The sequence below is a fragment of the Moschus berezovskii genome, chromosome 2, assembly GCF_049115385.1.
Source record: "Moschus berezovskii isolate FMDL1 chromosome 2, NW_MosBer_1.0, whole genome shotgun sequence".
NCBI lineage: Eukaryota > Metazoa > Chordata > Mammalia > Artiodactyla > Moschidae > Moschus > Moschus berezovskii.
This window is the reverse complement of record NC_142461.1, coordinates 99531965-99655516: the sequence shown is the minus strand read 5'-3', so window position 1 is coordinate 99655516 and position 123552 is coordinate 99531965. Positions and strand designations below refer to the sequence as shown.

General features: G+C 38.7%; 1 protein-coding gene, 1 long non-coding RNA gene and 1 pseudogene across 2 annotated transcripts; 2 read left to right on the top strand and 1 right to left on the bottom strand.

Moving 5' to 3' along the window:
• Nucleotides 1-2494: 2494 nt before the first annotated feature.
• On the top strand, nucleotides 2495-40047 carry LOC148778573 (uncharacterized). The gene is made up of 4 exons (XR_016038828.1): nucleotides 2495-2566; nucleotides 3527-3573; nucleotides 4054-4154; nucleotides 39097-40047. It is a non-coding gene; the product is annotated as an uncharacterized LOC148778573 (long non-coding RNA).
• A 19096-nt stretch (nucleotides 40048-59143) lies between these two features.
• On the top strand, nucleotides 59144-90769 carry CYTIP (cytohesin 1 interacting protein). The gene is made up of 8 exons (XM_055397824.2): nucleotides 59144-59391; nucleotides 67170-67219; nucleotides 67452-67506; nucleotides 71621-71723; nucleotides 71937-72030; nucleotides 74776-74845; nucleotides 84393-84459; nucleotides 87078-90769. Exons 1-8 carry the CDS (start codon nucleotides 59215-59217, stop codon nucleotides 87536-87538), a joined length of 1077 nt encoding a protein of 358 aa, XP_055253799.1. The 5' UTR covers nucleotides 59144-59214; the 3' UTR covers nucleotides 87539-90769.
• A 17774-nt stretch (nucleotides 90770-108543) lies between these two features.
• LOC129538759 (U2 spliceosomal RNA) lies at nucleotides 108544-108716 on the bottom strand (annotated as a pseudogene).
• Nucleotides 108717-123552: the final 14836 nt, after the last annotated feature.

Here is a 123552-nt window from a genome sequence, read left to right as displayed (position 1 = left end):
TGAATTCCTGAAGTTTATTTGCACAAAACTAGAAAACAGATCATCAATATTTCAAATCCAGAGAATGAAAAGAAAGGATATCCTGTAAATAATTTTTATAAGAACCCCTAGAGACAAAACAGCTTGTTTACTAAGCAGTATTTATCAACTGACTGTCACTATGTTCTTTCTGTACAACCTATAAGAATATCTATTTTTCTCACTTTCATAAAGAGAAAAATGGCAAAAGTGAATCTGAAGGATAATTTTTGACAGCAATATATCCTCCCTTTTCTTCTTTCCTCTTTTTTTCTGGGCCCATCCTATCCCTCAATTCTCTTCTCCAGTTTCATTTGAAACCAGAAATAAATAGCTTCAGCTAGTATTGTTACTGCTTCAATGGTTAGCTTTCTCGTCCTCTGTAGCAATTCTATAAGCATACCATTTTCTTTTCAGTGTAATTATTATAATTGGAATAGAATATGGTCTTGGCTCATTTAAAGGGTAAAAAGCTGAATGGCAATGATGTTGATATTATTGTAGTAGCTTTCTAATAAAATATAGTGTATTTTTGACAATAATTTATTTAGCTTATATTATTCTCTTTATTAGCAGCTCTGCATAATAAAGGGTTTTTAGACTTCCCATTTGTGCTTTCACCTGCAGAGTAAACCCATGTTTAATTCATCACCTTGTCAGCTTCAGGAAGTATTATATTGATGTTTTGTAGGAAATTCAGCTTCAACAAAGTTGTAGTACTCGTTATTGAACATACAAAGGGATCTCTCTATTTGGAAGTTTGCAAGCTTTAGTTACATACTTATATAAATAAATACGTAACAAGCTCATGGTGTGAAAATTGGGGAAGAAGTAACTAGAAGTATCCGATCTTAAAAAATGAACAGTTTTCCAGGTGGGCAGAGTTCATTATGCATGTATTGGATGTACTGGAGGGAGTGGGGAGCAGTCTTCAAGGCAGTGTTCCAGGTAAGTATGATATAGTGAAAATTATGAATGTCTTTGCTGCAGTGAGAATAATAGGGAGATAAGCCTGGGGCTGGACTAGTAGTTTGGGGCCCAGAGCAGAGGCTACTTAGTTAATAAGATAAGGAGTTTGAATTTGATGGGGTGTGTGTATTAAATAATACACTTGGTAACAGATCAATATTATTTCTCTGTTACATTCTTTTAAAAAATATTTATTCATCTGTTTGTTTGCGCTGGGTGTTAGTTGTGGCTTGCGGACTCAGTTGCAACAAGTAAACACTTAGTTGTGGCATGTGGGATCTAGTTCCCTAACCAGAGGTTGAACCTGGGTCCCTGGCACTGGCAGTGTAGAGTCTTAGCTACTGAACCACCAGGGAAGTCCATCCTCTGTTGTATTCTGTTTAGTCAGAGAAGTGTTTATGAGGGAGGGAAGCTGAGTTTTAAGTGGTATTATAATTCCCTCTGACTTTCAACATATGTGTAAGTTGCTGAATAAGGACTGCAATGGTCTCTAAGTTTCATCCAAACTGGGTTAGAGACTTCCTGAACAGACTAGAATTGTTTTCTTGCATTTTAAAAACACAACAGCTTAAATCCTTTGTGATTCATCAGAAAGTCACACATTTTTAAAAAATAGCCTCTTTGGTCCAGTTAGTCATAGATAACCGTATAACTTAAAATATCTAGTCTGCTGTCTAAGGAGAAATACTTAGAAATGGCAAAAGTCACTTTCTATATCTGACCTGCTGTTTTGTCACATAAAACAAAAAAGAGGTCAGAAAAAGACCCATGGATAAAGCCTCTCCACTTCACCAAACACGCCTGCTCATCTGATTAATCATTTTTTAAAGTCAAATTACTTATATAAACTGCTTGGAATAATATTACTAATCTTAACTCTTTTTGTCTGCCTACAGTAATTCCATAAACATTGCTAGAGACAGAACTACTCACAATAAAGCTTTGTTTATGACTACTTAAAATAAGCAGTTTGAGTTGATACTCCCCAACTCTGATAACTGTAATGAGATTTACAGGTAATCTTTCTTTTGTGTGTTTCCTTAGCACTTAGCACATTATAGGCATTCTGAAGGATGGAGCACATCCCATTAAACAATTTGGGCAAAAATAAAGTGTAAATAAGTGTAATGAAAAGTGTAGCTAGGTGCTTTGTACCCTGACTGGGCAAACAGAGGCCGGGGACTAGCATAAGAGCCTGGAGGAGCACAGATCTTGGCCGTCTTGCTTGTTTCTGCACCTTCAGTGCCTCACACATAGTAGGTATTCAGTAAATATCTGAGGTCTAGTGAAACAATGAATGGACTCCCTTTCCTCATGACTTTGCTTGTGGTGGTTACTTTAAGGGCATAATAGTTTAATAATTTCTGCATGACTACTTGGGCTGCTGAGTTAATGTTTGCAAAGCTCTTTGAACTTCTTGGGAAAAAGAATGGTGTTTTTTTTGGCACCCTTTCAGGTTTGCAGCGGCACACAAATTCCTCCTCCTCTTCTTCCTTTGGCTGCTGGGCCAGGATCTCCCAGAAGGCAGCCACACTACTCTCACTGCCTTTTTCCTGTCACCTCCAGCCCTGCAGCACAGGTAGGGGCAGAGCAAATGCCAGAAAGATTTAAGACGTTGCAAGAGACTCTGGTAAAATGGAATTTGGGTTGATCCTAATAACACTTAGAGCAACTGGTGTATAGAAGGATGCAGATTCTTCGTCAGCCATGGAAGAAACTATTGGGACAGGCAGGTTGATCTGTGAGGATACATTGATTTAGATCCTGAAGGGAGATAGAGGGTGTCATAGAGGCAATTGGGAGCACACGCCAAAGCAGCTGGTTTCTAAAGTGTGTATGATTTTAGACACCCAATACAAAACCTTGATAGTAACTGGTAGAAGATACTGTAGTTTTATAAGAAGGAGCTCAGTAAGACAAGGTGTGTTTCTTTTACATGGATAGAAACTTCACCTTTTATGATTACTTTCCCTACAAGTTTTTTTTTTTTTATTTGATGATGAAAAAAAGAGATTCTATCTCACAATAGATAATCATAGGCTGCAATGTTTTCCAAGGTGTTTATTGCTATAAAAATTGTCTTGATATTTAGCAACTCAATAATTAAACAGTTCAAATGTGATTTGGGAAACAAAACTGTTTTCTATTAAGAATAGCTGTCCTTTATGAACAAATTCAAGAAAAAGAGTTTTTTTCTTTTTGAGGTTACAATATATGGGCTTGCAATTGATCACACACCGTGAATATCTCAAGGTAATTCAGGGAAAGCTGGTTACAGGCACAGAATAACTAAAATGACTATCAGTGGCAGATCTTGCCTTAAAGACAGGAACAGATCCTGTTTTCTACAACTTATAAAATGACTTGTTTTCCAAACCAAATCATGATGTTTTCTCTGTGTGTGGAAAATTTTTCATGATGCATATTTATATGCTACTTGCTGTATGTGTGGCAAATTTGCTCTCTCTAGAAATTGTTTCTAGGGACTGGAAATGAATATTATGTGGATAAAAAACTAACATGGTTTTCTGTTGAAAAGACAGACCACATGAATGGTGTCTGCTTTGCTTTAAAGGAAAAACTCAGGTAAGTCTGATTTTAGTTGAACAGCATGAAGTAAACCAAAAGTCTTAAATTTTGTTTAGAACAAATTATGGAAGTTCCTTCCAATTAAACTGAACTCATTAATCTGAAAACAAAAGCAAGGGGAATAAAATTTGGAGTTATAGTAAGTAGCATTTGAAACTCTGAAAACTTATTGTCCCCATAAAATCTACATGTGAAACATTTAGATGGGAGTGACTTCAGATAAGAAATGTTTTTTTTCTCCACTTAATTCAGTATAGAATGAAGAGCCTTGATTTTCCATTTGTACAGGGCTCAAGGATCAATAGGCATTACTGAATTTTTGTTGTTTCTTTTTGTGAGGTATTTGATACTAAACAGTTTGCCCATGTCCTGAAATAAATAGATGGGAACCCCCTTCAGGAAGAAGGAGAAGGGCAGCTTGAATTAGGGTGAGATCGAATTTCCTTTTCAGAATGTCAGTGTCTTGTTGCATTGCAGGGGGCTGTAAATTCATTTAGAGCAGACCAGATTACACCTCTTACACTGGTTTGGCAACCAAGAGGGATCTCTGGCTGAGATTTACCAGCTAAACTTCTATGGTAAGTTCGACTTTGAAATCTGTGCTTGATTCTCATTATGTTCTTGTCTTTGAAGTGGGGGAGGGGAGGAAATGAACAAATTCTAATGAAGTGTTTTATAATAAGATAAAATATGGACAGAATTATTGTTGGGAATTCTTTATTCAAAGTGTTTAATGAGTAAGCTGCTTGGTTCTTTCTGGTTTAGTTCCTAAATATTTTCAGCTTCTACTTGTTTACTAGGTCTCTTTTTGGTTGATATTCTTGTTTCTACGTCTCTTCTACTTTCTCTGATAGCATATGGTCAGTAGATTTGATCATTGGGATGTCTTCTTTCAGGCAAATGTTGAATTTGTGACATCCAGACAATTGTGGGCAACAGTTAGAAAGGTCCAGTAAGAACAGGACTGTGATGTTACTGAAAGAAAGGAAAAATACCAATAAAATAGGCTGATTTAGAAAGTTGAAGGTTCTTGTTAAGAGAAAAGGAAAGAGGAAATTGGTGAGAAGCCAAGTTTAAACGGACTGAGCACTAGAGTTCAAATATGATATTCTAATGACGAAGACAGGATAAGGCAGCTAATGGAAATTTACCGTGTGTGTGTGTGTGTGTGTGTAAGAAAAAAGGTAGAGAAGACTTGTTTTTTTCTTATCTATATCCACATTAGCCTTTCTGAGGACAGGGACTCTGTTCTTAGCTCTGTACAATCTGCAAAGAATAGGCAATCCAAAAAACTTACTGATCAAAAAAGATATTTCTTTTTGTAGCTGTTACAAAAAAGATCACCAAACTAGGTGCTTTATGTACTTTCTGTGAGACAGGCCTGAATAAGGTAATCAGAGCTCAGGCAGAGGCAGCTGGAACTTACTCAAAAAGTTGCAGCCAGAAGGTGAGCTGTGAGTAGATCAGTGTTCCCGCAAATGCTCATCAAGGCACTCACACTTTTGGTTCAACCACCAGGGGTCAGGACATTGTCTCCAAGAAAATTTTATTAAAGGACAGTTTTGGTGTCAAAGAAGACAGAGCAGTGGATCTCAAACTTTTAGGATGAAAAGTGTTCTAGGACTAGTTCTAGAACTTCTAGTGATTGTCGCTGATACTTCTAGTGATTCTGATTCAGGAAGTCAGCAGTTGGGGTGGGCGTATGTATCCCTGGGAATCTACTTTGTAAAAGAGGTAGGTGTTGGAGGACATCACTTTTGAGAAAGAATGTATAGAATTTCTCTAGCTTGTTGATCTCATCAGAGGACTGTTGGTTCAGAAGCCACCAGCCACCTGGTGCTGAGAGGGACTGAGCAGCCCGGATGAAGCAGCAGTGCCTGTGGTGGCCAGACCTGGGTTTGAGTACCCTTGTGGCGTTTTCGCAAAGTGCTTTTCTTTCTGAAATTCATATTCTTCTTTTTTGACAAAGGAGAACCTTGTTGTCTGCCTCATGGATTTAAAGCACCTAGCAGAGTGACTGGCATATAATAAAGCAATTAGTAAACATTTCCTCTTGTGGTGGGGAGAGAAAGAAATGTCAATGTTAATTCCTCTAAAGCCAGGAAAATAGTTTGCAGCAGATACAAGGCAGGATCAACCACGAGGCTAGTTCCTGTATCCTGGGGGTCCAGGGGCAGCGTCTGAAGATAGATCCTATACCAGAAGATGAATAAACACGAGCTTGGGAGACACAATTTCTCACCATTGTGAATATTTCCCGAGAATAGTAATGAACAACACAGATGGCACAGTTAATTGGAATTATAATTGATCCCCAAATAGTATTTAAATCAATAGTTGAATGGATTTTCCTTGGGAAAACCATTATAGGAATGTCTAAAAGGAAACAAAGTGAAATGCATCAAATTCAGTGATTTGTTCGTCTCTGCCACCCACTCTATGTCAAAGGAATAATGAATGAAGAGAGAAACAGTCAAAGGGAGGAAGGAAACAGGAACCGCAAATCAAATAGACTGTCATTAAATGAGATCGTTTTCTGGTAATTCAGTGTGATGTCAGGTTGTACTGAACTGGCTGGCTGGCTTGCAGATGGGTGCTGCCAGGTTCTCTCCCAAGATGACACATGAAGAGAAGAGGAAATGGGACTGATTCCTTAGTTAGGCGCCTTTAAAAAAAAAAATTATTTCTTTGGCTATACCAGGTCTTAGTTGCAGCATGAGAACTCTTCGTTGCAGTATGTGGGATCCAGTTCCCTGACCAGGGATCGAACCCCAGCCCCCTGAATTAGGAGCATGGAGTCTTAGGCACTGGACCACCGGGGAAGTCCCAGTTATGTGCCTTTCTTAAAAGACAAAGATGACATTTATCAGAACTTGAATGTAAGCTATGGCTGAAGCAGCCAACAAGTTAACAGATGAGGGATACGAACAGGAAGGGGTCAGGTAGGCTCAAAGTATCTGCAGGCAAGTCATTTAGCTTCTTTGGGCTTTACTCTCCTCTCTAAATGTCCTTCTAGGCCTGATACATGGTGATAAGGCGTAGATGGTGGGCTGAATCCCAACACTTTAAACATTTCATTTTATATTTCTCTCGTCTGGAAAGTAGTCCCTAACTACAGAACCTAAGTTATCGCCAGATGAGACCTATTTTCAGGAATTTTGTTAACCCTAAACTATGAAATTTTTTAGTAATCCACTCAGGTGTTCTTGCCTAGAGAATCCTGTGGACCGAGGAGCCTGGTGGGCTGCTATCCATAGGGTCGCGCAGAGTCGGACACGACTGCAGTGACTTAGCATGCATGCATGCATTGGAGAAGGAGATGGCAACCCACTCCAGTATTCTTGCTTGGAGAATCCCAGGGACAGAGGAGCCTGGTAGGCTGCTATCTATGGGGTTGCACAGAGTTGGACACGACTGAAGTGACTTAGCAGCAGCAGCAGCAGCATGAAATTTTTAGTGTTTTCCCCCCACAAATTCAAATTTCAACTTAAATATGTTTTTACCAAAGCTGTTAGTTCTCTGGATAAACAACAGTGAAATTGATAGTAATGATAAATAGTGAATTAGATAGTGATAACAGAAGCCATTATTTTTTGAATACCTATCAGCTGACAGGTATTATGGGCTTCCCTTGTATTATAGGCTTAGCTGGTAAAGAATCCACCTGCAATGGGAGAAAGCTGGAATTGATCCCTGGCTTAGGAAGATCCCCTGGAGAAGGGAAAGGCTACCCACTCCAGTCATCACATTTCATCTTTCATCCTTATACTAACCTTGTTAAGGTTAACGAGGTTACCCTTGTGACCATTTTCTAGGAGGATTATGAGAGGTCACAGAGACAGCAAACAGCACAGTCAGGATTTGAACCTGCTGCTGCTGCCAAGTCACTTTGGTCATGTCCGACTCTGTGTGACCCCATGGACGGCAGCCCACCAGGCTCCCCGTCCCTGGGGTTCTCCAGGCAAGAACACGAGTGGGTTGCCATTTCCTTCTTCAGGATTTGAACCTAGGTCTTCCTAATTCCAAAACCCGTTTCTACTCCTTTTGTGCCATTGTGCCAAGTCGCTTCAGCCGTGTCAAACTCTTTTGCGATCTCATGGACTGTAGGCCACCAGGAGCCTCTGTTCATGGGATTCTCCAGGCAAGAATACTGGAGTGGATTGCTTTGCCTTTCTACAGGGGATCATCCCAACCTAGGGATCGAACCTGAATCTCAGATCTTCTGCATTGGCAGGCAGGTTCTTTACCACTAGCACCACCTGGGAAGCCCTTCTACTCGTTTAATATACCTTACATCTGCTGTACAACTGCATTCATAATAATCCTGTATCAGTTCAGTTTAGTTCAGTCGCTCAGTCGTGTCTGACTCTTTGCCACCCCATGAATCACAGCACGCCAGGCCTCCCTGTCCATCACCAACTCCCGGAGTCCACTCAAACTCATGTCCATCGAGTCGGTGATGCCATCCAGCCATCTCATTCTCTGTCGTCCCCTTCTCCTCCTGCCCCCAATCCTTCCCAGCATCAGAGTCTTTTCCAGTGAGTCAACTCGTCGCATGAGGTGGCCAAATTTCTCTTTAATTTGTTTCCTAATTTTTATTCATAAATATAATTCAAAGTATATTAGTGTCCTATTCTTTCACTTTCTACTTGTGATCATTTTAATGGAGCACTTCTGTTCTTAATGGTAATATTATATTATTTTGTTTACTTTGAGTAATGAGTTTACTGAGACATCTGAACTGGCCTAGGGCGTATGTATGAAAGTAACAATTTTTAAATTCTCTAATTACTTAAGCTTTGTCAAATCTCCCTTTTCTTTGAGCAGATATCATGATGGCTTGGTCAGTTTTCTTTTTCTGTAAAACAAAAACAAAACCAATTCTGTGCTGTAAAAACTCAGTCTCATCCAACTGAAAACGGTGCCCTCCAATATGACAGGACAGAAGTAAGTTTTGGAGATCAGAAGGACAGGGCTGTGTTCTGTCTCTGGGATACTATACCCTCTCACATTTCTAGGCTACTACAGTTTCATGATATTTGGGGCAGGGAGGAAGGAGAAGAAAAGAGTACAAATCTTTCACATTTAATAGTGTACCTGTAGTTCTGTGTAAGTTTTTGGCTCTTTTTCTTGTTAATGTGCACTGGCCAGCTCATTTGGATAGTAAGCATCCATAGGAGGGTGTTCAGTGGACAGTCAGTGATATAGGAAATGCTGCCACAGGAAGGCCTGAAAGCCACTCAGCCTCCTGCTGCTGAGGTCAGCTCCTTCAGCAGCCAGCCCTCATGCATGGAACATGGTAAGAGAACACAAACCTGGCTACTTCCCCTGAGTTCACTTGGCCCATGGACACGTGCTCCAGGACTGTGCCTTCTCTTTCTCTACATCTCGATTTTTCCTTCTGCTCAAATCAGTATGGGGTGGGGTGTTGGGGGGGGGGCGTGGATTAGCAAGGCCACCACCTATACAGATGTCAAAGCTAGAAATGAAATGGCAGTATTCCCTTACTGTAGGCACTCCTCTCTGGTTTTAAGAATGGCTCTCTTGGCAGCTGCTACACTTGTTCAGTGGTGAGAGGTGTAGATGAAAAACTTCAAACATCGCTCCCTTCCCACCCTTACCAAGGCTGCCTCACAGCTTTGATGATTTTCTGCTTCTCTTTTCCATTTCAGTCTTCCTTTTAGACTCAACCAGGGAAGGCTCAGAGGGCACAGTATGAATGACAGTGGAGAGCATCAGAGCGTTTTACCTATGCCTTAGTGCAGGAGACACCAGTTTCATTCCTGGCATGGGAAGATCCCCTGGAGAAGGGATAGGCTGCTGCTGCTGCTGCTGAGTGACTTCAGTCGTGTCCGACTCTGTGGGACCCCATAGACGGAAGCCCACCAGGCTCCCCCGTCCCTGGGATTCTCCAGGCAAGAACACCGGAGTGGGTTGCCATTTCCTTCTCCAATGTGTGAAAGTGAAAAGTGAAAGTGAAGTCGCTCAGTCGTGTCTGACCAGTAGCGACCCCACGGACTGCAGCCTACCAGGCTCCTCCATCCATGGGATTTTCTAGGCAATAGTACTGGAGTGGCTTGCCATTGCCTTCTCCGAGGGATAGGCTACTCACTCCAGTATTCTTGGGCTTCCCTGGTGGCTCAGCTGGTAAAGAATCCACCTGCACTGCAGGGGACCTGGGTTCGATCCCTGGATTGGGAAGATTCCCCTGGAGAAGGGAATGGCTACCCACTCCAGTATTCTAGCCTGGAGAATTCCCTGGTCGGCTGCCGTCTATAGGGTTGCACAGAGTTGGACACGACTGAAGCGACTTAGCAGCAGCAGCTATAGTCCATGGAGTCAGAAAGAGTCAGACATAACCGAGTAACTTTCACTTTCACTTTAGTGAGCCTTGAAGGAGATGGTGGCTTCAGTTGTTAGTTATCCATCTTCTTTATCTCACTATTGGGCTCTACAAGTCACATCTGGGGTAGGAGGAAAACTTGCCCTCCATAGCCTGTTACATTGTGCACTCTTGGGGGGCAAAAATCAACTGATATAAATTATATAACTTACCTGTGAAAGATATTGTCAAGAAAATGAAATGGCCAGACATTGGGAGAAGATACTTATAAAAGACATATCTGATAAAAGACAACCATCCAAAATATACAAAGAAACTTCAAACTCAATGATAAAAAACCAAGCTGATTAATAAATGTACAAAAGATCTAAAATAGACAATTCTTCAAAGAGGATATACAGATAGCAGACGAACATTTATAAAGATGCCCAGCATCATCTCATTATGGAATTGCAAACTGAAATGACAGTAAGATACCAGTACACACCTATTTGAATGGTGAAAATATAAAACACTGACAACACTAAATGCTCGTCAAGATGGGGAGAACAGGAACTCTTATTAATTGCTAGTGGGAATTAGAAATGATACAGCCACTCTGGAAGACAGTTTGATAGTTTCTTATAAAACTGAACATATATTTACCATAGAATCCAGCAATTGCACTCCTTACTATTCATCCAAATGAGCTGAAAAATTACATCCACGTTACTACCTGCACGTGAATGTTTAAGCAGTTTTATTCATAACTGCCCAAACTAGAAAACAACCAAAATGTTCTTTAGTAGGTAAATAAACTGTGTATGTCCAGACCATGGAATATTATTCAGTACTAAAAAATGAGCTAGCTATCAAGCCATGAAAGAACATGGAAGAATCTTAAATACATAGTACTAAGTGAAAGAAGGCTATCTGAAAAGGCTACCAAACGTTTGATTCCAAATTTCAGCTATATGATATCCAGGAAAAGGCAAAACTTGGAGACAGTGAAGAGACAACTGATTGCTAGGGAGTGGGGGTACAGATAGATGAACCAGTGGAGAACAAAGGATTTTAGAGCAGTGAGATTTGTCTGTTCAGTTCAGTTCAGTCGCTCAGTCGTGTCCGACTCTCCGCGACCCCATGAATCACAGCACGCCAGGCCTCCCTGTCCATCACCTACTCCCGGAGTACAATCAAACTCATGTCCACAGAGTCGGTGATGCCATCCAGCCATCTCATCCTCGGTCGTCCCCTTCTCCTCCCGCCCCCAACCCTTCCCAGCATCAGAGTCTTTTCCAGTGAGTCAACTCGTCGCATGAGGTGGCCAAAGAGATTTGTCTGTATGATACTACAATGGTGGATACGTGTCATTATATACTGACCCAAACCCACAGAATGTACAACACTCAAAGTGAACCCTAATATGAACTCTGGACTATGGGTGATAATAATATATTAGTGTAGGTTCATTAGTGGTAACAAATCCCCTGGAGTGGAATGTTGATGGTGGGGGTGGCTGTGTGTGTGTGAGGACAAGGGGCATATGAGAACTCTGTACTTTCTATTCCATTTTGCTGTGATCCTCAAACTACTCTAAAAGATAGTCTACTTTAATTTATATTGAAATATTATTATATTATTATAAACAGTCAAAATAGAGAAATCTGCTTTCTAACTAGATAATAGATTTTCCACGTTCATATGGGACTGAATGATGTTTTGTTGTATGACTCCCCTTTGACAGTGACTGTCTACCAAATGATAGTTGCACTCAGTCTTCTGCCTCCTCTGTATTTTATAATCATTGATACTGATCCTGAGATGACTAGGCAGCAGCACAGGTGGCTAAGTAGAGACACCTCTTCCTGGAAGCCTTCTCTTTGATAGTACAGTCAGCTCAAGGCCACAGAAAACTGCACCACAGTTACTGTTCTGAAAGATGTAAGTCTACAGTGACTCACTATTACCTGAAAAAACCAAGCACTCCCCAAAAGCTGGGATCTGTTTTCCTAGAACATTGCTTTGTGTTCAAAATTTTTGTTGGTCTTTAAACCAGGTTAAAAGAAGCAGAGAAAGACACAATTGACGCTGGTAAAGTCAATGCAGGATGGTTCTGAGAAATGTAGCCCCGTGGGCAAAACTCGCATTTGCTTATTATAATACTCTTTCACATTTAGCTGTAGACGCCCATTCTTTGTGTGCCTTGGTCTCTCAAACAACCTTCTATCAAAATAAGAGGTTGTACCCAACTAATAGAGTCAATATTTGAAAATTTCCTAGCTAAGTATTAAGAACATGTATTTTGGGTGGTGGGTGTTAAGTGATTTAAAATTATATTTATACATTTTCTGAAAAAAGTTCTTATAATGGACATACATTTTTTATTATCAGAAAATTAAAAGAAATCTATTTTCATTTGAAAATAAAAGCTATTTAAAAAAAACATATAAAGGAGGTATGAAAATTTTGAAAGATCAGGGTTGCAAGAAAGATTTGCCTTGCTAACACAGAATGACAACAGTAATAGCCAACACTCTGTGGTGCTTTCTATGTGCCAAACATTACTCTAAGTTCTTTATTTTGTTAATCAATGCTCTCTTCATGATAGTGTCATGATGGGAGTAATGCTGATATGCCTATTTTATAGGTAAGGAAGCTGAGCCACAGAGGCCATACTAGTCTATTGCTAGATAACTAGAAAGGGGCAGAGTTGAAATTTGAGAACAAGAACCAGTACTAGCTAAAGATCAGAGCTATTAATTTAATAAAAATAAATAGGATAGAATAACAGAAAAGCTTAATAGGATAAATTAAGTACCATAAATCAGTGAGACAGGGGATGGGTAATTTAAAATGCTATTTTGGGGAAATAGAGTATTTAGATTAAAAAAAGTTCAGTTTAGTGAATCCCCATAAAAATACCCATTTTGTTCCAAATAGATTAAAAAGCCAAGTGTAAATAGTTAAGCCAAAACAATTTGGAAGAAATATATTTGAATATTTATCTGTTCACTAGATGGAAAAATATTTTCTAAACTTAAAAGCAATTAAGGAAATGACAGAGGAAACGATTGATGAATAAAAAATTAAAAGAATTTTCTGTGTGTTATAAGCCAAGCAAAAAGATAAACAGCTATTAACACATTAAGGAAATTGTGATTTTTCATACATATCTATAAGCAAATCACAAAACAGGAAACAGAATGATTAATAAAATATGAAAAATCCTAACCTCTTGTATTAAACGAAGGGCAAATTTTCAAAAATTCAAATTAAAACAAAAATTTGGTAGCAGTTTTCACAGAGCACCTTTTAGCAAAGATTTTTAACTGATAATAATCTAGTTTGTCAGGAATTCTGCAAGAGGGATGAACAATTTAATGTGCAAGTTTTCTCCCATTAATTTAGCAATATCCATCAAGAGCCTGGGTTTCCCTCATAGCTCGGTTGGTAAAGAATCTTCCTGCAATGCCGGAGACCTGGGTTCGATTCCTGGGTCAGGAAGATCCCCTGGAGAAGGAAATGGGAGAAGAAAATGGCAATCCACTCCAGTATTCTTGCCTGGAGAATCCCATGGACAGAGGAGCCTAGTAGGCTACAGTCCATGGGGTCGCAAGAGTTGGACATGACTTAGCGACTAAACCACCACCATCAAGAGCCTTAAAACCAGCCATATTTTTCAAACCAATATTTTCTCATACAAGGATTTTGTTTTACAAAAATGACTGTGTGGATGAAGATTTATGTTCACATTTTTATAGCAATCATTATTTCTAATAGTGAATTATTAGAAGCAATGTTTAATAAAATTGAATTAATTGGCAATAAGTGGAAATTGTGGTATAGCTGGAGAAGGAAATGGCAACCCACTCCAGTGTTCTTGCCTGGAGAATCCCAGAGATGGAGGAGCCTGGTGGGCTGCCATCTGTGGGGTCGCAGAGAGTCAGACACGAGTGAAGTGACTTAGCATCAGCAGCAGCAGCAGTGGTGTAGCTATAGGACAAACCATCACACCAAATTAAGATCATGTTGTGAGTAGTTCTTAGTGAGGAAAGAAAGCAGTTATTAGATAGTGCTCTAAGTGTAATAAAAGAGGATATATTATAATTATTTATGCGTAATTGTTTAATCTAATTAAAATTAATAATAATAAAAAGGACTAGAAAAGTCATGACAAATGTTCACAGTGATAATTGGTGGTGGAATGGATTTTTATATTTCACAAACTGCCTAAAACAAATATAATAATGGGGAAAATTATTTTAAATAAGAAAAAAATAAATATAGGGTGTGATACAGAGACAAAGAAAAAAAGGTAGATCATTGAAAATGGTGAAAGGCACATAAATATGATCTCAAATCTGAGACTGTGGCAGAGCTGGAATGGAGTGTAGAGCAAATAAAGATACTGGAACAATTAATGCTTTTGGCTAACGCTTTCAGAGCATTGGAATCAATAGAGCAACTGCAAGGACTGACCTGGGCTTCTCACTCAGCCATTGGGAAGACAACCTATCCCTTGGGATATGTTGATGAAAGTGTTTTCCTAAAACAAACCAGTTTTCTGCTCAAACTCACGTTTTTACAGATGCCACATAGATTTTCAGTTACCTTTAAAATGTCTGTAAGGTGTTTTCAAAGAAATGAATGTTGGAATTCAGTTTCTAGCATTTTCTCTATATTTTGTTTAAGTCATGAACATACTTTCCAATTCGTTGCTATATTATAAATTTTGAGAGTTTAGGAAGCAGCAGCAAATGTAGACATAATTTGTCTATTAACTGTTGCTTTAACTTCTCTATAATTTAAAAACACAGAAGTTTCCAGTTTTTCCTACCTTCACTTCGATTGGCCTCATCTATCTTGGAGGTGTATGAAGGCCTATTTTCTTCAAATGCTATTCTCCCCTGAAGTTGGATGTGCTAATCTCCTGGCTGTAGGCTTGGTTCCATAGCCAGTAGAATTTATTTACCTGAATTTTCAGTTCTCAACTGGACCTCTTAGCTATAATCAAACCCTTCCAGAGACAGGCCCTTATGTGCTTGCTCTCAGCATACTGGATCCCTGATCCACACACTCAAGTCTATAGGTTCAGCTTCTGTCTCAGATTACTCCGGGGGTCTCATCTGTCTTCCCTTGCACTAGCCTGTCCACCACCACCTAATCCCATATTCCAACAGTGAGTGACCACTAGGTAGGCATGACAGAAAAGAATGCTATTTTTCTTAATTCCTTTTCAGAAGATATCAGTGGTTTTTAGTTAAACTATGAACATAATTATTCAAGTCTGGAGATCTTGAATAAAGTGTACTTAAAACTGTATTTTTCCATTGAGTCATCACTGAACTCTATTATGTAGAGAGGAGCATTTTCCTTATCCTCAGACTCAGTAAGATTCCACGGGGTTCTCCATCAGCCCAGGATGTGACATTCTGGTTGCTGGATCTCCGAAGAGTGATGTCACTGAGTCCCATTAATCATTGTAGCATATGCGTTGTTTTGATGCTTTGCTCTGCTGAGCCAAGGCAGTGCCTGTGAATTCCTACTCCTCAGCACTCACTTTCTTTCATTTCCTATCTCCTCTTTCTCTGAATCCCAGGGACAGCGGAGCCTGGTGGGCTACAGTCCATGGGGTCGCACAGAGTCGGACATGACTGAAGCGACTTAGCAGCAGCTTTCTCTCTGAAGGCAGTTTTGCCTGTCACCAAATACTGTACCCCAAATGCAAATTTTTAAAATGTAAGTGGTGTTGTGCTTATTTACAGGAACATTTCATCACTTGAGCCAGTTCACCTTTCAGTGGGTATGCACCTACTGGTAGGACAGCTATTGATTTTGGCTGCTGCTTTGTAAATATAAAAATCACAACCAGAACTGTAAATTTTAAGTTGGAATGTCTATGCTGCTGCTGCTGCTAAGTCGCCTCAGTCGTGTCCAACTCTGTGCGACCCCATAGACAGCAGCCCACCAGGCTCCCCCATCCCTGGGATTCTCCAGACAAGAACACTGGAGTGGGTGTCTATAGGTAGGCTCAAATGCATCTGGAGTCACCAAGTTTCTTTAGACATGTGCAGCTGTATCAGCCTGCAGTTCTACTCCGTGTCACATAAGTCCCTCTGTTCCTTCTTGGAATTCTTGTTGCTCTTAACCTCTGATGTAAACCCTTCCACCGTTGCTTCACAGTCAGTCATTCTTTTAGCAAGTATAGAGAGAGCACCAACCATTGCCAGGCACTTAGCTGTGTGATAGATACAAGTGAAGAAAAGGAAAGTGACCTTGCCTTGAGAGAGCTTAAATCTTTCAGAAATTATGGAAAAGAGAGAGCTGGTTGCAGGATGTTGTGTTACGAAAAATCCCACGTACTGTGGCAGAACACAGTGCATAAGACACACACTCAGATGGGTCCTTGGAGAGGGTGATCGTGGAAAGTATCCTGGAGAAGCAAGCTAAAACCTGAAGGAGCGAGGCTGTGTGGGTCTGATGCTTCCAAGTCCCTCCTCCTGGGAGACACATGAATGAAGCATGTGATATAAACATACCCTGGGACTCCAGAAGCACCAGAATGACAGAGTAGTAAATCCAAACCAAGCTTGGGCCAGACTCTGACAAGAGATAGGAAAGTGGAAATCATTGCTTTTGGTGGTGCTATGGTTTGTTAAAACTTTGGGGTGTTTTTTCAGTACTACTTAATGCATGTCACAAAGAAATTACATAAGCAGTGATGCTGTGAACAGAAATCCTGAATGTGCCTTTCTGGATTGAAGGGTTCTTCTGGTGTCTGACTGCAGATCCAACTTGCCTGGAGGTTTGTTCAGATCTCAGTGAGTGACCTCTTAGAACGGGCCCTTCTTGTGAATAGCCTCATCAGAGAAGATCGATGTAGCCAAAGCTGAAGTGAGGCGGTCATTTTCCCAGGATGCTTTCTGTAGACTCTTCCTTGTTCTGCTTAGAAGCGGAATTCACTGACTCAAATTTCTTATGCCTGGCATGATGGCTCTTGAACATGCTTAGCCTAGTGTCCTGGGTCTTCATTTCTCCCTTCTCATCATTCTTTCAGTAGTTCCAGTGTCTTTACTAATGTTATTACCACTACTTTACGACTACTACTACCTTATGACTATTGCAACAGCTACTGTGACTATTTCTACTACTACCAATTTTCCTTCCCCTCTTACCACTACTACTAAGACTTTCTGAAATTGTCATTTTATATTGGAGTATGATTGATTCACATGTTGTGTTAGTTTTAGCTGTACAAGAAAGCAATTTAGTTATCCATACTCATGTATCTAATCTTAGATTCTTTTCCCGTTATAGGTCATTACGGAGTATTGAGAAGAGTTCCCTGTGCTATCCAATAGGTCTTTGTTGATCATCTGTTTACATACAGTAGTGTGCATATGCCAATCCCAACCTCCCAATTCATCCCTTTCCTCTCCTTTCCCCTTTGGCAACCACAAGCCTGTGTCCTCTGTCTGTGAGTCTTCTGTTTTGTAAACAAAAAACCTGTTTCATTTTTTTAGATTCCAGTTATGAATGGTATCGTATGACATTTGTCTTTCTCTGTGTGGCTTACTTCACTTAGTATGATAATCTCTAGGTTCATGTTGCTGCAAATGGCATTATTTCATTCATTTTTATGGCTGAGTAATAGCCATGGAATTAAAAGACGCTTACTCCTTGGAAGGAAAGTTATGACCAACCTTGATAGTATATTAAAAAGCAGAGACATTACTTTGCCAACAAAGGTCCGTCTAATCAAGGCTATGGTTTTTCCCATGGTCATCTATGGATGTGAGAGTTGGACTGTGAAGAAAGCTGATCACCGAAGAATTGATGCTTTTGAACTGTGGTGTTGGAGAAGACTCTTGAGAGTCCCTTGGACTGCAAGGAGATCCAACCAGTCCATTCTAAAGGAGATCAATCCTGGGTGTTCATTGGAAGGACTGATGCTAAAGCTGAAACTGCAATACTTTGGCCACCTCGTGCGACGAGTTGACTCACTGGAAAAGACTCTGATGCTGGGAAGGATTGGGAGCGGGAGGAGATGGGGACGACAGAGAATGAGATGGCTGGATGGCATCACCGACTCTGTGGACATGAGTTTGAGTGAACTCTGGGAGTTGGTGATGGACAGGGAGGCCTGGCGTGCTGTGATTCATGGGGTCGCAGAGAGTCGGACACGACTGAGCGACTGAACTGAACTGAATATTCTGTTGTGCTATATATACCACATCTTCTTTATCCATTTCTCTTGATGGACATTTATGTTGTATCCATGTCTTAGCTGTCATAAATAGTGCTGCTATGAGCATTGAAGTGTATATATCTTTTTGAATTACAATCTTCTCCTCAGTATGCCCAGTAGTTAGAATCCTGGATCAAATGGTAACTCTGTTTTTGTTTTTTTTAAAAGAATCTCAGTACTGTTCTCCATAGTATTAAGCCATTTAAAATTTTGAGTTACTATATTCCAGGCCCTTCTCTAGGCATTTTTTCATCTCTCAGAACAAACACAAATATATTATCTTCATTTTCCAGGTGAGGTTCAGAGAATTTAAGAAACTTTGGTTTACTGAATATTATCCTCAGCTTATGGAACACATTAAAATAATATACGATATTTAACAGTAAATGGTGCTTGAGCTCCATTCACAATTTACTTGATCCTGAAAGCCTGTTCATCCCAGTGGTGCTTCCTGCTTTGGGACACCCTGGCAGCAACATGACCAAATAGCCTGGTAGACTTTGTGGACTGTACATTTATCACAGGTTTCAATGTGGTTTAATCTCAGGCTGCTATAAAAACACCATTGACTGGATGGTTTAAACAACAAATATTTATTTCTCACACTTCTGGAGTCTGGGAAGTCTAAGATCACAGGGCTAGCATGGTCAGATTCTGCCAAGAGTCAGCTTCCTTTTTGCTGTGTCCTCATGTGGTGGAGAGAGAACAGAGACAAACTCTCTTGTCTTTTTCTTGTAAGGGCACTAATCCTGTCATTAGAGCTCCACTCCTAAGGCCTAATTACCTTCTGAAGGCCTCATCTCCAAATACCACCACATTGGGCTTTAGGGTTTCAGTATATGAATTTGGGGCATGCATTTGCATGCTAAGTTGCTTCAGTTGTGTCTGAGTTTTTGCAACCCTGGACTGTAGCCCACCAGACTCTTCTGTCCACGAGATTCTCCAGGAAAGAATACTGGAGTTGGTTGTCATGCCCTCCTTCAGGAGATCTTCCTGACCCAACAATCGAACCTGCATTGGCAGGTGAGTTCTTTACCGCTGCCACCACCTGGGAAGCCCATGAATTTGGTCGGGGAGGGGTGGTGGTGAACATAAACATGCAGTGCACAACACAAGACAAACAAAGGTTCTTCTTGAGGGCAGGCAGGCCCCACTGATGGAGAAACACTGTCAGGCTCAAAGTCAGCAATCAGTGGGGAGGCCTGGCTACTCCATCCTGGAGCAGAGGTTTTATTAGGCACTAACTTTCTGTTTATGACCAATCTAGATAGTATATTGAAAAGCAGAGACATTACTTTGCTAACAAAGGTCCGTCTAGTCAAGGCTATGGTTTTTCCAGTGGTCATGTATGGATGTGAGAGTTGGACTGTGAAGAAAGCTGAGCACAGAAGAACTGATGCTTTTGAAATGTGGTGTTGGAGAAGACTCTTGAGAGTCCCTTGGACTGCAAGGAGATGCAACCAGCCCATCCTAAAGGAAATCAGTCCTGAATATTCTTGGAAGGACTGATGCTGAAGCTGAAACTCCAATACTTTGACCACCTCATGCAACGAGTTGACTCACTGGAAAAGTCTCTGATGCTGGGAGGGATTGGGGGCGGGAGGAGAAGGGGACGACAGAGAATGAGATGGCTGGATGGCATCACCGACTCGATGGACATGAGTTTGAGTGAACTCCAGGAGTTAGTGATGGACAGGGAGGCCTGGCGTGCTGCGATTCATGGGGTCGCAAAGAGTTGGACACGACAGAGTGACTGAACTGAACTGAACTTTCTGTTTTGTTTTGTTTTTTGTTTTTGTTCATACTATCTGCTTAGTGTTGGTTGTTATGGGCTTGGCCCTGTTAATTCTTGGTCATAAAAAATGATCTGAAGTATTTTATTTGAAACCACTCCATGGGGGGACAGGAAGCCAACAGGTACTTGGATTTTCAGATTAAAGCTATTTATATCAGCAATTGTTATGTAATGTGAAAATATTGATGCTTTGGCATGCTATAAAAACTTTTCCTGTAAAAAACATTATTTATAAGAATATGTTTTACTTATTGTAAGAATACATAAAATAAGGAGACTAGAAAAATGAATTAAAATTTTTACTCTCTATTCTAGGTAAGGGGCTATGCACATGTATGTCCTTTAGCTTTGGATATATTTTTAAAAAGTACAGAAATACCTTATTTTGAAGGGATGAAGTTAGAGCAGGTGTCAAATTGATTCTAATCAGATCATTGAAGAGGCACTTCTAATGATGGAGTAAGAGGTATGACTTGGAAGGCTAAGAATAGAAGGTGTATTCAGCTCTAGGTCATGGGTTCAGTTCAGTTCAGTCTCTCAGTCATGTCCAACTCTCCGCGATCCCATGAATCACAGCACGCCAGGCCTCCCTGTCCATCACCAACTCCCGGAGTTCACTCAAACTCATGTCCACAGAGTCGGTGATGCCATCCAGCCATCTCATTCTCCGTCGTCCCCTTCTCCTCCCGCCCCCAACCTTTCCCAGCATCAGAGTCTTTTCCAGTGAGTCAACTCGTCACATGAGGTGGCCAAAGTATTGCAGTTTCAGCTTTAGCATCAGTCCTTCCAATGAACACCCAGGATTGATCTCCTTTAGAATGGACTGGTTGGATCTCCTTGCAGTCCAAGGGACTCTCAAGAGTCTTCTCCAACACCACAGTTCAAAAGCATCAATTCTTCGGCTACGGTTTTTCCTGTGGTCATGTATGGATGTGAGAGTTGGACTGTGAAGAAGGTCATGGGTTAGTAGGGCTCTATTTCTTGTTTGGAAGTACTGTCTACCTCAATAGACTCTTTTTTTTTTTACCTCCAGCTTTACTGAGGTATAATTGACAAAACTGTAAGATATTTAAAGTGTACAACATGATGATTTAATGTATGTATATACATCATGAAAGGATCACCCACATTGAGTTAGCTAACCTATCCATCATATCACAAGTTTACCTTTTATTTTTTTGGTGAGAACATTTAAATTCTTTACTTGTACAAATTTCAATTATACAATACAGTGTTATCAACTATCATATCATGTTATACATTAGATTCTCAAACCTTATTTGTCTTATAATGAGTAGCCTTCCTATTGAAGCAACACGAGTGCTAAAGGCTTGTGATAGAAGAGTACTTAGAAGGGAATCGATGCCCACTGTTATTTTAACATGACTTTCCGCTTTTTCAGAATATTGCCATAGGCAGAGACATGAAATGGAGGGGAAAATGGCCTGGAAAAGGGCTGATTGTATCACATAAATCCTTTATACATTTTTTTTTTTTTTTTTTTTTGCTGGTTGCTAGGACCAACTTTCAGAAGTCCCAGCTAAATGTTGTCACAATCTTTGTAGGTGAATTTTTCCCTTTAAAAAAACTTCACACAGAGCTATTAGGGATGCTTCATACCCGTATTCCATTCCACCTGATGTATCAACAGGAGTTTGGAATATGCAGTTTGTCTGGTCTATTCTCCATGTTCATTACAATTCACATACATACATTTGTCCTTATTCACTGCACAGTGGTGGAATCAGCCAAATTTTGTTAGTCAGTCTTTTGGCTTCTTTGATCTCATCCCTGTTAATACTAAAAGGGATTTAAAGTGGCTAAATTTTATTAAAATGCAATCAGTTGGCTCTTGACAACCTTTAGCATCGTTTCTCTTTTCTTTGGAAAGTTCTTACTCTTCTTTTTTTGGTTTAATTCATTGTGAGTATAGAGAGTTTTCTTACAGTTGAGAAGTTGGAATCATCTCTAAGTTAAAGAAACAAAAATGGAGATAAAAATTTTTCCTGAAATGCCAGAAATTTGCAAGAGGTGAAACATCTAGTTCATAAGAAAAAACCATTAAGTCCAGCCATCTTTAAGGAGCTGAAATAATATTTTATCTGTTTCTAAGGTACTTGGGTAAATTAAACCAAACAGGAAACAATAGAGGTTCTCGAGTGAGAGAGGAACTGCTCATTACTCATTTGACTCAGCAAGCAGAGTGATGATGCCATTACCCTGAAATCTACAAAACTTTAGACAACTCATTGTCAATTATGAAATACAATGGTTGTGTTCTCACACCCTGTAATCTCATGGACAACTTCATCTTCTCCATTTCCTTTAGATAACTCCAGCCCTTCAGTGCTAGGTTATATTTTCATAAACTTTTCAGAACATGGTATGTATTGGGGAAGAAGATAACTTACAACACTCCATCTTTTGGGTGACCTACTCCATCCTGTATAATTTGAATGGGAAAATTATATTTGAGAACAAATGGAAGGATTGGTGTTGCTTTGACATAGCTGAGATAATACTAGATTTCTACAAATACAAGGAGAAGCTAAATGTTCGATGCAAAATTATCGTAAACCACCTAATCTCCTTGATCTCCTATGGCCGGCAGTCATCTGTAACATGCAGACAACTCATCATCCCCAGTGAAACTCTGAAGGGGAAGCAGAATGGGGAAGTGGGTGGAAAAATTTTAATTTAGTGGTCTTTTAACATTTTGGAAAATGTAAGTCAATGTGGCATTTGCAGAAGTTCTCAAATTGTTATCAAAGCCATCATATATTCTCTCTTGTAATTACACCTAAAAATGCTGGTTCCTTTATATCCTTTAAGCAACTGTCTGATTCTGTGTCTACATGCTGTGCCAGTTCTCAGCCACTCAGGATTGCTTAGATATTTGTTTTATTTTTTAAATGGAAGATAATTGCTTTATAATGTGTTGGTTTTTACTGTACAGCAATGTGAATCAGTCATAATTATATATATATATCCTCTCATCTTGAGCCTTCCTTCCTCCTCCCATTTCTCTACTCCAGGTCATCACAAAAGGCCCTAGGTTATATAGAAGCTTCCCACTAGCTATCTATTTTAAACATGCATAGTGTATATGTCAATGCTACTTTCTCAATTCGTCCTACCATGTCCTCCCCTGCTGTGTTCATAAGTCCATTCTCTATGTGTGTGTCTCCATTCCTTCCCTGCAAATAGGTTCATCAGTACTATTTTTCTAGATTCCATATGTAAGTGTTAATATTTGAGAATATCTTCAGTTCAGTTCATTTCAACTGCTCAGTCATGTTTGACTCTTTGAGACCCCATGGACTGCGGCACTTCATGCTTACCTGTCCTTCACCAACCCCCAGATCTTGCTCAAACTCATGTCCATTGAGTTGGTGATGCCATACAACCATTTCATCCTCTGTCGTCCCCTTCTCCTCCAGCCTTCGATCTTTCCCAGGGCCTTACTAATGAGTCAGTTCTTCACATCAGGTGGCCAAAGTATTGGAGTTTCAGCTTCAGCATCAGTCCTTCCAGTGAATTCAGGACTTATTTCCTTTAGGACCGACAGGTTTGAACTCCTTGCAGTCCAAGGGACTCTCAAGAGTCTTTTCCAATACCACAGTTCAAAAATATCAGTTCTTTGGGGCTCAGCTTTCTTTATAGTCCAACTCTCACATCCATACATGACTACTGGAAAAACCTTAGCCTTGACTAGATGGACCTTTGTTAGCAAAGTAACGTCTCTACTTTTTAATACACTTTATAGGTTTGTCATAGCTTTTCTTCCAAGGAGAAAGCGTCTTTTAGTTTCAGGCTGCAGTCACCATGTGCAGTGATTTTGGAGCTCAAGAAAATAAAGTCTCTCACTGTTTCCATTGTTTCCTATTTTTTTACCATGAAATGATGGGACCAGATGCCATGATCTTCGTTTTTTGAATATTGAGTTTTAAGCCAGCTTTTTCACTCTCCTCGTTCACTTTCACAAAGAGACTCTTTAGTTTTTCTTCACTTTCTGCCATAAGGGTGGTGTCATCTGCATATCTGAGGTTATTGATGTTTGTTTTTCCTGGCAATCTTGATTCAAGCTTGTGCTTCATCCAGCCTGGCATTTTGCATGATGTACTCTGCATTTAAATTAACTAAGCAGGGTGACAATATACAGCCTTGACGTACTCCTTTCTCAACTTGGAACCATTCCATTGTTCCACGTCTGGTTCTAACTGTTGCTTCCTGACCTGCATACATATTTCTCATGAGGCGGGACAGGTGATCTGGTATTCTCATCTCTTGAAGAATTTTCCACTTTTTGTTGTGATCCACACAGTTGAAGAGTCTTGTGAGTCCCTTGGACTGCAAGGAGATCCAACCAGTCCATCCTAAAGGAGACCAGTCCTGGGTGTTCATTGGAAGGACTGATGCTGAGGCTGAAACTCTAATACTTGGCCACCTCATGCAAAGAGTTGACTGATTGGAAAAGACCCTGATGCTGGGAGGGATTGAGGGCAGGAGGAGAAGTGGATGACAGAAGATGAGATGGCTGGATGGCATCACTGACTTGATGCACATGAGTTTGGGTGAACTCCGGGAGTTGTTGATGGACAGGGAGGCCTGGTGTGCTGCAGTTCATGGGGTTCCAAAGAGTTGGATACGACTGAGTGACTGAACTGAACTGAACACAGTCAAAGGCTTTAGTGTAGTCAGTGAAGCAGAAGTAGATGTTTTTCTGGAACTCTTTCTTTTTCCATGATCCAACAGATGTTGGCAATTTGATCTCTGGTTCCTCTGCCTTTGCTAAATCCAGCTTAAATATCCGGAAGTTCTTGGTTCACATACTGTTGAAGCCTGGCTTGGAGAATTTTAAGCATTAGTTTACTAGTGTGTGAGATGAATGTAATTGTGCGGTAGTTTGAACATCATTTGGCATTGCCTTTCTTTGGGATTGGAATGAAAACGGACCTTTTCCAGTCCTGTGGCCACTGCTGAGATTTCCAAATTTTCTGGCATATTGAGTGCAGCACTTTCACAGCATCATCTTTTAGGATTTGAAATGACTCAACTGGAATTCCATTACCTCCACTAGCTTTGTTTATAGAGATGCTTCCTAAGGCTCACTTGACTTTGCACTCCAGGATGTCTGTCTCTAGGTGAATGATCACATCATCGTGGTTATCTGGGTCATTAAGATTTTTTGTACAGTTCTGTGTTTTCTTGCCACCTGTTTTTAATATCTTCCATTAGGTCCATACTGTTTCTGTCTTTATTGTACCCATCTTTGCATGAAATATTCCCTTGGTATCTCTAATTTTCTTGATGAGATCTCTAATCTTTCCCATTTTTTTGTTTTCTTCTATTTCTTTGCATTGATCACTTAGGAAGGCTTACTTATCTCTCCTTGCTATTCTTTGGAACTCTGCATTTAAATGGCTGTATCTTTCCTTTTCTCCTTTGCTTTTAGCTTCTCTTCTTTTCTCAGCTATTTGTAAGGCCTCATCATACAATCATTTTGCCTCTTTTTTTCATTTTTTCTTCTTGGGGATGATTTTGATCACCATCTCCTGTACAATGTTACAAACCTCTGTCCATAGTTCTTTAGGCACTCTGTCTATCAGATCTAATCCCTTGAATCTATTTGTTACTTCCACTGTATAATCGTAAAGAATTTGTTTTAGGTCATACCTGAATGGTCTAGGAGTTTTCCCTGCTTTCTTCATTTAAGTCTGAATTTGGCAATAAGGAGTTTATGATCTGAGTCACAGTCAGCTCCTGGTCTTGTTTTTGCTGATTGTATAGAGCTTCTATATAGATTTTTAATCTTTATTGAGTGCTTGGTATAGTGTCAGGAATTTCTACAGCACTTCAATTCTCACAAATACTGTATGAGGTTGCTACTATATTTGTCCGGTAGTTTGAGCATTCTTTGGCATTGCCTTTCTTTGGGATTGGAATGAAGACTGACCTCTTCCAGCCTCTTCCAGTCCTCTGGCCACTGCTGAGTTTTCCAAATCTGCTGGCATATTGAGTGCAGCACTTTCACAGCATCATCTTTCAAGACTTGAAATAGCTCAACTGGAATTCCATCACCTCCACTAGCTTTGTTCGTAGTGATGCTTTCTAAGGCCCACTTGACTTCACATTCCAAGATGTCTGGCTCTAGGTCAGTGATCACGCTATCGTGACTATCTTGGTCGTGAAGATCTTTTTTGTACAGTTCTTCTGTGTATTCCTGCCACCTCTTCTTAATATCTTCTGCTTCTGTTAGGTCCATACCATTTCTGTCCTTTATCGAGCCCATCTTTGCATGAAATGTTCCCTTGGAATCTCTAATTTTCTTGAAGAGGTCTCTTGTTTTTCCTATTCTGTTGTTTTCCTCTATTTCTTTGCATTGATCACTGAGGAAGTCTTTCTTATCTCTCCTTGCTATTCTTTGGAACTCTGCATTCAGATGCTTATATCTTTCCTTTTCTCCTTTGCTTTTCGCCTCTCTTCTTTTCACAGCTATTTGTAAGGCCTCCTCAGACAGCCATTTCGCTCTTTTGCATTTCTTTAAAATTCTCCAAGCCAGGCTTCAGCAGTATGTAAACCGTGAACTCCCAGATGTTCAAGCAGGTTTTAGAAAAGGCAGAGGCACCAGAGATCAAATTGCCAACATCCGCTGGATCATGGAGAAAGCAAGAGAGTTTCAGAAAAACATCTATTTCTGCTTCATTGACTATGCCAAAGCCTTTGACTGTGTCGATCACAATAAACTGTGGAACATTCTGAAAGAGATGGGAATCCCAGACCACCTGACCTGCCTCTTGAGAAACCTGTATGCAGGTCAGGAAGCAACAGTTAGAACTGGACATGGAACAACAGACTGGTTCCAAATAGGAAAAGGTGTACGTCAAGGTTGTATATTGTCACCTTGCTTATTTAACTTATATGCAGAGTACATCATGAGGAACGCTGGGCTGGAAGAAGCACAAGCTGGAATCAAGATTGCTGGGAGAAATATCAATAACCTCAGATATGCAGATGACACTACCCTTAAATGCAGTACTTGGATGCAATCTTAAAAATGACAGGATGATTTCTGTTCGTTTCCAAGGCAAACCATTCAATATTACAGTAATCCAGGCCTATGCCCCAACCAGTAATGCTGAAGAAGCCTAAGTTAATCGGTTCTATGAAGACCTACAAGACCTTTTAGAACTAACACCCAAAAAAGATGTCCTTTTCATTATAGGGGACTGGAATGCAAAAGTAGGAAGTCAAGAAACACCTGGAGTAACGGGCAAATTTGGCCTTGGAGCACGGAATGAAGCAGGGCAAAGGCTAATAGAGTTTTGTCAAGAGAATGCACTGGTCATAGCAAACACCCTCTTCCAGCAACACAAGAGAAGACTCTACACATGGACATCACCAGATGGTCAACACCGAAATCAGATTGATTATATTCTTTGCAACCAAAGATGGAGAAGCTGTATACAGTTAGCGAAAACAAGACCAGGAGCTGACTGTGGCTGAGATCATGAACTCCTTATTGCCAAATTCAGACTTAAATTGAAGAAAGTAGGGAAAACCACTAGACCATTCAGATATGACCTCAATCAAATCCCTTATGATTATACAGTGGAAGTGAGAAATAGATTTATGGGACCAGAGCTGATTGATAGAGTGCCTGATGAACTCTGGATGGAGGTTCGTGACATTGTACAGGAGACAGGGACCAAGACCATCCCCATGGAAAAGAAATGCAAAAGAGCGAAATGGCTGTCTGAGGAGGCCTTACAAATGGCTGTGAAAAGAAGAGAGGTGAAAAGCAAAGGAGATGACACTACCCTTATGGCAGAAAGTGAAGAGGAACTCAAAAGCCTCTTGATGAAAGTGAAAGAGGAAAGTGAAAAGGTTGGTTTGAAGCTCAACATTCAGAAAACAAAGATCATGGCATCTGGTCCCATCACTTCATGGGAAATAGATGGAAAAACAGTGGAAACAGTGTCAGACTTTGTTTTTTTGGGCTCCAAAATCACTGCAGATGCTGATTGCAGCCATGAAATTAAAAGACGCTTACTCCTTGGAAGGAAAGTTATGACCAATCTTGATAGTATATTAAAGAGCAGAGACATTACTTTGCCAACCAAGGTCCGTCTAGTCAAGGCAATGGTTTTTCCCGTGGGCATGTATGGATGTGAGAGTTGGACTGTGAAGAAGGCTGATCGCCAAAGAATCGATGCTTTTGAACTGTGGTGTTGGAGAAGACTCTTGAGAGTCCCTTATACTGCAAGGAGATCCAACCAGTCCATTCTAAAGGAGATCAATCCTGGATGTTCATTGGAGGGACTGATGCTAAAGCTGAAACTCCAATACTTTGGCCACCTCATGCGACGAGTTGACTCACTGGAAAAGACTCTGATGCTGGGAAAGGTTGGGGGCGGGAGGAGAAGGGGACGACGGAGAATGAGATGGCTGGATGGCATCACCGACTCTGTGGACATGAGTTTGAGTGAACTCCGGGAGTTGGTGATGGACAGGGAGGCCTGGCGTGCTGTGATTCATGGGGTCGCAGAGAGTCGGACACGACTGAGCGAACTGAGCTGAACTGAACTGAACTATATTTGTATAGATGTCAAAACTGAGGCACACACAGAGAGTAAATTCAGTGATTCCCAGCTGCTTGGTTGCATCCTGTCCTCATGGGGTCCGTAGTACAGTCCTCATGGGGTACTCAGCATCACTTGTTTAGCTCTTTCCCACTTTATTTTGTTTGTATTTTAGGAATTAAAATATTTTTGAAGCTACAGAAGTAAGTGCATGTATAACGTAAGGACTAAAACATACAAAGAGGTGGGTAAACACAGAGACTTCCATTCCTTACCCCTAAGCGGTAATTTAGAGTGCTAACTAATATTAATTTTTAAAATGTATTTCAGAATTGTCTATGCATAAATCAGGATATACACACGTGTAAATATTTTAGTTTATGGATCTCTTAAGGTACTTGTGTCATAAATTGATGTATTATAGGTGTTTGTGAACATGCTTCCCCACTGGCTCAGCAAGTAAAGAATCCACCTGCAATGCAGGAGACACAGGTGATGGAGGTTCAATCCCTGGGTCAAGAAGATCCCCCATAGGAGCATATGGCAACCTGCACCAGTATTCTTGCCTGGAGAATTCCATGGACAGAGGAGCCTCGCAGGCTACAGTCCATGGGGTCACAAAGAGACAGATACGACTGAGAGACTGAGCACACCACCTGTTGTGAGGTTGAACAGAGACCCTAGCAGGAGGATGGCCACTACGCAGTGAACACATTTATTTCCCTGAATTGACTCTAACGTCTCTGAGATTATGCTGTATGCACTGTCCTGGTTTCCTATTGTTAAGTAACAAATAATCCCAAGATTTAGTGACTTAAATTAAGACAACATTTATTTTGCTCATAGATCTTCCATTTGGGCGGAGCTCAGTGGGAAGATCTCATCTTTGCTGTAAGATCAGCTGGGGTGTCTCAGAGCCTGGGGACTAGAATTACCTGGAGTTCCAATTATTCACATGTGCCATGTTTGGTGCTGGCTCTCTATGGGACTTTGGATGAGATGGTGGCTGGGTCTCTTGTACATACTTTTCCATGTAGCCACTTGGCTTCCTCAGATTGTGGTGGCTGAGTTTTAACCCTACTGAGAGGAGCATGCAGAAGCTGTATCTTCTCTTATAACTTACTCTTGGGTCACATAACATCATTTCTGCAGTAGCAATAGACTTACCCAGACTCAAGGGGAAAGAATGTATATCTTGAGTAGTATTTCATTGTATGTATGTACCATGTTTTCTTTATCCATTTGTATGTCTTTGGTTATTTATTACTCAGCCATAAAAAGGAATGATATTGGTTCCTTTGTAGAGATATGGATGAACTTAAGTCTGTCATACAGAGTGAAGTCAGAAAGAGAAAAACATATTGTATATTAACACATACATGTGGAATCTAGAAAAGTTGTGCAGATGAATCGATTTTCAGGGCAGGAATAGAGATGCAGATGTAGAGAATAGACATGTGGATCCAGAACCTGGGGGAAGGGTTGCAATGAATTGGGAGAGTGGGACTAACGTTTGTGCACTGCTGAGTGTAAAACAGATAGCTGATGGGAACCTGCTGTACAGCTCAGGGAGCTCAGTTCATTGCTTTGTGGTGAACTAGATTGGTGGGGTGGGGGAAGGGAGCACTGAGAAGGACAGGGTGTATGTAAACATGTATCTGATTCACTTTGTTGTACAACAAACCTAACACAACTTTGAAAGCAACTATTTTTTTTGTGTGTGTGCGTGCTCAGTCAGGATACTTCAATTAAAAAAACAGAATGCAAATCCTGCCTCTCAAAAATCGCATTGCAAGTGGATTGCATGGGATAGGCCATATGGTTGCGGCCATCTTTGGAAAATTCAACTGTTACAAGTATCTTTTTATTGTAGACACATCCCTCTATTGTCCAGACATTTATTTCCTATACTTGTATACAGTAGGTGCTCAGTTACTGTCCAGGAGATTGATCTGTGAACCCAGGTTGGGAGGAGGCAGCTCTTGATGCTGCTCTGGGCCAATAAGGGAGGGGAGGTAGTGGTTCATGCTTGTGAAGATGCTGTCGTTATCTCAAAAGTAGCATCCAGAGTGTAAAATCTCACCAGGCACAATTGCTAGGGGTTCCTAGAAAAGGTGTTTATGAAATGATTCCCTTGGTGGTAACTAGCAGATGCCTTTGAGCTGTCTTCTTTGTCCAGGAGGCTTCTGAGAAGTGCCATTGTGATTGTGAAGGGGAAACAGAGCCGGCGCTAGGCTGAGTTTTGTGTAAGCAGGCACTGAAACCTTGCGTCCTCTAGGAACCACAGTCAGAATGTAAAGCCCTGCTCACCTAAATTCCTCAAAAGTTTTGCATGTTTGGCAGTGGTTAAATTAGTATCAAGGTGAAACTCTGATCAGGAAAGATGAGGGCCAAATGTGTCTTCTTTGCTCTTACATTTGGGGGGATGAATATTATTGGTGCCGATCAGAGCACTGGCAGAATTGGTCTTCTGGTATTGAGACTAGTCTGTAACTCCAGCTGAGGCCTGGTTTCTGCAGAACATAGCTCTTGGCCAAGCCAAGCAAAGTAAGCTGTGCAAAACAGAAGCATGAACAGGATGGAAGGTCTTGTTCACAGAATTTTTTCAGAACCCATTTCTGATATGTCTTATTTTGTCTTTTTTGTTTTTCTGTCTTCTTCTCTGTACTGCTGTCTCACACTTGGTTTCCTCAGTCAGCTCTCAACTCCCCAGCTCACAGGAAATTGACATATTTGTTTTCTCTTGATGTCAGTTGAACTGGTAACCCTGAATCAGACCAATCTGGCTACTAGGAATAATCTCTGACCCTCCACCACATGAACAGGTCCAACTGCAAAGCACATAATCGTGGTCTTCCCTCAGAGGGGTCTTAAGTGGGGCAGTCAAGCTTTAAGGGCTCTGTTCTTCTTCCCATTTTGACTTCGATAGAGTTAGAGCAAACAATCATTAAGATTCAGTGATGATAAAAGGGCTTAGAACCAGAGACACAATGTGAAAAGAGCTTACTGTACTCATAAGTAAATGTATTTGGAAAACTTTTGTCAGAGTCAATGTCTTTGGCTAAATATGTCTGGCTACCTGTAGAAGCTTTCTGTTATGTTGCCTACTGAATTCTCTACCCAAGTGGATATCCTTAGTATTGTTTGACTACATCCTCCCTTTTATTTAGTGCTAACAAGGAAGATGAGGTAGTGGCTTATGCTTTATTATTATTTTTAATATTCAAACTACTTGGAAACCATTACTTTTGAATAGATCATTGAAGGCCAACCTCTAGCTGCCTACATGTTACTGTCCACGTTCTTCCCCTATTGATAAAATTCACTAGTAGAGTATAACTTCAGGGTAACCATTTGGGGGTGCTTGATATAGGAAGAAAAAGCACTAAAATGTGAATCTCAGGACAGCCTTTTGATACTCAAGTCACTGGACACTGGTCTAAAGGAATGGTCAGACATTCAATTACCTAGCCCAATTCAAGGTGTACATTTAGTATGACTTTTAGAATTATTGTTTTTGGAAAGCTACAGTATCTTGATACTTTTTAACCTGGCAATGAAAATGGTTTCTGTAGTGTTGGATAAAGAGAATTAGATTTCCCAGTTCAGTTCAGTTCAGTAGCTCAGTCATATCTGACTCTTTGTGATCCCATGGGCTGCAGCATGCCAGGCCTCCCTGTCTATTGCCAACTCCTGGGGTTTACTCAAACTCATGTCCATTGAGTTGGTGATGCCATGCAACCATCTCATCCTCTGTCATCCCCTTCTCCTCCTGTCTTCAATCTTTCCCAGCATCAGGGTCTTTTCCAATCAGTCAGTTCTTTGCATCAGGTGGCCAAAGTATTGGAGTTTCAGCTTCAACATCAGTCCTTCCAATGAACATTCAGGACTGATTTCCTTTAGGATGGACTGGTTGGATCTCCTTGTAGTCCAAGGGACTCTCAAGAGTCTTCTCCAACACCGCAGTTCAAAAGCATCAATTCTTTGGCACTCAGATTTCTTCTCTTTGCAGAAGGAAATGGCAACCCACTCCAGTACTCTTGCCTGGAAAATCCCATGGATGGAGGAGCATGGTGGGCTATAGTCCACGGTGTTGCAAAGAGTTGGACATGACTGAGTGACTTCACTTTCTTTATAGTCCAACTCTCACATCCATACATGACTACTGGAAAAACCATAGCCTTGACGAGACAGACTGTTGTTGGTAAAGTAATGTCTCTGCTTTTTAAGACACTGTCCTGGTTGGCCATAAATTTTCTTCCAAGGAGCTATCATCTTTTAATTTAATGTCTGCAGTTACCATCAGCAGTGATTTTGGAGCCCCCCAAAATAAAGTCTGTCACTGTTTCCACTGTTTCCGCATCTATTTGCCATGAAGTGATGGTACCAGATGCCATGATCTTAGTTTTCTGAATGTTGAGTTTTAAGCCAACATTTCACTCTCCTCTTTCACTTTCATCAAGAGACTCTTTAGTTCTTCTTCACTTTCTGCCATAAGGGTGGTGTCATCTGCATATCCGAGGTTATTGATATTTCTCCCGGCAAACTTGATTTCAGCTTGTGCTTCATCCAGCCCAGCATTTCTCATGATATACTCTGCATAAAAGTTAAATAAGCAGGGAGGCAATATACAACCTTGATGTACTCCTTTCCCTAATTGGAGCCAGTCTGTTCCATGCCCAGTTCTAACTGTTGCTTCCTGACCTGCAAGTCAGGCAAGAGGCAAGTCAGGTGGTCTGATATTCCTATCTCTTTCAGAATTTTCCACAGTTTATTGTGATCCACACAGTCAAAGGCTTTGGCATAGTCAATAAAGCAGAAGTCGATATTTTTCTGGAACTCTCTTGCTTTTTTGATGATTCTGTGGATGTTGGCAACTTGATCTCTGGTTCCTCTGCCTCTCTTAATCCAGCTTGAACATCTGGAATTTCACAGTTCACGTACTGTTGAAGCCTGGCTTGGAGAATTTGAGCATTACTTCAGTAGCGTGTGAGATGAGTGCGATTGTGCAGTAGTTTGAGCGTTCTTTGACATTGCCTTTCTTTTTGATTGGAATGAAAACTGACCTTTTCCAGTCCTGTGGCTACTGCTGTTTCCCAAATTTTCTGGCATATTGAGTGCAGCACTTTCAAAGCAACATCTTTCAGGATTTGAAATAGCTCAACTGGAATTCCATCACCTCCACTAGCTTTGTAGTGATGATTTAGATTTCCCAATGTGATTTTAACTTATGGGCCTAAGAGTTTGAGCCTTGTTTGCTGGATCTTTGGCTCTCCAAAAAATTAATGCATTTGAACTGTGGTGTTGGAGAAGACTCTTGAGAGTCCCTTGGACTGCAAGGAGATCAAACCAGTCATTTCTAATGAAAATCGGTCCTGAATATTCACTGGAAGGACCGATGCTGAAGCTGAAACTGCAATACTTTGGCTACCTGATGCAAAGAACTGACTGATTGGAAAAGACCCTGATGCTGGGAAAGATTGAAGGCAGGAGGAAAAGGGGATGACAGAGGATGAGATGGCTGAATGGCATTACCAACTCGATGGACATGAGTTTGAGCAAGGTCTGGGAGTTGGTGATGGGCAGGGAAGCCTGGTGTGCTGCAGTTCATGGGATTGTAAAGAGTTGGACACAACTGAGCGACTGAACTGAACTGTTGGATATTGACTGGAGTGGTGGCAATGAAATTATGGTCAAACAGTGGAGTAATATCCTTGCTATCACTGTCCGTCATCCTTCCTATTCCTCAGGATAGTTCAGTTATCATCTCCCTCATCCATTGCTCCTTATATGGAGGAGGCCCAAAGTCCTATTACTTGTTTCTTTCCAGTGCTTCTGGCTTCTATTTTTTTCCCCTTTTCCTCCACTGATGCTCATCTAGTTCAAGCCTTTATTGCCTGTTTATAAGATTATGGCATTAACTGAACTGGTCTTAAGCTTTCTCCCTTCAGTTCCTAATCTAATTCCAAGTCATTGTCCTAAAATTCCTATTTAGTTAACTTATACCTCTCCTCAAAAAAGAATGAAATCATTCTGGGGATTTCTCTGGAGGTTCAGTGGTTAGGACTCAGTGCTTTCTTTGCTGTGACCCCGGATTCAGTCCCTGGTTGGGGAACTAAGGTCCTGTAAGCCATGTGGCACAGCCAAAATAAAAAAAAGGGAGTCATTCCTCTTTGATTGTTGAATCAAGTTCAAATTAATTGGAATAGTAGACATCCAGCCCTAATAAGATGCATGGTAATTACCCCTTGCTAAACATTTTTTTATATTCCCTTTCTACTGTCCTGGAATGCCAGTCTCCTCACCAGTCTCTGATCAGTTCTCTCTCTGTGTTTTCCTTAATGATTCTCCTTCACATGGAATAGCTCATTCACGTGGGAAATGTTGGTTCTTCACTGGCCACCACCTGTAACTATTGGAATTATACTGATTCTCTAAATTTCTCTTCCTCCTTCAAAGGCAACTCCTACCCATCTCAAGAAAAATTAATCTCTCTGTTCAGTCTTCTTGAAGTGCTGTTTACCATTTTCTGTTTTGTATGCTATGGAAATGGGTAAATTGATTTTTTACCAGACTGTAGGCTCATGCAGGACAGAGATGAGGTTTTAATAGCTTCAGCATTGCTTTAGACCTTTGCTAAAAGTTGTTGTTAACTGAATTTTCACCGATTCTCTCTGGGTAAAGTTATATCTAATTCAGACCATTAACTCCAGTTTTTCTGTATGTTAAGAGTGTAAAGCAAGTGGTGAAAATGTATGATTGGTTTTGGTGTCTAATTACCATGATGATATTTTGAAAACCAAAAGTTTTTCATGTGATTTATTAAAGGGTATCAAAGAGATATAATTGCCCAAGGACTGTTTCCTCAAAAACTGGTGTACGGCGATTATTCTTGTGTGTTAAACCTTATCAATTCTAATAACTCTTGTAGACACTAACTCCAAATATTGCCAATATGCTGATATAGGAAATCTTTAAGTATTTGATATATATGCCTTATGCTTTTATTTTCTTGATTTCCTTTTAGAGGTGAGCTCTTTTGTGTGGTAGGTTTATGAAAAGAGAGAACCTCAATGTGCGTATAGTTTCCATCTTCAACTATACTAACAAGAGCTAACTGATATATCGGCTAGGATGAGCATTAAGGTCACATAAAATTGCAATTAAGGTTTGAAAACTGCTGTTTTTAAAGAAAACTCTTTCTTGTGATTTGTTGTTTCAAATCTTTTTTCTCTTATATTAAATGTTACAGTGTTCAGAATTGGTTCTCTTTGTACTTCTTAAGAATATTTAGCTATCCTGTTTTTAATTTTAAAGTGTGTCATTTTTCCATCATACCTTCAGGTAATACATACATATATATTTTGGTAATTTTATTCATAATGTATCTGATTTTCAGTCCCCACCACACATTCATCTATTTCTTTTGGGCACAGAGCTTCCTTTGAGGCCAGTCAGAGCTTTGTTAATAGATGAACTGTGTGGCAGGAAGGGGGATGTTTCCCACCTTTCTTTCTCTCTGACTCTTTCATCATATGTAACAATGTTTTCCATTCCTCTGTAGATAAGAATCTTTTGTGAATTTTCTATATTTAACATTCTAAATGCTGTTAAGTGACATCAGCCATTCTCACCACATCCACTCCGATTAAAAGTGAGTCAAAGACAATTAGGTACTCTGGCAGGAACTGTGACCCCACAAACTGATAATTTTTGATAGTATCTTCCAGTCTTTGTAGATGCAAACACCATGGTGTTCTGTTCTGTAAATGCTAGGAGACGGACTAAGGCAATTTCCTTTTTACCTTTTTTTTTTCTTTTGAGGATAGGATATATTTTCTTTTTTCCACATTATTGGTCTTCCGCTTGACTTGTTAGGGCTCGATAACACTCAATTCTTACATGCTTAGTTTTATTTATTTATTTATTTATTTTTGACCATACCCCATGACATGCAGGATCTTAGTTCCCCTTGGACCATGGCAGTGAAAACCCCGAATACTAGCCAGGGAAATCCCATATGCTCAGTTCTTATATGTAGTCACTGGGTTTCATCCAACCTTCTTCCCCAGATGTCTTGCCTTTGTAGAACTTCAGAAAAGACACTTCACAAATCCCCTTGACAGTACATGCTAATGTTGAAGGTCTTCCTTTCTGGAAAGTACCACCTCAAGTAATCATCTGAAGAGGAATAACCAGATTGTTCTTATCTGGACATCTGAGGATGTCAGTCATGTCCTCTTGTAGATAATCAAAAGACTGATATCAAGTAATTTATGCTTTCTCCAAACTGTATCATTAGAGTTTTAGTTTCTTCCTGTTTACTTCTCTGAATCATCTCCCATATATCCACAACCTATGAAATGCTAAAATTGGGGCTTTTTTTCCTCTAAAGTTATTAGTATTTTCCATATTTAAATTTCTTCTACGTGAAATAAATTCAGTGAAGGAAGTCTGCTTTTTCCAACTAGTTCAACTCCAACTCTTCTAGTTAAGATCCTCAAAAACCAAGAAGATATCCTCCTGTGAAAACTTTTAATAAAAAGTTATTCTTAGTCCTCCAACTTAAGTGTTTTCATATACATGGGATTGAACACTTGAGGACAAACAATATATCTTTCCTAAATATTCAGTTATAGGTTTTTGATAAGCTGATATATAGGGCCATCCCACCAACTCCTGCCCAGAGGAATTTTGTTTGGAATCAATTTATTTCTTATTTTTTTCTTTAAACTTTATATTTTGTATTGGAGTATAGCCAATTTATAATGTTGTGGTGGTTTCAGGTGGATAGTAAAGGGACTCGGCTATACATATATGCATATCCATTCTCCCCCAAACTCCCTTCCCACTCAGGCTGCCACATAACACTGAGTAGAGTTGCCTGTGCTATACAGTAGGTCCTTGTTGGTCATCCATTTAAAATATATCAGTGTCTTCTAACTTACTTAAAATGATTTTCTATGTGTTCTTGGGCAAACTAAAGGCCGTGTTTCTAAGTTCTTTGTCTGTAAAATAAAGCACAGGAGAGGGATTATCTCAAGGATGTTTTATATTCCAATCATACTATTTGATTTTGAGATTCTAGTTGAAGTTCAGTGTGGATAGAAAGGTAATGTGAAGGGAGAGTTGGACAGAAAGACATGGATTATGAAGTTAAAGAGGTGAAAGCTTAAGAGTTAAATAGGACCATCTTTCTCCTGCTGAGTCTTCACCATAACTCAGGAAAAGTCCACAACTTTCTCCTCCCTCTGCTGATTTTCCTTCTTCTTCCCCTTTTATCCCCTTATTTTCCTCCTCTTTCCCCCATGCCCTTCTTTCTAATTCTTTCTTTCTGTTTTATTCTTCTAGAGAAAAACACACACACTTTTTCTAGGTGGCACACTTAGGATATTTTACAATGACTACCCCAAATTCCTATTTTATAAAAATAGACTGATATTGAACAAAAAGTGTCAATATCCATGTGTGTTTTTAAAAACTTTATTATGTGTATCTTAACTTTTTCATTTCCCTAGCTTTCCACTTGAGATGCAAAGGCTCAGTGGAGAGAATATTTATTACAGTGTGAGATTCCTTACTCCATGATATTTTTCCTTTCCAATGTAAAAAGGTCATACTAATTCATTGTGCGTATTTTGGTAAAATGGATTTTCTTGCTTTAATATATTAATTTTATTTTCTAATGAAATTCCAGTTATTGTGATTATATCTATATTTGATCTCTTCCTTTCTACCTCAAATAATCAAGGGCAAAAAAACCTTAGATTTACTTAATTTAAAATAACAAGTAAAAAGAAAAGCAGTTTCATTTGGAGTTGATTTATCTCGGACTTTTTCCAGGTGTTTTTTTGTTTTTGCTGTTTTATAATTATGTTTTAGTATTGAGGGTTATTTTTTGTCAGAGTATATTTCTAGCAATTTGGTATAATGTTGTAAATCAGTCAGAGTCTTTAAAAAATTTGTCCTGCCAAGACTGTGAGATGCATTCCTACATATTCATTTTTGAATTGATGGACGGATGACAGGCAGTAGGCAGCAGGATTGAGTACTAAACGATTCTTGTGTCAGGCTTCAGATCTCTAGCAATCTGATCTCTAGCACATGAAAAGGAGTAGAACAAAAAGCAAAACCAGAAATATGTATGAGAATTTGGTCTAAAGTCAGAAAATAGAAGCAAAGAATTATTTTTACTAGGAGGAAGAGAAAGATAGTAAGGTTAGAGAGCTGGAACGTTTGATACCAATATGAAAAAAGGACCTGATTATTTTACATTTTATTGAAAGTTTATTGTTACCTAACTGCATGTTGAAATTTTACAGATTAGTTGAAAGATTGTAAAAATGATTGAACATTTAAAAGGCTAGATTTATGAATGTGAGAAAACGGCAAAGTGGGTTCTAAAGATGATCCTCCAGGAAAAGGTAGGGCGACTTGGGCTTCCTTGATAACTCAGTTGGTAAAGAATCCAACTGCAATGCAGAAGACCCTGGTTCAATTCCTGGGTTGGGAAGATCTGCTGGAGAAGGGATAGCCTACTCACTCCAATATTCTTGGGCTTCCCTTGTAGGTCAGCTGGTAAAGAATCTGCCCTCAATGCAGGAGCCATGGGTTTGAAAGAGCTCCTGGAGAAGGGAAAGGCTACACACTCCAGTATTCTGGCCTGGAGAATTCAGTCCAGGGGTTGCAAAGAGTTGGACACAACTGAGCGACTTTCACTTTGGCATGGCTCTGGGAACTAGAAGTCCTTTGCCTTTTTCCACAGCTATTCCCAATGACCCAAGTCTCCAGGCAAGTTTTTTTTACCTCTTTGTATCAAATTGTCTGCATTAGATACTGAAGGCATTGGTTGATTTTTAAGGTCTCCACAGATCAGAATTTATAATGGCTTCTCATCTACCTGAAATATGGAACAAGAAGAAACATGCAGAGTGTACAGAGTTAACCATGGAACAAATAAAATACAGCATTCTTAAAGCTAATGATGAAACATTCATAGAATTGGGAGAAATTTTATTTAATCTATGATGTGGACATTTGGTTTCAATGCTTATCTTCCTTCCTTCCCTCTACAAAGCCCATTGTCTTGCTTATTCTTAGCAGTGTTCAAATACCAGCTGTAAAAAATAATAAAAAAAAGAATATAAATAAAATTAATGCCAAGTACAATTTCTTCTGTGAAGTCCATTGGTTTTACCCAGCCTGCCCTACTTTTTTTAAAACCTGGCTTGCATGCCAATTTTGTGTGTCTCTTTGCAAAACATGTTGCAAAAATAAAAAAAAGGTTAAAAAAAGGAAATAAAAAGAAAGACAACCATAAAACTAAATATTATAAAACTAACAAACTTTCAGTACTTAAAAGCAAAATAACAGAACTGCATTTGTCTCTGTACCTAAAACTTTCACAAGCCCAAGGGACTGAGAAAATAATTAACTACTATTCCCTACAAGAATGGCAAAAGGGCTTCAAGGTTTATTGAGCAAGGACTAGCCAATTTTTAAAGTCCCATGCAGCCCAAAGTTTCCCTGACATGATTCCTGCCTCTGAGGATATCGAATTCCAAAAGTGAAGGAAAAGGGAAGTTACCCTAAGGCAAGGTGGTTCCCTTGAAAATGATGAAGGCTATTATGCTTTTGAACTGTGGTGTTGGAGAAGACTCTTGAGAGTCCTTTGGACTGCAAGGAGATCCAACCAGTCCCTTCTAAAGGAGATCAATCCTGGGTGTTCATTGGAAGGACTGATGCTAAAGCTGAAACTGCAATACTTTGGCCACCTCATGCGACGAGTTGACTCACTGGAAAAGACTCTGATGCTGGGAAAGGTTGGGGGCGGGAGGAGAAGGGGACGACGGAGAATGAGATGGCTGGATGACATCACTGACTCGATGGACATGAGTTTGAGTGAACTCTGGGAGTTGGTGACGGACAGGGAGGCCTGGCGTGCTGTGATTTATGGGGTCACGGAGAGTCGGACACGACTGAGCTACTGAACTGAACTGAACTGATTTTACTTCCTAGTGTGTCCCTTCTGCCCCCTACCCCATCCCCCATACTGTTTTTCCTGGAGAGTTCATCAATTTAGGGGGTTTTAGTTTTCCAGTTGCTTAAAAGAGAGCTGCATTTCAAAAGTCAAACCATTAAGAAAAGGATAGCAAACAGCAAGCAAGGGATCCCGTGAAGAGGGACAAATTGACAATGGTATGCTCTTACGAGCTCTTTACTATTTAAGGGAATTATTACGTTTGAAAAAATTAAGTCAGAAACATGTATATTATCATATGTGACACAAATCGCCAGTCCAAGTTCGATGCATGATACAGGATGCTTGGGGCTGGTGTACTGGGATGAACCAGAGGGATGGGATGGGGAGGGAGGTGGGTGGGGGTTCAAGATGGGGAACATATGTACACCCGGGGCAGATTCATGTCAATGTATGGCAGAACGAATACAGTAATGTAAAGTAATTAGCCTCCAATTAAAATAAATAAATTAAAAAAAAAGAAAAAATAAAGTCATCAGTTAGCAGTAGTTGGAAAACAAGTCAGTTAATTGCAGTGAACACCATTACTCATGTTATACCTGCGTTTTATTTATTCTTTATTTTTTAAGATAGAATCTCTTTATTTTACTTATTTTGGACATGCCCATGTGGCATGTGGGATCTTAATTCCCTGACCACGGACTGAATCAGTGCTCCCGGTATCTTAACCACTGGACTGCCAGGGAAGTTCCTATCCTTGCATTTTAGAAAGAATATTTCAAAAATATCTATTTTGAAAAATCTATGTAAAAAGCCAGTTAGTGAACTGACTCTTAAAGCCAGGGAAAGAGTGGAGTCAGAAGCCTGGCAAAAAAACACACCTTGCAAGCCTTGGTTCTGGGAGTGAACTCTTGGGTCTGTTTTCTGGAGTCAAGAGGGAAAGAAACATTCCCTATTTGATTCTGTATCGGTGTGTAATATATACAGAATTTTTGCAGATGAATGAGTGAAACAAAATATGTGACAGAAACACACTTGGCCTTTCTGATAGCTATTATTTAGGAAGAGGAAATGCAGCCGTGTGTATTAATAATCTTCTTACCAATGGTAGAGCTGCACATCATATCACGGATAGGGGTGACAGATCGGTACAATCTGGCTTTTCCTTCATTCAGATTTTGAGCTCGTGGCTGGAAGCCAGGGTTATATTTTCCTGTCTTTGTTCCTTCCTCCACACGTGCTCTGAGAAGCAGTTGTCATGCTTTCCTTCCGTTACACAGCCATGTTCAGTGCGCTTCTTTGAGGCCCTAGTGAGAATTTTAATCAGTCCTGGCCGGTAATTACTGTCTCTCTCCAGATGAATCCCTTACACAGACTTCATTTTTATTCTTCACCAGTCTTAAGAAGAAGGGTGTTGCTGAAATTCTCTGTGTTTCAGAGCTGATCTGCTGAAGTTGTACCACTAGCAAGAAAGACATAAAGTGCTTCCTTTTCTTTTTTTGTAGAATGGTATTATTTTTCCTTGCTTCTCTCTTTCCTGTAAAATGGTGATGATACTTTTTCCCTGACACTATTAATGCAAAATACTGGTATTTTGTAGATTTCCTTTACCCTTGTTTTCCCACTCCTCGACTCTGAGAATATGTAATATTTTATAATTTCTACTTTGCACATATTCTATCTGGTCTAAGAAAAACAAATCGGTTAGGGACAATGGCTATTTCACCTTCTAGTGCATTCTTAACTTCCCCAGTGTTCCTCTGCCATGCTTCTGAAAGTCGCACTGAATGAATGTCTGTTATAGCTGAAATAAAATTCTTGATTTCAGTAATTTTATTTGGTCTGACTCTCACCATGGCACCTCAGACACCTCCTTGTGACATCCGATCACCTAAATTATCTGTTCCAAAAACTTATTTATTTAATATATGCTCATCCAACTTTTACTAAACCAAGATGCTGAAGCCTATGAGGGTTGCAAATAAATATTAATATAAATTGGGGTTCCTACCCTAATATGAGAATAGCTATGTAAATAAATAGCTGTATTATATGATGATGTGCCAAGGGCTATGTGAATGAGGCAGATAGTAAATTTTATAGAAGTTCAGTAGTGGTATTGAAACACTCTGGCTGCTGTCATCAGGGTATGCTTCACAGGGGAGGTGGCTTTTAAGCTCAGCTCTTAATAGTAGAGGGAATTTCAAATGAGTGGAAGGGAATTTTAGGAAGAGGGAATATTTTTAAAAAGATGCAGAGGTATGACAATGATAGGTATGTTCTCAGGAGAAAGGCTATTATATCTTGGAGCCTGTAAAGCAATTTATTTATTTATGGCTGCGCCATATGCCATGGGGGATTTTAGTTACTCAACCAAAGGTCAAGACCATGCCCCTCTCAGTGGAAGTGCAGTCTTAACTACTGGACCACCAGGGAAGTCTCTGAACCAATTTATTTTGATTAAAAATTAATACTGGAAACTTAGCTAAGTATTAGATTGTGGGTAACTTAATAAAAAGCTAAGAAATCTAAACCTAATTCAGTAGGCATGGGGTAGGGCATGATTAGATAGTTAGGTTTGGGAGAGTCTATACTGGGAGACCCTTTGCCTGCTCTATTGTGTTAAGAACTGAATCCAGGACCTGAGCTTGGAAGAAGCAGGTGGTCATGGAAGAGGGGAGACAGATGTTAGACATTTTAGAGGCAGAAGTCACAAAATGTGAGGTCCAAGCAAACAGAAGAAAAGAAACCTGAGACAAACGAGAAGTGAGGCTGCTTCTGCTCTACAGGACTGGCTGAGTGAGTCTAGTTTAACGTGTGTACATCCTGGGGTACGGCGGGGCTGCAAGGGGGGATCTATGTTGGGAGAAAAGAGCCCCAACTGTGCTTCTTCATTTCTGATGCACAACTTCACATTTCTGAAATTAGGATGCTTCTTACCATCTCTGGGTACATTAAATGTGGAAGTTTTCCTTGAAAAGAAGTCGGTAAATCGATGGTGAATATTGCAATTGATGGCACTTTATCATCATAAAGTATAAAATATGTATTATTACTGTATTAGATTTTCCTTTCAAACTATCAAATTATTTCAAACTATCAAATTAATAAACACTCATGATTATTAAGCCAAACACCCAGTAAACATAAATTATGTTTAAGTATTAAGCACACAGTAAATATTATTCATCAAACTCCTACATTGCCCAAAGGAAAGAATCGCTGGGAGAATAAATAAACTGCCAGAGCTTTGGTGAGATTATGGATGTATCCATCAAATGTGTACCACACAACTCTTAGAAGAAAGTCACTCTTTTAAGGGCTGGAGGGATACAAAGATGAACGAGAAAGAAGCTCTCTTGGGGTAGGACTGGGGGAGGTGAGCTTACAAGTTATTACAAAAGAAAGGCAGGTGCACAGAATTTTCATGGAACAAAGTATGATTTATCACTGAGAGATCCTTCTGATGTGCTTCAAGTTCTCTAGGGAGGGGATGCTCATATCCACTTGGGGATACCAGGCAAGGTTTCATGAAGGAGGTAGCATTTAAGTTGGGCCAGGGAGAATGGGTAGGATTTCCACAGACAGAGGTGAAGTAGATAAATGTGGGCTTCCCTGGTGGCTCAGTGGTAAAGAATCTGCCTGTGATGCAGGAGACATGGGTTCAAACCCTGGGTCAGGAAGATCCCTGGATAAGGAACTGGCAACTTACTCCAGTATTCTTGCCTAGGAAATCCCACAGACAGAAGAACCTGGCAGAAATAATCATTGGGGCTGCAAGAGAGTCGGACATGACTTAGCAACTAAACCACCACCATACAATCGCAAATAAGTCCAAGTGAACTATGTGTTGTGGACAAGATGAAGTTCGAAAAACCATGCATATTCAGGGAACACAACAGCCCCAGGTAGTTGCAGGACAAACTACAAATAATAATGATAACAAGAAACATTTATTGAGCAAACACTATGTACTGGGTCCTATTATGTTTTACTGGGTGATATGTAGAATGATTGATCCCATTTTAAAGCTGAGGACAGTGAGACCAGGTCAGTTAATTTACCCAGGGGTCTAAGAGCTCAAGCTGAACCAGTTGGCATTATTCCTTTCAAAACTCGTGTGCACATGAGGGCACACACACAAAAATACACAGTAGTGAAAGAAAGCTGGACTCAGGTTAGGGAAGGTTCTACAAATTATGTGATGGAGTCTGACGTTGACCATGTAGCTAATGTGAAGGCAGTCTCTGCATTTGAATCACTTGGCCACCCGCCTTTTGGTGTGTGTATGATAGAATCAATGTGTGTAGTGGTCTTCATTTTATTTATTTATTCGTTTGGCCGTGCTAGGTCTTTGTTGCTGTGAGGGGGCTTTCTCTAGCTGTGGCAAGTAGGTGCTACTCTAGGTACAGTGTGCAGGCTTCTCACTGTGGCGGCTTCTCTTGTTGCAGAGCATGGGCTCTAGGGCACCTGGACTTCAGCAGTTTTGACACCGAGGCTGAGTAGTTTTGGCTCAAGGCATTAAAGTGCAGGCTCAGTAGTTGCGGTACACTGCTTAGTTGTCTCTTATCATGTGGGCTCTTCTTGAACCAGGGATTGAACCAGTGCCCCCTTGAAATCTGCATTGCAAGGCAGATTCTTAACCACTGGAACACCAGGGAGGTCCTATAATGATTTTTAGGAATATGGCATCAGAGGAGTGTAGGCTGTGGGCCAAATTCTAGCAGCCTCTAGGGAACTTTTAAAACCCTTACATTTTTATAGGACTTTATAGTGTCAAAAAACCTTTTCCTTTTCCTATGTCATTTATTTTAATTCTTAGATCAGTGTGGCATGTCTCCCTGCATTGAGTATACGGGGAAATGTACCCCTCACTGGCACTAACTTCGCCTAAACAAGCCCCAGGGCTGACAGATGGCAGAGCTAGAGAAGGAAACAAGATCTTCTGGAGCTTAAATCATTGCTACTGCCTTTTTCTCAAACCTTTTTTTTCCTTTCGCTGGTTTTACATCAACAATGCCCTCATTACATTCAAAGGTGTAAATGGGTCTACATACAGTAACTGACGGGTTTTCTCAACACCAGAAATCAGTTCTCCTAAGTAGAAAATAGTATCTGTGCCCAACAAGAGAGAACAGACCAGTTTCTGGTTGACACCAGCGGGGCCACACTGGTTAGGTGCTTGTTCAAGAGGCAGTAGCTTCTGTACTTTTCCATTGGTGAGGAGGGAGCCGTCCTCGCTGCTCCCTCTTGAAACAGTGTCCGGACTTCATGGCAATTTTCCCAGACTTCTCTTTTGGGAACTGGGTCAGCTGTCCAACTATCTTACGTTAAATCATTCATCTCACAACCTTTCTAATTTCCCCCTCCCCACCTGCAGCTTATTAGTGAAATAGAATGCTCACAGTGCTTGGCTGAAGTGTCCCTATTTCCAAATTCAGCACAATTCTTTGTCATATATTTGAATATTAAATTTCAATGCTTGTTATTTCAAAGACTGTCCACTGTGTTTTGAGTTAATATCCTGGCCAATGAGGTGCTGTTCTTGAGATTGACAGCACAGTGTGCTTTTAATATTGTCATAATATCTCTAAATGAAAGGGAGAAGAATGTATGAGTTTCCTAGTTGCCATGACAAATTATCACAAATTTAGTGCCTTCAAACAACAGAATTTTTGCAGAGGCTACAAAAGCTGTCATAGGGCCAGGCATCATCTAGGACACTGGGTAGAGTCCTTCCTTGCCTCTTCACAGTTTATGGTGCAGGCTATTGATACAGCCGTTGCTTGCTTTACAACTGCAAAGCTTACAATCCAAACTCTGTCTTTGTCATCACGTTGTGTTATTCCTGAGTGTCTGTTTCGAACATGGCATTTTCCTCTTCTTAGAAGGACTTATGCTGGTCGTATTGAATTGTTGTTTAGTCCCTAAGTCCTGTCTGACTCTTTGCTGCCCCATGGACTATACCTGTCTGTCCATGGCTCCTCTGTCTGTGGGATTTCGCAGGCAAGAATACTAGAGTGGGTTGCCATTTCCTACTCCAGGAGATCTTCCTGACCTAGAGATCGACCCTCTGTCTCCTGCTTTATGATAAGGGGATTCTTTACCATTGAGCCACTTGGGAAGCACCATGTTTGATTAGGGATACCCTAAGACCTCATCTTAACTGCAATGACCCTGTTTCTAAAATGAGTCATATAGATACCAAGAGTTAGAGGATTTACAGTTTAACACATAAGGTAGTAACCAATAATTGGTACTTTTCCTTTCATTATGGTTAATGATATACAGATATAGATTGTAAACTTCTTAAGGCTATGAGTTGAACTATTTTGTCCTTCTTTGGAAAATTCATAGCAGTTGTTAGAACGACTATTTTAATTGCTTCATAATGAGAAATTATTTTTTCTCTGTCTTTTCTACTAGATATGAACTCCATGAGGGTAAGGGTCACACCTCGTTTATCTTTATATCCAGACAATGTTAGCATAATTTGGGAAGGCAGCATTGCACAGTGGTAATCCTGTCATTGGAAATAGATGTTGTGAATTCTAATCCTGGCTGTGCTAGGTATTAGCTGTGTAATATTAAGCAAGTGTGTTAGCCTCAGAATCTTCACCTGGAAAAGAATGAAAACTGTATTACTATTCTCATTGTTTTATGAGATTAAACTCTTTATCCCATTGCCTAGCTATTATTATGACTATATTCTCAGTAAATATTTGTAGAATTGAGTTGAAGGAAATCTAATGATCCAGTATTGTTCTGTCATTAAATTACTCTGACACTGGCAAAAACCTAAATTTTCTAGGCCTTATGTTTTTTTAATCTGAAAATTAAGGGAGTTAGATGAGATGGCTCTAAGTTTCCTTCCAGTCTAATATTCTGTAAATTAAGCTAATATCTTCTGATGACTTTTAGTTCTATGTATAGTTGATTCTGTTCTCTTCTAACAAACATGGATTTACCAAAGAAGGATGTATTATTATTGGTTTATCTTCCATACTTATTATTTTGTGCTGCATTTGTTTGGTTTTATTATTTTAACTAAAGTTAAGAAATATTTACTGATGTCCATTGTTAATCAGGTTCTGTGCTAGGTTATGGACACATACAGATGATTAATATACTGTTCTTCCCTGTACTATATTTGAATCTCAAAGAAACTGAGATTTCCTATCTTTTTTTGAAATTGTAATTAGACAGTGACAGAAAATAAAGGATTCTGGTGTTCTAAAGTCACCTTATTCCTCTTTGGTACTTCCTTCTGGTGCACACATATCCCTCCCCGTCCCACCTTCCTAGACTCAAAACAAAAACCGAGAAGGTGCGGAGCATTTCCTTAAGTTGCCTCCTGCTGGCCCTTCTCTGCTGATTCTTTACTGTTGTCAAAGGCGAGTCTCCTACAGGTAGCAGGGCCAGTCCAGGCAGCTCTGGGTAGTGAGGGGAGTAGGAGTGTCTGCTTAGAGACTCCAAAGCGATAGCTCTTCTTGGAGCCATTCCACTTGGACGTGGCCTGTGTAACCCCTTTCTCCATTCAGTTGGGAATATTTCGGGCTTCTCTAGTAGATAGTGTTTGAGCTGAGATTTGAAGGTGTGTACACACACACACACACACATATGGAGAGAGAGAGAGGAAACAAGACAAATGAAACGCTAGTGGGGAAGCAGTGTTTCTTCTTCGGGCAGAAGAAAGTGTGAGTGCGAAGTCCTGAAGAGAAACTGCATCTGTCAGAGGGTTAGAAGGAAGGCCAGTGTGACCAGGATGTGGTTTGATATGACGTCATAGGATCTGCTGGAACATACACAACCTCAAACGACGGGCTGAAACTTTTGGATTTTACTCAAAAGCCAGGGGGAAATTATCTGCATCTCAAGTATTTTATTGTTCCAAGGATTACACAAAATTCCAGTCTCAGACAGGTTTGTTGCTTCTAAGAAGTTACTTTCTAAAGCCCTGAAGTCCTTCCCAGTTCTATGAGGTGACTCTGTGCACGCCTATTGAGCAAGTTAAGTAAAACTTGAACCCGAAGGGTGACGCATGGTGTTAGTTAAGGGAAGAGGAAGGAACACCATCACTTGTTTACCTTGAATTTTGATAAAAGATTTGGGTTTTGAAACGGAACTCTGTGCACGTAGTGGGGGCGGTGGAGATGCTAAATGACTAATGAGAACTGCGTGAGGCAGTTGATAACTGTCAGCTTGAGAACTGTGGCTTGTGACAGGACAAACCAGTGCTCTTTGCTTGCATAAAAATTAGTGGCCCATGATTGCATTACTTTCCTTTACGACTCTGTTTTATGAAATTTTATCAGTCCTTCTTGAGGAGGAATTTTACTTGGTTGGAAGAAAATGATTAAGGAATTTGAAAGAATTACCTAAAAATCCCATTAAGCAAAATAAAATCTTAGCCTATAAGCAAATACCAAACCTTCAGTCGATAGAACAATAATTCTCATCACTAGCATAAACAATATGAGGACCTAGAAAATCATAAGATATCACTGTCATTAATATGTGATTGGCTTTTAAAAATTCTCTGTGTTATTAATATTTTAAAAGTTGACCAACTAAAATAAGAATGCATACTTGTTTTTTTAAAAAGGTGCAAACCATATATAGAATAAAAATTGAAAGTCTTCCTTCATAATCTTCCATATTCTTCCCTGGTGACTCATATGTTAAAGAATCTGCCTGAAATGCAGGAGACCTGGGTTTGATCTCTGGGTCAGGAAGACCCCCTGGAGAAGGGAATAGCAACCCACTCCAGTATTCTTGTCTGGAGAATTCCATGGATAGAGGAGTCCTACAGTGCAGGGGGTTGCCAAGAGTTAGGTATGACTGAGCGGCTAACACTCACTCTTCCCTCAACTCCTCCAGAGGTAACCACTGTTAACAGATTAGTATATGCAGATCTTCCTCTCCATGCAATGGGGTTATGTCCTGATAGACCTACTGTAAGCTGAAAATGTTGTTAGTTGAAATACATTTGATACATCTAACCTACCAAACGGCATAGCTGAGCCCAGCTGAATTTAAATGTTCTCAGAAAAATTTATTCACCTATAGTTGGGCAAAATCATTTAACATAAAGTCTATGTTATGTTGAATATTTCATGTAATTTGTTGACTACTACACTGAAAGTGAGAAATAGAATGGTTGTAGGTGTATTGATTGTTTCATGATGACATGGCTAACTGGGAGCCGTGGGTTGTTGCCTTGCCCAAGCATCACAAGTATTATTTCCTATGTCACTGGCCTGAAAATCAAAATTCATAATTCAAAGTATCAGTCAGTTCAGTCTCTCAGTCGTGTTTGACTATTTGTGACCCCATGGACTGCAGCACGTCAGGTCTCCCTGTCCATCACCAACTCCCTGAGATTACTCAAACTCATGTCCACTGAGTTGGTGATGCCTTACAACCATCTCTTCCTCTGTTGTTCCCTTCTCCTCCCACCTTCAATCTTTCCCAGCATCAGGGTCTTTTCAAATGAGTCAATTCTTCACATTCTTCACAAAATCAGATGACCAAAGTATTGGAGTTTCAGCTTCAGTATCAGTCCTTCCAATGAATATTCAGGACTGATTTCCTCTAGGATTGACTGATTGGATCTCCTTGCAGTTCAAAGGGCTCTCAAGAATCTTGGTTTCTTTTGAATGCCACTTTCACATCAATGTAAAGTTGAAAAATTCTAAGTCAGGCCATTTTAAGTGGGGAACCATCCATATTATGTAATCTTTTTTATGTTTATACATGTCACTGTATGTGGCTCAGTGTTAAAAGAATCTGCCTGCAATGCAGGAGACATAGGAGAAGAGGGTGCGATCCCTGGGTTGGAAAGATCCCCTGGAGGAGGAAATGGCAACCCACTTTAGTATTCTTGCAAGGAGGATCCCATGGACAGAGGAGCCTGACAGACTATAGTCCATGGGGTAGCAAAGAGTTGGACATGACTAAGTGACTGAGTACATATAGATAAGTGATCTTTCTTTAAGGAAAAAGAATAAATGGGATCATATTGTGCCCATTGTTCTCTTTTCCGCCTACTTTATTTGTCTTAAAAATATTTTTGCACATAATTGTCTATACTTTTCAATGAGTGCCGAGTATTCCACTGAATTAAATTATCATGTTATTAGCTATTTCTCAACTGATATTCATTTAAAACATCAATTTTTCACAATTACAATGTCACAAGAAACATACTAGTTTCCTGCACATGTAAGAGTACTTTTGTAGAATAAATTCTTAAAAGTGGAATTCTTGGAAGGCATTTTAAAATTTTGATACTGTTGAATTGCGTGCCTGCAGTTAAATCGTGTGCTTTGTGCTAAGTCAACACAATGCTGTTGAATTGTCTGCCTATGCGCTCCAGTCATGTTTGACTCTTTGAGACCCTGTGGACTGAAGGCCTGTAGGCTCCTCTGTTCATGGGATTATCCAGGCAAGAATACTGGAGAGGGTTGCCATGCCCTCCTCCATGGGATCTTACCAACCCAGAGATTGAACCTGGTCTCCTGCCTTGGCAGGTGGGTTCTTTGGCACTACTGTCATTTGGGAAACCCACTGTTAAATTACTCCACTAATAAAATTTTATTGATTTATATTCCTACAAAGTTCTAAGAGCCCATTTGCTTGTAATTTCACCAGTACTGGATACCACCAGTTTTAATTTTTTGTTCATTTTTTGGTGGGCAACAGTTAGTATCTAACTGTTGTTTCAAGTTTTACTTTCCTGATTACTTGCATGTTTGAACATCCTTTAATAAGTATATTGATGATTTGAGTTTTCTTTATAAATTATCTCTTCAGAGTCTTTATTCATTTAAAAATACTTTTCTTCAAAGAATAGTTTAAATATTCCTTATGTATTATGTCCTTTAAACAATTATGTATCACAAATAATTTCTTGTTGTCATTTAGCTTTAGCCAATGTATATTATAGCTTCCACTGAACAGAAGTTTTTAACATTTATGTTACTAATGCTCTCTGAACTTTCTAATATACTCTTACTGAAATGCTCTATATTTTTCTGCTGTTACTTTGAATATTTAAAGTTATTTTTAGAGTCTTTCTTGGCTGTCCAGTGGTTAAGAGTTAGCCTTCCAATGCAGAGGGTGTGGATTCGATCCCTGATTGGGGAGCTAAGATCCCACATGCCTCATGGCCAAAAAAGTGAAACATAAAGCAGAAGCAATCTTGTAACAAATTCAATAAAGACTTTAAAAAATATCTACATCAAAGAAATTATTTTTACATTTAGCTCCTTAAATCATCTAAAATTATTTTTATAACTTAATAAAAGACTATAACTTAATTGTTTCCATACAGGTACCAATCCCATTTATTGGAAGGGCTATTCTTTTCCTAATGGATTCAGATAGGTTAATGATATAATAAATTTATGAATATGTGTGGATATGTTTTGGGATTTTCTATTCATTGACAATATTTGATTTTTCAGTATTCTTTTCATTTACCTATCCTATTTGACCACACAATCCTAACTCTTTTAACATTTCTGTACCCAAGTAGGGTAATTTTCTCAATGTTCACCTTACCTCTATTCCTTACCATTATTTACAAATTCTTCTTAGTTAGTCTTGTGCACTTTCTCTTTCAGATGCGTGTAAGAATATGTGTCAAATTTTATAAACAAGCAAACAAACAAAACCTATGTAGATTTTGAATTCCGTACATTGAATATTTTAGAAAATTTGAAGATCATATATATAGTTGAGCTATTTCAAATCTTGAAAGATGATGCTGTGAAAGTGCTGCACTCAATATGCCAGCAAATTTGGAAAACTCAGCAGTGGCCACAGGACTGGAAAAGGTCAGTCTTCATTCCAATACCAAAGAAAGGCAATACCAAAGAATGATCAAACTACTGCACAATTGCACTCATCTCACACGCTAGTAAAGTAATGCTCAAAATTCTCCAAGCCAGGCTTCAGCAACATGTGAACCGTGAACTCTCAGATATTCAAACAGGTTTTAGAAAAGGCAGAGGCACCAGAGATCAAATTGCCAACATCCGCTGGATCATGGAGAAAGCAAGAGAGTTCCAGAAAAATATCTATTTCTGCTTCATTGACTATGCCAAAGCCTTTGACTGTCTGGATCATAATAAACTGTGGAAAATTATGAAAGAGATGGGAATACCAGACCACCTGACCTGCCTCTTGAGAAACCTGTATGCAGGTCAGGGAGCAACAGTCAGAACTGGACATGGAACAACAGACTGGTTCCAAACAGGAAAAGGAGTATGTCAAGGTTGTATATTGTCACCCTGCTTATTTAACTTCTATGCAGAGTACATCATGAGGAACGCTGGGCTGGAAGAAGCACAAGCTGGAATCAAGATTGCCGGGAGAAATATCAATAACCTCAGATCTGCAGATGACACCATCCTTATGGCAGAAAGTGAAGAAGAACTCAAAAGCCTCTTGATGAAAGTGAAAGAGGAGAGTGAAAAGGTTGACTTGAAGCTCAACATTCAGAAAACAAAGATCATGGCATCTGGTCTCATCATTTCATGGAAAATAGATGGGGAAACAGTGGAAACAGTGTCAGACTTTATTTTTTGGGCTCCAAAATCACTGCGGATGCTGATTGCAGCCATGAAATTAAAAGACGCTTACTCCTTGGAAGGAAAGTTATGACCAACCTAGATAGCATATTAAAAAGCAAAGACATTACTTTGCCAACCAAGGTCCGTCTAGTCAATGCTGTGGTTTTTCCCGTGGTCATGTATGGATGTGAGAGTTGGACTGTGAAGAAAGGTGATCGCCGAAGAATTGATGCTATTGAACTGTGGTGCTGGAGAAGACTCTTGAGAGTCCCTTGGACTGCAAGGAGATCCAACCAGTCCATTCTAAAGGAGATCAATCCTGGGTGTTCATTGGAATGACTGATGCTAAAGCTGAAACTGCAATACTTTGGCCACCTCATGTGATGAGTTGACTCACTGGAAAAGACTCTGATGCTGGGAAGGATTGGGGGAGGGAGGAGAAGGGGACGACAGAGAATGAGATGGCTGATGGCATCACCGACTCGATGGACATGAATTTGAGTGAACTCTGGGAGTTGGTGATGGACAGGGAGGCCTGGCGTGTTGTGATTCATGGGGTCGCAAAGTGTCGGACACAACTGAGCAACTGAAGTGAACTGAACTGAACTGATACATCTTTACAAGAAGGACTTTCTCATATGGACACATGGTACTTTTTTCCCTTACTCTGGACTTGATAATGTTCTTAATAAAATATTAAAAATGTTTGCCAAGTTCATTCCTGTTTTATGAAATTTTGGCTCTTTTATTAGTGTTTCCTCTGTTATTAAAAGTTTGTATTTCTCTTCATATAACCTTTGAATCTTACATTTAGGAAAATTATCTTACTAAGTCTGTTCTTCAGTGGATTGTCTTGGATATTCTAGTTATGCAGCCATGTCACAGACAAATCTTATGGTTTAGTGTCTCTCTTTACAAATTCTATGCCTCCTATTTTTGATATGAAGTACGGCAGCGATCATTGGTGAGGGTTATTGTCATCTCTTCTTTTCTTCTCACTGTGTTAGAAATACATTTCAACACTGACAATGTGATTTGGTGGGTTTTCCTGACAGGTACTTTTCATTATGTTAAGAAAGTTTTCCTTCTATTCCTAACTTACTTAGGATTTTTCAAAGCAAAGAAATCATACCAGTCTTGGTGTCTATTGCACGGAATTTTTTCTTTCATTCAGAGATTTATTGATTTATGTTAATATTTTATATCCTAATGTTGAAGTATCTTTGTATTCCAGGGACACATCCTACTGTGTTGAGAAGTATTATTTTTAATATGGTATTTGGCTCAATTTGATATTTTTTATTAGGACATTTGTATTAGAAATAATAGGTGAGATTGGCTTAATTTTCTCTCTCCTTTCTTTCTTTCCTCCCTCCTTTTATGCCTTCTACATAAGTTCGTGTATGCGTGCTAAGTCTCCGCAGTCGTGTCTGACTCTTCGTGACCCTATAAACTATAGCCGGCCAGTCTCCTCTGTCCATGGGATTCTCAGGCAGGATCAGATTAATTAGGTTTAGAGAATGCATCTTGTTTCATGCTCTTGGACAATTAATATAAGATTTGTATTTATCTTGAAAATTTAGTATAGCACTGGTAAAATAAACTGGATCTCATCTCAAGATTTTTTGACTAGTTTGAATACTATAAAAATTCTGTCCACATCTTTCAGATCGCTGTTAATAGAAAATTATAGAACTTGGAATATGGGTTAATAGCACAAAATTTTTCTGCCACTTTAGTTTTTCTTCTTTGATGCTTTAGAACAATGTTGTTGAATTAATTTTGTTAAACATCTTCTCCTCTACCTTTTTTTTTCTATTAACAAACATTTACTGAACACCTAGATGTAGGTGTTCATATAGAACATGAGGTGGCCAGAGGAAATTAGACAGTATAGAAACAGACTTGTGTACAATTAGCTTTATCAGTTCAGTTCAGTTGCTCAGTCGTGTCTGACTGTTTGTGACCCCATGAACCACAGCACGCCAGGCCTCCCTGTCCATCACCAACTCCCGGAGTCCACCCAAAACCATGTCCATTGAGTCAGTGATACCATCCAACCATCTCATCCTCTCTCGTCCCCTTCTCCTCCTGCCCTCAGTCTTTCCCAGCATCAGGGTCTTTTCCAACGAATTAGCTCTTTGCATCAGGTGGCCAAAGTATTGGAGTTTCAGCTTCAACATCAGTCCTTCCAATGAACACCCAGGACTGATCTCCTTTAGGATGGATTGATTGGATCTCCTTGAAGTCCAAGGGACTCTCAAGAGTCTTTTCCAACACCACAGTTCAAAAGCATCAATTCTTTGGCGATCAGCTTTCTTTATAGTCCAACTCTCACATCCATACATGACCACTGGTAAAACCATAGCCTTGACTAGACGGACCTTTGTTGGCAAAGTAATGTCTCTGCTTTTTAATATGCTATCTAGGCTGGTCATAACTTTCCTTTCAAGGAGTAAGTGTCTTTTAATTTCATGGCTGCAATCACCATCTGCAATGATTTTGGAACCCAGAAAAATGAAGTCAGCCATTGTTTCCACTGTTTCCCCATCTATTTGCCATGAAGGGATGGGATCAGTTGCCATGATCTTAGTTTTCTGAATGTTGAGCTTTAAGCCAACTGTTTTACTCTCCTCTTTCACTTTCATCAAGAGGATCTTTAGTTCTTTTTCACTTTCTGCCATAAGAGTGGTATCATTTGCATATCTGAGGTTATTGATATTTCTCCTGGCAATCTTGATTCCAGCTTGTGCTTCCTCCAGCCCAGCATTTCTCATGATGTAACTCTAAAATATTAAGTCTTAAAAGAATGATCTGAAAAAAATGATATGAGAATGTTGGATATAGAATATGAGGTGGTTAGAGGAAATTAGACAGTGTAGAAACAGACTTGTGTACAATTAGCTTTATAATCTAACTATAAAATATTAAATCTTAAAAGAATGATCTGAAAAAAGTGATATGAGAATGAAGGCAGTCACCATGTCTTGCCCTCTGTTGGCAGCACACAGTGTGATTCCAGGATCTTGCTTCAAAGGTGTAAGACCTCCCATCCATTAGACTACTGATGTATCTTAAAAAAGTGATACGACATATCAGAGATGAAGTTAGATAAAAACTTGGAATTCTTTAATTTGTTTTATAGACAATGAGGTACTCCTGAATTTTTCTGAGTAGGTAGATAACTTGATCTGGTTTCATTTCATTATGAAATAAAGGGGATGATGAAGGGGAAGATGGTTTCAGGGTATTATAATTATCTTAATGGAAATTTTATAGAAAATAAAGTAAATAGTAGAAAATCTTTGTAAATCAAGATTTGAAGGCTGAAATCACATTTGTATGGAAATAGTTTTTCCCCTCATTTATTACAAAAGATACTTTTGATCAGGGTAGTTATTAAAATAAAAAATTTCTAACTGTGGTGCTGGAGAAGACTCTTGAGAGTCCCTTGGACAGCAAGGAGATCAAACCAGTCAGTCTTAAAGGAAATCAATCTTGAATATTCTCTGGAAGGATTGATGCTTAAGCTGAAACTCCAATACTTTGGTCATCTGATATGAAGAGCCTACTCATTGGAAGAGACCCTGATACTGGGAAAGATTGAGGGCTGGAGGAGAAGGGGGCAACTGAAGATGAGATAGTTGGATGGCATCATCAACTCAGTAGACATGAGTTTAAGCAGCTCAGGGAGATTGTAAAGGACAGGGAAGCCTGACACGCAGCAGTCCATGGGGTCACAAAGAATTGGACACAACTGAGAGACTGAACAACAAAGTTATTAAAATATTTACTAATTAGTGTGATACATGTCATGATAATCAACAGGGAGCTGATCTATTTTGATCAAAATAGACCAAGTCATAAACATGTAATTAACAAGGGTGACCATACTGGTATGTACTGGCTGAATGTCAAATTTGCCTTGACTCTGATTTTACAGCCATGGATCTCATGATCTAAAATATTCTCCTTGTTAAACACATTTTGTAAATCTAGTAAAATTTTTATTTTCCAGTTTCTGAATTTAATATATTTCTCTAGAATCTATTTTTTCAGTAGATTTCTATAATTTATATTAGTTTAAGATTAGTATCACACAACTTAATTGATACAATTTTAACATCTGTAAAACCTGATTGTTGGTTGACTTAGTGTCCTTATATCAGACAAACATGTCATTTCTATTTGGTATCTTGAAATATTAAAAGTGAAAGTGAAGTTGCTCAGTCGTGTCCGACTCTTTGCGACCCCATGGACTGTAGCCCACCAGGCTCCTCTGTCCATGGGATTCTCCAGGCAAGAATACTGGGGTGGGTTGCCATTTCCTTCTCCAGGGGATCTTCCCAACCCAGGGATCGAACACAGGTCTCCCACATTACAGGCAGATGCTTTAATCTCTGAGCCTACCTAATTTTATAAAATTCCCAGAAGATGAGTGGACTCCTGTCCTCAAGTAATAGTGTTAATTTACTTCATGTACCTTATAGTAACCTAGAGATACTTTAAAACTCAATCTCTCATCTCTCTCTCTCTCTCTCTCACACCCCCCCCCAAAATGTCTTTATAATTGACCATATTCATTAGTTGCCAAAGTCTCTACCACTCCCTTTTGTATTGCACATTTATATTATTTTATCCAACTGAACGTTGAAGGCATATGTGTTTGTCATCCCTGATTTAGATCTTTATAGGGCTTCCCTGGTGGCTCAGATGGTAAAGAATCGCCTGCAATGTGGGAGACTTGGGTTTGATTCCTGGGTTATGAAGATTCCCTGGAGAAGGGAATGGCTACCCACTCCAGTATTCTGACCTGGAAAATCCCCATGGACAAAAGAGCCTGGCGGCTACAGTCCATGGGGAAGCAGAGTCAGACACAAGTGAATGACTTTCATTCATTCATTCAGGTCTTTGGAGACATCATTTTGTTCATGTCATTATCCAGTTCCAATGGTAATGCGTCATGCTGTGATAGGGTTTTAAGAATTTCTGAGGTGACTCCATCTTTTAAGCACCGTTAACTCTGAAGATTTTTCAATTTACATTTGGCAGATTTTGCTTGAGCTGAATTTGCTTTGACTTCCATTTTAAAGCCTTTTGACTCTTTAATATTCTACTGTTGAACTTCCCAATGATTTTGAAAATAATTCACTTTTTATACCATAGAAAACTTCTCATTTTGATTTCATTTTGAATCTTTCTTCTATTTATGTCTCCTGCTCCTCCTCTGAAACTAATTTCCTTAAAACTGCATTTCTCCAACTCCCACCGATAAAAGCATCAGTGAAAGTGAGTAATTCATGTTGTTGCCCTTGGTGCATACACATTGGCAGGGACCAACTGGAAACGGTCTTGTGCCTGTTTGGTTTGCCTGTTACTTTCATGCCCTCTCCATTCCTCCCTTGGACCACTTGGTGATGTAACTAAGTCTAGTCTAAGACACGGCCAACTTTGTGCTCCTAATGTACTTCTCCTCCCATTGCTCTTTGTAGACATGATGGATAATTTTAGTGAGGATGAAGTAGTGGAAGTACAACCAGAGGAATGCTGAATGGTCACAGCCCAAGTGGCAGATATAATGTTTTTTTCATGAACATTAATGATCTAAGATGTACTTTGGCGAAAGTACATTATAAAGACTTTGTGAGAGGACATTATGACCGGACCCTGTAGGTCTCACTTATAGTCATGAGCAATCAGTATCCACACATTCTAACCTTTACACTACCCTGGCCCATATTAAGTAGGAGAGTGGATGTCAAACTAATGGCAGAATTTGGGGAAATTTTTATTTTTCCTTTACAAAAAAGGTAGACGGTGTTTTGAACACAACTTGCCATAGAACATGAAAGTGTAAGAGTTCTGGCTGTTTAAAGAGAAAAAATATATAAACCTATTTATTTTAATGCTAACAACTAGCCTTCTCTCAAGGGCTTAAAGAAAAAAGCACTGAGAAATGGGAGTGAACTGCAAGATAGTGTTTGTGTAACAAGTACCTCAAACCACAGAAGTCACATGGGCTCTTTCTGCTTTGCTACTTTTGATTACTCGTCAGAGGGTTATACTTTTAGCTTCCCCCACCCTGCAAGGCCACTCAACCATGTGCCAGCTGGAGTAATCTTTACTCACAATGTCTTTACAAAAGCTCAGGAAACAGAGCAGCAATGGCAATTTCATGGAGTACTGTGCTGGTCCAGGGCATAGCTCTTACTCCACACTCACAGGAAGTTTTACCATGGATGATGATAATAGAAGGCTTCAAATGCTGGCAGATACTGTGGCTACTTTGCCCCGGGGAAGAAAGCAGGTATGAGTGCTATTTTTTACCTTTTACAGTGTTCTTGGTCTCGTGAGAGCAGAGTGATATGTTTGTCTGACTACATGTTAAAAATGTTATTTCAGATTCTTTGAAATTAGTGGCTCAGAGTATGGGTGAAGAAAGAGGCAAGGAGCTCAGAGAACTCACACTCTAGTCATTAGTCTTAAGTTTTAAGATCATAAGAAAACATTTTTAAGGCAAAAGCTGAAAGAAGATTATTTTCTCACTACAAGAGGTATTCTGATAAACTAAAAATCGTTAAGCATATCAACTTGAAGATGGTGTGTATTGTAGACACAACCACTCTTGAGAATTGTTGTTCCTTTTTCCTATATGTCTCCCATTGAGTCCTTCCCTCCCAGCCTCTCTCCCAGTCTCTAATAGTCATGTTAATTCATAATCCAGGGAGAGTACATTATTTTTTAGTGCAAGTTTTATTGACAAAATTGTCTTTAGTTCTGGGCACTGGTATGCACCTCACACTATTGGGAATTAAGACTTTTATTGGATAAATGAGTGCAAGATCTGCCACTTAGTAGCTGTGGAATCTTGAGTAAGTGATTTTCTTCTCTAAGATTCAGTTTGCTTTTTTCTGAAATGAAGATAGTAATAGAACCATCCTGCGGGGCTCTTCTGCGGTGTAAGTGAAGAAATGCAGTGTTTAACAGAATGACTGATATGTAGTATGTGCTAAACAACTCAGTAATTTTGTCATTATTTTAATTTTGATTGCAAAGTATTTCCCTAGAGAGGAAAATTCATTTGGGAACATGCAGGTCCAACTGGATTTATTGCGAGCTTTTTCAATTTCCAACTTGTAAAAAAGAATTAAACCAAAAAATTTATCTAGATTTTGGTTAGTTAGCTTGCTATAATGCCCCACATACACATTTGAATACAAAAATATTGAGTTGTTTTAAAGCATGAAGTTTTGCCCTTAAATCTTGAATGCACATTGTATGTTCCTCTTAAGCCTTCTAATTTCAGGATTGCAGAGTTACAGCAGAGTGGAAGAGTCATGATCTTTTTTCAGTGATGCACATAGCCGATTCTTTGGCATTTTTCAAACGAGATAAGGCAATAATTTGTTCTGGTTTGGATGATTGATCTTTTTCAATTCCAAAGTGCCTTTATGACATTAAGTTTAATAAAAAACAGTCCTATCGAGTTACTGTCTGAAAATAAAGCCCCTGTGGGAAGTACCAAAGCCTTTGCTCACTTTTCAGGTATATAACAGTGTAGGGTGTGTAAAGATGAGAAGGACAATTTCCTGGCTTTATAGGGTTTACGATTGAGTAGACAGAACAAGTAGGTGTTACACAACGTAAAGTAACATACGTGCTCTAACCCAAGTACATGTCTTTGAATACAACCTTCAAGGGTAAATGTACTGGATATTGAAGCGTATTCCACAGCAAAGGAATAATTAAAATGCCAAGGTACAGATCTTGGGGCCCTTAGGGCAGTCTCAGTAACAGTACAAAACTGTGTTAGGTAGACCTGATGAGTGTCTGTGTGGGAGAGGAGGAGAGACCTCATGGGCTGCTTTTCATAAGACTTGGACACTTTCCCCGAGGAAGTAGTAATCTGGCCAGCACACAGGGAACCAACTGAGCATGACTGAACACAAGGTTTTAGGAGCCTTACTCTGGAAACTTGCTTGTCGGTAAGTGGGTAGAGAGTGGTGGTGAGGGAGCAATTTTTGCAGTAGTTGGGGAAAGAGGAACTGAAGGAATGGAGAAGAAAGACTCGAAAAGCAGTGAAGAGGGAGCCACGTTTGGTTTTAAGCCTGAGTGAAGAAAGTATGAACTGGAAAGAAGCAATCAGGGAGGCTACGGGAGAAGATGAGAACAATTTAGGTGTTTGAGATGCAGATGTGTGTGTGTGTGTAATCTGTATATCTATGTACACACATACACGCAGTTATTTTACTTATATGTTCACATCTTTTGTAGGTCCTTTCTCCTCCCTTTCCTCGTATTCTTTCCCGTGGTGAGACACCTCCTATTTAGATGGCTTTTTGTTACTGCTGTGAAATTTACTTAACGAAAATAAAAAGCAAAACAAAACATTTGTATATGATATATTTGATTCTGTACAATTATCATCAATGAGACTTGATGCAAGTTTATTCCAACCGTTTAGAATTTTCCAAATGGATGTTCATTTCCTTTAACTGGTCTTTAGAGAATAACTATTCATTTGGCACTGACTGAATTGCAGGCAGCGAGATCCCTGTGAAGCAGTCCCACAAGCAGGTGTTTTCTGCCCACTGTTATTTTCAACCCTTTCAGTGCTGACGTCAACAATTCCTACTTCTTGTTATCGTTGGCTTTGGTTTCTGCAAAGCTGTATCTGGTTAGCCCGTAGTTTCAGATTAATCTTCAGAATCATTTGGGTGTTTGCACTCAACATTATTTAAAAATAGATTTCTCTGTGTTTATATTATCTCAGTACCCGTGTTTGTAGGAGGTGACATACTCCCAGTGAGGTCTCCTACTTTTGAACACAGTTTTAGGAAAAAAATCCCTGCAATGGAAAATGCTGTAGGAAGGAGATGGTATGAAGTAAGGTTATCTTGACGAATGTTGTAATACTAAAAGAGCAGCCATGGGCCTTACACCCATTTTTCCCAAGGGCAGTAGGTCACCCTTGGAAAGTAGTTTTCACTGAATGCCATAGTGAAAAACTGACAAACAGAGTGGGAAGACTGAATGTGAATTCGTGGAACCACACACTGTTTCTCTTTGTTTGGTTTTCTTTGGTTATCAAATTATTACTAAATAGACAACTTCTGGAAGGGTGATTTCAGTTATAAGTCAGATATAGAATATTGTGCTGACTTTGTATGTATTTCTGAGATGGGTTCTGCCCTTCAGGAGCTTTTATTTTATTTCTGGCCACACACTCATCTGTCACCAAAATTCCTAAGTGTTCTTGATGACAAGATATTTTGATCATTTAATGAATACGTTTAGTAGAAAACTGTTAACTTCATTACAAAAGAATTTGATAAGTATTCTCTAATCCATATTGTGGTGTGCTTAGAGAATATATCCAAAAATTTTTCTTGAGAGAGAGTCATAAGCCCACAATAAGATTTTCTTGAGAAGCTGCAACGTTGTACAGTATTTACATTCCTCAAGAGCACTTATAGTTAAGAAATTGAGTTCAGCTCCATTATTTTGTTAATCTTAAAATATTTCTGTGGCGCCATGTTATTCTAAGCCTCCTGACTCAAAAAGGGGGGAAAAAACCTGTATTCATGGAAGAATTGGGAGAATGAGGTAGGGTACTGGAAAGGGAGCAGAACACATAATTTGTGGACTTTTGAAACAAACAACAAAACCAAAAATATCTCATCTGTGACTAGGTATCTGCCCCTTCCCCCACTCATGACACTTTCAGGAAATGAGTACACAGTGGGGAGAGGAAGTAGCCGGCTGTTACTTAGCAGCAGAAGTGGCTACAGTATGAAACTACAAGCTCCTCTGCAGGGCTGACTATCTGGCTCTGCTACAGATTATTCCTGTTTTTTGCAAACTGACAGTTGAAATATTTGGTCTTTGTTTCCCACTAAAGAGGGACATTGTGAATCATCTCATAGCAGCAAAAATTACGTTACATTTCTTGGTAGGCTTTTAAATCACCTGACCAAAACACAAGAGTTGGGATCCTCAGCCCAAACCCCAGGCTCTTTATATTAGAAGCTGAAAAAAAGTGAAAGCGTTAATTGCTCAGTCATGTCTGACTCTTTGTGACCCCATGGACTGTAGTCCATCAAGCTCCTCTGTCCATGGAGTTCTCCAGGCAAGAATACTGGAGTGGGTAGCCATTCCCTTCTCCAGAGGATCTTCCCAACCCAGAGATCAGAGGCTAGCAAGGGGTTAAGGAGCTTTGTCTTCTCAGGAGACATAATTGAATGTGTAGTTTGCAGCCCTGCCAAATTGCTAAACCTAGATTTCTCATATTAGATAATGTGTAATAAAAGACAGCTGTTGCCAGCATATGTTGTTTGTTGCATACCAGTTCCTCATTCAAGAGTTTTGGTGTCATCCCCCCAGCCCCGAGAAAAGACTTAGGTTGGGAGGGCAGTCTAGGGAGCAGAGACTCCACTGGTCAGATTCTAGAAGAAGGCTGCTCACTCCAGGGAGAGGGCTGCAGACAAAACTTGTTCTAAAGTGTAAGATCTTTGATAAGACCTTAGACATACTTCTTTTCACTTAAATAGTTTGGTTGAACCCTAAGAACATTCCACATCGCCTGAGTCTGAGAGTTCAGATCAAAAACAAGTAGGTACTGTGTCTCGATGTGGCATGTGTCAGAGAATTTGATGGTGCCTCATTTATTTAAATTGTTTTTTTAATTTAGATGTTAGGTGCCTATCACAGGCTCATTGCTGATCCAGAGTGGAAGCTAATTTATAATTTGATTTAGTCTGATTTTTTTCTTTTTCTCACTGAGCCCAAGTCAGGCCACAAGAACTGAGTTTCTGCTCTGCATCTCATGTTGTGCTAGGTAGAAATTTCCATTTTAATCTAGTCAATTAGCTAGAGTAGACAGGTTAGCCCGAGAGAGGTGGGGAAATTTCCTTTTCTATAGAGGTCTTGGATTTGTCTTGTGGACTTAATTTTGTATTTGAATCTATCTAGAATGATTTTTTTTTTATTTAGAAGGCAGGTTAATGGAAGATGAAATCTTGAGATTCTCATCAATGCTATGATTATTTGCTTAGCAAAAGTGTATTTAAAATTGATGAGGAAAAAGTCCCAAAACTTTAAGAATTCGTTAATTCCTGCTAAACGAATGAAAAAGAACTATTCATTCATTTAGCAGTTGTGTATTTAATCTTAGGTGCTTATGACAGGCTCGTTGCTGATCGAGAGTGGAAACTAATTCATACTTTGATTTAGTCTGATTTTTTTTCTTTGTTTCACTGATGACCCAAGTCAGTCCCCAAGAGCTGAGTATCTGCTCTGCATTTCATATTATTCTAGGCAGATATTTCCATTTTAATCAGGTCAATTAGCTAGAGTTTGACTGACTTTTTTTTCTATTAGTTCTTCTGCTATGGTTCTTGCTGCTTTAGAATTCAGGTGGTTTTTTTTTTTTTTTAAAATCCTTGTTTGTTTTCTTCCATTTTAAATTTCATTTTATATTTTTAAAAATCTACCCTTGAGCTTTTCCTATGAATATTTAATTTAATGGACAGAGTTGAAGACTCTTTTATAAAACTTTGCATCTCCCACTACCACTTACTTGCTTGTATTGTTAGCTAGTAGTTTACTTCTGTTTTTCTGTTTATATGGTTCCATTCTATTCCAAACCCTGTGCTAGGTGTTGGGGTAGAAATAAAATGAATACATCCTCCAAGAGGCCCAAAGGCTACAAGTAATTATGAACAGAAGTGAGGTATTTAATCCCATCTGCCCTTCATATAAGTATACATATATGCTTCTACATATATAAATATATGCATAATCTGATGAGTATTGATAGCAAGAATAATATTTTTAAATATAAACACTAGTTATGATTTACAGATAGCATGATATGACCTACCTAAGTACTTTACATCTGAAATAAGGATAAAAGCCAAGCAAATGGAAATAATGAAAATAAATTAAGAAAATATGAGTACAGTATAGTTGAGAGGTTGAGCATGCTTGGGCATATCAAGTTTATTGCTCTCTTCCACAAGAAGGCAGCCCACTGCATAGCTGAATGGTCCCCACCCTTGTTAATGGTACTTATCAGGACAAAATCAGGCTGAAACAAACCATACAAACTGTAATAGGCCTTCCACAGTTAGTCCTTATAAATTAAAAATAGATTGTTGTTCACTCGCTAAGTCGTGTCTGATTCTTTGTGACCCCGTGGATGGCAGCATGCCAGGCTTCCTGTTCTTCACTATCTCCTGGAGTTTGCTCTGATTCATGTCCATTGAGTCAGTGTTGCTATCTAACTGTATCATTCTCTGCTGCCCTCTTTTCCTTTTGCCTTCAATCTTTCTCACCATTAGGGTTGTTTTTTTTATAAGCAAATATAGAGAAGTGTTTGTTTTTTTTTTCCCCCGGTTCTGAGCCTTCTCTTGTAGTCTTCAAGACGATATAAATGATTTGCAGTCCAGAACTAATAAAAGAGGAACGTATAATAAATTTATTATTATTGTAGGAAGATGTCAGTTTTTCATTGGGTTAACAATACTGACCAGTGGCCAAATTCTGAACATTGAACCATTAAAGAAAATTTGTGATAATGCTGGCATTTTGTGCTTGGTAATTCAAATTCCTTACAGTGATGTAGCTTAATGCCTTAATGAGGATTTCATTTGTGCATTAATTTCTTCTGCATACTTTTCTCCTTTTGGCTGTTTTCCTCTATTTTACTTTTATTTGTTTGGACTCCTGCATTATCTCCTGATATTTTCTCTAGTCACTGATATATAAGAAGCATAATAGGTTGCCACTTAAATAGACTAACCAGTAGCATGAACTTTTGTTTTGGAACCCTGGACCAACACTTGAGAATGAGCTGATTAACATTTGTTAATGCCTAAGCAAAGAACCAACACAAAACACACAAAACTCACTATAATTACCTTAAAAAAAAAGATGACACCTTTCAGCAACTTTTCCTTTATTAGTAATGATAGACTGTGTCCTGGAAGCTTATCTTTAAATGATCTCTGGCTCAGACGGTAAAGCATCTGCCTATAAGGTAGGAGACCCGGGTTCAATCCCTGGGTCAGAAAAGTCCTGTGGAGAAGGAAATGGCAACCCACTCCAGTACTCTTGCCTGGAAAATCCCATGGACGGAGGAGCCTGGTGGACTGCAGTCCATGAGGTTGCAAAGTGTCGGACACAACTGAGCGACTTCAATTCACTTCATTTTCCAAAACATGCAGAGGAGTAAAGTGAAAGTGTTAGTTGCTCAGTCCTGTCTGACTCTTTGCGACCCAATGGTCTATTACCTGCCAGACTCATCTGTCCATCTTGCCTGGATTCTCCAGGCAATAATACCAGAGTGGGTAGCCATTCTCATCTCCAGGGGATCTTCCCAACCCAGGGATCAAACCCAGGTCTCTCACATTGCAGGCAGATTCTTTACTGTCTGAGCCACCAGGGAAGCAAAAGGTTATATCATTTATAACATTTATACCATTCTGAAGTTCCTTTCCTTTCTTGGCTAGAAATCTCACTGTACTCTTTTAAAATGATTGCAAAAATAAATCATAAAAATAATTGAGGTTTTGAGTCCCTCGTTTTACCCAAATTATGCTTCTAGGTATTAGATGATTTTATCCTTCTAAAAACAGTAACATATTGAACTATTACAATAAACAGTCATCTCATCAGCATCTCCCCAAACTATCAACTATTTGGGTTCTATATGCCATTCTATGGGTATTATTTTTTCTTTGGATTTCAGTGTGATTATAAACTGCTGTGGTTAAACTTTCAGAGGCTATTTTAGATACAGATTAGATATGAAGCTTTTTTTTTTTGGAAGCTTTGGAATTTTGCCACATTACATTAATTCTTTTGCCATAGGGTGTTATTATCGAAGCCTCTTTTAATCTTTCAAATGGAATACCTGAATGGTTTCTTTCTCAGCTCTCCTTTGCTATCACTGGAGAATGGAAATTACTGCCTTTCTGTAACAATTTCCCAGGAGTGGGGCCAAAGAAGAGTCCTTTGTGATTTAGAACATTTTACAGATGTGTCTTAAGGATCTTTCAATAACTGTGTACTTGTATTTTTCAGCTTGCTCTGACAAGATCAAGTTCTGTAGGTGACTTTTCCTGGTCTCAAAGGTAAAGAATTTCATTTTTTTTTGGTGTCTCACCAAGATATTTAGGAACACAGCTTTCCAGGCTGTTGATATCTCACACACACACACACACACACACACACACAGACACAGACACAGTCATACATACTACAATTTATACAAACATCAGCTATTTTTTACTGACAGCTATTTTTAATGATAGATATGTGCCAAATGTGATACTTTGATCTTCATTCCTAGCTTTTTTTTTACAGAAAGCTTGTTACTGTGGAAAAACAAGATAATGGAACATTTGGATTTGAAATTCAGGTGGGCAGTTTTCAAATTTTCCGGACTTTTAATTATGTCATGATATTTACAAAGAAAACTCTACTCTTGCCTGGAAAATCCCATGGGCGGAGGAGCCTGGTAGGCTGCAGTCCAAGGAGTCGCTAAGAGTCGGACACGACTGAGCGACTTCACTTTTCACTTTCTTGCATTGGAGAAGGAAATGGCAACCCACTCCAGTGTTCTTGCCTGGAGAATCCCAGGGAAGGGGGAGCCTGATGGGCTGCCGTCTATGGGGTCACATAGAATCGGACACGACTGAAGCGACTTAGCAGTAGCAGCATCAGCAGTGACTTGTGTTCTATGTGTGGCTGTTTTTGGCAGTTTTTCGGTTTGTTGGGTACCGTCAAGGAAAGAAAACATTCAAGCAGATAAAATAATCACTCTGAGATTTACTCAACTTCTTGTTTCTCTTTGCTTTATTCTTCTTGTTGGTCTGAGACTGATCAGGAATTCTTGCTATCAGTCAGCTCATAAATAAGAGAATGACATACTCTTTATAAGTGAATCTTATTTATTTGCATTAGTGATGGGTTATGCATAATATTTTCTTATCCTGTGCAACAGATTTTGTCTACACTTCAGTATTCAGAGATAATTGAAAGAAATATATTTGTGTATATGGACTGCATCTATTCATTTATAGTTATTATTGCACTTGAAAATACTAAAGTTTTCACATTGGACTTAATGAGAAATTTGTACTCTTTTCCTTAGTGGTAACATTTTATATTATTGTTTGAAAATACTATTATTTGAAAATACTTAAGAATATTTGGCTCCATGCGTGTATTGCCTCATGCTATAGGAAATTTTAAGTCGTTATGGATTTCTATTTAATAGCCTAAGAATTTAATTTCTTATTTGCTGTCTGGTTTTTCATGGCTATATTTGTAAATATGATGCATTATGTCAAACAAAGGCTTGTCTAATTAAGTGCAACAGAAGTAGTTTAAGTATTACTGTGTTCTTTTTCCAGTACACTTCTGCATTTCTTTTAGAAGCATTCTGCATAATCATATCCTCATACCAAACATCAGTTTTTATATCTTAATTTTGGTGCTGGCTTCAGAAAACTTTGGTGACTAATTATCAGGGCATCAATTGGAAACTCAGTGTGTTTTAAGATTAGGAACAGAAAGCTGCTCTGTAAGGTGCGTTTTAAGAATAAACAAAATGGAACTTTAGCTGCAATGAGCAGGGAGAAGGCGCGCAGAGAAAAGAAGAGACCTGCTTTCTGAATTCTACTTTTGCATTTGGTGAAATCTCTAATTCTTTCATTGGGCTTTAGAAGCATAGTACTCTCTCTTATTCCTCATTCACATGAAACACTCCCTATTCTGTATTGTAGAGACACTGTGCTTTTTGTGACCACTTCTTTTCAAATGAGAATTATGCCCAAGGATGTGCAGTGATTGCTACTGAAAACAGGAGCAAAGACTACTCATTTATCCTTACTTAATATGACCAAGGAGAATCTCTTCTCATATTTCTACAGACATATCACTGCTTCTCCCACACGTCTCCTTCATACCAAAAACACTACATGGAGCAAGAATCAAAACTGTCATTAGTAGACAGCAGGTTATAGTGGCCTAAACCTTTGTGGATTCACATGAATGATGGCTTCACCTCTGGACTGTAGCATGTTATTTTAGTGATGCAAGGGTCCATTCCTCTGCAAATTCCCTATGGGTGTATGTTTTCCATTACTAGCTCTATACATTACCTATTACCTAATACTCACGAGGTTTATGATTGTCAAATAGGGGGCATGCCCTGAGAACATTTTAAAGGCCAAGTAGAACCTCATATACCCTTATTGTGCCTCTATTCCTTAAACGTATTTGGGTCCTGGTCAGTGGGTCACAGGGCATGCTGGGAGAGAAGAAGTCCACCTCCTCTGGTTTCCATGGATGTTAGTGTTTTGCTGATATGGAGAGTAATGTAGCAAGACCAGAACTCAGACCTTAGATTCATTTACAACTGAATTTCTGTTCTTTTAGTGCTACTTTAGTAGGTTCTTAGGCATTTTAAATGAGATAACATATGTGAAGTACTTAGTAATGTGCCTGATTCCAGTAGGTCAGCAAATGACTAGTGTTAGAATGAAGGCTATTGGGCATCAGAAAGTAGTGTACTTTTGTGTCTCTAGGAAATGACTGAGCAAAAGAAAAATATCCAATGATTCGTTCTTTCCAAAGCTTTGGGACCTCTGCCTATCTCTAACCACGAATTTTACACCTGTGGCAAACATATACACAAGTGCATGCTACATCATTTAACGTTTCCCCTTCACTGTACTTACTTTGCTTCCTGGACATGGAGTGTAAATTCTCACTGCTAATGAGAACTATTATAACAGTGGTTTCCCAAAGGAAGGTCTCATAGCTTTGGTCCATGTGTTGCATGAACCAGACCATGCTTCATTACTGGAAGGGACTGGGCGGTGGCAAGAAGATTCCCTGACCAAAAAAAAAAAAAAAATCTGTTAAAGGAATCTCTGATATTGATGGAAAGTAAATTCAGTTCAGTTCAGTCTGCCCAGTCATGTCCGACTCTTTGCGACTCCACAGACTGCAGCATGCTAAGCTTCCCTGTCCATCACCAACTCCTGGAGCTTACTCAAACTCATGTCCATCGAGTCAGTGACACCATCCAACCATCTCATCCTCTGTTGTCCCCTTCTCCTCCTGCCTTCAATCTTTTCTAGCATCAGGGTCTTGAAAGTAGATTACATGATCTCTAAAAGTCTCATATGCCTTTAAGATATGGGGACTCTAAATGCCTTTCAGAGTGAATAGAAATCCCCTCAAGGTTAACAAAGTCAAGTTTCTAGAAGTTTCTTGCATTGATTGACCTCTGGTTCTGCTGGTTCTGGAAACTGTTTGTCTAAAATATAAAGGAATGGACGTTGGACATTAGTTTTTCCACAAGGAAGCAGTACTGGGATGTGGTTTAATTTTAGGAAACAGATATTAGGAAGACTTACTCAACTCAGAATGCTGATTTTGCTTCTAAACGGAACTAGACCTCATAACTTAAATATGTGAAAAAGAAGAATATAGACCACTGGGCCACTCTATTCATCAAACATTGGTGCTGTGTTCTTAGTACAAATCGAAAGGGAAAACAAAACCAAGTTGCTTTTGCCAAATTGAGGCAAGAGGCGAAGCATAACTTTTTCTCTTTTAGTTGAATGGCTAATGAACTGGTGAGTATTCAGGGCAGGTGTACCAACGAGCGTTTAGGAATGAAGATAATTGAGTCAATTATAATACTTTTGAATTAATGAAGGGCAGATTGTCATTATTTGCAGAGCTCTGATTTAAAGTAATTATTGTTGGCATATCTCACTTGCTGGATGTGTACTGTTTCATGCACTCTGGTAATGAGTACTTTAGCTTGGGAGAATCACATGGAGACTTTTCTCTCTGCTCTTGGCTACTGTTGTTTTATCCTATGGGGGAAAGAGAAACTGAATTTTTCTTGTTAAATACACAGTAGCATCAGGTGGTCTCTTAGGCATGAAAGTCTTAAATCTTAAACCAGCCTTACACTGCTTTCTTTCTTAAGCCAGATGTGTTTTCTTTTAACATTTATTTATTTACTTTTAGCTGTGCTGGTTCCTTGTTGCTGTGTTGCTTTTCTCTAGTTGCAGTGAGTGGGCTTCTCATTGCGGTAGCTTCTCTTTTTAAAAAGCACAGGCTTTACAGCATGTGGGCTTCAGTAGTTGTGACTCACAGGCTCCAGAGCACAGGCTCAGAAGTTGTGGCACATGGGCTTAGTTGCCCCCTGGCATGTGGGATAATACTGTTCCAGGATTCCAGCTTGTGTCTCCTGCATTGGCAGGCAGGTTCTTTACCACTGAGTCACCAGGGAAGCCTCAGATGTGTTTTTTTATGAATGAGGTCAGCTACAGAACGTGTGGAAGTGTCAGATTGGTCCTTATATTCAGTTTATACTCAGAAAAGCTTCCCAAATTGTTCTTTGTACTTATGTATCATGTTATGTTAGGTAATTGTACTGCTTAATTTTTCTTGACAAATAGATTTTGAGTTTTTTAATGTAAAAATGTATCTTTCTCATTTTACAGACTTACAGGCTCCCAAACCAGAATACCTGCTCTGCAGATATGTGCACCCTGATCTGCAAAATCCAGGAGGACAGCCCAGCACACTGTGCTGGCCTGCAAGCTGGTAAGTCAGAACTATGCTTATGTTTGGAATTATTTAAACAGCAAGAAAAAAATTTTTTTTGATGGTGAAGGTCAGGATGTGATTGTTGCTTTGAATTTCCTCAGCTCCTTTATGTTGCCAAGGTTTGGGGCTCGTGTGTTTTGTTTCATTTGTGGGTCAGGAAAGATTATTTAACCAATCATTTTAACACTCGTTTTTCTTGGCATCTCCCAGGTGATGTCCTTGCAAACATCAATGGTGTGAGCACAGAAGGCTTTACCCACAAACAAGTTGTTGACCTGATCAGATCGTCAGGAAACCTGTTAACGTAACTACATGACTGCTTCCCGTGGGGCTTAAAAAATTGTTACGGTCTCTCATAATGCCTGTTGAGTGAATGAATAGGTTTTTTGTTCAGGATCACAAGGGAGACGGCGCACCATAGCTTGGGGATTCGGTACAGACGTTTCTATCAGTTCCTTTTGTTTCTCAAGGTTTCCTCAAACTTGAACATGTTGTCAACATCTGAAGTCAGAGGGCACCAGTAGCCCAAACGTCTGAGTGGGAAGGATAGCATTTTTAAAATTTTATTTTTGATTCAAATTCAATTAAACTGGCCTACATTCTCTTTAGATAGAGAGGAATGAATCCACTTTCCGTGGTTGACATAATCCTGTGGTTAGAGCAAATGAAAGTTCAGAAGGGCTGAGCTTTTTCTTCTTATACCACCAGCCAGTTGTTTTTCTCTCCCAGTATTCTGTCTGAAAGAACAGTCTGCTCAGCCTCCCACCCTGCAGCACATACGCTGACACCTGCTACTAGTCCCAGTTTACCAATGGGATGTTTGTTTCCACAGTAGAGATCCAACCATGTTTCCAACCTTAGAACCTAATAAGACAAAGATGGAATTCACCCATTCATTGAAATAATATTTATTGAGCAAACACTGTATTTCCAGCTCTGTGATAGGCTCGGGGAGACAAAGACTCCTCTATTGCTTTATTAATTATGGAAAGAGATAGGTAAGAAAAGCCCACAAAAATAAGTAATTTTGATATTTAAATTATGATAACTATTATGGAGAAAGTAGAAAAAGGGATGGGATAAAACACTGAGGGAGAGGGCTGCATTTGTAGCTTAAGTGTTAAAAGTGGTCCTTTCTGAGAAGGTGAATTTTGAGCTGAGAGCAAAAGGGATGGTTCGATGAACTCCTGGTGAGAACATTTCAGGTAAAAAAGAGAGGTTTGAGTTATCAAAGTAGGCTTGGCATGTTCAAGGGATAGAGAGATAGCCAGTATAATTAATTGGAGGCTGGTGAATTAAGAAGAGTAGAGTAAGAAATGAAGACAGAGCGCTCTCCAGGAAGCAGAGCATGGGTCTCACCAGTCAGGTTTAATAGTTTAGAATTTATTCTGATTATCTCATTTATTCTTTATAGTCATCTTGTGAAGTTGATTTTATTCCTATTTATAAATGAAGTGACTCAGGCTGAAATGAGGTTTAATTAAAACCAACCACCTAGTAAGTGCCTGAACTGGGATCTGACCATCTGCTCTGGATGCCAGGATCCTTTCTCCAGCTATCCCACAGCTGTTCCTTGCAAGCTGCCAATAAAAAATTCCCTGGACACTCTTTTGTGATTCTAGTCTAAAACTTCAAAGGATTTTTTTTGGGGGGGTTTTGTGTGAGAGTAATTTTGAAAGATGCCTGGTGGTGGAAGAGGGCCGTGCCCAACTCTATGGTTCCTATGAGTTCAGGATAAAGGATGGGGACCACTCTAGTGCCAGAGAAATTTCAATCTATGAGGTAGGAACATGTTCAAGGGAACATGCTGGTGGTTAGAATCAGAAACCTGTATTCCAAATGGGTGAAGTGGGCAGACCACAGGTGTATAATTAAAGAGTAGTGGGTGGAGACAGGTGGAAATCCAGAGGTCAGGGAAATGAGAGACAGCTTGTACAAATACTGAAGACAGTGGCCAATCTATGCCTACAGTTCTGCCCACAGAAATCTGTTGCTTGGGTAGGTCAGATCAACAGTAAGGTACCAAACAGATTCACATGGATCCTCCCTAACATCTGGAGTCAAGAGCCCGTAATGAGAAAGCTGATGTGTTGGCTTGCTATCATCTCATTGTCTTGGGTATAGCATTATACCCAATAGACTGCATTTAGTATTATTATTTTACCAGGCCTTGACAAATTTCTTGCATCCTTATGGAGTTAAAGCTTATTTATCAGAATGACTTTGAACCAGTACTTAAAAAGATGCTTAGTTTTGTAACTCATATGTCATATTTATCTTATTCAGAATGATGGTTTAGTAGTCAAAATAAAGGCTTCTAACTTGAGCCCACAAAACAAATAAATCATTCAGGATAGAACAAGTCTCTATTTTTAGAAAGGGATTTGGTATAGGGAGAAAGAACACCATTAAATTGTTAATTCTAGGATTAAAGTTTGTACACTTAAAAGTTTTGACATGAGTCATTTGAAAGTTAATATCTCAGTAGTTATGATCCTATTTGTTCTAGTTCTAAATTTTGGGCAATTTAGAGAGGTAAAATTTTCTAGAATCCTAATGAAGAAAAGATTTTCCCATTTCAAGAAGTAGTTTTTTGATTTCATTGTTTGAAAGTCCCTAGCACAGGTTTTCAGTTGTATTCCTCATGCTTAGCACGATGTTGAAAGTCTGGCTCATAGTAGATGCCCAATGAATATTCACCAAATGAAAGAGGTGGTTCAGCCAGACCACACAATACGTTCTAGTAGAGGACAACCATCATTGCCCTAGAGTGGCTTCTATAAAATAAGCTACAGTTTACAAATAAACCAGAGCCTTTTCTTCTAGTCACCCTCTCAAAGGGTGTATTTTTTTTCCATATTCTTTCTTTGAATGTTGTTGGAAGGTTTGGCTTAGGTCCAGATACTTGAAGTGCCATGAGAATGGTGACATTTATGTTGCTTGTTGAGGATAGTCTGTACTCAAAGTGTAGTACTCTGTGAGGGATGGTGCTTATTTGAGAGAATCACTCATGTTATTTCCCACCCCTCTCCTTTTTTTCTTAAAACAGGATAGAGACTCTTAATGGAACAATGATTCTCAAAAGAACAGAGCTTGAGGCAAGGCTGCAAGTTTTAAAGGTAATTTAATTTAATACAGTGAGGCAAATTTTTATCCTTGAATGTGTGAGTGGAAGAATAAAGATCTATTTGAAGAATTGAGATAGCCCTTGAAGATGAAATGTCGTGATGAGTCTAAACTGCTGAATTATCAAGAGCCATACAATTACCTTTGCAGGAATATTAAATTCTACAAACCAGGGCAAATCACTTCCTTCCTTCCTCCCTCTGTGTGTCTGTGGGGCTCAGAAAGGCAACAGGAAAGCACATCACATGAAGAAGTTTTCATTAATGCACCTGTGATCTCTTTGATTTACATTCTGTTTGGGAAAAAACAAAGATGGAGGAGCTGTCATTTTCCCAAGTGCTGTATGTGTGTGCAGGAAGGCCTGGGATTTTTGTTTTCTGTTGTCCTTCCATTTCTCCTCCTTCTTATTACATAGATCAAGTTCCTCTACTCCTGTGGATATCCTTGAATTTACTTTTGCTGGCAAATACGCTGTCAACTCTGGAGAAGAAATTAAAGCTTTCAGGAGATACTGAACAATGCAGGATATTCAGTGAATATTCTCTGGGCTCTTTGAGGGTCTTTAAAATCTCAGTTTCCTAGAGTGAGGAAGTTCTGGCAGGCCATGAAATCTAGGACCTCACTCATGCTCATCTTAATTATTGAGCCCAAGAGGGTAGAGTTAACATATTTCTGTATTATCTTGTATTCCTCTCTTCTCCCACATCTAATTTATCAACAAGCCCTGTTTTCTTCTTTGTCAATGTTAGTTTTATATTCTTACCATTTTTCTATCCCTCTGATCTTTTGAATCAATCTATAAAATTCCTTGAAAAAAATTATCCTCTGTTAGATTGTGATAAGAATTGAATTGTCTTTATAAAATAAATGAGATCAATGAACATTTTTATGATTTTTGCTTTCCTTACTTCAAACACAGGGTCTGTGTCTTTCCATTCAAGTCTTTTATGTACTTCAAAAACATTCTGTATTTTCTTCATCCATTTTATATTTACATTGATTATACATTACATATTATATAATGTATATTACATATACACTGATAGATTTATTCCTATATAATAAATAAATTTAAATTGTAGTTTTAATTAATAAATATAATTATTTCTAAATTTTTCTTGCTGTAATTAATGTGGTCTTTTAATTTTTCAACTGCTTATTGCTATTGATATTTATATAAAGTTTTAAATCCAAGAGTCGTGCTGAACTCCCTTTATTCTGGCTATATGTTTGCAGATTCCCTTGGATTTTTTTATATAAACATATTATCTGCACATAATAAAAGTTTGCCCCTTTACTCCCAATTATTTAACTAGTTTATTTTTTTCTTCTCTTGTAATATTGGTTAGGACCTTCAGGGTATTGCAAATAGTGAGTGTTAGTTTTCAAGTTAAAAGAAGAGTCTCTAACATTTTATCATTAAAGTTTTGTAAGGAGTAAATAGCTCATCATATTATCTGTAGGTTTTTTAAAACTGTCGAAAGTTAATTTGTTTCTGCAGAAGAGAGTCTTAGTGAAAATCTTTTTTGAAAAAGTAAAACAGGCTGTTTCAGCCTTTTGTAAGGAAAAAAGGAAAGAAATGTAGAATATAAGCTAGTTCAGTTCAGTTCAGTTCAGTTCAGTCGCTCAGTCGTGTCCGACTCTCCGCGACCCCATGAATCACAGCACACCAGGCCTCCCTGTCCATCACCAACTCCCGGAGTTCACTCAAACTCATGTCCACAGAGTCGGTGATGCCATCCAGCCATCTCATATAAGCTAGTAGTGTTATTTAAAACATAAGTGAAAAATAGGTTTATGTTTCATGAATAAAGAACTCTCTTGCACGACACATATTTGTATGTTTATAAGCATTTTCTGTACTTTGAACATTTTCTCTTAAAGTTTAATATACATACTTTATTGTTTTTCTAACCTAGAAAATTTTCAACACCTCCATCCTCTCCCAGAACATCAAGAATCTTAACATCTTTAAACGTCCATTTAAGACTCCATCTTCCTTATTATTGCTTAATTTAAAAATTCTATCAATTTTTAAAATAAAAAAACAGGTTTTTATTCCTAACCGCTGGTAATGAGCAAGTAAACCAAGCTGTGAACTGCTGGGCTCGCCCAGTCTCTTGTATTCTGCTCTTTACTTTTCGGTTTCCTTTCCTTCTTGCCAGAGTGTTTCTTTCAGTGAAGGTTGGTGGGTCTTTGTTGAAAAATATTTATTTTGCTGCTGCTATTGAAAGAGTTTTATAGGTAATCGGATTATTCTAAGCTGATGTTTTGTCTCCTTAGCACTTTGATTGTATTGTTGTTTGATATTTTGTTTGTGAGGGATCTCGTCATTGTTTATCTTTTGTAGGTAATTTGCATTTTCTATATTTAGTCCTAAAAGTTTAAAGTGTTTTTTTTTTAATATTGAAGCCTTTAATTCACTTAGAATTAATTTTTTATGTAGTATAAGATAGGATTTCAATTTTATTTTATTTTTTGTCTTTGGAAACTCAGTTCTCTCAGTACCATTTATTTTATACGGTCTTTTCTTTTCTCCAGTGGACCTGAAATGAAACTTCTGTTTTTACACTAGTTCCATATATGAATGGATCTTACAGGCTTCTAATTCTGATTCATTGATTAATTTGTTTCTCTCAGACTCAGCTATTCTTCCTTTGTAATAAATATTGATGTCTGACTGGGCAAGATTTTTAGGTTATTCTTGGCTCCTTAATTGTCTGTGCACATTTTAGAATCAGATTGTCAAATTCTATAACTAATTTTGGAGTTTTGATAGGTATCATGGTTTTATATAGATCAATTTGAGGAAACCTGATATCTGTATGCTATTGAGCTTTCTTACTGACAGACTATCTCACTAGATAATTTTAAATTATTTTTTGTATTTCGATAAGGTCCTATATTTTTATGCATGTTTTATTAGATTTATTCCTTTGTAAAATGATTTTTCTTCTTTTATAGTTACTTTATTAAAAATACTGTTTTGAAGTTTATGCATAGCTGTGTGAAATAAATTTTTCTATGCAGTTATTACACTCAAACACTTTGCCAGCCTATATAATTTCTAATTATCTATAGATTATTTTGAGTTTCTCATGAAGATAGTAACTATCTATTAGGAATGATATTCAGCTCTTATTTTGCTATATTGGGTAAGGTCTATAATACAATGATGAGTAGAAACTAAACTAGTAGCATCCTTGCTTTCCTCTTGACCATAAAGGGAGTGCTTTTGATTCTTTCTTATCTCTAGGGATATACTTTTCATGTCAAGAAGGCTCCCTTCTGTACAAAGTTTTCTAGTCTTTTTTACAGTGCTTGTGTATTATCTTGAATCAGATACTTTTTTTTCTCTCTAAATGTTGAGATAGTCTTCTCATTTATTTTTAAAAATCTGTCAGTTTGGTGAATAACATTTAAATATTTTCTAATGTAAAAAAGGAAAGTTATGACCAACCTAGACAGCATATTAAAAAGCAGAGACATTACTTTGCCAACAAAGGTCCGTCTAGTCAAGGCTATGGTTTTTCCAGTGGTCATGTATGGATGTGAGAGTTGGACTGTGAAGAAAGCTGATCGCCGAAGAATTGATGCTTTTGAACTGTGGTGCTGGAGAAGACTCTTGAGAGTCCCTTGGAGTGCAAGGAGATCCAACCAGTCTATCCTAAAGGAGATCAGTCCTGGGTGTTCATTGGAAGGACTGATGCTAAAGCTGAAACTCCAGTATTTTGGCCACCTCCTGTGACGAGTTGACTCACTGGAAAAAACTCTGATGCTGGGAGGGATTGGGGATGAGAGGAGAAGGGGACGACAGAGAATGAGATGGCTGGATGGCATCACCGACTCGATGGACATGAGTTTGAGTGAACTCCGGGAGTTGGTGATGGACAGGGAGGCCTGGCGTGCTGTGATTCATGGGGTCGCAGAGAGTCGGACACGACTGAGCGACTGAACTGAACTGAACTGAACTGGAAAAACACCCTTGCATTTCTATAATAAATCCATAATTTACATAATTATAATAAGTATAACATAATTATGTAAATTGTGGTCATAATTTGTATTTTTTATATACTTGTAGATTTGGCCTGCTGACATTTTCTTTAGAATTGTTGAGGGTAACTTCATTTTACAGGTAGAATGGACTGTAATTTTCTTCTCTCAGACTATCTTTTTTTTATCTTCTTTTTTAGTTTTGGTATCGAATTTACTAGGCTCTTAGTATGAGCTGAGGAATCTCTTCCCCTTTTTGTCCTCTGGTAGAATTCTTGTAACACTATCTGAATCACCTGGCCTTGGAGTTCTTTTTGATGTGAATACTTCTAAACTCGGTTTTAGTTTCTTTATAAGACTGCTCAGGGTTTCTGCTTTTGTTTGTTTGTTTGCTTGAGCCAGCTTTATTGAATGATGTTTTTGCTAGTAAAGTTTTGAAATTTTCAAATTTATTGCACGAAGTTGATAATAAACATTCTATTTTCATCTTTTTTTTTCTAACAAGCTGTGCTTATGTCCCCATTTTCATTTGTACTGCTTTTTATGTCTTTTTTTTTCTTGGTAAATCTCTCTAGAAGATTTCCCATTTGGGGATCTTTTCAAAACCTAGTATTTCAATTTTGGTCAATTATTCATCTTTTCCTGGTTGCTTTTAAGGTGTTCTTTTGTCTTAACTGATCTACAGTTTCATCACAGTCTCATTAGGCTTGGATTCATTTCTAAATTTATCCTGCTGGGAACTTGCAGTGTCCTCAGTTTTTGTGACTTTCTTCGGTTTGGGGTGATTATCAGCTTGACCTCTATGAATATACCTTCCTCATCATTCCCTGGATAATCTTCTGAAACTCCTGCCAGGCACATTTCAGAGTTTTTTGATGTACCTTCCCTGCTTCTTAACCACCCTTTCAGATTTTGTATCACATTATGTTTTTGTTTAATTTTTTAATTGAAGTATAATTGATTTACAATCAATTACGTTAGTTTCTGGTATACAGCAAAGTGATTCCCTTATACATATATATGTGTATGTATCCACTATATCTACATTCTGTTTTCAGCTCTTTTCATTGTTATGTTATTTTTTAATTCCTTCCTAATATCTTCAGTAATGTTGTCTGTGTTCTGTATAGAATGTGTTCTTTCTATTGAGTTTTAAAAATTAATTTTTTATTTTCAAATAATTCTTTTTCATGCCTATCTTTTCTTCCTTTGTTTCAAATTTCTTGTTCTTAGGAACATCACATTTCTCTCTCAGAGGATTGCGAATACTCTTTATTTTAAAGTCTTTGAACACTTTTCTATTTTTATTTTGTTTGGAGAGAATTCATGTACTGATTATCAGTTTTGTTGTCTTTCTTATCATTAAACTTCTGTGGAGTTCTGGAGTGTGGATTTCCTGCTTCCCTTGGCCTCTCTGTGCCACTCAGTGTGAGTTGGGCAGTGGCCTCTGCTCTGCAACTCAAGACTTCCAGTACAGAGCCAGGTCTGGCAGCTTGGATGCCTTCCCTGGGGGCCAGTATGCAGCTTGGGTTGTGAGACTGCGTTCTTGTGCTCCTGCCCCTGTGGGTACATGCTTTCCATGAGCTATAGTCACCCTTAGCAGCTTTGTTCAGCCTCCTTTTCATGGTGGTAGAGCTTAACCAAGGTTCTTCTCTCAAGCAGGAAACCTGTCTGTCTCTGCCTCACATAGGGTCTGATTTTCTCCTGACTTCTTTCTTTTTCTCCAGGTCTAGTAGAACTTTGGGTTCATTCCTGTTCATCATCTTTAATTTCTATTGCCTTTCTAATCTTGTAATTGTGAGATTTCCAGCTCATCACTTGGGCTAGAAATGTCTGGGTCTGACCTATTAACCAGAGTCAGATTGGCTTCCCCGTCACGCAGTGACATTTAGTTTGTGCATCCTGCTACGTTAGTGTGCATCGTGTCTCACAAAAGTTCCTTGTGTGGCCACGACCTCTTCTTCAGAAACAATGGTCCCTTCTGAGCTAAATTTTCAGGGATTCCCTTCCTTGTGACCTATGATTCAAATGTTTGACATGAAAATAGCACGTCTAGCGGGCTAACTGAGGGAGCTGTTCTCTGATATTGTTTGTAGCCCTTGGGAAACATTTTGCTACATTAAACCTTTATTTTTTACTCTGGAACTTTTAGGACAGTTATCTATGAAAGCACTATAAAAGTAGTAAGTGTTAGTTGCTCAACCATGTCTTACCCTTTGTGACCCCACAGACTGTAGCCCATCAGGCTCCTCTGGCCATGGAATTCTCCAGGCAAGAATACTGGAGTGGGTAGCTATTCCATTCTCCAGGGGATCTTCCCGACCCAGGGTTCAAACCCAGGGTCTCCTGCATTGCACTACAGGAAGATTGTTTTCTGTCAGAGCCACCAGGGAAGCCCAGGAGGCATATAAGTAGTAAAATGCCATGGAAATGTTTATCTGTAAGTCTCATGGAGAATGAAAACATTGGAGACATATTCAACCAAATATCGAGTCTGTGACAGCTGAGTGTTGTTTCAGGAAGCCACCCTTTCATTTATTCATTTAGCCAACATTTAAGGAGCGACTTCAGTATGATAGGCACTGAACTAGGCATAGTGAGCTGAGCTGATGAGACCTAGTAAGGTTAGATCTCAACTATGCTTCAATTTTCTTCTAATAATCAGAGGTTGCTGCTGCTGCTGCTGCTAAGTCACTTCAGTCGTGTCCGACTCTGTGTGACCCCATAGACGGCAGCCCACCAGGCTCCCCCGTCCCTGGGATTCTCCAGGCAAGAACACTGGAGTGGGTTGCCATTTCCTTCTCCAATGTGTGAAAGTGAAAAGTGAAAGTGAAGTTGCTCAGTCGTGTCCGACCCTTAGAGACCCCACGGAATGCAGCCTACCAGGCTTCTCTATCCATGGGATTTTCTAGGCAAGAGTACTGGAGTGGCTTGCCATTGCCTTCTCCGAATCAGAGGTTAGATTTGTCCAAATACACCACTGTGATGTCAATAGACTGAAACAGACTTTGAGGAAAATAGGGAAGCTTCAATACAGACTAAAAGCTCTTAGTCACTTTGACACAGCTGCTCTTTACCCTGGTATTTTCTTGGTTTAAATGACGACATACTGAGATGACTGGGACAAATCAACAGATTTGATACTTAAAAACCTTAATTTTCACAGAAACTATTTGGCAAGCCCTGACTTTGTATTTATAGGTAGTAAGTACAGAAATACAACTTCCTCTTCTGCCTATAATTAGCTTTGAGTATTGATCTATCCTTATGCTCCCCAATTGGACTCTATTTTCTTGTAAGAGATAAACCTCTTTAAGAAAGAAAAAGGGCTTAGATATGCCAGATCCCTGCTGGTTCTGTACTTCCTGGTTTCCTGACTCTGACCTTCACATGACCTCAGGTTTACAAGAGCTATGATTCAGGTAGCCCAGCAGTCTTAGAGCCAGGTAGACTCTGTTATAGTATAGAAAGAACAAGGAATTAACTGAGTGAGGTATTTTATGTCTTTGACTTATTGATTACATATGATATTGACAGGCATAAGGAGTGCTGCTATATGTTACTGTTATCAAGGCTGAGAAAATCCTGCCCAGTGATTGTTCATTCCCTGAACCAGCCAGAGTCCCCCTTAAACATTTAATGACATTCTTGTAATATTTTCTTTTCCTTTAGTCTTCCCCTTCCAAATGTACTTTTCCCCCACTCTCCCATTTTAGCCTTCGTCTACCCCTTCCAGACTGATTTATACAAAGGACCACTTGTTTCTAACTAGGCTGCCTTTCCTTCCTGATAAATGTCCACAGGCAAATCTGAGTGGTGGGGGACCTAAATCTGGGGGCTTGCTGTGGGGACCTGAAGTGGCAAAGGAAGGGGTGGAATAAAAAGCAGAGAGAAGGGAGAAGGAGTCTTTTTGCCTTGTCAGGTGCCTTCTGCTTTGTTGACTTTCGATTCCCATCCACGGCCTGACTGTGGGTTAGGCCAGGCCTCATGTGCAGTCGTGACCATTACAACAGCCACTTCATCCCTCGCTGGGCCACTGTTCTCATGCACGGGGTAGCCAAGGAAGGAAGCAGTTAAGAAGTCAAGGACTGTTAAGAAATGTTCTAAGTTTAGCCCTCCAAGAAGATCTTTTAGAGCTGGTGAGCTTCCCTTTTTGTGTATAGAAAATAAATAGATATCCAGCAGAAAAGATAGTGACCCAGGCTTATAGAATGATGGTGATTTTTTTTAAAATAGAAATACAGTTGATTTACAATATTGTGTTAGTTTCAGATATACAGCAAAGTGATCCAGTTATACATACATATTTTTTTCAGATTTCTTTCTATTATATGTTACTATAAGATACTGAATGTAGTTCTCTGTGGTATACGATACATTCATGTTATCTATTTTATGTATAGTGATATGTATGTCTTTACCCTATATTCCTAATTTATCCCTCCCCTGCCCTGTTTCCCCTTTGATAAGCATGTTTGTTTTCTATGTCTGTGAATCTGTTTCTGTTTTATAAATAAGCTTATTGGTATCATTTTTTTAGGTTCCATATATAAGTGATATCATATAGTGTTTGTCTTTCTCTTTCTGACTTGCTTTTTGCTTAGTATGATAATCTCTAGGCCCATCCATGTTGCTGCAAATGGCATTATTTCATTCTTTTTCATGGCTGAGTAATATTTCATTGTATTATATGCACCACATCCTCTGTGTCCATTCAAAATGATTGTGGCATTTTTTTGAACATTTACTAAGCTGTATCCACTGTTCCACCAATTTTCATCTGCTACTGCTACTGCTCACTCCAGTACTGTTGCCTAGAAAATCCCATGGGTGGAGGAGCCTGGTAGGCTGCAGTCTGTGGGGTCGCTAAGGGTCGGACACGACTGAGCGACTTCACTTTCACTTTTCACTTTCACACATTGGAGAAGGAAATAGCAACCCACTCCAGTGTTCTTGCCTGGAGAATCCCAGGGACGGGGGAGCCTGGTGGGCAGACTGCTGCTAAGTCACTTCAGTTGTGTCCAACTCTGCGCGACCCCATAGATGTCAGCCCACCAGGCTCCCCCGTCCCTGGGATTCTCCAGGCAAGAACACTGGAGTGGGTTACCATTTCCTCTACTAATGCTTATAATCCTCGTGAAAATCCAAGGGTTTAGGTTCTGTTGTCCTCATGTTATAGATGAGACAAGCCTAGAGTTCAAAGTCTTGCCGAATCAGCTAGTAAATGGACAAAAACCCAAGCAATCTGCTTTTCCAACAATTTAAAATAAAAATAAACATAAATGTCATTGTTTCTATTATCTCTCGTCTCTATTGAAACAGTGTCATTGTTTCAATTTGTTGGTGCTACTAGACTATTTCTTGAGAAATTGGTGTTCCCAATATTCCCCTATTACACAGGAAAAAAAAATCTTTCAAATGAATGAGAGGGATTGTTAGTGCTAGAAAGAAATGAAAAAAATGAATTGACAAATCTGAACACCTGAAAGTACATTGCTATCTTCTCTGGGGTTTCCTAATAATTAGCACTTTTTTTCTTCTCAGCAAACCCTGAAGAAGAAATGGGTGGAGTTCAGATCTCTGCAGTTACAGGAACAGCGCCTGCTTCATGGTAAATGTGATTTCCGGTTCAGAAACCACACTTATATTTCATTCTTTCAGTACTTCTGTGTCTAAATTGTTTTAAGATTGTCATCATTACGAGAAAAAAATTGTCTAGCATGGGTCAAAAATAGTCTGTTTTCCTTTGGTTTGGCTTTTTGAGTGACCAGTGTATTTGGAGGAGGGGTAAGTCAAATGATGTCCCCTCTTCCATACACATAACACATGCACATGAAAACATGGACACACATGCATGCAAGCACACACTCGCAAGAAGCACCTGGGGATTTTAGAAGAGCAATATGAATGATTGCCTCATTTTCTTATTACTTAGGCAACTGAATTAAATTCCTGAAAATACCTATGGCTCAGGGGCTGTATAGTTCTGAGAAACTCTTGAAGCTGGAATGGTAGCATGCTTCTTGGGTGGAGCTTGTATTATTTGTTCAAATTGTGTAAATTACAATAATGCAGAGGTATTCTCTTTCATGGCCATCAACATTTCTTGTTAAGGATTTTTAAGACAGTAAATGGCTTCTCGCCATTCTGAGAAGAAGGGTTGAGTTTAAAATTTGTTGACTTGGCACTTACTGTGTGACCGGTATAACCTGAGGAATGAACTTATGTGTTCAAATAATGCACTGAAACCACTAGCTATGTGGGTGTGAAATATAGGTTATATCTTTGTTAGATAAGACTGACCTAAAGTCTCTATAACCTTACAATATCTGTTTGTTAAAGTGATCATCTGTTTATAGAAAAAAGATACATTTAATTCTTAATTAGGCACTAATTTATGACAGAAGTTTGTGTTCAAGTTCTTTCTTTTCAGAAAATGAAACATTTATGAGTTACTTCTCTATTTGTGTTTACAAAGTAATATTCTTGAAAATGTATAACAGGGTTTTTTTTGAGGGATCTGAAATTTGCTAACAAGTCAGAGGCACAAATATATGGCCACTTCCTGGATTTCTGTAGACTTCAGGGTGTTTGGGATATCTTTGCCTCCACTTGCAGAGGAGCATCCTAAAGGGGAGATGGGGTTTGACCTGATAAGTGTAGGCAGTTCTGTGGTTCTGTGGGCATGGCCTTATATAGACAAGGTCCTTTGTTCAGGATCAAGGAGATTGGCTCCTCATAAGCCCATTGTCTATATTTTTTGAGAGATTAAAAGAGTTCTTTAGTTTACTTTTTATAGAACTAGAATAAATATCCAGGGCGTGAGATTCTACAAGCCAAATGCTCTCCAGTCAAAAGACAGTCATCAACTTGTTGCCAGATGAAATAAAGTAGGTTTTGTTAACAAAAAAGAATGCATTATAACTGGTCACCACAGGGCTGACCCTACTCAACCTTGCAGATCAAATGGAAAAATAAACAAACAGTCTCTTTTAATATTGTCAACCAAGGGCAAAGGAGAGCAGCAGTAGAGACAATCAGCATGAGGTTAAAAAAACACACTTCTGAGTGTGTAATGTCCTATTACTTTTCCTGAAGCAAAGTCACCTTCAAATGATTTTTTTTTTTCTGGCTAGTATTACAAATAATCTCCTTTCTATTAGCAGCATACCAAACAACTCATATAGTGCAGAAGCAAGTGGGATATGAACAGGTTGTTGGTGTGAGATTAAAATTTGAGTTTGGAGAGCCCAAATGTAGGTTATAAAAGTTTGATGAAGAAATTCAGCCAAGCAGATAACATTCAATTTTTTCAAATGATCATTTATTTTAGAACAGGGATGTTTTCTGGGTACACTACCATTTCAAAGACTTTAAGTATTAAAGTATTCTAAGAATAAACTGGGAATATCGAGGCTCTAAGATAGCCTTTCTGTTCTAAACATCTTTGAATTCTCTAATAATCAGTCCGTAAGGTGCAGGTTTTATAACTGTGCTTTCCATACACTTCAAGTGACGTTATAATAATTTTACAATTATTAAAAAATGCAGTAACTAAAAATCAGAGGAACTAAAATAGAGAAAATCCACAAGAGGGCATTTCTCCAAGTTTATTCTTTGGAACCCATTTCTATGATGATTTTAATAAAAAGTGGCAGGGTCACTTCAATGTAAGAATTGATTCTTTTGGAAATTCAAAAGTTGCACTGGAATACTGTTAGATGAGTTGAACTGTCCTAATGTGAAGAATTTTGTTTCAATTTATTTAATCTAGACCATTTTTGTGACCATGGAATCCTTTACATGAAACTCATCCATAAACAAGGGTTTCCCAGGTGGCACAGTGCTAAAGAATCTGCCTACCAATGCAGGAGATGCAAGAGATGGAGGTTTGGTCCCTGGGTCAGGAAGATTCCCTGGAGTAGGAAATGGCAACCTGGTCCAGTATTCTTGCCTGGAAAACTCCATGGACAGAAGAGCCTGGCAGCCTACAGTCACAGGTTCACAAAGAGTCAAACACATCTGAGTAAAGACAAATAGCTTGAAAAATCATACTCTTAAGCTTATCAAATGATCTCATAGACCATCACTTATTTGTGCAAGCTTGGAGAAAAGAATTATTTACCTTTACTCTTTCTTGTGCTTTTCAAAGAGAAATTTTGATGTATTTACTTGTAAGAAGTGATGCTTAGATCTATTACACAGTAGGTTTTCTTTTCTGCATTCTAGGTGATGCAACTAACTGCCCAAGTTTGGAAAATATGGACATAGATGAATTCACATTGCTTGGACCCCTGCCTGGCCCAGCCCTCCTGGACCGGAATCGATTATCCAGTGCAAGCAGCTGTAAAAGCTGGCTGAGCTCCATGACGATAGACAGTGAGGATGGGTACCAGACCTGTGTGTCGGAAGACTCCAGTCGGGGAGCCTTCAGCCGCCAGACAAGCACAGATGATGAGTGCTTTGTCCCCAAGGAAGGAGATGATTTTCTGAAGAGGTCTTCTTCGAGGAGGAATCGGAGCATTAGTTCTGCCAGCAGTGGGTCCATGTCTCCTTTGTGCGAAGGTAACTTCTCAGGCATGTATGGGACCCTGCCCAGGAAAAGCAGAAGGGGAAGTGTCCGGAAACAGCTCTTGAAATTCATCCCAGGCCTTCACCATGCTGTGGAGGAGGAAGAGAGTCGCTTTTAATGGGTTGTCGTGCCCTTTCATATTAGCTTATTTCGTAAATATCCTCAGATTCCTTTAGATCAACTCCACCCAGCTTAGTGGGAAAGTGCCGATGGATTGCAAAACTGACATCTCATTTCACGGCAGTAGTGAACTTTATTTAAACTCTTGTACCACTATGTATGCTTCTGCAATCATTTTTAAACCAGAACGGTTCAAGTTCTAAGCAGGCAGTAGGAAAATTAAATAATAATAAATTACAAAATATAACAAATTAACTCAAGTGCCTGCTCATTTTAATGCTGCCTGTGAAGGCAAGGGTAATATTTATTTTCTAGATTAGTTGTGTGAAAAGTTGAGAACTTTTTAGAATCAAGTGTAAATAAGAAAGTCACAGAATGTAATTATTTGGAATACCTTCTGTAGATTAACTGATAGGCTACAAAACTTTGTATTTGCTTAAGCTCAGTAGACTATGGGGAGGCTTATTAATAGGTGATTTTGAATGTTTCTGTTCAAATTTATGGAAGATTAGAAGCGTAGATGATCATCAGCCCTTTTTTACATCCACAATGATAATAAAGCAGGAAGTACATTTAATAGGAGGATTTAAGCTTTATAAAAATCCATTGAAAGATGTTTTCTAAGATGGGTGCTAAAGAAGACTGTAATAAGGTCTTTTTTATTGATGGCCTAAACAAAATGGATGAGAATGTCTTTCTTACCTGATTCAACTTTTGCTCTTCCTAAACATTGATGACAAGTCTGGAACTCTCAAGATCCTACAGCCTTGTGATTTTTTTTTTTTTGAACAAATATCTAAAATTTGAAAAATTAGAGTTAGGAAAAAGATGTTCCTCCTGTGGAATTTCTTTGGCATTGCTCGTCACTCTGTGTTCTATATTCTTAGCAGTCATTGCCTCGGCACGCTCTTGTCTATTAGTTATGTTGGCATCACTTTACTCCTTACCTTTCAATCACATTTTCATTCAGTGCCCATTAAAGCTCATGATTTCTCTGTTCTGATGATACAGCTGCTTATTACCTATATTCTAGGGTAGATCATCTGGACAATGCAATATACGGTCCCTACTGATTGTGAATGCTGTGTGTGCATGTGTGTGTGTATGTGTGAGAGATGGATGACTCTGCAACTGATACACTTAAATAAACTGAGTAAAGAGTGACTCATTTTGAGAAAAAAAGAGATGAGGGCAAGGAAGCTTGTAAGGTAAGAAATAAATGACAAAATAAAATAGGAAAATATTTCTAATGGGACACACTTTCTATTAATTCTTTGAATTCAGGAGTGTCCAGTGGGCTCTGCATAAGAATCATAAATGTGAAGAGTAGAGCTTTCACAGGAACAATGGCAATCTTGTCTGTCATTTACTGAATGCATAATAGGTGAAAGATGTTGTCCATGCGATTCCAGAAATAAGCCTGTAGAGAGACCTTAGGCATATAGATAAGGAAGCAGGTATTCAGAGAAGCTCCCATGGTCACTGGGAGGGCTAATATTGGAAGCCAGTTTTCCCAGCTCTAGCTTACCTGCTTAGTCTCTCTGGATGTTGTTCACCTCTTTGCTGGTTCTGTGTAGTTACCACCACAGGACTACCATTTGCCCCAACCCCAATATTTAAAATGTACAATTGTAGATATTGCATGAATAAGGATATTGTAAACAGGAGAAAAAAACCCTATTTGGTAAATAGGAAGGCAACACGTATAAGGTGACTCTTCTCAGGTCTACAAGCAAGTTTTCAGATATAAGCACATAACTTATAATAACTACATGGTTCAGTTCAGTTCAGTTGCTCAGTTGTGTCTGACTCTCCGCGACCCCATGAATCACAGCACGCCAGGCCTCCCTGTCCATCACCAACTCCCGGAGTTCACTCAAACTCATGTCCACAGAGTCAGTGATGCCATCCAGCCATCTCATTCTCTGTCGTCCCCGTCTCCTCCCACCCCCAATCCCTCCCAGCATCAGAGTCTTTTCCAGTGAGTCAACTTGTAGGAAGGCAACATATATAAGGTGACTCTTCTCAGGTCTACAAGCAAGTTTTCAGATATAAGCACATAACTAATAATAACTACATGGTTAGCAATACATTTATTTTCAACAGGGGCTTGCAAATCAATTATCATTGGACAGATATTGCTTATTTCTCACCACAGACTAGAATTGTTATGTTAAAGATCTGCTTACACGAGTGTAGCATTTTCTGTTAATCCTTTTTCACCAAGTCCAGGGGCAAAAATACTATATTTATTTTAGGAAAGATGATTTTAAAGTATTCCACATGAACAATGTTTTAAGAACTACCGCAGTTCATCTGGAAAAGCAGAAAACATGTCATTTGCTTTTCTGTGGTTTTAAGTGTTAAATATAGTATGATACCATCTTACAGTAAACATCAAACCCAAAATGGTAGAGGGAAGAAGCACAGCATGTTGCACTGTCAACTGCGATAAGAAGCATGAGAGTCGAGTTAGATATGTTCTGGAAAAAAGGCTAAGCATTTTTTAACCAAAGTACAGGAAGGAAGGGTATCTCATGTTTTGTGTGTTCACAAGTTGTAAGAAACCTGTTGCTGAATGGAAATGTGGGTAAATTTCTCATAGCATAGTTTTTCAACCTGAATCTGATCTCAGTGGGGCTTTAGAAGATGTCATTTCTCTAATTTTCTGGTGCACGGTGACCACAGTGACTTACTTTGATATAATTTATTGCGAAAAGTGAAGAGTTTTTTTTAACCCCAAAGTTGTCAAATATGTAATATTGGTGAATTTATTAACTGACAATTTGTTATGAAAATGCATTTTTCTAATATGGCTTTGATTGATAAATCAAATTTGAATCAAACCTATTAGGTATCACTCTTGGCATGTGACTATAGGAACACCACCATGTCAAACAGGTTGGAACTATATTTTTTGAAATGACTTTTATTTATCCTTTCTACTTCTTAATGCTTTTCCATCTTAGTGCATGATACAAACAATATTAAAAATCCTAGTCTGAACTGAAGATCAAACTTGGAAACAGCTTGTGTATACTAATCATAAAGTATAAATATTTCTGGATGTATACAGTCTAAGCATAGTAAATAATACATAACAACTATACTATACTTTGGATCACAAAATTATTGGTGCTTTGTATCCAATTCCTTACAGAACTATGGGCAATAAAATAAAATTTTGACACCTTTCTGAAATAAAGAATGCTACTCTTCAATGACAGAACTTTCTGCTGTGTCTCTCTGTCTTTACTTACTTTAAATGAAATGGAATTTAAAAAAATCTAGAGTGACCTATTAACACCTACCTCTTTGAGGTTATTAAAATATATTATCTATTTAATTGAGGTTTTGCACTTGTATTCGCTTTTGGTTGTTGTTTGACAAATTGCTGCAAACATAGAGGTTTAAAACATATTTATTATCTCAAAGGTTTGTAGGTCAGGAGTATGGGCAATGTTTAGCTGGGCCTTCTTGAAATGAATCAGGACCCTGTGGTCCTTGACCCCCATCCCTGCAACATCCTCTGCCTGCTTTTGTCTGTGGAAAACTTCAGTCACAGAATAAGTTTAATCAGAGAAATGAAAATGTAGGAACAAAGGAAAACACTCAAAGGAGATCAAATAATAATAATGTCGTCATTAAAACATAGTTCAGGACCTTTATTTCCTTCTCAAGGACTATAGATAATATTCTGAACCATATTCCAGGAGCTGTCTTATAGATACTATAACACCAGGTGAAAAAACTAACTACATGATGACCAGACTATACCCATTACATAAGCTGCCACAATTCCAAGAATTGGACTCAAAGAAATGGGAGGAAACAGACCCTGGAACTGAAAATTAATTGTACCTAGAACAACCAACTTGACATTGGTTAGACTACTGATGACCAATTTGAAGATGGCTGTCAAAGATGACTGTGCTGTTTCTGTATGTAACCTCATTTCTGTCTCTAAAAGCTCTTGCCCCTCTGGTTGTGTGTGTGGGGTCTGCCAGTTGTCGGGGGGTACAGCTTTTGGACAGATGTCCACCCACCACCCCCCTAGTTGCTGGCATCTGAAATAAAGCAAGGTTTCCTTTCCGTCAAACTGGCCTGTTTATTGGCTTTTGAACTGTGGGCAGAGAGACCCCACACTCTGTAACATCCTCAGAGTTTCACAGAGCAGCAATCATGATGTCACCCAGGACTGAGTTCTTATCTACAGGCTTGACTGGGGAAGGATTTCCTATCACAGTTCCTCAGGGTTGTTGTCAGAAGCATTCTTATAGCAATAGGTTTCATGGCAACTTGCTTATCAAAACCCAGAAATAGAGAGAAAGAGATACTACAAGCATTAGTTGCTCAATCATGACCAACTCTTTGTGACCCCATGGACTGAAGCCTGCCAGGTTCTTCTGTCCAGCAAATTCTCCAGGCAAGATACTGAAGGGGGTAGCCATTTCCTTCTCCAGGAGATTTTCCCCATCTCAGGGATTGAACCTGAGTCTCCCACATTGCAGGCAGATTCTTTACCATCTGAGCCACCAGGGAAGTGAGACAGAGTCTAAATAATGCAGTGTAACCAGACTGACACCCCAGTACCTTTGCCATAGAACAGAACAGAATCACAAGAGTTATATCCTATCAATTGTGCCATCTATTTGTAAGATACAAGTCACAGGACTGACCCACACTCACAAAGCTGGACTTACACAAAGGCATGAACATCAGGAGGAGGGGATTGGGAGCTACCTTAGAAGCTATTCACAACACTATTCAAGGAGTTCACAAATTGGTAATTTAAGATACTGAGTTTTCTCTAAACTTCTTTGAGCAAATAGTGTGAATGTCACAATATTAAATTTTTACATGGAAAAATGTTAAGATTAACGACTTTTTAAATTAAAGAAATTGGCCACGATTGTATAACCAGCCAAAAAGCTGAGGAGGAAACTATATCCAGCTCTATTACAGACCTCCCAGCTTTGTCCCCCACCTGCATGAAATTACAGGTTTTAAAAGAATGTTGAAGAGTAAACCAGTTACTTCCTTCTAAATTCTGCTCAGGGAATCTGAATGTATTTAATTCACTGATTGATATGCTGGACTTTATCAAGTCTATGTGGATACATCTTTATGAGCAGATGAAATCCACAGAAAAGCAAAACTTTCATAATCAAAACTATGAAACACAAAATGATATGATTAACTATGAGCAAATTGTCAGGTGATCTTGCAAATAGCACATTTATTAAAACTTGGGAAAATAAGACAGTTTGAAGAATAGAAAGCACGTATATCTTAGGAATAGAGGATAAGCCCCACAACTTGATAAAGAGCATCTATAACAACCCTACAGCCAGCTAATATTATGATATGAGAAATTGGATGCTTTCCCCCTAAGATGAGGTACAAAGAAAGGATATCCCCTCACCACTTCTATTTACTACTATATTGAAAATCCTAGTTAGTTCACTAAGACGAGGAAAGGAAATAAGAGATACAAATTGGGAAGGAAGACATGAAATTGCCTTTGTTTTCAGATAATATGGTTGTCAATGTGGGAAATCCCCCCAAATGAAAAACAAACATTCTGAAACTAATAAGTGAGTATAGCAAGGTTACAGGACACAAATCACTATACAAAAATACGGTAACTGATTTCCTGTATACAAGAAATGAACAACTAGGATTTTAAACTCAACTATCAATACTGTTCACAATAGTACCAAAAAATGCACAGGTATAAACTTGATAAAAACAGGTACAGATCTATACAGATCTATTTATATCTCAATGTTGATGAAATAAATCCAAGAAAATCTAAATAGATATTCTGTGTTCATGGATTGAAAGACTCAATAGTGTTGATATTGGTTCTTCCTAACTTAATCTATAGATTCACTGACATCCCAATCAACATTCCTGCAAGCTATTTTGTAATTATTGAGAAACAGATTTTAAAATTTCTATGAAAAAGTAAAAGCTAGAATAGCCAATGTAACACCAAAGAAGAAGTATAAGAAGGAGGAGGAGAAAGAGAAGAAGATGAAAATTAGAAAAACAATTTCTATAAATCTATAATGATTGAGACAACATGGTTTTGGCAAAAGAATAGACTTGTAGATCAATGAAACAGATTAAAGTACCCAGATATAGACCTGCACAAATATAGTCACTGATCTTTGACAAAGAAGTAAATGTAGTTTCATGGAGAAAGGACAGTATTTTCAAAAATGGTTCTTGAACAATTGGACATCCATATGCAAGACTTTACACATTTCATGAAATTAACTTAAATGAATCATAGACCTAGATGCAGAGCATAAAAGTATAAAATTTCTGGATGATGACATAGGAGAACATCTAGGTAACCTTGGGTTTGATGATAACTTTTTACATACACCTAAAAGGTGATTTGTAAAAGAAAAAACTGATATATTGCATTTTATTAAAATTAAATACTTCTACTTTAGGAAAGATACTGTTAAAAGGATCAAAAGAAAAATCTTACACTGGGAGAAAATATTTGCAAAACACATATTTGAAAAAGAACTTGCATCCAAAATATAAAAAGAACTTTTAAAATTCAAAAATAAGAATGCAAACAACCCAATTAAAGCATGCTCAAAAGATGTGAGCAAGCACATCTCCAAAGATGGTATGTAGGTGGCAAATAAGTGCATTAAAAGAGCTCAATATCATTTGTCACTTGGGATTTACAAATTAAATTTAACTTACAAATTAAATCCCAAGTAGTAACAAGATACTACTCCATGGATGTTAGGATGACTAAAATCCAGATAAATGACAATATAAATTGCTGGCAAGGATGTGGACTAACAGGAATATTCTTTCATTGCTGATGGGAATGCAAACTAGTATAGTGCTTTGGAAGACAGTTTGGTGGTATTTTTACAAAGCTAAACATAATTTTACCGTATGATCTAGCATTTGCACTTTTAGGTACAGACATACCTTGCTTAATTGCACTATATTTTGTTACACTTCAAAGATATATATATATATTTTTAAATTGAAGGTCTTTAAAAAAATTGAAGGCAACCCACATTAAGCAAGTCTATCAGCAAACTTCATTTGCTTACTTCGTGTCTCGGTGTCACATTTTGCGAATTCTTACAATATTTAAATTTTTTCATTACTATTATATTTTATATTTGTTATGATGATCTGTGATCAGTGATCTTTGATGTTATTACCGTAGTTGCTTTGAGCTGCCACAAACTGTGTTCATATAAGATGGCAAACTTAATTGATAAATGTTATGTATATTCTGACTGTTCCACCAACCAGCTGTTCCCCCATCTCTTCAAATTGCCTCAGGCTTCCCTATTCTCTGTGATACACACTATTGAAATTAGGTCAGTGAATAACTCCACAATGGGCCTCTAAGTGTTCAAGTGAAAGGAAGAGTCACACACCTTCTCCTTTAAATCAAAAGCTAGAAATGATAGAGCTTAGTGAGGAAGCCATACTGAAAGTTGAGATAGGTCAAAAGTTAGGTCCTTTTCCTGAATAGTTAGCCAAGTTGTGAATGCAAAGGGAAAAAAAATAAGGACATTAAAGGTGCTACTAGAGTGAACACGTGAATAAGAGAATGAAACAGTGTTATTGATGATATGGGAAAAGTTTGAGTGGTCTGGATAGAAGCTCAAACTAGCCACAATATTTCATTAAGCCAAAGCCTAATCCAGAGCATTCATTAATTCTATGAAGGCCAAGAGATATGAGGAAGCTGCAGAAGAAACATTTGAAGGTAGTAAAAGTTGGTTTCTGAAGTTTTAAGAAAGAAGCCATCTCTATAACATCAAAGTGCAAGGTGAAGAAGCAATGCTGATGCAGAAGCTGCAGCAAGTTATTCAGAAGATCTAGCTAAGATCATTAATGAAGGTGATTACACTAACCAATAGATTTTCCATGTAGATGAGCTTTATTGGAGAAGATTCCATCCAGGACTTTCATAGCTAGAGAGGAGAAGTCAATGCCTGACTTCAAAGCTTCAAATGACAGACTGACTCTCTTGTTAGAGGCTCATGCAGCAACTGACTTTAAGTTGAAACCATTCTGAAAATTCTAGAGCCCTTCAGAAGTATGTCAAACTACTTTGCCTGTGCTCTATCAATGGAAAAATACAGAGCTTACATGACAGAACATCTGCTTATAACATGGTTTGCTAACCATTTTAAACTCACTGTTAAGACCTACTGTTCAGAAAAAAAAGATTCCTTTCAGAACATTACTGCTCACTGACAATGTGTCTGGTCACCCAAGAGCTCTGTTGGAGATATCCAGTGAGATTCATGCTGTTTTCATGCCTGCTAACACAACCTTCATTGTGAAGCTCATGGATCAAGGAATAATTTTGACTTCTAAGTCTTATTATTTAAGGAATACATTTTGTAAGGCGGTAGCTGCCATAGATAGTAATTCTTCTCATGGACCTGGGCAAAGTAACTTTAGGGAAACATTTGCCATTCTAAATGCCATTCAGAACAACTATGATACATGGGAAGAGGCTAAAATATGAAGATTAGCAAGAGTTTGGAAGAAGTTAATTCCGCCCCCTGTAGGTGATTTTGAGGGGCTCAAAACTTTAGTAGAGGAGATAGCTGCAGATTTGGTGGAAATAGCAAGAAAATCTGAAGTAGAAATGGAGCCTGAAGGTGTGTCTGTAATGCTGCAATCTCATGATAAAATTTTAATTAACGAGGAGTTACTTCTTAGAGATGAGCAAAGAAAGTGATTTATTGAGGTGAAATCTACTTCTGGTCATGATGCTATGAAGATTGTTGAAATGACCATGAAGAATTTAGCATGTTACATAAACTTATTTGATAAAGCAGCAGTAGGGTTTGAGAGGACTGACTCCAATTATGAAAGAAGTTCTACTATTGGTAGAACGCTATCAGATAGCATTGCATGTTATAGAGAAATCATTCCAAAAAGGAAGAGTCAATCGATATGGCAAACTTTATTTCTGTCTTATTTTAAAAAATTCCATAGCTCTCCTAACTTTCGACAGTCACCACCATGATCAGTCGGCAGCCATCAACATCAAGGCAAGACACTCCACCTACAAAAGCATTACAATACACTGAAGGTACAGATGATGGTTAGCACTTTTTAGTAATAAAGTATTTTTAAATTAAGCTGTATTAATTCGTGGATAATTTTAATCCTATTCTTTTTTGTTAACTAATTAGCTTATTTATTTATTTTTGATTGCACTGGGCCTTTCTCTAGTTGAGGTGATCTGGGGCTAGTCTTCATTGCAGTTCATGGGCTTCTCATTATGGTGACTTCTCTTATTGTAGAGCATGGGCTCTAAGTGCACGGGCTGTAGTGATTACAGCATGTGGACTCATTCTGCTGCATGTAAAATCTTCCCTGACCAGGGAATCAAGCCTGTGTCCCCTGCATTGGCAGGCATATTCTTCTCCACTGTACCGCCAGGGAAGTCCCATTGGCCATTGTTTTAAATAATGATATTGCACAATCAATAGACAGCCATATAGTTTAAAATGGACTGGGAAACCAAAAAAATCATGTAACTCTATTGTGCTGTTTACTTTATTCAGTTCAGTTCAGTTCAGTTCAGTCGCTCAGTCATGTCCGACTCTCCGCGACCCCATGAATCGCAGCACGCCAGGCCTCCCTGTCCATCACCAATTCCCGGAGTTCACTCAAACTCATGTCCATTGAGTCGGTGATGCCATCCAGCCATCTCATTCTCTGTTGTCCCCTTCTCCTCCCGTCCCCAAACTTTCCCAGCATCAGAGTCTTTATTAGGGCTTCCCAAATGGTGCTAGTGCACGCCTACCAATGCAGGAGACACAAGAGTCGCAGTTTCAATCCCTGGGTCGGGAAGATCCCCTGGAGAAGGAAATGGCCACCCACTCCAATATTCTTCCCCGGAGAATCCCATGGACGGAGAAGCCTGGCAGGCTGCAGTCCGTAGAGTTGCGGAGTTGGACACAACTGAAGTGACCTAGCATGCACACATTTACTTTATTTCAGAGTCTGGAACTGAACCTGCAGTATCTCCTAAGTATGCCTATATTTGGGGCACCCCACTCCAGTATTCTTGCCTGGAAAATCCCATGGACAGAGGAGGAGCCTGCTGGGCTGCAGTCCATGGGGTCGCTAAGAGTTGGACACAACTGAGCGACTTCACTTTTACTTTTCCCTTTCACACATTGGAGAAGGAAATGGCAACCCACTCCAGTGTTCTTGCCTGGAGAATCCTAGGGACGGGGGAACCTGGTGGGCTGCCGTCTATGGGGTCACACAGAGTCAGACATGACTGAAGTGACTTAGCAGAAGCAGCAGCATGGTACTCAAGATGGTAAGAATCTGCCTGCACAGTGGCAGACCCGGGTTCAATCCCTGGGTCAGGAAGATCCCCTGAAGAAGGCAAACCGCCCCTGTTTTCTTGCCTGGTAGAGGAGCCTGGCAGGCTACAGTCCATGAGGTCGCAAACGGACACGACTGAGCGACTAACACTTTCACTTTTTTCATGCTTATATTTACCTAATTGACTTGAAAACTTATGTCCTCACAAAAAAAAGCAAAAACAAATATTTGTGGCAGTTTTATTCTCAATCACAGAAAAAAACTGGAATGATCTGAAATGTCCTTTAATAGGTTAATGGATAAACAAACAGTGGAATATTATTCAACTATTGTAAAAATGAGCTATCAAGCCAGGAAAAGTCTTGATGAACCTTAGATACATGTTGTTTAGTGAAAGAATCTAGTCTGAAAGGGTTACATACTGTATAGTTCCACTTATATGACATTCTGGAAGAGACAATGCTGTAGTGATTGTGAAAAGATCAGTGGCTTGCAGGGGTTTTGGGGGGTGGTGTGGGGTGTTTGGGTGTGTGGAGAAGGTTGAATAGATAGAGCACTTGTGAATTTTATAGCAGTCTCTTAGTCTACCCGGGTTATCGAAATAAAATACCACAGACTAGGTGGTGAAACAACAGATATCTGTTTTTTATCTATTATTTCCCAGATATCTCTTTTTTTTTCATAGTTCCGGAGGCTGACTGCCTCGCGGAGCCTTGGGGTAGGGAAGCTGTATGATGACAAAGCCACTTGCAAGCCAAGAAAAGAACTTTAACCCAAAACTGAACCCTCCCCAAATTGATCTTGGACTAGTTCTGGAACCAGAATCCAGAACAAAGAGAAAAATTTCTGTTGCATATACTACCCAGTCTGTGGAATTTTGTTGTGGGAGCTGAGGAGACTAAGAACAGCAAACAACTCTGTATGACATTATAATTATGAATATATGACACTATGCATTTGTCAATACCTATAGAATTTTCAGCACAAAGAATGACTCAATGTATGCAAATTATTAAAACCCACTTAGAAGGTTGGGGGATCCCAGAATTGAATGCAGAATGTGACAAGTCAATCTAACAGTATTAATAATGTATGAAACAACTTACTTAAGAAAGTGGAAGGAAAAGAAGCTGACCTAAGTAACTTTGGAAATGACTTAAGTCTATAATATTAAGGGCATGAAAAAAATGACACAAAAACATTATACTCTAACTGAAACAGTTGTTTCCCATGGGAGTGATAGTTAAACATTATGATACAGGTAAACATGTATATTGTAATTAAACTATTAATAAATAAACGGCTGATTATGGGAACCAGGCTTTTCACTGTTAGAGTGAAAATTTATAGATAAGCAACAGAAGAAGCTAGAATGATTCATATGGAAAAGGTAACTAGAGTTGGAGACATTAGAATTTACCCACTATAATATCAATATAGATATAGATGATTATACAGAGAAATACTTATAGATATGTTATCAGTTCAGTTCAGTTCAGTTGCTCAGTCGTGTCCAACTCTTTGCAACCCCATGAATCACAACACGCCAGGCCTCCCTGTCCATCACCAACTCCCGGAGCTCACTCACACTCATGTCCACAGAGTCGGTGATGCCATCCAGCCATCTCATTCTCTGTCGTCCCCGTCTCCTCCCACCCCCAATCCTTCCCAGCATCAGAGTCTTTTCCAGTGAGTCAACTCATCGCATGAGGTGGCCAAAGTATTGGAGTTTCAGCTTTAGCATCAGTCCTTCCAATGAACACCCAGGATTGATCTCCTTTAGAATGGACTGGTTGGATTTCCTTGCAGTCCAAGGGACTCTCAAGAGTCTTCTCCAACACCACAGTTCAAAAGCATCAATTCTTCGGTGATCAGCTTTCTTCACAGTCCAACTCTCACATCCATACATGACCATGGGAAAAACCATAGCCTTGACTAGATGGACCTTTGTTGGCAAAGTAATGTCTCTGCTTTTTAATATGCTGTCTAGGTTGGTCATAACTTTCTTTCCAAGGAGTAAGCGTCTTTTAATATACATGGGTTAATATACACACACATATTAACTTGCTCTGTCAGCTGAGAGGGCCCAGAAACAAAGATATCCTGGTAGCAATGAGCACGCCTAATACTAAGATCTTGGTTTCTAATACAATCCTCCAACAAAAGAAACTAGCATTCCCTGGAAAAATAACTGATTCTAGGATTGGTGCAAGAAATGTACAAAAAGATCCTCAAGTGTTTTATAGTGCTAGAAAATAAGGAAGTATTAAAGAAAAAGAAAAAACCTCACAGTGATGGGAATATATCGGAGACATAGAAACCAATTGAAAAAGGTTCCAGTGACCAACTATGGAACACTTTGAGCAACAAAATAAAAGAATAGTAGATTGTAGCCCAAAATACAAAATAAATATCCTTGCATGAGTCCATCCATACTGATATAAATAGATGACTGAATAAATAATAAATAGGGTAAAGAGACAAATCTCCTGTGTGAAAGGATTCCATGTAATTAATGTACTCTACTTTCAAGGAAGTGAAGCAGAAGTCCTATTCCTTAAGCGTGGTGACTTCCTTCCAAAGAGTATAAGGTAGAAAGAGGAGGAAAAAAGGTAACTAAACAGAAGAGATACTTGATAAACATTATTTCAGTCAGATGCTCAAGATCAGCATCAGTAAGGATAGGGCATTTTGATAATATGTATACTTGATATGACATGGTGCAAATGGCACTTTACCTCTGTGTTCTTCCTCCCCCAAATCTATACCCTGAATCTAATAGCAAGAAAAACACCCCCCCCAAAAAAAAAATCATAGTTAAAAGATATTCTACAAAATGCCAACTGGTACTTCTCAAAACTGTCAAGGTTATCAAAACAAGTGAAGTCTGAGAAACTGTCATAGCCAAGGGTAGCTTATGTAGATATGATGAATAAATAGAAAGTGATATCCAAATAACATCCTGGAACAGAAAAGGACATTAGGTAAAAGAAATTCTGAATAAAGTATGGACATTAGTTAATGTCCATTAAATTCCATTTATGTGGCTAATGTAATAACATATTAATATTGGTTCATTAAATATAAGAAATGTACCATACTAATGTATGATGTCAGTAAGAAGAGAAACTCGGTGCAAGGTATAGAGGATCTCTGTATACAATCTTCACAATTTTTCTGTAGACATAAAATTGTTCTAAAATAAAGTTTGTTAAATATAAGGATTTTGAAATTGATTAAAGAGAATAAAAAGAATAAAAATCATTTTGGAATAAAAATAGCAACATTAATTGGGAAGATATAAATAAATATAAGCACATTTAATTTCTAAAAATATTGCCACTGAAATTAAATCTTCACAATGGGTGCAACAGCATATCACACATAGAAACAGAGAGAATTTATGAACTGAATGATGGAGGAAATTGCATTAATGTAGAGAGAGATAAAGAGATTGAAAGTATCAAAAACAGGTTAAAGCCAAGACAAAGAGAATGAAAAAGTCCAATATACATCTAATGGATATTTGGAAAGATGAAATAGAGAAAACGAGAGGGGGGCAATATTTGAAGATCTGACTGAGAATTTAGCAGAATTGGTAAACACCCAAGAACAACTTGAGGGGAGTAAATAAAAATAAACTCGTTCTCACACATTAGAGTAGAACCACGGAACACTTAAGCCAATGAGAAAAAATTTAAAAGCAACCAAAGAGAAAAAACAAATCAGAAGGAACAACAATGATGCTGACACAATCAAGGTTCTCCATCTGTAACAGGGAGGAGACCTACCTACAAATTCCGATGGTTAAAGAATGCCACTTCATGATGTCTTTGTGAGATTTTCCGCTAGCCTTTCCTAGGTGAGCAACTTAACTTACAAGGATGGCATGTACACTTTTCCTTTTTTCTTATATTTCTGCAGATACTGGACGAAGAAAATATTTATTAAAGAGACAAGATTTTGGGTAGAGTTCTGTTGGAAGACACATATTTATACCGTAGAATGATGCATTCTTTTTTTTTTTTAACCACACCACACCACGCAGCCTGCAGGATCTTTGTTCACCAACCAGGGAAGCGTGGCGCCCCCTGCAGTGGAAGTGTGGAGTTCCAGCCAGTGGACCACCAGGGAATTCCTCATGATAAATTCTAAGGTAAAAATATATAATGTACTTCAAGAACTTATACTAGGGCCACTAAACTCAGACTGGAGTTAGAAATGTGATAATTATTTTTCACAAATCCTTCAGAAGAGGAGAACAAAGAACTTCACTTATGTTGTGACATTAAGTCAGATGGATTTCCCAGGTGGCACTAGTGGTGAAGACCCCTGCCTGCCAACCCAGGGGATATAGGAGATGTGGGTTCAATCCCTGTGTCAGGAAGATTCCCCTGGAGGAGGGCCTGCAACGCACTCTACTATCCTTGTCTGGAGAATCCCATGGACAGAGGACCCTGGAGGGCTACAGTCCACAGGGTTGCAAAGAGTTGGACATAACTGAAGCCATTTAGCATGCACGCAAGTCAGACATATGAGAAAGGAAACTACAAAGTTTTTCAAGTAAGCAAATCACTTGAATTTGACGTGAGCTTTCCTTTTCTTCACAACAGTGTCAGTTTGGTAATGTTGACATGAGATCATTCTCCCCGGTTCAGAAATTCATTATTGATGAAAGTGTCTGTGCTCAGACTAAAGAGCAGAGAAGGTGGAATGGTACCCACCTTCCTACTCAATGGCCAACACGAAGTGTCTTCCATTTTTGCCACACTTGTTTCCTACTTGAATCTCTAAGTGCCAATGAACCAGTTAAACCAGAGAGGAAATGAGCAGAGGAATAGTGTTTGCACTGTTTGGAGAGTAAAATTCTGTAATTGTCTTGTCCCCAAATGCCCAGAATTAAGTAATTAGGTTGATACATCTTCAAATCTAATTGACTAAACAATGCAGCTTACTATTATAACTATGCTTCAATATTGTAATCCTACCATTCTTGACCATCCATAAATGAGTGGATTTTAAACTATTTTTTAAAAATAAAAAATAAAATCATAGAAGATGAGTTTGGGTTTGAGTCTGATCCTAAAGCTGCACTTGAAGGCACAGTTGCCATTTCCTCACCACATTGTGTGACACTTTTATTTTAGTTTTAAAACTGTAGACACAGCCACTGATTAAAAACAGGATGTGGGTGAATACTCATGCATAGGACTTGCTGGACTAGACATGAGCTAAGATAGTGGTTCTGAAACAGCATCATCAGACCAACGCTGGTTTGCTGCGCAAGAATCACCTGAGAAACTTGTTAGGATGCAGATTCCCAGGCACCAGATCCCAGATAGCCTGTCAGATAGGTCTGGGCAGGGTCCAGGAATCTTCCTTTTAAACAAGCTCCCCAAGAGATTCTCAGACAGATAGTCAAGAAACACTGTTCTAGAAACAGTGTTTGCCAGCTCTGGATGTGTGAAAGGGTTGGATTTTGAGTTATAAGAAGAGAAGTATATGAAAAGTTATGAGAAATACAAAGATTATTAAAAGTGTCTTTAGAAAAAAGCTGAATTTCTCCTGTGAGTTTCCTGTTTGGTTTCCCATCATGGCTGAGTGAAATCTTTACACTTTCCAGCCTCTATTTCTCCTCATTTTTGGTGTATAACCCTAACCCCTAATTCACTGCAGTGGAAGTCACCTGAAAGGAGTTTCTTTAATTCCCTTCTTCCAACAACTTCTGTCTCTCTTTCCCTTTGCCCCCCGTTCAGAGATAAGGTACTGACAGAAGTGAAACCATGTTTTTTCCATCTTTCACATCTTTTAACTTAACCAATGATGTCTTCCATCAGGCCTATACAAGTTTTTTTTTTTTTTTAATTTTTTTCTTATTCTGATTTTGACCAGTTAGACCTGCTCTTCCAGCATGAAATTAAATAAAATCATATCTCTTCAATATTTAATTTTATGAATCCACAATCTGCTCAGCTTTGAAAGAGGAGACTTTGATTAATGGGTCCTGTTTCACCTTCATTTCTAAATTCCCTGAGAATCATGGAAACTTTCTTACTTGATAATGCTTCCAAACTTCCTGAAAAAAGAAGTGGAGAATTTGAAATGCCACTAGTGGGCCCAGGTTCTGTTACTGTTGCTTTTACTATGGTCACAAAACATCATTACTGAAATCTTGCCCTGTCGAGTTCGAGGGACTGACATCACCCTTGTCCTGAGACTTCAGGATCTTGGTATTTTTTGGAAAGAGGCCAGTCTAGGTATTTAATGCAGCCAAAAGAATGTGAGTTTCCAAGATTTCAGTTCCCTTAATTTTCATTCATATGTTGTGTCTGTTTTTAAACTAGATATACACGTTTTTAATTATAATTTATATGTACTCCATCTTTTGTCTTCAAGATACATTTCTTTATTGGATGGCTGAATTGGAAGGAGCTGTGATCTAATTTTGCACACTGGAGCAACCCCTCTCTGCGTACACAGCAAGGTTCTGGTATTAAGCAAAACCCACCAGCTGAGACTGATCCTTTCCCTGTGGTGAAATCTCTTCGTGATCTTTTCCTATTAGTGGACTTCATTAAGGACAATTTCAATTCATGAAAGGTCTTCAAGAGCTGGCTTTAGAATCTAGAGAGAGGGAACTAGTGTTTCTTTTCTGACTTCTTCATTCTCCTCCAATGATATCCAACTTCACATACCAAAGATGCTCATTGTTTGCTGATGAAAGGTCCTGTTTTTTTTACACCTGGTAGGGTAGGTTGTGACTTGTGTTACAACTAGTTCATTAAAGAAACAAGCTAGTGATTCTTCCCTTATTAACAAAATCATATTCCAAGATTACTTGCTGTCTCCATTTCCAAACTTAGAGAAATTTGTCATATTTCCCTTAAATATATGTGTATATATACAGATATATGTATATATCTGTGTGTATATATGTATATATACATACATACATATGTATACATCTGTATATATACATCTTCTCTTGACTGATTTCTTCTTGCATCTGTTGCTGTATCTTTTCCCTTCTGTTAACAGCTAATCTTGGAAAAGTGTCATTGACAACCTTCTAAAGAACAAGGCTATGGTTCTTTCACTTAAATTTTATCTTCCTCAACCACTTTGTAACATTTGATACCTGCAGTCAGCCTCTTTCCTTTATGAAACACTACTGCCTTCTTGATTATTCCTTTTTTGATTTCTCTTTCAGCCACCTAAGTGAGCTATTTCTTAGGTTCTCTCCTCTCTATATTCTTCTTTTGGAGTTCTCATCTTCTGTTATAATTTCACATACCATGGCTGTCTACCTCCGCGGTTTTCCCAGACATAATTTCTTGCTCTTAATCTAACTGTCTGTTCCTATCTTTCCCTGTTTATCTTACATATCCTGTATCTCGGTTATACTGAATGAACAGTGATTCTCTCTGATTACAAAGATTAGGGAGAATATATAAATGAGTGATATGGGCTGGATCACAAATTGTTTTGAATAGACACTCTCTCTCAGCGTCAGGACAGCAGGGAAAGGTAGGTGAAATTCAGGAGGTCATGGCCAGGATGCTAGCTGCTGCTCAGCCCTGCTGAATTATTTTTCAGACTCCCTCCCTCCTTCCCTCTTTCTTTCTTTTCTTTTTTCCTTCCTCCCTTCCTCTCTTTCTTTCTACATGATCTCCTGGTTTCTAAATGTTCAAAACTAAATTTTAAATTTTAGGAAACACATTGCAAAACCAACCAGCATATATTTACCAGCTATTTGTAGCCTGATTAAAAGCAGTTTGCAACTTGTGGCCTCAACCTAGATTACTGACAAAACTCCCTGCACAATCCATGCTCTAACTCCAGCCCATTCCACTCACCTTACGAAGTTGCTAGATCTATCTTCCAAAGGTTGAAGTGAACTGCAAGTCATTTTCCAATAAAACATTCTCTTGTTGGTCAAACCAATCATAAAACCTTAGCAGAACTCTAAATGTTCTTCTCAACATGGTCATAATTTTCCTGTCCAGCCTTATTTGCCCTGCTTCTCTGCCTGTGTCTCTGCCTTAGTGACTTTCTCAACAGACATCTGCTTAACTGCCCCACCAGAGTGACTCAAGCTCTCCGTTTCTACCTTCACCCACCTTTGTTATGCTCACACACTTCTGCTCCTGCTAGTGGGGATATACCATTCAAGGTTTCTTTGTTTTTGTTTTCAGTTGGGCTTGTAATTTTAAACTGCTGAAATTTGGCTGGACAATATAAAATGCTAGAAGAAAATAGCAATTAGATTTCTTCACAAGGGTCTTCTAATTTTCCTTTCATTTTAAAGAAGCTAAGACTGAATATTCTGGATAATGTTTTTACAAGAAGGATAATGTTGGAGTGCCAGTTAGTGGATCTATACTGAAAGAAGAGTACATGGCCTTAGGTCAAAATGGCGATGAGTGAATCTATGCCTGTATGCATGCATACAAAGTCACTTCAGTCATGTCTGACTCTTTATAACCCTAGGGACTGTAGCCCACCAGGTTCCTCTGTCCATGGGATTCTCCAGGCAAGAATACTAGAGTGGGTAGCCATTCCTTTCTCCAGGGAATCCCTGGGGTTGAAACTGGATATCTTATTTCTTCTGCATTGGCAGATGGGTTCTTTACCACTAGTGCCTTCTGGGAAGCCCCTGTACATGTATACTTTAGGTTAAAATAAATGTATGCCATTTCATGATTATCTGCTTTAATAGACTTTGTAGATTGATCAATTATGTGTCAAAAGCACCTCAGATTGTATTTGGTAGTCTGCAACCTCCCTCCCTCTGAAAGGAGAGTGAAAAAGCTGGTTTAAAACTCAACATTCAAAAAATGAAGTTTGTGGCATCTGGTCCCATCACTTCATGGCAAATAGATAGGGACACAATGGAAACAGTGACAGAATTTATTTTCTTGAGCTCCAAAATCACTGTAGATTGTGACTGTAGCTATGAAATTAAAAGACGCTTGCTCCTGGGAAGAAAAGCTATGACCAACCTAGACAGCATATTAAAAAGCAGAGACATTACTTTGCTGATAAAGGTCCATCTAGTCTAAGCTATGGTTTTTCCAGTAGTCATGCATGGATGTGAGAGCTGGACCATAAAGAAAGCTGAGTACCAAAGAATTGATGCTTTTGAACTGTGGTGTTGGAGAAGACTCTTGAGAGTCCCTTGGACTGCAAGGAGATCAAACCATTCAATTCTAAAGGAAATTAGTCCTGAATATTCATTGGAAGGACTGATTCTGAAGCTGAAGCTCAACTACTTTGGCCACCTGATGCGAAGAACTAACTCATTGGAAAAGACCCTGATGCTGGGAAAGATTGAAGGCAGGAGGAGAAGGAGACGACAGAGGATGAGATGGTTGGATGGCATCACTGACTCGATGGACATGAGTCTGAGCAAGCTCCAGGAGATGGTGATGGACAGGGAAGCCTGATGTGCTGTAGTCCATGTGGTCCCAAAGAGTCGGACACAACTGAGTGACTGAACAGAACTGAATTGAACCTCCCTTCATCCAAACTTCCTTGACATTATTGTTTTATTTACTCTGCTCCCTCAGCATATAGTTCCGCCTCTTCATCTCTGATTTTCTGAAATTCATTATTTATAAATTGGCTCAAATGCCACACTCATCACGCTACATGTGTGCAAATATACATATGCAGACACAGTCATACCACACGCACTATTTTCCATTTGAATTATCTGCTTGATATGAACTCTCTATCCTTTACCTATCTTTGGTCTTTTTGATTCTCTTTCCTGATATTAATAGTACCAATTCTCTTCTTTGTTATAATGAATAGTGACTTGTATTTTTATCTTATGCCTTATTCTTTGAAGGCAGATTTATTTATGTATTCATTTCTATGTTTCCTCCTGTACCAAAATTGTATATACACATGGGAAGTATCTAGACTGGTTTGTTTTCTTACCCAAAACTCCTCCCGCTCCTTTTACTTAAGATCAAAGGATGTTGGCTGTCAGCTTCATCTGGACCTCTAATGGGTGCTCAAATCTGTTGAACGATTGTATTTAAATACCCAAGAGACTAAAATCTGTCACAGAATTTGCAGGCCAGTAATAAACTTTGGCCACCTCATGCGACGGGTTGACTCACTGGAAAAGACTCTGATGCTGGGAAAGGTTGGGGGCGGGAGGAGAAGGGGACGACCGAGAATGAGATGGCTGGATGGCATCACCGACTCTGTGGACATGAGTTTGAGTGAACTCCGGGAGTTGGTGATGGACAGGGAGGCCTGGCGTGCTGTGATTCATGGGGTCGCGGAGAGTCGGACATGACTGAGCGACTGAACTGAACTGAATAATGAATTTCTTCCCTTTCTCTGTCATCAGAGTTGACAAACTTGGGGAAAAAGATACACTGAGTTTAGAAGTGGTATATTGCCAGGCCAATACTGAGTTGATATTCACTGCTTTTAGCAAAATCTTTGAATTTAATACATGTTCATGTTTGCAGTATGTATGTTGATTTTATTTTATTTTTCTCTCTTTTTTCTGTATGTTGATTTTATAATTTGAGATTGTATATAAATCCACATGCTTTACTTCTGTGCAATTGGAGGTTTTTGATTGTCACTATTTTAAGGGGAAGAATTTCACATTCAAAGTGGTCCAAAAGATATTTATTGATGTTTTTGCCTTAAAAACAAACAACAACGACAACAAAAAATATTGTGTATGCATCGCTAGTCATGGAACAGATAAAAGCTTGGCAGTCATTTTAAACTGATAACAACAGATACTATACTTTATCTTAGCCAAAAGGCCGAGAAGTGATGACAATCATTTTAGAAAGGCAATAAAAATATGTGTGCCCACTGGGCTTATTTTGGAAACAAAAAAGAATTTGAAAATGTCAAGTTTACAAGAGCAGAATCCCTTTGTAAGGTGCCAGAACATGGAACATGCTTAACAAGAATCAAGGATGGATTATCGACATTCCTCAAATTGTTAGGGGAAGCACACTGACTGAAACCACCCACCCTGGCCAGGCACCATAGTAACTATTTGCATGAACTGTTTTATGACAGGAGATAAAACAACTGAAAAGGTGGAACACGGAACTAATAAGCCACTACCACCCGGGAGAGTTCAGGAAAGGTCAAAATATGACACCACGTGTCCAACCAATACCCAGAATCCTCCTCACTGGCATCCATCTTGGCTGAACAAGGCATGCAACACCGGGAAAGACTCTGAGTAAGAGTGATTGGCTAAAGACAACCTGGAAACTAATTCCATCACCATAAAACCTGAGCATGCAAGCCATGTGGCCGAGCAGTTCACCTGGGTTCCCTTACCCTATTCTATTGCCCTCTGCCCGGGCAACCCTTACCAATAAAATCTCTTGCTTTGTCAACACATGTGTCTCCTCGGATGATTCATTTCTGAGTGTTAGACAACAGCCCAATTTCAGGCCCTGGAAGGGCCTCCTGAAACAAAATGAGAATGTTCATGAGCATAGTTACCTGGCAGTGAGAAAAAATTTTGTGTTTTTATTAAATCATATTAAAAATATTCACAGTTAACTCCTACTCACTTGCTCAGAGAAGTTTTTGTTAACGCTTTAGTGAGCTTTCTTACAGGCTTTTGTTTGGGTATTGATATATTAAATTGTGGCTTAAAAAATATATGTATATATATGCGTGTGTATGTGTATATATGTATATATAATTGTAGTTTTTACTATCCCCCAAACCAAAAACATTTAATATATTTATATAAATGAGTTATACCATATATAATGCTCAATAACTTGATGTTTTAAATTTCATCAGAGTCTACTCTGAAATTTTGTAAAATTTAGAATCAAGTTTTTAATATCTAAGCCTTTTAAAATTTATTTCACCTTAAATTTCTTATTAAGTTTAAAAAATTTTTTCCTTCTCATTAGCATTTTAACTATTTTAATGGCAGATAAAAGGGGAAAAAGTGGAAGCAGTGACAGATTTTACATTTTCAGACTCCAAAAATCAATGTGGAAGGTGACTACAGCCATGAAATTAAAAGATGTTTCTTATGCTAATGATTTCTTGATTTTCTGCTTCCATGTGTGTGTTGGTTACAGATATCCAATCACCCCACTCCTACTCTATCCTCCTTATACTATTTGAAGTTTGCTGTTATTGTTATTTGCTGCTATTGTTCAATTCCTAAGTGGTGTCCTGACTCTTGGCGACCCCATGGACTGTAGTATGTAGCAAGCCAATCTTCCCTGTCCTTCACTATCTCCCAGAGTTTGCTCAAATTCACGTCCATTGACTAGGATGCTATCTAACCATTTCATCTTCTGCCACCCCCTTCTTTTGCCTTCAGTCTTTCCCAGCATCAAGGTCTTCTCCGATGAGCTGGCTCTTCGCATCAGGTGGACAAAGTATTGGAGCTTCAGCTTCAGCATAAGTGCTTCCAATGAATATTCAAGATTGATTTCCTTGAGGATTGTCTGGTTTGATTTCCTTGCTTTTTAAGGGACTCTCAAGAGTCTTCTCCAGCACCACAATTCAAAAACATCAATTCTATGGCGCTCTTTATGGTCCAACTGTCAACATCAGTAGCATCTTCCCAAGTGGCACAGTGGTAACAAATCTGCTGCTGTTGCAGGAAGTGCAAAGAGATACAGGTTCAATTCCTGGGTCGGGGAGAAGCTTTGGAGTAGGAAATGGCAACCCACTCTAGTATTCTTGCCTGGAAAATTCTATGGACAGAGGAGTCTGGTGGGCTAGAGTCCATGGGGCTACATAGAGTTGGACACAACTGAGGGAATGCCTGCACACATTGTCACATCCCTACATGACTACTGGAAAACCCATAGCTTTGACTATAGGGATCTTTGTTGGCAAAGTCATGTCTTTGCTTTTTTTTAATTTTTATTTTTATTGGAGGCTAATTATTTTACAATATTATATTGGTTGGTTTTGCCATACATTGACTTGAATCTGCCCTGGGTGTACATGAGTTCCCCCTCCCAAACCCCCCTCCCACCTCCGTCCTCCCCTTATCCTCCCTCTGGGTCATCCCTGCACACCAGCCCCGAGCATCCTGAACTGGCGATTCGTTTCACATATGATAATATACATGTTTCAATGCCATTCTCCCAAACCATCCCACCCTCACCCTCAACAGAGTCCCAAAGACTGTTCTATACATCTGTGTGTCTTTTGCTGTCTCGTAAACAGGGTTATCATTTCCATCTTTCTAAATTCCATGTATATGCGATACACTGTCTAGGTTTGTCATAGCTTTCCTTCCAAGGAGCAAACATCTTTTAATTTCATGGCTGTAGTCACCTTCCACATTGATTTTTGGAGTCTGAGGATGTAAAATCTGTCACTGCTTCCACTTTTTCCCCTTTTATTTGCCATGAAATGATGGGACCAGATGCCATGATTTTGTTTTGAGAAAGTTGAATTTTAAGCCAGCTTTTTCACTCTGACTCTTCAATCTCATCAAGAGGCTCTTTAGTTCTTCTTTACTTTCTGCCTTTAGAGTGGTGTCATCTGCATATCTGAGGTTGTTGATATGCTTTGTCTATGATCCAATGAATATTTGAGGTTTAAGATTATACAAAACTTTCTAGTACTGACTTTTAACTGAACCACTTTCCTCATTGTGGCCCTGTGGACTATCAAGGTAATTCTAGAGTTAGCATGAACTGAGCAACGCCTGTCTTTTTCTGTTCTCCTGGAGAGTTTCTGAAAGACTGGCATATCTAGTCCTCAAAGGATTGATAAAACTCAAGTTTAAAATCACCTAGGTCTACTATTTACTTTGCAGAAAATTTAAAATTTTGTTTTGATTTTTCTCTACTATTTTTAAGATTATTCAAGAATTGTTTCTTCTTGAGAACTTTTAAATAATTTATTTCTAGAACTCTTCATTTAGTATCACTTTTCAAAGTCTTTAACATAATAATTTTCACAGTATCATTTTATTTTCTTTCTACATTTTTGGTTGTGCATATGTGTGTGCTAAGTCACTTCAGTCATTTGACTCTTTGTGACTCTATGGACTGTAGCCTGCCAGGCTCTTCTGTTGATGAGATTCTCCAGGCAAGAATACTGGAGTGGGTTGCCATGCCCTTCTCCAGGGAATCTTCCTGGCCCAGGATTCGAACCCAGATCTCTTATTTCTCCTGCATTGGCAGGCAGATTCTTTGCCACTGGCACCACCTGGGAAGCCCACCTTTTTTTATTGGTTGCATTACCTTTAAAAAAAAATCTTAATGTTATTTATTTATCTCTTTTTATTTTCCTCCTTCAATCTTGGTAGAAGCTTGTCTATTTTATTAGTCTTTAAGAATAAACTTTTATCTTTGTTGAATTTATTGTATTTTTGTTTGATTGATTTTTGGGCTTACCAGGTGATGCTAGTGATAAAGAATCCATCTGCCAATGCAGAAGATTCAGGTTTGATCCCTGGGTTGGGAAGATTCCCTGGAATAGAAATATACACTCCAGTATTCTAGCCTGGAAAATTCCATTGGCTACAGAAACTGGGGCTGCAAAGAGGTGGACATGACTGAGCATGCAGCACGTTAATTTTAACTCTTCTAAAATTTTCTTCTTCCTACTACTTTCTTCAAACTTAGCCTACTGTTATATTTTTAATTTCTTATAATGGATTTATTTTTTCTAAAGTAATAACTTAAGATCATAGATTTCTTTCTAATGATTAGTTTGGATACATCCCATAGGTTTTGTCCCTTATTTGATCTTTGTATTTTTTATTGTTTAGTACTAAATATTTTAACTTTGCATTATTACTTATTTTATAATTATAGAATTGTGTTTTATATCTCCAAATGTATGGGATGCTTTAACTTTTTGTTATTTACTTCTTAATTAAAGTGAAAGTCTCTTAGTCGTGTCCAACTCTTTGTGATCCCATGGACTATACAGGCCATGGAATTCTCCAGGCCAGAATACTGGAGTGGGTAGCCTTACCCTTCTCCAGGGGATCTTCCCAACCCAGGGATCAAACCCAGGTCTCCTACATTGCGAGCAGATTCTTTACCAGCTAAGCCACAAGGGAAGCTCATTTCTTAATTAACCATCAGTTCAGTTCAGTTCAGTTCAGTCTCTCAGTCGTGTCCGACTCTCCGCGACCCCATGAATCACAGCACGCCAGGCCTCCCTGTCCATCACCAACTCCCAGAGTTCACTCAAACTCATGTCCACAGAGTCGGTGATACCATCCAGCCATCTCATTCTCCGTCGTTCCCTTCTCCTCCTGCCCCCAACCTTTCCCAGCATCAGAGTCTTTTCCAGTGAGTCAACTCGTCGCATGAGGTGGCCAAAGTATTGCAGCTTCAGCCTCAGCATCAGTCCTTCCAATGAACACCCAGGATCAATCTCCCTTAGAATGGACTGGTTGGATCTCCTTGCGGTACAAGGGACTCTCAAGAGTCTTCTCCAACACCACAGTTCAAAAGCATCAATTCTTTGGCAATCAGCTTTCTTCACAGTCCAACTCTTACATCCATACATGACCACGGGAAAGACCATAGCCTTGACTAGATGGACCTTTGTTGGCAAAGTAATGTCTCTGCTTTTTAATATATTATCAAGGTTGGTCATAACTTTCCTTCCAAGGAGTAAGCGTCTTAATTTCATGGCTGCCATCAGCATCTGCAGTGATTTTGGAGCCCAAAAAAATAAAGTCTGCCACTGTTTCCACTGTTTTTCCATCTATTTCCCATGAAGTGATGGGACCAGATGCCATGATCTTTGTTTTCTGAATGTTGAGCTTCAAGCCAACCTTTTCACTCTCCTCTTTCACTTTCATCAAGAAACTTTTGAGTTCCTCTTCACCATACTGCAAATAAAATGGTTTGCATCATGTATTTTGTTTAATATTAACTGAGTTTTTAAAATCTTGTTACAGATCAAGATTTTCTTGTTCCACATGTACTGGAGCAGATGTATATTTTATAATTTCTGGCTACAAAATTATATATAATTCACTTTTCTGTGCTTGGTCAATGAGACATGTATTTGAAAGTCTTCCACTTTGCTCTATGTATTCTGAAGTTATCTTATTAGATGAATAAAAGTTTAGAATTAATTAGACTGGCAACATTCATCACTTTGTAGAGATGTCTTTGTCCCCAGAATAATTTTTGTATTAAATTCCATATTTCTGATATTAATATAAGCATTTCAGGATTTTTAATTTGTTACTTGCCTAGTGTATCATTTTCCATGCTTTCAATGTTTTTGGATCTTTAACTTTTAGATGTCTCTTATAAACAGAATATAGCTCAATTTTAAAAGAAGCTTATCCTTAAAAAGTCTACTTTATTGTTGTAATATTTAGTTTCATTTTTATTTATTTTGATAAGTGAATTTTTTGTCCTAGAATTTAAATGGTGCTAGAGCTATTGATTTATTTTTTCTATGCTTCTGAAAATGCTCCTTTTTACATTAATGGATTTTGTTTTGGTTTTTCCATCTATTGGGTTTAATTTGAGATTATACTTTCTATTTTAACTCTTTTAATGGGCACCCTTAAACTCATACCTTGTGCACTTAATAACCTAGCAAAGTCTGAAGTTTATAAAAACAGTTAACCTCCTCTTCTGATGAAAAAAAGAATATTATACAAAATATTATCCATTAACTCTGATTATCCTCCTCTTGACTTGCATTCATTATTTTCCAGTATTTCAATTCTGTCTAATTATACAAATTAAATATAATAACTATTATTTTGTAAAGACAATCTTTATTACCCTTATCTTGATTAATTTTTACTATTTCTTGAATCTCAGGCAGTCCTGAGATAATTTTCTCTTTTCAAAATATTGGTCCAGAAAAAGATGTTTCAGTAAAATACTAGTGGTGAATCCTTTTTTTTAAATATAAAAGTAATCTTCATTTCACATTTTTAAAAAATTAAGATTTTTATCAATTCTTAATTTTAGGCATGTAGCATATTCTGTCAAGACATTGAAAATTTTACTTTACGGCTTTATTAAATTTTTGCTATTCAGAAATCTGCTATCAGTTTATTTTCCTTTCTAGTTTTTTTCTTCTAAGTGAATAATTTTAGTATCTTTTTCTTGTCTATTATTATCTACCGTTTTACTGTTATATGTCTAGGTGTTGATTTCTTTTGTTTATCTTGACTGGTATATATTTTGCTTTCTATATCTAGGACTTCTTATTTTTTATCAGTTCTGGAAAATTTTCAGCTATATCTCTTGAATATCACCTTGCCTCCATTTTATTTTTCTCCTTCTGCATATTTAATTAGATGTGTGTTAGATAACGCCATTCTATGCTTCTGTGTTTTTACCTCTATTTTGCATTTTCCATCTCCTAGTTTCACTATGTTTCCATCTTGATTTCTTCACATTTAACTATTTCTGGATAATTTCTTCAGATTATTCTTTCATCTGGATCTAAACTCCTATTTAATCTATCCACTGAATGTTTAATTTCAGTGCTTATGTTCTCTAAATGTTCTACTTGGTTTTTAAACAAATTTTCATCATCACTTAGTACTCTTTTGTCCCTTGCTCATTTATTTATTTATTTTTTGTTTTGTTTTCTTGAAAGCTCTTTTTTTAAAAAATTTATTTATTTTAATTGGAGGCTAATTACTTTACATTATTGTATTGATTTTGCCATACATTGACATGAATCTGCCCTGGGTGTACATGTGTTCCCCATCTTGAACCCCCTTCCCTCCTCCCTCCCCATCCCATCCCTCTGGTTTATCCCAGTACACCAGCCACGAGCATCCTGTATCTGCATTGAACCTGGATTGGTGATTCATTTCACATATGATAATATACATGTTTCAATGCCATTCTCCCAAATCATCCCACCCTCACCCTCTCCCACAGAGTCCCAAAGACTGTTCTATACATCTGTGTCTCTTTTGCTGTCTCGTATACAGTGTTATCATTATCATCTTTCTAAATTCTATATATATGCGTTAGTATACTGTATTGGTGTTTTTCTTTCTGGCTTACTTCACTCTGTATAATAGGCTCATTTCATCCACCTCATTAGAACTGATTCAAATGTATTCTTTTTAACTGCTGAGTAATACTCCATTGCGTATATGTATCAAAGCTTTCTTATCCATTCGTCTGCAGATGGACATCTAGGTTGCTTCCATGACCTCGCTATTATAAACAGTGCTGCAATGAACATTGGAGTACATGTGTCTCTTTCAATTCTGGTTTCCTCAGTGTGTATGCCCAGGAGTGCGATTGCTGGATCATATGGCAGTTCTATTTCCAGTTTTTTAAGGAATCTGCACACTGTTCTCCATAGTGGCTGTACTAGTTTGCATTCCCACCAAGAGTGTAAGAGGGTTCCCTTTTCTCCACACCCTCTCCAGCATTTATTTCTTGTAGACATTTATTGCATGTAGACTTTTGGATAGCAGCCATTCTGACTGGTGTGAAATGGTATCTCATTGTGGTTTTGATTTGCATTTCTCTGATTATGAGGGATGTTGAGCATCTTGTCATGTGTTTGTTAGCCATCTGTATGTCTTCTTTGGAGAAATGTCCATTTAGTTCTTTGGCCCATTTTTTGATTGGGTCGTTTATTTTTCTGGAATTGAGCTGCAGGAGTTGCTTATATATTTTTGAGATTATCAAAATAATCTTTGTCAGTTGCTTCATTTGCTATTTTCTTCCATTCTGAAGGCTTGAGAAAAAAGAATGGAACTGGGGGAATCCACTTGCCGGACTTCAGGCTCTACTACAAAGCCACAGTCATCAAGACAGTATGGTACTGGCATAAAGACAGAAATATAGATCAATGGAACAAAATAGAAAGTCCTATGGATAAATCCATGCACCTATGGACATCTAATCTTTGACAAAGGAGGCAAGAATGTTCAATGGAGAAAAGACAATCTCTTTAACAAGTGATGCTGGGAAAACTGGTCAGCCACTTGTAAAAGAATGAAACTAGAACACTCCCTAACACCATACACAAAAATAAACTCAAAATGGATTAAAGATCTAAATGTAAGACCAGAAACTATAAAACTCCTAGAGGAGAACATAGGCAAAACACTCTCTGACATAAATCAGAGCAGGATCCTCCATGACACACCTCCCAGAATATTGGAAATAAAAGGAAAAATAAACAAATGGGACCTAATTAAAATTAAAATCTTCTGCACAGCAAAGGAAACTATAAGCAAGGTGAAAAGACACCCTTGCTCATTGAAAAAAGCAAATTTTTGTTTTTAAAAATATATAGTATATAGCTATTTTTTATTCTGTACCTAATAGTTTCAATTGAAGACCTTGATGATATAATCTATTGTTTTTGGTTATTCTTAACCAGGGTGATTTGTTTCTTTGGTGTGTTCTTGATCACTGTAGCTCTTCAATGAATCCCTTTTCGGAGTTCATAATCCTTTTAATTTTATAAGAGTGTAAGGTAGTAGAGCTTACTTTTTTTCCATTTCATAGGGTACTCTTAGATTTTTTGCTGTTCGTATATTTTTATTCATTTAAAAAGAAATTTGTGGCTCTCAGTTGAGGTTCCCTTGTTGGAATCTTTAAGTTTCTTATTCCTCTTCTTGAATGAGGAAGTTAACGTGCACCTGTGCCTTAATTAAGAGTAGTGTGGACCGTGCACCCCAGGTCTGAGCTGGAGTCATGGACAGCTTCAGATCAGGAATGTTGCCTCACAAGTCCTCATCAATTCAGCATAGTTTTCTGACCTGATAGCATGTTTCCTTTCAATGTGAGCTGGTGAACTAGGCAGAGATCTTATTGGATTTCAGTAGAGCATATTGGCTTACCATGGTCTTGAAAGTGATCATTCTGGATTTATTTCTGCTCAGTTGCATTCATCCTTAACTGAAAATCTGGTTTTTGTTCCTCTTTTATCCTACTCCTCATGTTACCTCCAGATGGTAGTTAGAGGTCAGATATCCCAGCCTTGCTGGCAGTTTCTCCTGTTCTATTTGCATGGTGTTGGCTTTGATTTTCTTAGGACTGTACTTCTTCAGAAGCCATGCCCCTATTCCTCCTTATGTTAATATAAAAAGGAATTGAAAGAGTCTTTGAGTGATACTTTGGCTTATTTCAAGATGGTTAAGTTTATATCTTCCTCCCTCATTTTTGGCTACATTTTACCAAATGGAACTCAGTAGATTTTGCGCGATTGTTCCCCTTGATTTTTTTTTTTTTAATGTTTGTTTGCTAGCTCTTTTCTGAACTTGTGAGTGTAATGTTCCTCCCTATTTAAACTTTTTGGGCACTTTTGGTAGATTTCAAGGAAAACTATATAATAAATGTAACTTTGACATATTTTCCTGAAATTCCAAACCAAATGATTTTAGAAAGTTGGGGTTAAGTTCAAGGCCTGCTTCTTTTTCAATGCAAGCCTGCAGGATGGTCCTTTGATGTGGTTTGATATGAGATACCATCTAAGGAGGCAAGCCCAAACAACAAAGCAAGAGAAAGGGTTTAAACACTATGAACTTCTTCCCAGAAAAACATTTTTAGGGGACTGTCTTTCCTCCATGTTACTTTGATCATAGAGAGTAACACCTTGCATTTCTATTTTTTCCCACCAGGGTCTTACAGATATTTTGGGTCACAAAAATATTGTGGGAGCTTTTATTTATAGCCTCACCTCTGCTTAGGACTTTGACAGTATCTCACATGGAGAGTGAGGTTTGAGCCAAAAGACAAGTCCAAAGAAGACTAACCAACACCAACAATAGCATTTTAACAGTACATAATTAGATAGAAGTCTTTCCAGGAAGCTTCTCTGTTCTGCCATTATTGAAACTTGGTGTTCATAAAACCTGAGATACACCCAAACATATTTGTATAGTGCTTATCATTTCTATTCAAAAACACTGCTGGGTAGAATTAAAATTTTAGTTCTAATTATATGTTCTAATACTCTTTAAGCTATCACATATACATTATCTCATATTTACTGCTCATAATCTAAGAGCTCGTTATTAGGTTGGCCAAAAAGTTCATTTGGGTTTTTCATAAGATATTACAGAAAGCCTAAGCAAACTTTTTGGCCAACTCAATATATCATCATTCGCATTCTTCATATGAGGAGATTGTGGGTCATTAAGGTTTTCTGTCTTGTCCAAGATACACTCAGCTAATAAAAAGTGACATTAACCCAACTTTACAATGACTAAAAGTTTGAACTTACAGTCCCATAGCTCTGGAATCAAACCCTATCTCTTTCTGCAAGCTTTATAATGTTAGACAAGACATTTAGCTTTTCTGAGTCTCGGTTTCTTCAGACATAACACAGAAATAATAGCAACATCTATCTATAGAGGTTTGTGAAGATCCAATTGAGTAAGTTATGCATAGAGCTTAGCACTGTGCCTGGCATATACTAGACTCAATAAATGCTACCTATAAAAAGAAATAATTTATTTTTATTCTTTTAAATTTTATTATTATTTTTTTTTATTGGAGGCTAATTACTTTACAACATTATATTGGTTGGTTTTGCCGTACATTGACATGAATCTGCCCCGGGTGTACATGTGTTCCCCTTCTTGAACCCCCCGTCCCACCTCCCTCCTCCCCTTTTCCTCCCTCTGGGTCATCCCCGTGCATCAGCCGCGAGCATCCCGTATCATGAGTTGAACCTGGACTGGTGATTCATTTCACATATGATAATATACATGCTTCAATGCCATTCTCCCAAATCATCCCACCCTCACCCTCTCCCACAGAGTCCCAAAGACTGTTCTATACACCTGTGTCTCTTTTGCTGTCTCGTATACAGGGTTATCATTTCCATCTTTTTAAATTCCGTCTAGTCAAGGCAATGGTTTTTCCCGTGGTCATGTATGGATGTTAGAGTTGGACTGTGAAGAAAGCTGATCGCCGAAGAATCAATGCTTTTGAACTGTGGTGTTGGAGAAGACTCTTGAGAGTCCCTTATACTGCAAGGAGATCCAACCAGTCCATTCTAAAGGAGATCAATCCTGGATGTTCATTGGAGGGACTGATGCTAAGGCTGAAACTGCAATACTTTGGCCACCTCATGCGACGAGTTGACTCACTGGAAAAGACTCTGATGCTGGGAAAGGTTGGGGGCGGGAGGAGAAGGGGACGACAGAGAATGAGATGGCTGGATGGCATCACCGACTCTGTGGACATGAGTTTGAGTGTACTCCGGGAGTTGGTGATGGACAGGGAGGCCTGGCGTGCTGTAATTCATGGGGTCGCGGAGAGTCGGACACGACTGAGCGACTGAACTGAACTGAACTGATACTGTACTGGTGTTTTTCTTTCTGGCTTACTTCATTCTGTATAATAGGCTCCAGTTTCATCCACCTCATTAGAACTGATTCAAATGTATTCTTTTTAATTGCTGAGTAATACTCCATTGTGTGTATGTACCAAACTTTCTTATTCATTCATCTGCAGATGGACATCTAGGTTGCTTCCATGTCCTCGTATTATAAACAGTGCTGCAATGAACATTGGAGTACATGTGTCTCTTTCAATTCTGGTTTCCTCGGTGTGTATGCCCAGGAGTGCGATTGCTGGATCATATGGCAGTTCTTTTTCCAGTTTTTTGAGGAATCTCCACACTGTTCTCCATAGTGGCTGTGCTAGTTTGCATTCCCACCAACAGTGTAAGAGGGTTCCCTTCTCTCCACACCCTCTCCAGCATTTATTGCATGTAGACTTTTGGATAGCAGCCATTCTGACTGGTGTGAAATGGTATCTCATTGTGGTTTTGATTTGCATTTCTCTGATTATGAGGGATGCTGAGCATTTTTTCACGTGTTTGTTAGCCATCTGTATGTCTTCTTTGGAGAAATGTCTGTTTAGTTCTTCGGCCCATTTTTTGATTGGGTTGTTTATTTTTCTGGAATTGAGCTGCAGGAGTTGCTTGTATATTTTTGAGATTAATTCTTTGTCAGTTGTTTCATTTGCTATTATTTTCTCCCATCCTGAAGGCTGTCTTTTCACTTTGCTTATAGTTTCCTTTGCTGTGCAGAAGCTTTTAATTTTAATTAGGTCCCATTTGTTTATTTTTGCTTTTCTTTCCAATATTCTAGGAGGTGTGTCATGGAGGATCCTGCTGTGATTTATGTCGGAGAGTGTTTATTTATATCTTCATTGAAAGCAAGAAATTACGTAAGAGGAGGGGAATTCCTGCAAATCAACCTAATAAATCAGAGTTTACTGAAATTCATTACTACTGGTACTTGAAAGAGGAAAAGAAAATGGAATTTTTAAAAATGAATTCACTTGGAAAAAAAACATAAGCTCAATCTGGAGACTTTCACAAGCTCTTGAAGAAAATGAATACAAATTGTCAGACTGTGTCCAGTATTATGCTGCTCAATTTGAAGACTTTGATCCTGTAAGTTATGGTTAAACACCAGGAGGCTGTTATTGGTAAGTGGAAATGTTTGAGCAAAAGCTCATGAGATCTACTGGTGTTGTTAAAGAGCATAGTGAATGGGTTGAGAGCTTGGACTTTGGAATCAGATGCTAGTGTTTCTGTCTCATAATTGTATGATCTTAGCCTATTCCTTATGTTTAAAATCAAGGTCAAAATTTATTACACAGATCACAAAGCTGTTGGGTGATGAAATGAGATTATTAATGTAAGCTCTCAGTTATTGACTGGTCTATAAGGAAGATTCACTAAATGTTAAATTATGTTTAAAACTGCCACACTTTGGCTTTTATCTCCCCAACTCTTTTAAAGTGAGAAAGTTGGAAAATTCTTTACTGATTCTAGAATTTGTCTTTATTTATAAATAACCCAGCTTGAGTATTTATAACTTAGACCATTACTTTCCAAATATGTTCACCTTAAATAAGCCCACACTTGGTGCTCTTCTCTAGATACTCTCTTTTAAAATGCCTTTGAGAGAGAAGAAATCATGTATTTTGGTAGCCTTTTACTTTCACTTATTCCATTTATCCCCAAGTCTACAAAAAAGGCAAGTTTCTGACTCTCCTTTGTCCTGAGCTTCTAAGCTAAAAAGATGAATATTTGTGTAAAGAGATGGTTAATTCATAGCTGAGTGAGGACTGAGCACACACAAGTCATTGCTAATAATAAAGTGCCTCAGTATAATTACAGGTAGTATTCAGTACTTTAAGGGAAAATAAAATTATGGGACTCATTTAATTTTCTTATTGCTCGAATAGGTACTGTTCTCCAGTAAGTACAAATTGATGTAGTTTTGCCAACTATAATAGTGATGATGCAATGAATTCGATGTGAAGGTATTTAAGCATTATGTGTATGTGTGAGTGTGTGTGTGTTAGTTGCTCAGTTGTGTCCGATTCTTTGTGACCCCATGGGCTACAGAGTAGACCACAGGCTCCTCTGTCCAAGGCATTCTCCAGGCAAGAATACTGGGGTAGCCAGTAACCATTCCCTTCTCCAAGAGATCTTCCCGACTCAGGGATTGAACCCAGGTCTACTGCATTGCAGGCAGATTCTTTACCACCTGAGCCACCAGGGAAGCCCCAAAGCGTTACATATCAGGAGTCAAATGCTTCCAAGGTGATGTCTCAGTTACATCTTTGAGCAACTTCAATGAGGTTAATTTCTGAGTCTTAATTTTACAGTTAAGGACATTGGGGCTCAGAAAAGTAAAGCAACTGGCCTGAGACGACCTGGCTGGTTAGTGATGGAGCATGGAGGCAAACATGTCTTTCTTACTATATACTCTGTGCTCTTTTTGCAGTAGGGCATGCTTCCCAATAAAGTAGCTTGTGTGTGTGTGCTAAGTCACTTCAGTCGTGTCTGATGCTTTGCAACCCCATAACTGAAGCGTGCCAGGCTCCTCTGTCCATGGGATTCTCCAGGCAAGAATACTGGAGTTGGTTGTCATTTCCTCCTCCAGGGGATCTTCCCAGGGATCGAGCTCATATCTCTTACGTCTCCTGCATTGGTAGACAGGTTATTTACCACTAGCATCACCTGGGAAGCCCCAAGATGTTTAAAGCAACTTAAACATGTGAATTAAGTTTTAGATTTTGACATTTTTTTCCCCAGGGTTACTTTAACCATCCAGATATACTAGTTATTTCCCCCCCATTGATGGAAATTTTTTTTTCCAGAGAGGCACACCTGTATTTGCTGATGACCAATAAAAAGGAAAAGTTGTTCTCTATTTTAATGTCACTACTTTTATATTTTATATAAAAATAATGTGTATCTCTCCAACTGACCCCACTATCCCATTTACCTTGGCCATTTCACTATGAAAAGTTCTACATAAATATTCAAGTTTTAACTCAAGTACCACTTTATTTTATTTACTTAGGTTGACAAATTATTTTCTGTAACTGTTTGAAAAACTGGGTTAGAAGAGTTTAAAGCTTTGAAACTTTAAATTTCTCTTACTCTTTATCCATGGTTAAAAGGATTGACTGTTTCCCAGATTAATGAGGTGGTAAAATCAGATGCTAACAATTACCTTGAGACTTAAAGAAGTAAAGCTTTGTAATGTTTTCTACAATCCGTCTCCTTTCATGAGATTCTTACTAAAATTTCCCTGCAGCATTTATAAGGCTGCGAATTTGGTTTACCAAAATACCAAGGTCTAAGCAGATCTTCCATGGGAAGTCTTGTGTAATCATATTTGTATTAATAATTCAA

What these genes read in the sequence shown, in the direction of transcription:
- CYTIP (XM_055397824.2), top strand. Translation starts at nt 59,215, where the DNA reads ATGTCTTTACAAAAGCTCAGGAAACAGAGCAGCAATGGCAATTTCATG. An exon ending in GACTTTTCCTGGTCTCAAAG is followed by an intron (nt 67,220 to 67,451) that starts GTAAAGAATTTC and finishes TTTTTTTTACAG; the next exon opens with AAAGCTTGTTACTGTGGAAA. An exon ending in GGAACAGCGCCTGCTTCATG is followed by an intron (nt 84,460 to 87,077) that starts GTAAATGTGATT and finishes TCTGCATTCTAG; the next exon opens with GTGATGCAACTAACTGCCCA.